General features: G+C 37.2%; 1 protein-coding gene across 2 annotated transcripts; it reads right to left on the reverse strand.

The window, feature by feature from the left end:
• Positions 1-253: 253 nt before the first annotated feature.
• LOC140745781 (neural/ectodermal development factor IMP-L2) lies at positions 254-84980 on the reverse strand. 2 transcript variants are annotated; one of them, XM_073077684.1, is made up of 7 exons: positions 84756-84980; positions 7620-7776; positions 6710-6876; positions 5256-5418; positions 2812-3002; positions 2050-2172; positions 254-1061 (listed from the first exon to the last, which is right to left on the reverse strand). In XM_073077684.1, the coding sequence occupies exons 2-7, from the start codon at positions 7735-7737 to the stop codon at positions 1041-1043; spliced, it is 783 nt and encodes a 260-aa protein (XP_072933785.1). In that variant the 5' UTR covers positions 7738-7776; positions 84756-84980; the 3' UTR covers positions 254-1040. The 2 variants fall into 2 exon arrangements, with proteins under 2 accessions (XP_072933785.1, XP_072933783.1); XM_073077682.1 differs by lacking the exon at positions 84756-84980 and adding an exon at positions 12413-12529.
• Positions 84981-111497: the final 26517 nt, after the last annotated feature.

Below are 111497 nucleotides of genomic sequence, written 5' to 3' on the forward strand. Positions count from 1 at the left end.
CACAAAATTATTACAAGTAAAATAATAGTAACTTGCTGCGTATCAGATAAAATAAAATATATATTATTAATAAAATAAAAATAAAAAGATTTTTTATGAAATATTTGTGATGTGAAATTAATTTATTAAAAATTTTACGGCTCGTAAGGCAAATGTTAAGATTATGCATTTAAAATAGAATATCTGTTATATTTTTTTATTTAAAAAATTAATACGTTACAATTATTTGGAATTTAAAATTGTTTTGTTTTTTTTTTAAGAAATAAAATAAATATATATTTTAAACACAGCTAACACAGTTACTATTAAACAATAAAAGATAATATCATTATTATTATAACACTCAATAGTGTTTTTATTTTATTATAATTTAATATAACAATAAAAATAGGCAGACTCGGTTCATTAGGGCGTGTACACACAGAGAAAAAACGCTGCGTTTTAATTCAATTATTTTTGTATAAAATTGTTAAAGAACTGATTTATTATCATACAAAGTATTTGTGCCATTCGGACCAGCCGTAAATATACTTAACACAAATAATTTTGTACTTTTAGTTATATATAAATAATGTATTATTCCTTTTTATTGAATAAAATATAATGAAAGTTCTGTAAATACACGTGTATGTATTTATCTTGCACATGAAAAAAACTTTAATATATTTATTTCAAATAAATGTATTCTGTTCTTAGCATGTATATATGATATTATTGAAAAGCTATTTACGTTTTTTGGTCAAGTAAATACATCAGTGTAATTTTCTTTAAAAATGTGTGTCTTAAATTTAACTTGAAATGAATGTTTACCATAAGATTTATACTGAAAATCTTATAAGTACATTTTATATTCTATATTTATTATAATTTGTAATATAGGCAGAGTTTTCAATTTTAGTATCGGAGTTATCCAAAACAAAATATTATGAAAGTGCGTTTTATAAATCGCAGCGTTTTAACAGTCCGTGTGACGCGCCCTTACAATACAAACTTAAATATAAACAGGAACATCCAGATTAAGTATAGTCGATGTGGTTGATTTATCCGTCCGTGTCGTTGGGCTGTAACAAATAATAATAATAAAATAATATAAAAATAATAATAATATAATATAAATATTTAAATCATCCGTGGTAGCTCAGTGGAATGATATTTTAAGACATAGATAAATTAGTTTTTGGTAGCTCGGTGGAATTATTCTAGCAATTCTTGGGTAGCTCAGTACAATATTAACAATTCTGAAGTTTAGGATGTTGATTATCAGGATTCTCTAAAAACTTTTAAGTAGTGTGAATTAGAAATGAAATAGTTGTCTTTAAGCCAGTTATGTCACAGTGTTCGGTAATGCTTTTTATATTATTGAGTTACACGATTACTTTGAGTTGAAATTATACGTGTGGTGCCATCTGTTATCACATAGTAGAAGGTGTGGACATTAAGTTGAACATTAATTTTAAACAAAATAATGAATTAATAATTGCACAATGATTATCAAGTTTAGTCCATTGTATTGACCAAGTGGGAATTCTCAGGTTTTAAAAAACTCTTAGGTTTCTCAGACTTGTAAATTTGTGTTATTTGTTGAGTTTTTCTTCACCCTCATAGCAAATGATTATTATTGTGTATACAAAGTAACTAAAGTCTTCGATTTAAGAAGACGTTATTATAATTTTTGTTATTAATACATGTACCGCCATCTGTTGCCGAGTAGCGGAAAACGTGACTAAAGCAGGACATTAAATAACTTTGTTTATTTCACTAATATGTTAATTTTATTTCTGCCTAATAACAGTAGTGTGAAGCACTGTGTTCTGGTTTGAAGTATGTGTTAAGGAAATACTTATCCGAAGTACTGCAGCTTGGTCCTCAGGGGTAGCGGAACGCCTCGGATAAGTATGTCCCCCTTACCACACCCTTCAAACCGGAACACAGCAGCGCTTAACACTGCTGTTATTAGGTAGAAATAGGTGTGGCGGTGGTGCCGCCGGAGTCGAACCACAAAGGGTTCTACCACCTTCAATAAACGTTTTTTACTATAAAGAAACTTACCCTGGCGGGGTATACGAAGGTGGTAGTGTGAGCAGCTCCGAACATGTTAGTGGCGCGGCAGGTGAACTCCCCCATATCGCTCCAACGGAGTGAGGAGATCACCAGTTCACCAGAACGAAGCACCTGTTAAATAAGAATGACTATTTAATTGCAACTCTTTTTAATTCTACTGCTGGGAATGTAGCTGGAAGGGCCCAAGTGTTAAGGGTCAATCTGTTCGATTTTTAAACTATGAGGCCGCTAAAGGTTGTATGACTGTTATCAATAATAATCAGGATTGACGCATTACGGCTCCGAAGTACTGAATTATGTAATACTAGCCGCATCCGATGTTGCTTAACTTTGTGAATCCGTTATGTTCTACATAAAAATTTAAAGTACTTATAATATGCAATGTGAATATAACATTTCATCGTATTTACTTTTGCATTAGTCGTTCATTTATAAAAACACAATAACTATATAAATTTAATTTTATTATATATTTATTTTAATTAAGAGTGGGATTTTCGCTGAGCGAACATATCATCCCGTACAAAACAGAATAGAAAATAAACTATTTATCCCATAAAATTGTATAATACTTATATTTCAAAAGATTTCTAATCGCGCACATACGGAGTTTCTTTCGCCACTACCTGTCCATACCGAACCATTTTCCTAAGCAGTAGTAGTAAATTTTAATTTTACAGAACAGCCTACAAAAATAACATTATTACAAAGAACTACATATAATCTGAAAATCAAAACATCCAAACTGACCTTCATCCTAGGGTTCTTCGCAATGGTGCTGTTATCATATGTCCACACGACATGGGGTCTTGGGTGGCCACGCACCCTGCAGGGTAGCACCACCTTGTTGCCGATGACGTCCACAAACACCTTGTAGGAGACCAGCACGCGAGGAGCGAGGGGAACCAGCTTCGAACGCTCTGTTAGGTCGGTGGTGCCATCTAGTGGTGAGGAGAATAATGTTTTAGTTAATATGAGATTTTTTATAATTATGATATGATGATATGAGATATGATATGATGTACTTTATTAAATTTACAACAAAATTAAAGACAGTTTTAAAATACAATTAAAAACTAATATACTACATCTACTACAATAAGCATTAAGTTTTATAAATAAAGTAAATGAGCCATATTGCTGCCTTGGGTATACTTCCTCGAGCAATAAGTACTACTGCATTAAGTAGATTTAGTTTATCTAGCGTTAAAATGTATATTTTATTATGGAAGTTTACAAATTCTTACAATACGTGTGACGCCATCTCTTAACGAGTAGTGGGAAGTCACCACATAGGTACAGTAATAAATAATATTTATTGTACGCTTATTTACATTTTTACTATATATTTATATGTACAAAATCTGGTGTTAAAAAGGGCAAAACAAAATGAACCATCTTATGTTAAAGTGAATTGTTAAAGTAGGTTTGTTTATTATCAAAAGATTTTATAAGGTTCAAATGGTGGACGAGGATGCAATGGTAAATGCTCACTATCATCTTATTCCATATAGATATGAGGTTCTATATGATGTTGATAACGGATGCGTTGTCACTCCTAAGGACTAAAGTGATCGCCTCAAATTAATAATGAAGGCCAGACGAAATACTACGTATATGATGTAAATTCAAAAAAAATGGCAAGGTTTATATTCATGCAACACACTTTCATTTAAACATGGTATTAGACATCGCTACCTATAAACTTCAATCAATCTCAGATAAGACTAGATTCCTACCTGAGGTTGGCAATAAATGCTACTCCTGAGGACCCCGTCAAACCGCCTTAGATAAGTTTATTTGCTTTAGAAAGCTTTTAAAAATAGAAATGAGTGTGGCAATACCACTACCGTTAAATGTAAATCCAAAATTTTTCAATCCAATTACATTTCAAAATAAATTCAACGTAAAAATATTCTTATTATTTTTCTATAGTTTTTGTGCTTATTGTTTACCATTACTATTCACTAACTTCATCAGCGAAGTAAAATTTTATCTGTGAAACAAATCATCAACGATTGTTTCATAAGACGACGTAAAAATAGAATCGACACAATTGTTACTTCGTTTTTTACGAGTGTTTTATTGTTTTATGTATCCGGAAGGGTTCTTTCTACTACTTTCGGAAGTAAAAACTTTGATTAGTTTGACTACTTGGGTTATGCATTTTCCGTTTTGATTGTAGTTTTCGAGTTGGTCTTTAGTTTTGTTTTCGTTGCTTGTTTGTGTTATAAATTTATAATCTGAGATATTAATGACAAGATTCATGTTTGTTTTTATCCTGTCGTTTTTTAAGTGACGATCCTACAAAAAAATTTTCATAAAGTATTATACTTTGAAGAAGATGTTAGAATCCTTTGTGGTTTGGAGGCACTACCAAACCTAGTTTTGACTTACGGCAGCAGTGTTCATTTGAAGGATTTGGTAAGGGAGACATACTTTTCCGAGGCGTTCTAACTTAGTTTTCAAGGTAGCAACGCAGTAGTGGCCTGCCATAGAACTTCATTCTTACTTGGGGTTGTTTTTTTTTTTTATAATATAGGACTAGCAGATGAACATGCAGTTCACCTGATGGTAAGTGGCTACTGCCGCCCATGGGCATCTGTAATCAACCCCCGATAGAATTAGATATTCCTACCCGAAGTCGGCCACAGATGTGCCGCTGCCCCTGAGGACTAAGCTGGAACGCCTCGGAAAAGTCTGTCTCACTTACTTCAAACCGAAACACAGCAGCGCTTAACACTGCTGTAATGAGGTAGAAATAGGTGTGGCGGTGGTGCCGCTGGAGTCGAACCATAAAGGGTTCTACCAAAAATTTCGTATATCTTATTGCGTGTATCTTAATTTACAATTCGATGTATTTCACACAAACGAGCGTGCAAATATCAAAAAGTTGCGGATAATATGAGGCACATATTTATAGATAAAATAGTTATTAGGAAGCACAATCAATACACGATGATTTTTGGTATCCTGATCTATTTCATTTATAACAGTCATTTATAATATTATTGCAAAAAAAGCGACATTTCTTCGAGGCAATTCAGCTTAGTCCTCAGGGATAGCGGCACATCTGTAGTCGACCGCCTCAGGTAGGAATCTAATCTTATCTGGTGTTGTTTACAGATGTCCATTGGCAGCAGCTCTCCATAAGGTGGACTGCTCATCAGCTACTCTAATCATAAGGTACTTACCAGCGCTAACAACAACGGTAGTAGTCTTAGTGGTCAAAGACCCAGCCACGACGAGGCAGGAGTACCGCGTGGTGCCCTCCGACCGCGGCACTAACAACGTTGAGGTGATCCGAGCGAGGGATGTCGGGTTGGTGTCGATGATCTCGTTGGATTCTAGATCGAACTGGAAGAGAAGATAAAGCTTACGTTAAACATAGGAAAACTCAAATAATGAAAAAAGAAACAAATTTATAACAGTTAAAGTATTAAAATAGCTGAAACAGATTTTGTTATCGCAGTTAATACTCTTGATAATTTTCAGGGCTCCGTACGAAAAACAAAAGATTACTCGTGCTTCTGTCTGTCCGTCTGTCACAGCTAATTTGTTATATTAAGAATTAGCAACCAATAACGCAGTCCAATTTATTGTAAATGATTACTGCTACTCATGGAGATCTGTAATCAACCTCAGATAGGATCAGTGTCTTATCTGAGTTCGATTACGCATTACTCCCCAGAGGACTAAGTTGTAACGCCTATAAGTATATAAGGATAAATTTGTCTCCCTTACCATACCCTTCAAACCAGACAACAGCACCGCTAACACTGCGGTTATTAGATAGAAATAGGTGTGGCGGTGGTGCCGCCGGAGTCGAATCACATAGGGTTCTACCACCTTCCAAGTGATCTAATAATAGGTATTTTTCGTACATTTTACGTAAGAATGTACGTTCATTCATGAAGTACGTTCATGAAGTATAAGATTTTATTGAAAATAATTCAACGTTTACAATACAGACATTATCCATTACCAATTCTTATGTGTGGCCTTCAACCATGGCGTCGTAACCCACGTATTTTACGTGGGTACTGCGCAAAAAAATGTGGCATTGAAGTAAAAATTCAAATTGTATTCAAGGATTTTGTCACAAACGGTTGTATAAGTTGTACGAGAGTACAAACTGTTACTACGCCTATCCAAGTGTACTTAAAATTAATCCTTATCCTTACTAATATTATAAATTCGAAAGTAACTCTGTCTGTCTGTCTGTCTGGTTGTCTTTTCTTCACGCCTAAACCACTGAACCGATTTTAATGAAATTTTGTACAAATATAGTCTGAGGCCCGAGAAAGGACATATGATAGTTTTTATCCCGGAAACCCCACGGGAACTAGGGATGGCGATCTAAGATCGATTAATCGGAGAATCGATCTTTTGGACCAAAAAAATCGATTATTTCTATCGATATTATTGGGGATTGAATGTTACACAATGTTAGTTACCGTACTCCTCCGAAACGGCTTTACCGATTTTCACCAAATTTTTTATGCATATTCAGTAGGTCTGCGAATCGGCTACTGTCTATTTTTCATCCCCCTAAGTGATAAGGGTTGTTCACCTTTAACATTTTTTTATTTATATGGCAACACAACGTTTGCCGGGTCAGCTAGTAAGATAATATTTCCCAACTAACCTCATAAACCGGCGCGTCGTTCCTAAACCAGTGTATAGATGGCGCTGGAGCTGCTAACGCTTCGCATGTCAGTTCTAGAGTGGTGCCAGGCTTGTGTATGGAGAAGGCTGGTAGTTTACTGGTCAGGGATATGAACTTCTTGGATGATGAGTCACTGGTTGGTACGGCTGAAGACAAGGGAAGTAAAAATAATTGAAATTAATAAAAAATACGAAGACAAGTGAAGTAAAAAATAAAATAAAAAACACTGTGATGATACGAAGTCGGGTAATACATTCAGAATTTTACTATTTAAATAACGTGCGACTAACGACTATTAAAAATCAATCTTAGATCTAATTTTAATAATGATCGAAATTTAATAATTTGTAGTAGGATTTCTCTAATTGTAATATTTGCATAGACTATTATTAGAATGGGCATAAGTGCATACTGTGCGTAAATATCAGTGAAATTTGTCCATTGCATTATCATGCGTTAAGATCTATTTAATATTCCTATTACCCAATAGATGGCGCACATTCCAAATGATTAAGAATTGAGTATCCCTTTATAAAGCACTACTTTACATACTTTAATAACATGATTAAAATATTTAAATAACAATAGAGAAATTTACAGTTCATTTTATTTTATATATAGACTGCAATTTAATATGTTACCATAAAATAAAATTAATTCAAGATTATAAAAACAATATCTTTATAAGTAATACTTTTTAATTGTATTTGTATAAAAATATGTATAATAAAGTGTTCTGCTATACACGGATAATTACGGCAAAATTATTTCGAATATGTTTTATTTAACCAATTACATTGTAACATTACCATTAGCCGAACTAAAAATTAATATATTTAATAAATTCGCCCAAAACAGAAAATCGACAATAAAATCAAGTTTTACTTACCGTTTGTTTGTATATGGTTATCCATTTCGGCTAATAATTTCATATGTCTGTTCACATTGGCGGTTCGGCCTCCGCTCAGTAGCGCCGCAGCGGCGAATAGCAGAACTAAGTAATACATTGTGTTTGTACTAACGAGATTCAAGGTTTCGAGGGATGTCTGAAACAAGGGAAATAATTTTATTAATAAACAAATAATTAAGACCCATTCTTGCAATTATACATTTTTTTTTATAATATTAGGGTAGCAGACGAGCATGCAGTCCACCTGATGGTAAGTGATTACTGCCGCCCAGAGGTCCATCTCTGTAATCAACCCCAGATAGGATTAGATATTCCTACCTGAGGTCGGCCACAGATGCACCGCTATCCCTTAGGACTAAGCTAGAACGCCTCGGAAAAGTCTGTCTCCCTTACCACACCCTTCAAACCGGAACACAGCAGCGCCTAACACTGCTGTTATTAGGTAGAAATAGGTGTGGCGGTGGTGCCGCCGGAGTCGAACCACAAAGGCTTCTACCACCTTCAATAAATGAATGATTTCGATATCTGTCTGGCCGCGGATCCTCTGCGATTCAGACCAATATGGTGACCGCTCCGCCACGCGAGTCGAAAAATTCCGAAAATATTTTTAAGGCATTCTGAAATATTTTTTAAGTACTTAAAAAATTGTAGCGAATTGATCATTCGTTTATGAATTTACAAAAATAATTACAACTTTTAATACAACAATGTTAAATCCCTATCTCTGTAGCCTCACATAAAAACAATGATAATCCAGTGGTTAAGAAATTCGACCTCTCAATCGAGGAGTCCGGTTTTCAAATCTCAGGCACGCACCTCTGAGTTTTCAAAGGTGCGTAATACAAATTAATCATCACTTGCTTAAACGGTGAAGGAAAACCTCGCACACATCGAGAGCAAAGCTGCGTATCTGAGATTTATAAAAAAAATATCAATGGTATGTGAAGTCTACCAATACGCACTTGGCCAGCGCGATGGACTATGGCCTAATCCTCATTCTAAGAGGAAACCCGTGCCCAGCAGTGGGAGTAATGGGTTGATGATGACATAATTATTATCAAATATCTCATCAGATATTTTTACAAGAATATCTTCAAGATAGAGACAGCCCTGTTATAATTTTATAGTAAATGTATGTATTATTGATGTAATTTGTTAGCAATCTATTGCCGTGTACTGTCTTGTAACTGTAGGAACATTTCACATCTTGTCATAAGTAACGGGATGATTGTGAAATTATAACCATTTTCAAATGTTTCGCTCCTTACGGTACATTTGTGTGATATTATTGTATTGTGGGAAAGTTAATCTTCTTCAGTATTATTTAAACAGCATATATTCTATATTTCTATTTTACAATAAAAGAAAAAGTGTTTTCTTTAGTTATATTTCAGAATTGTTGCTTCATTTTAATATTGCATATTTAACTTAGCCATTATTTTATCTCCCAAAAGTACTTAACAGTGAAAAAAGTGCTATGGCTGCTCTCTTAATATTTTGTTCTTTTCTTTTTTTTTGGACAACGCCTAATTATTACGGGTAATTTATTAACCGGGAATTTATTACAGGTTAAAAAATAAAGCTATTTCGATGTGCGATAGATAGACAAACGCTTAATCTTTCTGTTAAGATTTTCTTAAGGGAAAACGCGATCTTTAAAAACGGACATACAAACTATTTCGTCCTAGAATTAGAGATAAAGTTCTTCTTTCTTGGAAAAGTCTTAGAGATATAGTTCTACCACAAAAGGTGTGAACTACTTCATTACTTATTTGAAAGGTCAATATAAGTAGGTAAGTAATATTTGTGACACCTTTTAAATCAAAACACAGCAATGCTCCTACAGGGGCAATAAGAGATACGGTGGAAGCGCTGTAGCAGTGAAAGAAAAAAGTTTAAAGCTGCATAACTGATTTAAAAGCTTTGGTAATATGCGGCATTACAAATTAGTTCTAACAGCAACGCATCTATGATCTATGGCCCTAAATCAAACAGTTTATCTAAGAAACTGTTATACTTAGGGTCAATTAATTGACCACAGTGACTACCTATGTCACCTATGCCTATAAAGATCACACACTCAATTTCTAATTTAAAATCCTAATGCCTAAACGCATCAATGAGAATCCGTTGATTTCAAACAGCATGATGACGCAACATGCAAAAAAACCTACGCAACATTTTTGGGTGACGTAATAGTTGAAAAAACTACCCTTTCTTAGAAGGTGTGTCGGTTAGCAACAGAAAAAAATGGTCAGTAAATTATTACGGGCCGGCACGCCAACTTCCTACATTTTTTAAGTGGAGATGGTAAGGCGTGTTACACGTGGAGCGGTTAGAACGCAGCGTTTTTCTTTGATTTTTTGGGAGGACATAATTTATGAAACGAAATTATCCACGGACCAGAAAATAATAACAATTGCTACTTTTTTAATTTATAAAAATAAAAATATGAACATTATTACGAGTATATGAATAAGCAAGTATACAAATCGCAGAAATAAATGATTTAATATTTAAGTATAAGTTTTATTTTTCTTCACATGTTATTATTATTGTTTTTCTGACTAACCATACTTACTTTCATTTATATATTTAGAATTAACACTATCTATAGTCTATCTATAGTTCTCGCCAAACTGCTAGTCCACTCTGAAGTTGTTGCGAGCAGGCATAATCATACAATTTTCTATGGCGACGCGATTCATTTCTATATTCAGAGTGGACTAACAGTTTTACGTGGACTATACGTTAGAGTCAATTGAAGTCGTAGACATGAAGACTGACTGATGAATAAAATAAATTAATATAACCTAATAATTTTATCTACTTTCTGCTGCAATGCTAATGTGTACGGAGGACCCGTGCTGAGCACAATATTTTATGAACAAATCATCTAATAATTCCATCATCATCATCACTATCAACCCATTACTGTCCCACTGCTGGGCACGGGTCTCCTCTCATTATGAGAAGGATTAGGCCATAGTCCACCGCGCTGGCCAAGTGCGTATTGGTAGACTTCACAAACCTTTGAGATTTTTTTATAAATCTCCCCGGTATGCAGGTTTCCTCACGATGTTTTCCTTCACCGTTTAGCAAGCGATATTTTATTATTTACGCACATAAGTTTCAAAAATCAGAGGTGCGTGCCTGGGATTTGAACCTCGGACCCCTCGATCAAGAATCTACTAGACTATCACTGTCTGATATTTAATAATTTTATATCTAATAATTAATATTACATATCTAATAATTTAATACATCTATAATACCATACAGATCTAACAAACAATATACAGCTTAAATTCTGTTTTTAGAAGCATGAATTTTACAGAAGTTTAACACTATGAAATCGTTTTGAAAATTAAGATAAGAAATGAAAGCTTATATAATAGATACCTGTTTAAGTTTGAGCGTGCAAACCGCTTTGAGTATGAAACCCCACTTACTTATTAGAAGAATCTGCACTTGTAACTATGTAATTTCGTATGACACTTCTGTCTGCACTTTCACGACACGGCAAATTATAGTCATTTAGTTAATTATGTGCCGTGATCGGATTTTATCTTACTTTTAATGCTACTTTGCAAATACCTACTGTAAATTAAAAATACATTTCCGTTCTTATGTCAATTTATTATTTATTCATCTGTGGCTGATTTCAGGTAGGACTGCGATTCTATCTGGGGTTGAATATAAATGTCCATGAGTGACAATGGCCACTCATCATCACGTGGAGAGCATGCTACTTTCTACTGCAATGTCGTAAAACAATTTTAGGCGGCAAAACGGGTGTTACGCCTGCGATGGTGAATAATCCTACAATTTTATTTATTCCTGATCGGGGGGTTCGAACCTAGCACTTTTTACTCAGTGATTACAAGGTTTTAAGCCATAAGCAGTTTTAATTAAGGCCAGTAATTTATTGTCTAACGTAAGTTAGTTATATAATCAGGGCTGGATTTGAGAGAGAGCAGGCAGATATTAATAAATAGAGACAAAATATTAAAATTTCTACGTGTCAACAATTTTGTGGACTTATTTATTTCACTCATTTTTTCATAACTATTTGTTTTCCATTTTTTGTTAAAATAATTTTATTTGTTGACAAGATTTTTTGTTAGATTTGACGTAAGAAAATGTTACAATTATTTCGAAAATAATTAGGGGTCTCCGTTCCTTAGTTGCCTTAGGGCTCGCAGACTTTCGAATCCAGCCCTGTATCCCGTCAGAATCATCGAGATCATACCAGAACGAAGGAAGAGATTAAACTTGCAATGATGTCATAAATCTGAGGTATTTCTAGACATTTCTAGTTATGGTACGAGAATTTAAACACATGAAGTTATGGCAATAGGGTTATTTAAAATTACTTATTTTAAAACAAAAATAGATTTTTAATCTATAAATGCAATAAATTCACTAACCTTTGTATATATTAAGTTCTAAGTAGGTAGCAAAAAAATATCATTTTTGTAATATAATGCAAAGCAAATTATTTCCTCTTATAACAAAAAAATACGAGCTGTTTAAGTTTTGTAAAAAATCTATAATTCAGAAAATAGTATTACTAAAAGTATTCGAAACTTATGTCAATTAATTTTATTAAATGAAAATGAAAACGAGAACTTTCTCAAACTTTAATAAGTTTAAATTCTAAACTTTCGTAAAAAATAACTTATTTAGAAACAGATAAAAAATAAATCGCAGAAAATTTAAAACGCAACCTGCCAACGAAACACGTCCAGAAATTAAAAATAAAAACCAACCTTTACAATCACAACTAATTCACTTTCAGAACACACGAACACAATTAAATAAAGAACGAAACTGTCATTAGAATTCGAATTCACTTTTTGAAATTGGGCGCGCACTCGGGAGCAATGTCCCTGGGAACTGTGGTTGGTAATGGACGTCCGCCATTTATATACCAAGCGGGAACGGTTTTCTTGAATTTAAAATTGAATTCAACACGCCTATCTGTATAAATAAATTAATTGGACTGTTTGTCTGTGATTTTGATTTTCCGTGGCACCATAGACTACTTAGTTATTTTTTTTCTGTGGATAAAATATTTTGTCAATGGTGAAGAATTTTATATAAAAAAATTAGAGTCTGATTAAAATTATGAAAAAAATTGTAAAAGTTTTAAGTAAGATCTATATTTACCTACATACAAAATTATCATTATTAAAATATATCATTTTAAGTATCATTATAGTTTATAATTGCAAAAATAGGTAATTTATAGTTTTTTCAACTTTTTATCGTAGTGTAAAAAAAAAACAGGAATTTTTACAGGTATAATTTTCACCTAAATAAAATGTTTTAAAAAATTAAAAGCTTTTTGTCTCTAATTCACCTCTAGTTTGAGAGCATTTTGGATACCGCAGGTTCAAAGAATAGTTCGTTTAATACAAAAAATAATGAGTTTTTAATTCGCGCCTCCTCAAAATTATTTTATTTATTTATTGCAAAATACACACAACAACAACTTACAAGAAAATATAAGCGATATGTGATGCGGTGAGAGAGCGTCGCAAAATACTAGAGGTAGCAGCATTAATTTACATTAGGTTACATTTCCATGATAACTTATATAAAACCTAATTCAAAGGGCAACTGCCGCAACAATCTCAAAACACTATTCATAATGTTATACAATCTATGTCTATAAAATATTATTAATCGAAGTGTATTTCTAAAATACACTGTAAATTCATTAACATTCTTAAATTTTTTTTAATCTTCATAAAATAAATATGTCTTAGATTAATGATTTTTTTAAATGAAAATATTAATTACCTACTAAATTACTTTTATAACAATAACACTTAAGGTAACAAGTCCTAATAATTTTATCTAAAAATCCCGCCTGAATCGGTTCAGTAATATCATAAATTACATAAAAATAAAATAAAATCACTATAAATTAGAACCGTCTATAAAGGCATTATGAAGATAAGAAAGTACTTACACAATAATGTATAGAACATACGTTTATATAATATATAAAATATCATAACGTTAAAGTCTTACAAAATATTTTATCGTAAGACTTGCGAATTACTCTTATCCACTAGTAAAACCTCTTGTGGTTCGACTCCGGCGGCACCACCGCTGCACCTATTTCTGCCTCATAACAGCAGTGTTAAGCGCTGGTGTGTTCTGATTTGAACGGTAAGGGAGATATACTTTTTCGAGGCGTTCCAGCTTCTTCTTCAGGGGCAGCAGCGCATCTGTGGCCGACCTCAGGTAGCAATATCTAATCCTATCTGGGGATGAACACAGATGTCCATGAGCGGGAGTAACCACTTACCATCAGGTGGACTGCGTGCTCGTCTGCTAATCCTGTTTTATAAAAAAAACGGTGTAAAAGCTTGTAGAGTCAGTGTTGTTAGACCAGGGAGGTACCACCGTCACACCCATTTCTAGTGTGAAGTAGGTCTCCGTTTAGGTGGAAGGGTGGGGATGTCGTCTGAGTTACATATAAAGCTACCAACTTAGTCCTCAAGAGTTGAAACGCATATATGATCGGCTTTAAGTAGAACACCGTATCCATATGAAGTTGGAGAGTTTCTATATGAAGCATAGATTAGTAAAGATTACTCACTCCAAACAAGAAAATGTACCCAGTTTTGAGAATTGAAATAGTTGCGTAAAAAAAGTTTTGCCACGTCTCCGTGCTAAAATGTCCCTAAAATATTTGAAATAATTATTTATTTATTACGTAAATTACGTAATTATTACGTAAATTAGTTATTTATTCGTAAATTTTCTCTAACAATGTTTTTATTTGTCAAGGATTCAAAAAAAGAACTTACTAAAATAAGCAGTTTGTGGCTTCATTCAATTTCAAGGCGGCGAAGTATCTTTACTAATCTATGATATGAAGGTGGTAGAAACCTTTGTGGTTCGACTCCGGCGGCACCATCGTCACATATATTTCTACCTAATAACAGCAGTATTCCCGAGGCGTTCCAGCTTAGTCCTCAAAGGTCGCGGCGCATTTATTTAGTTACCTATATTTACTGGACTGGACGCTCGTTTGCTACTTTTATATTATAAAAAATAAGTTGGTTACAGATGTTCATGGGCGGCAGTAGCCACTAACCATCATGAACTGAATACTCCTTTCCATAAATTTTTATATAATAGTGAATATTTTATAAAAATACCGACGAAATCGCAGGGAAAAGTTAGTTCATACGTAAAGAACACGTACATTATGAAAACAATCCTGAAATCCTACAGGCACGCACTACCGAACCTAGTTGCATCTCTTTCTTGCACAAGCAAAAGTAACCTGAAAGACAGAGACAAACTATGGATCTAAATTGAAGTTACTTTTAGTTTTAGGGTTCTGTATCCAAAGGGCAATTAATAAAAAAATCAAAAACCCGACTGCACTGAAAAGGCGTAAGTAGAATTTCCAAGTACAGTGAAATAGGTGTTTCATTATTTTTATCCAAGAAGCCAGATACAAAGTTGCATAGTAGGTATCTGCTACATAAACAAAAGATGTTCAAACAATATTATCCTATTTTATCCTCGTAGTGCTTATTTACGCTATATAAAGAACCTGTGTCAAATTCCAGAACGCTAAAGTTCAGCGGTTTACCTTTACATTGATGTCTGGCACAGCAACTTACTCATTTTGTCAGACAGTCATCTCGATGTGTTATATATATTATATATGGAAATGTGTAATGTATGTGTAATCTCCTTTTAATTTCCTTTATTTTGATATCCTACTCGATAGGTTTGTTAACTTTTTTTAAAACGTGTTACTATTTCGGGAAAAAACCCACCGTAAATGGTGATATATAACTTCAGTAATTCAAAGTTCCAGTCATTATTTTACCTCGTTAGGGGTAGAATTTCATTATTTTTTCCAACAAGCCAGATACGAAGTTTCATAGTGCTTGCTTCAAAATTGACGGTTTGTCACATTAACTTTTCACCCTTATTTTACCCTCTACGGGGTTGATTTTTCAGAAGGGGATAAATAGGTGTGTCCTTGTTCCTAACCAGAAAGCCAAATACTAAATTTTATAGTAGTTGCTTCAAAATTAAAGGATTTCAAAAAAACTGTTTCATTTTCTTTCATTTCATACCCTACTCAATAGGTTCGGTTATCTTTATTTTTTTAATATGTTAGTATTTCGCGCCAAAAATCCGCCATTTTGATTTTTTTTTCTAACACCTATCTAAGGACACTCGGGTCATTGAGACGAATATAATGACACCTTAATTGTCGACATTCATCCAGCCGTTTGTTAGATCCGACCAAATAAAGAAAGACAAACATACAAGATATGCGCGAAAAACATAACCCTTCCTTGGCAGTCGGGTAAAAATGGAAGGCTTTTGTTAAGCCTCCGCAGCCAGAACCGTAATAGATGGATTCTTGATTTTTTACAAAATATGTGTAATGGTGGTCGCTATGACAATAAATATTAAAAATAAAAAATCTTGAAAATAAATTGGGGTCGCCATACAAGAATACAATTTTTCGGTGATTTTATCTTTATCTATTGAACCGTAATAGATAGACAGTTCAAATTTTAACAACACATTTGCTTGCTCCTATGATAATCAATAATAAATTTAAAAAAATGGGGTACGAAACCCTCTGTGTGTGAGTTTGACTCACACTTGGACAACCATTTTCAACATAACAAATTTCTTTTTAGAGCATAATTATGAAGTATTATAATTATGTTCCACTTAACAGTGTGCATGTTTACATCGATTTATCCAGGCTTATAAATGTCAATTCTTTTTCTTTTAACTCTAAACTTATGAAACTTCATGCATTTAAAGTAGCCTTTTTATAAAGTTGCATTTATTAAACTTGAGCAAGACTTATACTTCAGATTTATAACTATTAATAATGTTTTATATTTAGAAATTTACATTAATGAAGAAAATTGCGTTGAACAAATGACTATTAAGACTAAATGGCGGTTACTAATTGCAAGTGGAATATAAGTTCTTCCAAAGTCGATCACAAATAAATATTGACCCTATTTTTTTTAAACTCCTTAAAATACATATCTTATATAACTTCCAAAATTTACACAAATCCAATAACACCTCATATGTTAAATTCGGTGAAGTCGTTTGGGCTGTACACTCGAATGACATTACCCTCCGCTATCGGCTAAAATTAAACTGGAATTGTTCATAGTAAGTCTGTATTGCCCATAGATATAGGATGTCAAAGATACACAATGTCAGTTTAAACGCATTACCAAATTGTTATGTGTATGTGCGTAATAGTGTTGTTATCTTCATATTTTTTATTGATTGACATCCAGTATTAATTTGTTGAGCCTGGCATGGAAACTTAGCTTTCGTATCCAAATTATTAAACAAATTAATACAATACTATATTTTTATATACCTATGATTTATTAATATTATGAAATAAGCATAGATTAGTAATGATACTTCGCCGCCTTAAAATTGAATGAAGCCACAAACGGCTTATTTTAGTAAGTTATTTTTTTGAATTCTTGACAAATAAAAACATTTTTAGAGAAAATTTACGAATAAATAACGAATTTACGTAATAATTACGTAATTTACGTAATAAATAAATAATTATTTCAAATATTTTAGGGACATTTTAACACGGAGACGTGGCAAAACTTTTTTACGCAACTATTTCAATTCTCAAAACTGGGTACATTTTCTTGTTAGAAGTGAGTAATCTTTACTAATCTATGGAAATAAGTATAATGAAGAAATATTAATTAATACGACAACTTCTTGGTATAAAACATTATTACTCAAAATGTATGTTACATATTACCGATGATTTAATAGGAGCCCGTTCTGGCCGATTTATTATTCTCATCCACTTTTCACGTAAGTACCTCACTTGATCGACTTGGTATCCTTGAAAAGATATAGGTGATACAAATGTTACTCGAGTTATAAAATAAAAATTCAGAATAAATGTAAATTCCGTTACAATACGTAAACAAAGTTTACTTTTATACCTTTTTTAACCGACTTAGTAAAATATGGTTATGGTATGGTTTGGTTTGAAATATGTGTATTTATAGCGAGATAAATGAATGTAAAATTGTAACAACTATAAATGAAACCAATTAATATTAAATTTGACCAAATATTGCTTAAAAACCTGGGATAGAAAAGTCGTATTTACCTGTGAAACGTATACTTCTGTGGATTATTTCTCCTTGTAATGGTATACTTGACAATAGATAAAGACACCATTGTAACAAAAAAAAACAGCAATATATTAGTATTAGCTATTAGTAATTATTTTGGTAAAATATTAAAACCCGCCGTAGTCGGGGTAGCTTAAGGCCGCTTATTCGAAGAGAAATTAACATGCCATGACTTTTCTTGGCATCTCTTTCTCTCTAATAGAATGTCTATATGGCTTGACATAGTCTTTCTCATGCTTTGTTGGTCTTTAGCGTAGCGAAACAATTCTAAGCCTATGGTATTACCACAACATTTAAAAGTCAACATAAACCTTTTTTTCAGTACCTACAATATATGCAAATATGACATTGATTTGACGTTCCGATGAAAATTTTTTTGGAAACGTATCAAAAGCGAAAATGTTAAACTATGTATATAAATTGTAGCTATATATTTATCAGGAGGAAAGTGTCAGCTACGACTTACAACGAATTGGTAAAAAATATTTTTTTTTTATAATATAGGAGTAGCAGACGAGCATGCAGTCCACCTGGTGGTAAGTGGCTACTGCCGCCCATGAACATCTGTAATCAACCCCAGATAGGATTAGATATTCCTACCTGAGTACGGCCACATATGCGCCGCTACCCCTGAGGACTAAGCTGGAACGCCTCGGAAAAGTCTGTCTCCCTTACCACACCCTTCAAACCGGAACACAGCAGCGCCTATCACTGCTGTTATTAGGTAGAAATAGGTGTGGCGGTGGTGCCGCCGGAGTCGAACCACAAAGGGTTCTACCCCCTTCAATACAAATTACAATTCTGGAATATATTTAAAAGTGGTAGAGCTATCTCTGGTTCGATTCCGGCGGCATCACCGCCACACCTCGTATTTACTCATATCGCCTAATAACAGCAGTGTTAAGCGCTGCTGTGTTCTGGTTTGAATATGGTAAGAGAGACATACTTTTCCGAGGCATTCTAGCTTAGTCCTTAGGGGTAACGGCGCATTTGTGGCCGACCTTAGGTAATCTAATCTTATCTGGACTTGATTATAGCGCTTATCAACGGAGCAATATCCCTTGGTTAAACGGTATTTGATAGCTTTATAGGAAGTCCAAGCGCCTAAGAATTCAAAGAGTTCTCAAAGGTATGTGAATTCTACTGATCCGCACTTTGCTAGCGCGATGGACTGTGGCCTGTTTTTGTTAACGAGGGATAAACCTTTAAAAAGTATCCTACGCCGTGAGAGCAGCGACATGTTATTTGGGCTTTTACTGCACTAGAACCTCCCGGTGACCGTCCTCGACGCTGCGTCGATTGGGATCTCCAAAGGAACGCAACCGGAGTGCTCTAAGTGTGTTGCCACGTCGGGCTCTAACTTGGTGAGCATAAAACTCGCCAAACCGTCCCCGGGGTCGCTTACTGGGCGGTTCGAGCATCTAGTCTTGCCACCCGCAACCCCGGAAGCCGCCTTTTAGTCGCCTCTTATGACAGTGGATACCGTAGCCCTATCCTGGTCCCAGGACTACAGGGACCACTGGAGTGTGGCCTAACGCCTTCTCAATCCAAGAGGAATATAGTGTCCACCAGCGGGACAGTAATGGGTTGACGACGAAATATATTTAATTATCTTATATATAAAATTTACCGTCACAATGTTAGTTACCGTACCTCCGAAACGGCTTTACCATTTTTCAACAAATTTTATATGCATATTCAGTAGGTCTGAGAATCGGCTACTATCTATATTTCATACCCCTAAGTGATAATGGTTGTTCACCCTTAACATTTTTTTATTTATATGGCAACACACATTTGCCGGGTCAGCTAGTTACATATAATATGTAATATTATCATGCAATGGCGGACATGATAAACTTATACCACTTACTTAAACTATATTACTCTGTAATTACTTACAGCGTAATTTTGAATAAATTGTTAATAAATCAATTATAATGTGTACGTATTATTAATTAATTTTAATATTCATTGATCGAGTCAATTGATTATAATTATATGTAGCGTTATTGATGATTTAATTATAAGTTATGAATACGGAAGATGAAAAAGTTTAAACTAGTTATCCAATACATTCTCAAGTGTGGTTGAAATATTATTCGTTTATAATAACGGCTTATATGAAGGTGGTAGAACCCTTTGTGGTTCGACTCCGGCGGCACCACCGCCACACTTACTTCTGCCTTATAACAGCAGTGTTAAGCGATGCTGTGTTTTGGTTTGAAGGGTGTGGTAAAGGAGATGTTCTCAAAAAGCTCAAAAATTATTGGCCAAGTGCAAGATGCACTCGCACCTGGCGGGTTCCGTATCATTAAAAAATCTCATTATTTTAATGATTTGCATATAATTTGATATTATAGCAGCCATTACTTATTATTACGCAGTGATAGCCTAGTGGTTAAGAAATGCGGCCTCTCGATCGAGGGGTCCGAGGTAAAATCCCAGGCACGCACCTCTGATTTTCAAATGTATGTGCGTATTAGAAATTAATGATCACTTGCTTAAACGGTGAAGGAAAACATCGTGAGGAAACCTGCATACCTGAGAGATTAAAAAAAAAATCTCAAAGGTATGTGAAGTCTACCAATACGCACATGGCCAGCGCGGTAGACTATGGCCTAATCTTTCTCATTCTGAAAGGTGTCCCGTGCCCAGCAGTGGGACAGTAATGGGTTGATGATGATGATGACTTATTATTACGGTTCCATAGATAAAGCGAAAAACGTCGAAAAATAGCGGTTTCTCGTATTGCAATCCCTATCTATTTCGGTTATTTTATTTTTATTTTTAGTATAAATACTAATACTAATACTTTTTTATTTTTAGTAAAAAACAAATCTATAACATCAAATTTGATGTTATAGATTCTAAGATTATAGATACTCCGTAAAAATACGGTTCATGAGATAGAGTCCTGTGGCAGACGGAAAGTAAACGCTTAGTAATAGGGTTCCGTTTTTACCTTTTGTATACGGAACCCTAAAAACGTCACATAATACATAGTTACTGAACATAAATTATTATGTATGTGACCAGAATTTTGAAATATTTGAAAGGCATTTTGAAATTCAACCCTGAGGAGGCGTGGCCGATTTCAGAGAACTCGAGAAGGCCTCCCGAATCGATTACCAAATACAGAATTGAATTTTAAATCGAATACAAAATGTTAATTTGATTCTGAATTTCAGTATTCGGTAGCGTGAAGAACTCAGGGGCCTCACGAAAAAAGGTATCAAATTAGGATGTTGTGTATTTTTAGCAAATGAACACGAGTCAACCTGATGACAAGTGGCTACTGCCGTCTGAAGCATCTGAAATCAATCTTAGATAAGATAAGTCTCCTACTTGAGGTCAGCTGAGATCGCTGCTCCCCTGAGGATTAAGCTGGAATGCCTCCGAAAAGTATGTCTCCCTTACTGCACTCTTCAAACCAGAACACAGCAGCGCTTAACACTGCAGTTATTAAGCAGAAATAGGTGTGGCGGTGGTGCCGCCGGTGTCAAACCACAGAGGGTTCGAAAATTGATTGATTGGGTCGATTGAGTCCGTGGATGGTAATTGCTAACTATCACATCTATGTGATAGTTAGCAATTACCATCCACGGACCAGTATGCAGTCTACTGCATACTCATCTGTTACTTACATCATTCAATTTTTTTTTATAATTATACCTAAGCGATGAGGCAGACGGGTTACCTGATGGAAAGCAGTCACCGTCGCCTATGGACATTTGCAACACCAGAGGAGTCGCCAATGCATCGCCGGCTTTGGAGGAGAGCTCTTTTTACACCTTTTTTGAAGAGCCCCATGTCATAGCGCTCCGGGAATACCTCAGAAGGAAGTTCATTCCAGTAAAAAGTTAACGCAGAAAAAATTGAATAAAAGACGACTCGCGTGACGGAGCGGACATACCGGTGACGCGCAGAAGGTCCCGGATTCGATCCCTGATCAGACAGGAACCTAAATAATGAATTTAGATTCCTTTTCTGCTGGGTGTTTTTATATTCGTTTGTGTGTGTTCATGTCACCCACAAAACGGAATAGTGTGAGACTGTGAGTGTAGAAACTTTAAGTGTTAAAGCTTCATTTCAACTCTCCCAAAGGGGTCCAGTGAATGTAGAATGGGTTATTTGAAATTTAGAAATGATGACCGGATGTGGAGCCAATGAGCAATTTCCATTTTCCATCTCATTGATATTTTAACATGGGGTCATGTGAACGCGAAAGATTATATTACCCTTTTAGTTCACACGTGACATTTTTGAATAATTTTATTTAATTTAATAGAATGTTTTCGAAGAAACGAGTGGTTTGACATTGTTTTTGCTGAAGTGAGGTTTTTAATCTTTTTTAATTGAGTATTGTGCGTAATAAAATATGATCCTCGAATAATATATTGTCTTTGATATACTATTAAGAGAAGAAGATATTAGGAGTCTTTCAAACTATGAGGCATTCTGCAGGTCTATTGTTGCGTTGGCCAGACCAATAAGTTCTGTCACGTAGTAAAGTTTAGTAGGTGGTAGAACCCTTTGTGGTTCGACTCTGGCGGCACCACCGCCACACTTATTTCTGCCTAATAACAGCAGTGTTAAGCGCTGCTGTGTTCTGGTTTGAAGGGTGTGGTAGGGGATACATACTTATCCGTTTTAGATTAGTCCTCACTAGAAGCGTCGCATCTGTGGGACTACCACAGGTAAGAATCTAATCCTATCTGGGGTTGATTACAGGTGTCCATGGTCCAGTAGCCACTTCCTATCAGGAGGACTGCATGCTCGTCTGCTACTCGTATATTATACAAAAAATAGTTAGCACTCACCATCAAGAGCACTGCATGCTCCTTTGATATTTCTATTTTATATAAAAGCGATTCAGTTTTTCATCGCTGTCTTATACATAAAGACTGGATTATCTTAGATATATTAAGAAGATCGTAAGCCGGTGTTTAATTATATTAGGTCTAGACTGTTTATCAAATAGCAGTTATCAAGTCACATACAAGAATTGCTAATACGATAAAATCGTGACACGATAACAAATAATATCTATTCGTTCTTGTAAGTGATAGCTTTTTACTGCGCTCGCCTGCCTTTGAAATCCTGCATGGGTTCCTCTTAGCCATGGGGCAGTGGAAAAGATGCCTGTCAACGTTTAACAGACGTCACTATTTGACTGACAAAAGGTGTGGTCTGAAGTAGTTCCAGCTCCACATGTACCAGGTTAAGTTTAACATAGTAAAAAACATTTTTTTTAAGATATGTGTTTGTTTCGCCGCTTCTTCTCCATAACGAAACACTTTGTGAAGTGGTGGTAGTTGTATTGACATTCAAAAAGTGCTCTGTAAAGAACCTATTTTGAATTTAAAAAATGTTTTGATTTGATTTGATTTATGGTGGATTTTTTGCGTACCTACCGAAAGTAGGACGAAATTTCATGCCTTAGTAGGCAAAAAAATCACTAACTCACGGTAAAAATCATGAAAACATTTTTTCCTACCAAAGTAGTCATATCTTTAACTAGTAATTTAAAAAAAAATCTACACAATAATTATAAAATTGCGGACAATGGTAGGCAAAAATTGGTTAAAATTGATTATAAGTTACGGCCATAAATCTACTAGTTGTTTAAACAATACTAGAAAATTATCTTAGTCTTAGTCCAGGGTTTGATTCCCAGACGTGCTGATATAATAATACTTTAAAGTCACATGCATGGAAAAAATACCACTGAATTTACAATGAGTAAGAATTATGCTTTATTTTACTATATTTTACTTTCAGAATATTTAACCATTGAATAATTCAAACTCAAATATGTTATTCTGTACTTTTGAAGTTTTCAGAACATTTTACTGATACTAAAGATCGTATTATACATTATGCAATATTGAATAATGTTTGGTCAAGGTTTCAGTTAAAAAATATTATAATTTCAATAGAAATGCTATTAAAGATTGGGTTGTACTGGTATTGATTGGTTCTCTTTCTAGCTATGATTTTGTTTTATTATGTTTTCTGTTTTATTTAGTTTTATCCATAGAGATAAGTATAGAAATGCAGAGAAAAGAAATGTAAATTTATGTTAAATGTCTACTCTACCGGGATCGAACCTGGGACTCTATGTTATAGAACTGCACCTCTCGGCGAAGCGTAAAAAGTATCGCTTTAATTTTTTTTATTTTTTTTTTGTTTACGAGGGGGAAACCTTTAAAAGGTACCCAATGTCGTGGGAGCGACACCGGGTTATGTGGGATTCTTACCGCACTAAAACCCCCCGGTGGCCGTCCTCGGCGCTGCGTAGAGGACTCCGGGATCTCCAAAGGAACGCAACCGGAGTCCAATGAGCGACCAGGTGAGCATCACGCTCGCAAATCGTCTGGTGGGTAGCACGGTATGCGACCACCATAGATGAGTAAAGATTACTCACTCCTAACAATAAAATGTACCCAGTTTTGAGAATTGAAATAGTTGCGTAAAAAAGTTTTGCCACGTCTCCGTGCTAAAATGTCCCTAAAATATTTGAAATAATTATTTATTTATTACGTAAATTACGTAATTATTACGTATATTCGTTATTTATTCGTAAATTTTCTCTAAAAATGTTTTTATTTGTCAAGGATTTAAAAAAAGAACTTACTAAAATAAGCCTTTTGTGGCTTCATTCAATTTCAAGGCGGCGAAGTATCTATACTTATCTATGGCGACCACAGATACAGCCGTCCTTCCCGGGGTGGCGGTAGTCACCTACCATCAGCTGGACTACACGCTTGTCCGCTACTCTAATATTATAAAAAAAAAACTGGTTCATCCACATTTCAAATTCAGTTTAGCCACAGATTAGTCTAGATAAACAGACGGATCACCTAGAACAATCTATTACTTACAAAAAGTATACATAATGATAGCAGATCATTTTCCAAAAGTGCCGAAAACGAAAGCTTCCAACAACGGAATCCTAAAAAAGCATTACATAATTTAACATTACATAATGTGGCGTTACAGAATATTACATCACACGTGGTCACGAGGCATTACACCCATTTGCTGTTTATCATTACCAACTTATTATGGAAAATCCAATTGAAAATCTAAATAACATTTATTGAAAATGGGCCCATGTGTGCTTAGAAGCTTAGAAAATGAGTTCGAAGTTTTTTATGTAAGTTTATTTAAAAAGTAGTGTGGTTCAAACATTGCTGCTGTGTTCTGGTTTGAAGGGTGTGGTAAGGGAGACATACTTTTCTGAGGAGTTCCAGCTTAGTCCTCAGAGGTAGCGGCGCATCGTTGGCCGACCTCAGGTAGGAGTATCTAATCCTATCTGAGGTTGATTACAGTTGTTCATGAGCGGCAGTAGCCACTTACCATCAGGTGGACTGCATGCTTGACTGCTGCTACTTTATTATAAAATAGGTGTGGCGGTGGTACCGCCGGAGTCGAACCACAAAGCGTTTTACCTTCAATGGGTGTGGCGGTGAAGTATAGAAAATATCACTTTCAGAAAAATACAAACATTTAACACTTAATCAGATACTGATCTAACTCAATCGGAATGTTATCAATAATTTCACTTATCTCAAATTTCTCTTCAAACCAAACCATTTGAGGAATGTGGCAATTATTCCGTTAATTATGTACGGTTAATTAAAATGGAATGTACCGTTTAGTTTTAAATACGATTGTATTAGCGAAACGGATTTAATTGTTAAAGAATGTTCACAGTTTCATGATTGCCGTGGGTTAGTGGTTGAAACGCTTAATTGGGGTCCCAGGTTCGAATCTTAGGTATGACCCTCTAATTTTTTAGTTATGTGCGTATTGGGAATTAGTTATCACGCGTTTAAATGATAAAGATGGTAGAACCCTTGGGTGTACTTCCGTTTAGAACATACCTCCAATCGATCTGAATTTTGGTACACATATGGATTTTGGCTCCCTAATTAAGAATATCATACTCAAAATACCCGCAAATTATATTTTCAAGGTCAAATTGCTGAAAAATGATTTTTTTAATGGTTTTCCGCGTATATTGCAGCAAACATGAACGTTAGAGAAAAATGTTTCAAACAAAAGTTGTAGACGCTAAAAAGATCAACATTTTTTGTTGTGTATGTTTTCCGCATAAACCCAGTTGTTTGGGAGAAAAATGTGGTGCACTTCCGAAAACCCCCACGTCCGATCGATTTGAAACTTGGCTCGGACTTTCCTTTGGATGTTCGAAGACAACCCCTAAAGGGATTTTTGGCGCATACCCAGTTACCGTGAAATTAAATTGTGATAATTGCATTTTAGCACGCGCGTTATATTTATATAGTGCGGAGTTTTCTTTAGTCGGTAATGTAATTTTCCCTGTCCCAACCTAACCTAGCCAATAATATAGTATTGCGTATAGCCTAGCCTATAGTGTTTCGTATTGAATGAACCCTTAGTGGTTCGACTTCAGCGGCACCACCGCCGCTCCTGATTCTGCTTACTAACAGCAGTGTTAGACGCTGCTCTGTTCCGTTTTGAAGGGTGTGGTAAGGGGATACATACTATTCCGAGGCGTTCCAGCTTAGTCCTCAGGGGTGGCGCATCTGTGGCCTCAGGTAGGAATATCTCATCCTATCTGGGGTTGATTACAGATGTCCATGGGCGACAGTAGGCACTTACCATCAGGTGAACTGAATTCTCATCTGCTAATCCTATATTATAAAAAAAAAAGCAATATATTGTGAGGGAGTTGAACCTACAGGCTTGAGAGTGTTTAAGGAAAAGGTGTTGAGGGTGTGTAAAGTCTACCAATCCGAACTTGGCCAACGAGATGAGCCGTGGCCTAAGTCCTTCTCACTCTGAAGGCACCGTGCCCAGCAGTGGAACAATAATGCGTTAACACGGGGTAATTAAAATTTCTAAATCATTTATCCTCTTTTCTCAACTATATTGTTGTTTAGGTTCCTTAATAGGGTGGTATTCTTTATATGGAATGATGCACCAGATGTACAGTAATATGTTTATTAGTAATAGCGTACCCAACGACATGACAGACAAGACAGTATATCAAAAAGGCACCGCACTAGGCGGAAGTACCGCCTAGTGCGGTGACATCACACTAGTGACGTTCCAAAACATTAACATTCATATTATTTTAATGTCTTACGGTCTTATTCATAAAAAGTTATAGCACACTTATAACGTTGCTATAGTACGATTGTCAAAAAGTGTTATTCATAAACGCATTTTAGGCACTAAACCGTTCTATAAACCTTCTATAACTTATAGAGGCCAGAACCCTACTATAACAGTGCTATAAGGCAAAGATGGCCGACTCTCAACAGCTGATTCGTGATTACTAACCTAATTTGACAATACGTTTTTAATAAATTATGTCAATGTCCATTTTGTATACAAACTTGAAATAATTTATTTTAATATCCGATAAATAACATTATCATGTCACTATTTTAAATTACAATGCAAATTTTACAAAGCTTAGATTATTAAAAATCTAGAAAACCATCCACTTCGAAGAACATTGCACCAAAGAGTGATCTGTTTTCATTAGACTATAGGAAGCATTATCGCTTTAATAAATCGACAGTAAATTTTATAACTGATCTCGTACGTAATGATCGTAAATTAGATCGCAGAGGTCATGGTACACCTTCTGAAATACAGGGTTTACTGCCATAAGATATTTCGAATGTTTACAAAACGAAACTTAATTGAATTTAACTTTGTATAATTATATCAATATTACATAAAACATTAATATCCAACCAATTTTCACTCCTTTATCTTTTAACAACTTTTGCTTCACATCCCATTTTAACAAATAAAATATTTTTAAATTCGCGGTATTTACAAATACAATGACACTGACATGTGATTTGGTTTTATCGACAACCCATTGACAAGAATGTCAAGACAGAATATTTTTTAGTACGAAATAATGTCATTTAATGATGTTTATCTATGGATATTCGTCAATTTGTTCGCCGAACTTCACTATAATGGCAACATTTTCATTTATAGTTGACTTTAGCGACACATTAGTTATAGAAGGTTTATGGAACGTTTATGAATAAGCAATTTTATAGAACGTTTTATAAGCTTATTGAACACTTTAACTAATGAGTGCTTAAAACCTTCTATAAGCATTTTTTATGAATAAGACCGTTAGAATACTTCAAATATCTACCGACCATAAAACTTATTAAGGTCTCATAAAGCAATTATAGGCGGGGACTTAAAAATTAATAGCTTAAGGAAAATCCTAGTGTACGTGACAACGCTGGCGTAGTTCTTGGTAACTAATTACTTTCCATTCTGAGAGATTAATAAGGAACGCGGCGCTGCCTAGTTTAGTGACATGACATAAAAATATTTCATAATTATTATGGTTTATTTCTTATCCTACTGCGATGTAATAATGAATTTCTAATATGCACATAAGTTGACAAATTAAGAAACATTTGTGCCTGGGATTCGAACCTAGGAACTCCTAATGGAGCAGCCGAGTTTCTAATCACTAGGTTATCGTGGCTTCGTCCCTGTAGTCCCGGAACAACAATAGGGCTACGGTATCCCCTGCCTTTCGTAAGAGGCGACTAAAAGGGGCTTCCGGGGTTGCGGGCGGCATGAGTGGGAGCTCTTACTGTCCAGTCAGTGATGTGTGGTCGCATGCCGTCATGAACACCAGATGGTGTGGGAAGAGCGAAAACTGCTACCCCAGGGCAGAGCCCGATCGGGCTATCGCGCTTGGAGGACTCCGGTTGTGTTCCGTCAGAGATGCCGGAGTTCTCCACCAAGCGCTGAGGACGGCCACCGGGACGTTTTAATCCGGTAAAAATACCACGTAACCCAGCGTCGCTCCTACATCGTCGGGTACCTTTTGAAGGTTTCCCCCTCGTCAAGAAAAAAAACAAAATGGTAGAACCCCTGTTATATATGGAGTTGGTTACAGATGTCCATGAGCGGCAGTAACCACTTACCACCAGATGAACTGCATAGTTCTTTACATATCTCCGTTACATACTAATCATAATAAAAACATACTTGTTAAGCAAAATAGCATTAAAATATTTTTTTGAAAATTCGTCCCCTAAGGGGCTAAACGGAATGAAAGCTGTTAACAAAGTACCTACTATAAATACTCAACTAACAGTCATGTTTCGAATTCCTCGGAAATGTAATTTAGAATGAAATTCGATAACAGTTTATAAAGGATTTGAGATCGTAATTGAAACGAAACTATGCTGTTTTGAAAACAATTGGTTTTGAATTTTGAGTAATCTATTTCGGGATAAGCGTATTGTAATGAATCATTTGCTAAGGATAAGTATTAAACCACCGCACCGTATATGGAAGACGATCATGATTTATGATTGGTCGAAATATCTAGAAATTTTTATGAAAAGGCGATTTTGATTGATCGATTGACACATTTCAACTCTTTACTATCTCTCTGAGTGAGAAGCAGTGATAGCCTAGTGGTTAAGAACTTCTGCTTCTTGATCGAAGGGTCCAAAGTTCAAATCTCAGGCACGCACCATTGATTTTTCAAAATTATGTGCGCATTAGAAATCGATTATCACTTGCTTAAACGGTGCAGGAAAACATTTTGAGGAAACCTGCATACCTGAGATTTAAAAAAAAACTCAAAGGTATGTGAAGTCTACCAATACGCACTTGGCCAGCGCGATGGACTATGACTTAATCCTTCTCATTCTGAGAGAAGACCCGTGCCCAGCAGTGGGTACAATAATGGGTGGATGATGATGAGGAGATTTAGGCCATAAGCCGCCGCGCTGTTCAAGTGTGAACTGATAGACTAGACACATATTTTTTTATTTTAAGAACTCTTAGGTGAGTAGTTTTCCTCGTAATTCATTTCTTATACGTATTCAACTTTGAAAAATTTGAAGTTTGAACCTCCTACTTCTCCCCCGCCCTCTTTCTTGCATGGGAGCGTGAAGTACGCTCCAAGTTCCATGGCCAGCAGTGGAACATAAACAGTTGTGGTTATAAAATAGTTGAATGCTTTATGCTTCGCTGTAGCAACAAAAATCTAAAGTAATAGAGATTCCAAAGCTAAATTACTTCTGACATTCTTTTACCTTTTTTTCTTTGTAATATAGAAGTAGCAGACGAGCATGCAGTGCACCTGATGGTAAGTGGCTACTGCCCATGGACATCTGTAATCAACCCCAGATAGGATTAGATATTCCTACCTGAGGTCGGCCACAGATGCGCCGATACCCCTCAGGACTAAGCTGGAACGCCTTGGAAAAGTACAGCAGCGCCTAACACTGCTGTTATTAGGCAGAAATGAAAGGTGTGGCGGTGGTGCCACCGGAGTCGAACCACAAAAGGTTCTACCACCTTCCTTTTTCTACTAGGAAACCTTCAAAAGGTGGGGTATCCGACGACGTGGGAGCGACGCTGAGTCATGTGGGATTTTTACCGGACTACACCCCCCCCCCCGGTGGCCGTCTTCAACGCTTGTTGGAGAACAATGGGATCTCCGACGGAACACAACCGGAGCCCTCCAAGCACGATGCCCCGATCGGGCTCTACCTTGGAGGAGCAGATTTCGCTCCTCCCACACCATCTAGTGTTTACGACGGTATGCGACCACAGATACCGCCGTCCTTCCCGGGGTCGCTTACTGGACGGACAGCCTTAAAACTGACAGCCTTAAAACTGTCTCCCTTACCACACCCTTCAAATCGAAACACAGCAGCGACTAACACTGCTGTTATTAGGTAGAAATAGGTGTGGCGGTGGTACCACCGGAGTCGAACCACAAAGGGTTCTACCACCTTAAATTCCACATCTACATAAATTCGCGAAAAAACTAATATTTTCTAACGTTAATGTTAGATAGATGTTTCGAAGATAAGGAAAGCATTTCTTTAGCCAAGCAAAACTATTTCTTTGAACAGATCCCTGAAAATAGAAATGTCTACACTAAATACATGAAAGTGTACTTTATTACTTACAAGAAGATACGCGCGGATTTGCTGGCTTCACCCCGTGTCATGGTTTTTCAAATTTCACGCAGGAACTCTAAATATTTTGGACTCAAAAACGCGCCTATGTAAATCTCTATGAAACTATCTACTTTACCATGGAAGTCTCATCAAAATTGGTCCAACCATTTCCAGATAGTCCTTGGAGATAGATATAAAAAAATTGTAATAGTTTTTTAATGTATAAATAAATTACCTTAGGAATCAGATTTGAGCAAACAAACATCTTTACAATTTTATTTATTTCTATAGATAAAGTTCAAGATCCTTACAGCTTTCAATCTGAGTAAATTGTGATCGATTGATCGTAAACATACGCGAAACATTGCAGATCTTTCAACACTGTTCGGCTATTTGCAATCTAGGCGCACGGCAGTGTGAGCGCCAAGTCTTTCTAGAAGAAAGTTCTTTAGTTGACATACGAGTACATTAGAAGATATTTGACTATAAATTAATATTTATTCTATTTATTCATGTATAAACCACACAATTGAGCATTATTGACAATTTATATCAATTTTAATACCTATTTAATTTTTATATTTTTGGGATATTCAGTGTTGCTTTGAGTTTTGAATGTAAATTATTGCAAATGTTGGTAATTATGAAAGAATACATTGTAATTTTGGTATCCCTTCTCATCAGTTTAACAGTACGTTTCTTCTTCCTTTCTTTTTTACCTATGTTATTTTTTATTATTTTGTATCCTTTGTATTTCGACACCGACAGCACCATCGCTACACGCTACCAATCTTAATAAATAATAAATAAATAAATAAAAAAGCCTTTTATTTTTCCTATAAACCTAGATTGTAACAGTTGCAATTATTTTGTATTTGCTTAACTCTATGTTAGTAGTAAATCTTATTATAATTGTTAATGTAAATTTTCATTTTATATTATAGGAACCCCATTGTTGGGTATAGGCCTCCTCCAATTTATGCCATTTTTCTCTGTTTTGTGCTAGTTTTATCCAGTTTTGAGTTTGATGGGCAGATGAATTAGTATCGTCGGCGGGGTCATACCAATCTTAATAAGCATATAAAATGAATTTCAAATACATGAGCTTTTGCGTTCAACACAACTTGGCTCTCTGTCTAATCGATTGTTTCAGGTGTTTTTAAAATAAACTAAAAATGTCCGTAAACTAAATTGTTTAGGTTATTTAACGGAAAATAAGCATCCGCCGTTGAAAGATTCTGTATAAACACGTCGGTAATTTGGTGATTTGTTGCGAAAAATGGTAACACTAAACGTAAAACTGCGAAGAAAGTCCTATTCGGGTCGGTATGTGTAAACTTCGTGGTATTCATTGAAAAGATTTTAAAACGAATCTTAAATTCAAGTGTTATTATTTATTAAAAGCCAGCGATGCATTGGCGACTCCTCTGGTGTTGCAAATGTCCATAGGCGACGGTGGCTGCTTTCCATCAGGTAGCCCGTCTGCCTATTTTCATTAGTAACTCTAAGGTTAGAGCCTTCTGTTCGACTCCGGCGGCACCACCGCCACACCTATTTCTGCCTAAAAACAGCAGTGTTAAGCGCTGCTGTGTTCTGGTTTGAAGGGTGTTGTAAAAGACATACTTTTCCGAGGCGTTCCAGCTTAGTCTTCAGAGCGACGCATTTGTGGCCGATCTTATGTCTAATCTTATCCGGGGTTGATTACAGATGTCCACTGGCGATAGCAGCCACTTACCATCAGGTGAACTGCATGCTCGTCTGCAACTCTTATGTTATAAAAAATCTATTTGGACACATTTCAGACATCCAAGGAGTATGGTGAGAGTATGGTACTATTAAAAAACGCTCTGTACTACTCTATTGTATTCACTCGTAAACAAACTAAAAAGGATAGAAGATGTAAACAGGATGTATATAATGTATACGACCTTTCCTGGTTTTAAATATACATGAAATTCTTTGAAATCGTCTGAATAAATCGAATGTCCGGGAAATCTTACACATTGTATTGTGAAACTTTCTAGGAGCCTCTGGTAACCACTAGGACTTTGAAGGTGGTAGAACCCTTTGTGGTTCGACTCCGGCGGCACCACCGCCACACCTATTTCTGCGTAATAACAGCAGTGTTAAGCGCTGCTGTGTTCTGGTTAGAAGGGTGTGGTAAGGGAGACAGACTTTTCCGAGGCGTTCCAGCTTAGTCCTCAGGAGTAGCGGCGCATCTATGGCCGACCTCAGGTAGGAATATCTAATCCTATTTGGGGTTGATTACAGATGTCCACGGGCGGCAGTACCCACTTATCATCAGGCGGACTGCATGCTCGTCTGCTACTCCTATAGTATAAAAAAAGTGGCACGATGAGGATTCCGGGTTTGTTCCCTGGACAGGTGGAAATCTAAATTTAGATTTGGGGGTTCGTCTGTCCTAGTGTGTTGGGTTGGGTGTAGGAAAATTATTCAAGCCACTACCTCACCGTATCGACAAATATGTTTTAAAATCATATTAGCATAAAATAAAATCTGTACGCACGGCAGTGCCTCCGCAAGTCGAACAATACTATTATTAGTACTCCTAATACTCTACTTGTTATCATTATTTTATAAATAGTATTAAAACAAAAAAATATTTCACATATTTTTCAAACACATTTATATTACATACCTCTCTTAAAACAATTGCGCGCACAATTTTTCTCTACTCAAAAATTATTTTTCTCACATTCATTTAAATTTACAGACACTCAAATTCTATTTATTAATAAAAGAGTTCAAACCTTGCAACTTTGTAGACACAAATTACCTTAAACAAAAATGCACTTAGAATAATTCTTAATGCAAGGAAAATACCGCGTATCTCGCAAAGTAACAACGTACCCTATTGTAAAGAGATAAAGTTTAGAATCGGTTGCAAGCGGTGTACATGTTAATTGAACTGTCGGCTGGTCTGAGCGTGTGTTTGGTCACGTAGAAACACTGCACCCGTTTCCATTGGACGGTAATTCGTACGTCAATTCTCGGATTCGTATATGTAACGGATACTCAAGATACGCGTTTCAATTTCTTTATTGCCGATTATTTTGATTAAGACATTTAATACCAGTGTTGTATGATCTATTATACCGTATTTTTTCTGTTCCGTGATTGTACCTATATTACTTAATGGATAGTACTTAAAAAGTTTAAATTATATTGTATCTATGCCGTTTCCAACCGTCTGCGTTGAGTAATTGTTACATTTAAAAAATACATTTAATAATATTTTTATGACTCTAAATCGGTTATTTGAGTTCCGAATCCCATTTTGAAATGACCGCAGAGGGTAATGTTTTTCGACTGTTTTCTAAATAGCTTAACGGATTTTAACATACGCGGTATCGTTTCATCTAAATTGAAAAGTGGCTAGATATTATGGAGCAGTCTGTTTTTTTATAACAATTACTAGTTTTAGTTATATGTTAGATTTTTAACATGACGTGAAATCCACAAAAGTTTTAAAACCCCAATTAAATAATTTTAATACCAATTTCCTTCTGTACATATTAATTAATGTAATATGTTGAAGGGTGTGGTAAGGGAGACATACTTTTCCGGGGCGTTCCAGCTTAGTCCTCAGGGGTAGCGGCGCATCTGTGGCCGACCTCAGGTAGGAATATCTAATCCTATCTGTGGTTGATTACAGATATCCATGGGCGGCAGTAGCCACTTACCATCAGGTAGACTGCATGCTCGTCTGCTGCTCCTATATTATTAAAAAATACCTTTTGTACTCGTAGTCTGTGGCTTAAAAATTGTAATAACAAGATTCTGAGGGTTCCCAGACACGCTGGATTTTCAAAATTATGTGAGTATTAGATTTTTAACATGACGTAAATCCACAAAAGTTTTAAAACCCCAATTAAATAATTTTAATATCAATTTCCTTCTGTACATATTCATTAATGTAATTTATTTGACATACTAATTAATTTCTAATACGCACGTAATCCCCCAATTGTGGTCGAGTTTCTAACCACTAGATTATCAATGCTACTGACATGGAACTAAGTTTTCCTGGTTTGATTCCCGTTAGACGCAAATATTGTTACAACACACAAATATTTTGTAATTATTGGGAAATGAACCCAAGATTTACTTTTATCAATAATTATAAAATTTAAATTGGTTACATGTTTTTTTATAATATATGCGAACATTGATGAACACTTGATGGTAAATGGCTACTACCGCCCAATGACATCTGTAATCAATCCCAGATAAGATTAGTTTCCTACTAGAGATCGAACACAGACTCGCCGCTACCCCTGATACTAAGCTGGACCGCCTCGAAAAAGTATGTCTCTCTTACCACACCCTTCAAACCAGAACACAGTAGCGCCTAACACTGCTGTTATTAGGTAGAAATAGGTGTGGCGGTGTTGCCGCCGGAGTCGAACCACAGGTGGTTCTACCTTCAAAAACCTGTCGTTGTCGGTCATCTATTGTCATTTTGTAAGTGCATTCTGTTGCTATGCGACAATGGAAACGCACTTGTATCTGGGACAGAGTTTTTTTCCGATATCCTGATCTACTCGAACTTAAACACGACAAAAACTTTTTGAGGTTTTTGTATCCTTTAGTCATCTGCATAAAAAGTTTGACGTCATAAATCGTTGACTATTGGTTTGTTAGATTGAGTATTGGTTTAAGTTTGGGATTATTTTTAATTGTCTTTATTGTTTATTTTTTACGCTTGTGTGTAATTTTTAATTATAACCTATTTACTTATATAAATTTGAATGTGGTAGAACCCTTTGTGGTTCGACTCCGGCGGCACCACCGCCACACCTATTTCTACCTAATAACACCAGTGTTAGGCGCTGCTGTGTTCAGGTTTGAAGGGTCTGGTAAGGGAGACATACTTTTCCGGGGCGTTCCAGCTTAGTCCTCAGGGGTAGCGGCGCATCTGTGGCCGACCTCAGGTAGGAATATCTAATCCTATCTAGGGTTGAGTACAGATGTCCATGGGCGGCAGTAGCCACTTACCATCAGGTAGACTGCATGCTCGTCTGCTACTCCTATATTATATAAAAAATACCTTTTGTACTCGTAGTCAGTGGCTTAAAAATTGTAATAACAAGATTCTGAGGGTTCCCAGACACGCTGGATTTTCAAAATTATGTGCGTATTAGAAATTAAATATCACTTGCTTTAACGGTGAAGGAAACGGTAAGGAAAAAAAGAAAAACGGAGGTTTTTTTATAGTATAGGAGTATAAGAATAGTTCTCTACCTGAGGTCGGCAACAAATGCGCCGCTATCCCTGAGGACTAAGCTGCAACGCCTTGGAAAAGTATGTCTCACTTACCACACCCTTCAAACCAGAACACAGCAGCGCTTAACATTTATTAGGTTCTACCACCTTAAACTTATTTAAAAAATTTTCAAAGGTGTGCGAAGTCTACCAATCTGCACCTAACCAGCGCGGAAGACTATGGCTTAATCGCCACATGGATTTGCCCAATAGTGAGACAATAATGGATTGATGACAAACCATTTTAAATTCTACCTAAAACCTATAATTAAACGTAAATCCCTATTAATAAAATAACCACAATATCAATTAATAATTCGGGATATCCCTAATACAACTGCCTATGTAGAATTAATTAATTCAGTAATTAATTCTACTTCATCCTTATATTATCAGTCTGACAGTATTCCACCGCCTATTGCATCATAGTAGTGTTCGAGATTGCGTCATAAATACCACGTGTGGGTCATGTGACCACACTTTTCAAAATGGCGGGACACTCCTGATATTTTTATCTTTTTACACTAGTCTTGAACTGTAAATTTATTTATAAAACTATTTTCTAAGTACTTTTGATACAGTTTATAAATAGTATTTTATATGCATAGTTCAGGCATTGAAAGGTTAAAATTGGCTTACGTCGATAGCATCTATATTTTAATTTACTTACCTAAAATTTATTTGATAGAATCAGTTTCCAAAATTAAATACAAATACAGAAAAGGCTTGAAGGTGGTAGAACCCTTTGTGGTTCGAATCCGGCGGCACCACCGCCATACCTATGTATTTCTACCTAATAACAGCAGTGTTAGGCGCTGCTGTGTTCCGGCTTGAAGGGTGTGGTAAGGGAGACAGACTTTTCCGAGGCGTTCCAGCTTAGTCCTTAGGAGTAGCGGCGCATCTGTGGCCGACCTCAGGTGGGGTTATCTAACCCTATCTGTGGTGGATTACAGATGTCCATGGGCGGCAGTAGCCCCTTACCATCAGGTGGTGTATGCTCGTCTGCTACTCCTATATTATAAAAAGGCAGATTTTTTTTAAATACAATAGAAGCGATGGATAATTTTATTTTATTTATTTATCAAAATTCTCTTTGAAGACACTTCAAATATAATTACAAGGGTTAAACTTATCAATTTCTAACCCTACAGTGATTTAAAGTTTATTAATTGTTACTAAAATTAACAATAACAATCCGATAGAACCGATAACTGAAGATACCAATAAGTTGTAGTTTGTAAACACCGAGAGAAACTTGATAGAAACTAAACATAAACAAGCCTTATACACTGCTCTGAGTAGAATAAGAAAGAGATAAGCTATGATAAATGTGGAGAATAATGGAGAATTGTAATAAAGTAAGAAAGAATATTTGTCGTAAAAAATAAAGCTTTAAATAATCTCATGTGAAAAATGTTAATTATAATAAATAATGTTCACAGATCACAAAATTGTTGATTGTTAATAACTTACGTCACTGATAACTACTTTTTCTTGATAAAGAGGAAAACTTTGTTTGTTTGTTTGATTGTAATGAATAGGCTCAAAAACTAGTGGACCGATTTAAAAAATTCTTTCACCATTCGAAAGCTACATTATCCACGAGTAACATAGGCTATATTTTATATGAAATAAATTTGATAAATAGATTTTGAGGAGGTACAAAGTTTGCCGGGTCAGCTAGTTTGTAATATTCAGTCTTGTTTTGAGTTATGAAAGGTAAAATTGTAGATGTATAGTAAAAGTAGATGATTATTTATTAGATTAAGTGGGAGAATATACCGTATTATTAAAATTCCTTCTGAGCGTTTTAATAATGAGAAGTAATCGAAAGAAATAAAGGTTTAAAAATGGCCGAATTCTTCACGTTTCAAATACGGCAGCACTACCAGTGTATTTATTTCTGTCTTATATTATTTCAAAAGCGATGTAAAGCTGCTGTTTACTATTTTGGAGCATGTGAGTAGGCAGGTATACTAAATGAGATTTCTAACATAATCCTTATGTAAGAAGAGCTTCGTCACAGATTATGTTGCGACTTAGCTGATAAATTTGAAGCAACTGTCTTATTCCTCAAGAATAGCAACGATCAAAATGTATTTTAAGTTTATCGCTTTCCGCCCACGGTGATACAAGCCCCTAACATTTCTATTATGAAGTTGTCCAAGTAAATAACTCGAAGCTAGGACTCGAAGAAATCACATCTCTAAGAATAGCCAAAGTAATTAGACGGGGCATTGAGTGGTTTCGTTGACAAAATTAATCGCGAGAAATCTACTTGCTATAGAACAATGGATATCATAGAAATGGCATTCACAATATTAGTGATACATGAAAAAATACACACACAAAATAAGATTTTTTTATAAAAATATTGGTCTTTTTCAATTTCTCTACAACTACTGTTACTAGTATTATTATTTTATAATATAGAACGATTCTTAAAACATTAAAAACGTAACTCAAAAGTTGGGTTAGATTTACATGTCCAGCTGTTGGTAAGTGGCTTCTACCGCCTATGAAAATCAGTAATCAACCCCAGATAGGATTGATATTCTTACCTGAGGTTGGCCACAGATGCGCCACTACCCTTGAGGACGCTGGAACCTCTGAAACCAGAGTTTGAGTAAGGGAGAAATACTTTTTGTAATATTTTGAGACGGCTGTGTCCTGACTCAGCCGCGCTTAACACTGCTGTTATTAGGCAGAAACGAGCACCACCGCAGTACCTTCATATATAATAATTGAAAAACCAATCAACTTTAAATATCATATTACTAATCCACATGCCATTTCTAATTATTGCGACATAAATATCACGCCACATAGAGATATGGCTGCCATATGTTTGTACAATGATTTGTAATATTCTTTCTTATACTCCGATTGTATTATACAGATATCATTATCAGTATCTACGCATTTATAGCCCAAATCTAAGTCTAAAGGTCGTAGAACTCGTAAAGCTATTTCTAGCTGTTTTGGAAATTTAGTTCTTAACTTTACGAGTCGTTCGTAAGTTCTTCATTATTTTATCATTGTAAAGATATAAGCCTTTACCAGGAGTTTTTACGTTTTGATAAATATGACTGTTTTGGTATTTTTTTACGTATTGGCCCATACTTTTCCAAGTTCTGACACAATCCGCTAGGGGCGCTGATTGGAAATTGGCATATACGTAAACACTATCAATTTAAGCACCTTTTAAAAGGACGGTTTTAGAAGCTTTTCAAATTAAATTAACCGTATTTTTTATCATGTAAGTTGTAAAAGTATTATAAGTGCATCGGAGTAGGAAGTGAAAGAAACATGTGGAAAATACTTGTATATTAGGACTAGTCTATACTAGTGCATCTTCAATTTTGAATGCTTTAGATGTCCGAGATGTGAAGTCTATTAATACACACTTGACCAGCGCGGTGGACTATGGCCTAATCCTTCTAATTTTGAGAGGAAACCTATGCCCAGCAGTGAGACAATAATGAGTTGATGATGATAATGATAACATTACAGATTCTTCCTCGTGCGAAAAACTAGTAAAATATACTACATTTAATAAGATTTATTAGACGGCCTTTATCATAAAGGCTTTCTTTTAAAACTTAGTATAATTTATGATATAGTGACCATTCCAGATGATATCAGTATGTAAGATAACATATTAATAAAACAAAAGGATTGAAACTTTATCTACCTTTGCACATAAAATACTACAAAATAGGAGAAATACACACTAGCACTATCAATCACGTTCTATGATAACATAAAGCCTATTGTGCACAACCCGGTACATGCACCATACATGATGATCAGGCGTGCATGCATGATGATCACACAATGCCACCTTTTGTCACGCAAGTCTCGGATTCGATGCCCATAAACGATAATGCACGATACAATCTATGATTCTAAGAAGTTCTATGTTATTTTTTTTTTGTATAATATAGGAGTAGCAGACGAGAATACAGTCCACGTGATGGTAAGTAGCCGCTCATGGACATCTGTAATCAACCCCAGATAGGATGAGATATTCCTACCTGAGGTCGGCCACAGATGCGCCGCTACCCCTGAGGACTAAGCTGGAACACCTCGGAAAAGTCTGTCTGTCTCGGAAAAGCAGCGCCTAACACTGCGGTTATTAGGTAGAGATAGGTGTGGCGGTGGTACCGCCGAAGTCGAACCACAAAGGGTTCTATCACCATCAAATAAGGTGATATTACTTGTTTGGCCCCTTAGGGGATGAATTTTCAAAAACGCTTTTGCATGATGAAATCCTGCAAAATTTGCATACTAGGATTCCCTGTGTCGGGGGAGCTATGGACACACAAAGAAACACAAACACAAACAACCAGGTCCAGAAATAGAAACGTAAATTCACCATTTAGAAATCTGTCTGTCGGGGATTGAATCTGGGACCCTCTGCGCGTAAGACCGCATAAGACTATGGTGGCGCTCTGCCACGCTTGTCAGACGTGGCATTTGCTTTGGATTTAAGTTGTTTTTTGTCTCTACCAATGTTACAGTTTTAATAAGATTGAAGATGGTAGAAACCTTCGTGATTTGGCATTGTAAGCATAACCTACACAACTATTTCTGACTTATAAAAGCATTGGTAACTCCAGTTAGAATTCAAGCCCTGTCTTATTTAGCCCGTATAAGGCTTGAGCCTTGAGAACTAAGTTAAAACGCTTCGTGTACGTCTAACTTTCTACGCTCTTAAACCAGATACCCGAAGACTACATTATTGCGCTTGTTCATTGTATCGTTACCTTAATATTAAAATACCGAAACAAGGTAACACAATTAAAAGTTATTCTCAACATTACTGTTATCAGCTCTTACTTTGTCGCTCGGAAGTATATTTTATCGTTCGATTTTAATCAGTACCTTATCATTGTACATGTGTGTATTATCAATATAGAATTATCATGTGACAGGTGGTCCACATATGTCCGCTACTTATTTCACCCCCTCTATTGCACAAATCGAAAGCCACCTCGTTAAATCCGTCAAGCCGTTTGAGCTAAAGGGCCAAATAATGAGATATACATAGGTACGTACAAAAATGGTCCCCTCCACTGTCGGGTAAAGAAAAATAAATAAAGTAAAATATTGTGCAATAATTAAACTGTATTAACTTATTTATTATCCTTAAATTATCATCGACGATTTGAAGGTGGTAGAAACAGCAGTGTTAAGCGCTGCTGGGTTTTGGTTTGAAGGGTGTGGCAAGGGAGATACTTTTCTGAGGCGTTCTAGCTCAGTCCTCAGGCGTAGCGGCGTACCCGTGGCCGACACCAGGTTCATATTTAAACCTATCTAGGGTTGATGACAGCTGCCCATGGGCGGCAGCAGGCACTTACCATCTCGTGGACTGCATACTCGTCTGCTACTTCTATATTCAAAAATCATCGATATTATAATGTACAATGATAACTATATAATTATTAGTCATATATCACGCTTCAAGATTTATAAGATTAGTCTTATCAGTACGTCTGAAGATAAGGAATGTGTGAATCGTAAAATTATCGCTATAAGCCACGTTGGAGCCATATGTTCTAATATCGTAAAAGTTGTACATCTTTCAACCCATTCTAGTCTCACTGAGAACAGGTCTCCTTTTAAAATGCTAAGGGTTTATTTCATTATTACGTAGGGCACACGCGGATTCACAAACTCTGGGAATATTTCAGACAATATTTGGGAATATTACAAAAATATTGTAATTAACAAGGGCGATAAGGAGACTTGTTATATCAGTGCTAGTGAAATTCGGATCACATACACTCTTTCACTCACAAACACTAAGACACACCATCACACACTCACACATACACTGACACACACATTCACACACACACACACACACATACACACGCGCTTATATGAGTTGGACATGCCTTTAATTTAAGTAGTCATTATTCTTAAAACTATTTTTATATATTTTGTATTTGTATACTTGATTAAATTTTGTCCTGGTGATGAGCGGGGCACTCAGTAATACGGGCTACCAACCCAGTACATAACATACATACAGTACATAACCCTTGCGCCTTGATTTGTATGTAAATGTACTTTAATCAATAAAACATTTTTTTTTTTATTACCCGAGTTACCTACTAATATTTTTCGTCGCTGTTAAATTTAGAAAAAAATGTGCTTCTTATTAGTTTAAATTCGGAGCCCAAATTATATATGACCGATTATATATATATTGTCAGACATCTACTAAAACTAAATTAGGACTCGCAATGTACCCTCGATCAACTTTAGATATGACTACTGTTCTATTTGGAATAAGTACAGTTAAATTTTTTTTTATATATTTCAGTAATTATAATTTGCCCTAATTTGCCAATATCATTGCAAAAAATAACATTTATTATTTATCATGATAAACATTAAACACCATTATTTACGAAAAAAATATGTCACAATTATACAAATTTTCGTTACCTACTTAATTTTTTTATTAAAAAAATATATAATTTTAAATATAACTTATGACAACCCTTATATTAGTTCAAACAAAGTAATACTACAGATACATATTTGCTCATTATCAATTAAGAACAACTCCAGAACAGATGTCAGCCGGATGTAAGCAGATGTGAGAAGGTTATCGGCGAAATCAAACGTAATTCAATTTCATTAACATACTTAATAAATAAATCAATTAATTATTTATTCAATTCACATTTAATAATATATTAGTGTATGAAAATGGGAATGCACGAAAAAAACTCACAATTTAATTTAATTATATTAAATATTTAATCATTTTGTTTACACCTGATTTTAAATGTAACATCAATAAAGGTACAACATGTAACATACTTATAAAACTTATTGCAAGTTTAAAGAAAATAATTTTAGAATACAGTACTAGAGTATAGTACTTTATTTAATTAAATTAATTTACAAATTCGTTGTTTTTGTAAATAATTAAGTAAATTACGGAAATTCTTTAAATCCGTAAAAATATACCCTTTTAATTTATCTAATCTACTATCCAATCTACTTCTTAAAAAATGATAATATATTTTAATGTTAAAAAACGCGTCATTTAACATTTCAAATAAAAATAAAATTAAAATAGATTTAAAATTAAATGATAATTCAAATAAAAATAAAAATGATGTCCTAGATTTTTAAGCGCTCGCATGGTAACACCAGCTCATTCATAGCGCTCAGAATGCCTGCGGTTCCGAGAAGTGCACGTGAGGCGTTCCACGTAACCTTACGATAAGACGGCCTTCCTGTCCGGTTATACCACTTTACTATACAAGTTTTTGTGTGTACTTCATTTAGTTAACGAATTGTAAGATTATTTTTTAGAAATGTTATATATAAAATTCTCGTGTCACAATGTTAGTTACCGTACTCCTCCGAAACGGATGCCGATTTTCACCAAATTTTATATGTATATTCAGTAGGTCTGAGAATCGGCTACTATCTATTTTACTTACCTCTAAGTGATAAGGGTTGTTCACCCTTAACATTTTTTTATTTACATGTCAACACAACGTTTACCGAGTCAGCTAGTTTTTTTTTAAGATTTCAGTAGGTCCTATTTCTGCCTGTTAGGAGTGTTAAAAAGCTTTAGGACCAGATTCGAACCAAGGAGCTTCCGATCGGTTCCCTTATTAAACAAGATATGTACCAAGGTACTAACACCACCCAGAGGTACCCATGTAGGTCGCACGTGTCAAAATAATACATGCTAACGCTAAACGACCTCGAATATGAATCAACGTGAAGTTGATAGGTAGATGGAAACCGTTATCATTCATGTAGTAATAACTTAAATTTAAGAATTCATTTCGAACTCAACGAGGCATTTTAACTTAGTCTACAAGGATAAAAACTCAAAAAGATGACCAACCTTGAAGGTGGTACCCTCTGTAATTCGACTCCGGCGGCACCACCGCCACACCTATTTCTGCCTCATAACAGCGGTGTTAGGCGATGCTGTGTTCCGTTTTGAAGGGTGTGGTAAGGGTGACAGACTTTTCCGAGGCCCTCCAGCTTAGTCCGCAGGGGTAGCGACGCATCTGTGGCCGAACTCAGGTAGGAATATCTAATCCTATCTGGGGTTGATTAAGAATGTCTATGGGCAGTAGCCATTTACCATAAGGTGGACTACATGCTTGTCTGCTACTCCTATACTCGTATTATAATAGAAAAAGGATTTTGGTGTTATCTGACTAATAAAAACAGTGTTAGACGCTGTGTTTCGCTTTAAAGATTGTAAGGAGACATACTAATTTGAGGCATTCCAATTTATACAAACCTATGGATTAATAAGGTCATGTAAAATATACATCTATACTTCCGTAATTTTATCCTTCTCATTCTAAGAGAGATAGCCTAGTGATTAAGGAACTCGGCGTCTTGATCGAGGGGTCCGAGGTTCAAATCCCAGGCACCTATGATTTTTCAAAATTATGTGCGTATCAGAAATTGATTATCACTTGCTTAAACGGTGAAGAAAAACTTCGTGAGGAAACCAGCATACCTGAGACATTTTATAAAGAAAAAACTCAAAGATACTCGTATGTGATGTCTACCAATACGCACTTGGTCAGCGCGGTGTACTATGGTCTAATCCTTCTCATTCTAAGATGAGACCCGTACCCAGAAGTGTGACAGTAATGGGTTGTTGATAATGATGATGATGATTTCCGTGACCTCTATATATAAGTCAGTAAATTATGATAAGTATCATAGCTACTACTGAAGTCAACATTGCAAGTGATTACAAGATAAGTGCATCTAATTAAATACTAAGTTCAAAGTCAATTATCCGTATTTACGCTATCATGGCACGTGAGCAGTGGACAGGCAGGGTTGCCACCCATTTTGAAGGAAAAGTAGTATTTTTCAATCTTATTGCGAAATATACCACTTTTGGAAAATTTAAGAAACAAATGTATTTTTCGATTTTTTTGTGCTCGCCTTTTTTCTTTTTTGTGACCTTTTTATCAAAAGCCTTATTTAACTTGTTTGATTAATTCGTATATACGTGAAGGTTAAGTCTTGTAACTAAATTCTTATAACCCCAACTCATGGAGCTGAAATATTACATACACGTCTGGTTTGGTTGTGTGACATTCATGTTGTGTGACGTCATTCTAAATCCAATATGGCGCACCAATTATTTTTGTGAACATGATTTCAGTATCAAATGAAAGGATTTTCATAATGATGTTACTTAGTTTATTCTAATATGAATTTATTTTACAAAGATTATATTTTTTGCTGACCTCTTCCTATAAAAACCAGTTACAAGTAACGACGCCACTCAGTGATTTCGGGGAAGGGTTATCTAGAGTCACGACTTCAGAACTAGCGATTAAATTACAGTATTTTACGTAATATATCAGGCTATATTTACTATAGAATATGAGTGGGAGCTTAGTGATTGTAACGGGATATCAAACAAGGGGTCCGAGGTTGGAATTCAAAGCACATTTTTCAAAATTACATCACCGCCACACCTATCTCTGCCTAATAACAGCAGTGTTAGACGCTGCTGTGTTCCGGTTTGAAGGGTGTGGTAAGGGAGACAGACTTTTCCGAGGCGCTCCAGCTTAGACCTCAGGGGTAGCGGCGCATCTGTGGCCGACCTCAGGTAGGAATATCTAATCCTATCTGGGGTTGATTACAGATGTCCATGGGCGGCAGTAGCCACTAACCATCAGGTGGACTGCATGCTCGTCTGCTACTCTGATATTATAAAAAAAAAAAAAAAAAACCGCCACACCTATCTCTGCCTAATAACATGCCATGAGGGGTGGCGGTAGTGCCGCCGGAGTCGAACCACAGGGTTTTACCACCTTCGAATTTTCTGAAATAAATTGTACAATTGACAGTATTATATACGATACTATCGTACAGATGACAACCCTATTAAAAGTAGATAATAAAGTTCAATAAACCCATCCATTCCTCCCATTCATGCGATCTGCGTTGTAGAACTAATCTATATTTGTACGACTAATGTTTACATAAATCATGACATGCGCGCTTTATTTTGTTACAGCTCTGCGTCACACATGATGTCTGTTTATTTGATTTATATATTACTAGCTGACCCGGCAAACTTCGTACCGCCTCAAAATCTATTTATCAAATATAATTCATATAAAATATAGCCTATGTTACTCGTGGATGTAGCTTGCGAATGGTGAAAGAATTTTTAAAATCGGTCCAGTAGTTTTTGAGCCTTTTCATTAAAATCAAACAAACAAACAAAGTTTTCCTCTTTATAATATTAGTATAGATTAGGGTTCCGTAATGTAAAAACGGAACCCTATGTCATCATCAACAACCCATTATCGTCCCACTGCTGGGCACGGGTCACCTCTTATAATGAGAAGGATTAGGCCATAGTCCACCACGCTGGCCAAGTGCGTATTGGTAGACTTCACATACCTTTGAGATTTTTTTTATAAATCTCACAGGTAGATTTCCTCACGATGTTTTCCTTCAACGTTTAAACATGTGATAATTAGTTTCTAAAACGCACATAATTTTGAAAAATCAGAGGTGCCTGGGATTTGAACCTCGGACCCCTTGATCGAGAGACCGAGTTTAACCACTCGGCTATCACTGCTATGAGATGCATATCTACATACGCTCGAAAAACATTACCTTCCACATTCGGGGAGTTAACCCATCTGGACTTAACACGTTCGCTGCGGCAAACAAAACCATAGACTTTTCCCTGGTACGGCCGTTGGTCTAAATGTGCCTCCAACCTTTCCGCTAGCGTGGGAGGTACTAATTTCGGTCCTCCGATACTAGAATAGAATAAACCGCTATAACTTTAAGAAAACTTAGTTTACGCTTACGTTACGTTTATTAGAAATTAATTGTCACTTGTTAGACGGTGAAGGAAAACATCGTGAGGAAACCTGCATACTTGAGAGATTTATAAACAAAATATCTCAAAGGTATGTGAAGTCCACCAATACGCACTTGGCCAGCGCGGTGGACTATGGCCTAATCCTTCTCATTATGAGAGGAGACTCGTGCCCAGCAGTGGGACAGTAATGGGTTGGTGATGAGATTACGCATTTTTTTACTGTTAAAATGATGATGAGAATTAAGCCAAAAAATGCCTTGCGATTTTTCCACAAGAAAAGCGCCGCACCATCGAGATATAATTTTAAGTTCATATTGAAGAAGTACCGCAGGGGGGCCGAAATGTACCAGATTTGCACGGAACGTGTTACTCCTTTCACCTTATATCCTTACGGCAACAGGGATTAAAGGACTGATACTATTTTAGGCTATTTGACAAATATAATACACAATATTTAATTAATCCCACACAGTTCGTTGACTTTTCTTATTCTGTCACATCGACGTAGGCTTTATTTCACACATTATAAAGTTTGATCAGAAAATATATCTTAATGCCTTAGCAATAAGGCAAAGAATCGCATATCATACATTATAACAAAATAGAGATTACTAAGCTCGAATATATGTTGGATTTCAACCTGTTTTATGACGCACATTTTTTTATACATTTCATAGGTTTTTTTTGCCAAGTACCTTTTAGTTGCCAAATGTATGAATCATACTTTATACAAGACTTTAGGACGCAAGTCAGTAGCGTAAGCGAGCTCGGTGTGAAAAGCAGTAGTTTAAACCTATCTTTGTGCTAAAAAATCTTCAGTGCTATTTTAAGGTAAGTTTAGCGTTTAGATTGATGATATCTCTTTATACTTTGGGTTTGTTGAAATTATTATAGAAGATTACGGTGGATAATATCAGGAATTTAAATTAAAATAATTGAATTTTTAAAGTAAATTATTTTTAAACGGTAAAGTGTAAATAGGTAATAAATAACTTTAATAACTCGAAATTAATTTCGTAAGTAAAATAAAGATTTAGTTCTACTAAATAAAAATGGTACAATTATAAAAATGCAATCTTCGTTTAAACTTCATAAAAATGATTTTATAGTGAAGTAAATCTCTGAGATCCTGTAACTTGGACCCTACACCAATCTACTGCCTTTAAGCAGATTTGTTTAACGGAGAACGTCAGAGAAATTGACCATTATTGACGGTCAATTACCATCCTTTGAGTTACCATTGAAATATTGACCCTATATGAAATGATATTGATTGATATGATATAATCATTATAATCGCTATATCTATTAACTAATGCAAAATGTTATATTTTTTTAGAAATAAAAGTTATATATATATATAGCCTAGTGGTTAAGAAACTCGGCCCGAGTCGGTCCGAGGTTCAAATCCCAGGCACACACCTCTGATTCTCAAAGTTATCTACAACGCAATCACTCCTACTTTTCCATACACTATATATATAGTGTAACTCTATATTACGTGCATTAAGATTACGTCACAATCCAACAGTACAAGTGGCAATTAGGAAGACAGTTTCCTTGTCCGGCGTCCGGCCCGCAAAGCCGGAACCGCGTCCGGCATTCCGGACCGGTTCAAGGCAACCACGCAGGAAATCACGTAGGAGAGTCAATACGCGGAGATGTGATAGTCTAGTGCAGGGGTTCCCAAAGTGTGCGCCGCGGCGCCCTGGTGCGCCGTAGAAAGTTAAGGGGGGCGCCGTGAGTCAATCCTCTAATTATTGGACACCACAAATTTTGGCGTTTTGGTTCACATTGGTTTGACTGAATAAATATCGTATTTAATTTTTGTTTTTTCTCAAGTCTTTCTTGTTGTTTTCCGTTTAAAGTCTTTTATAATAACATATTGTACAATTTTATATTGTGGTATTTCAATTTTCGTTTCGATCAACCTAACGTAACTAGTATTATTGTAGGTACTATTTCTTTCGTCGGTCATCTTCAAATAATTAGCTAGGACAGGGCGCCGTTAAAAAATATTAAACATGTAACTGCGCCGCGGGTTACAAAAGATTGGGAACACCTGGTCTAGTGGTTTGTAGAGGTCTGGGTTCGACTCGTGTTAGGGGTTTAAGGTTAGTGTGTGGTATTAGCCACGTATCACGATTATGCTCGTTTTACATAGATAGCGCCCCTCAAGATTCCATGAAAAACTTAGATACTTAGAAGCTATATTAACATTATAATTCACTAGTGGTGCCCGCGGTTGCGCCCGCATTTTAAAGAAATAATATGACATACATAAAACGAAAATTTTGTACCTGCATTGGAATGACAGTGGTGCCATCTGTCGAAAATTGGTCTTACCAACTCCCAAACCCTCGTTCTCGGCTCTTGGACAACAACTTTACTAAAGATCATCACTTGATCAAATGCATAGTTTCCGATTCTATAACTCTCCATAACTCTATGAATCTAAACCATTCTCAAATCCCCTTGAACACACTCAACAAATTTCATCAAAATCAGTTCAGTCGTTTAGGAGGAGTTCAGTGACATACACACGCACGTAAGAAATATACATATAAAGATTACAATTTAATTTATTTTATATTAAATTATCTAATTATCATGTAATTGTCATAAATTATTATCATTACCATTATTAAGATAAATAATAATATGTCTCCCTGCCGGAGTCCTTTACGCTTTCGAAGGTTTCCCCCTCGAAAAGGTTATGTCAATGGTTGAAGACTACTGATATATTATACATAGTAAGAAGGGTATCAAAATATTTTTTTGTAAGTAATAATGTATGTAAGTACCTAAATGGCCCTACACATTAAATTTCAAAATCTAATCCATTCAAATTTATGGAGTTTTTTACGCAAAGCAATTTTGCCCTTAAAGTTTAGTAGGCCTATTTTATGTTAAGTGGTGTTTACACATGCCCTTTAAATAAATATTTTTAATACCAATATATTTTCTTCAAATCAATTTCGCAGTTGGTAGAACCCTTTGTGGTTCGACTCCGGTGGCACCACCGCCACACCTATTTCTGCCTAATAACAGCAGTGTTAACCGCTGCTGTGTTCTGGTTTGAAAGGTGTGGTAAGAGAGACATACTTTTCCGAGGCGTTCTAACTTAGCCCTCAGTGGTAGTAACGTATCTGTGTCCAATCTCAGATAGGAATCTTAACCTATCTTGGATTGATTACAGATGAACGGACGATAGTAGCTTACTATCAGGTGGACTGCATGGCTTGCTATTCAAATTCAGAACAGAAAAAAATGAGAGAAATCCACACAATATATCCAGATACCTATTTAAAGCCTCAATCACAAAGGGTTTTATAATATTGAGACGGATGGTGTGTAGGTCGCGTATGACCCTACACTGTTGTTCGAATTAGGTAATGGGCAGGAGATACTCCGTGAAAACGGAACCTATAATTATGTTGGCATTAGCTGAGTGTAGTGATGGGTAAACATCGATATTATTAACCGACTTCTTTAATAATGCAATAATTTTGAAGGTGGTAGAACCCTTCGTGGTTTGACTCCGGCGGCACCACACACCTAAGTATGTGTACACACATGTGGTAAGGGAGACAGACTTTTCCGAGGCGTTTCAGCTTAGTCCTCAGGGGTAGCGGCGCATCTGTGGCCGACCTCAGGTAGGAATATCTAATCCTATCTGGTTGATTACAGATGTCCATGGGCGGCAGTAGCCACTTACCATCAGGTGGACTGCATGCTCGTCTGCTACTCCTATATTATAAAAAAAAAATGTATGACATTCGGTATGGTTCCAGGGTTTGATTCCTAGGTAGTCTTTCTTGTTTGTATTGTGGTGTTTGTTATAGTTTAGTGATGGGTAGAAAAATCGATAATTTTTAATTTTTAATGCTATAATTTTGTAGGAACTGAGCGTCCAGGGTTCGATTCTTAAGTAAAGTCTTTCTTAATCTGTATTGTGGTGTTTGTTGTACGATCTAAGAGGTACTACGGTCACACCAATTTGGAATTGAAGAGTGTGGATGCCTTCTAACTTACATAAGGCAAACAACTAAGTCTTCAGGTATGACAATGCATCTATAATCGTCTTTAGGCCCTCTTAGGTCTAAGGTCTAGGTCTTTTTAGGTTTAGGTTCAGGTCCTTAGGTCTTTTCGCTCTTACTCTATATGGAGTTGGTTACATATGTCCCCTTACCAACTGGGGGGCTGGCTGGCTGGCTGGGGGGCTGGTGGGGCCTACCACCATCTTTTAAAAACCATCATAGTTCAGGAAAGTTTTATTTCCTCCTTAAAACAGTATAATATTCCGTCATACACAGTTGAACAACTTAAACCCTTATGAACTTTTCACTTATCTATTGTATAAAACCAACTGAAATTATAATATTTTGCTTGAAAAATTAAATTTCCTGCAAAAAAAGTAAAAGTATGATTAAAATAATATTGTTTTCAGAGATGGTAGTAATCCCCCAGATAGAATGTATGATTATATGAGACTTCAATGTTTAAAAAAAATATATATTTTTTTAATTATGTTTAAATTATCGATATCGACAAAACAAGCCCATCACTACGTCACTAAGCAATTACGATAATTGTCTCGACTATCTCAGCTATAAAATAAATCAAAAGTCAAGCGCTTCACTATTATTTCACTAACATTTTACGACATTCCAAAAGTTTTGGTAGTTATTAGTTATTGGTTATTAGTTATTAGTTATTACTATGATTATGAAGATCTAAGTTAACCTAGTTTTATAGTTATCTTTTGAGTTATTTTAGTTGAATATATTTTTTTATCGTATTGAAGGTAGTAGAACCCTTTGTGCGGGCGGTAAAAGCCACTTACCATCAGGTAGATACCACAAAAGGTTCTGCCACCTTCCTTGCAACCAGAAATAAATTATTAATCCGCTGAATTAAGGTTAGTGGAACCTTTCGTTTCTCGACTTCAGTTAATTATTTTTAAAGCCGTCAAGATTTTCAATTTTGTAATAATTTATTTAATCTCATAAAAATATCAAAAATTAGAAGGCTTTTTTTATTCTCTTCACTACTTTACATTGAATCAACTACTGGAAATATACTGAATGAGATAAAACTGTAATTCTCTACGAAACGTTGCAAAAAGTGTGCAAAAAAATGGTGAATGCCTACACGGTATCTTTGCCAAAAAACTAATGACGAAGCACTATTGACTTGTCAAAATCATTACGCGTTAATTTGGAATTACGTAATGTATTAGCACAGGGCTGTCACTGAATTATGACGTCATACAACGTAAACGTTAAATAAACGCTATGTAAAAAGCTTACTTTTTATAATATAAGAGTAGCAGACGAGCATGCAGTCCACCTGATGGTAAGTGGCTACTGCTGTACGGATATTGTAATCAACCCCAGATTGCATTAGATTCCTACCTGAGGTCGGCCATTGTCGCGCCACTATTTCTGAGGACTAAGTTGGAACATCGGAAAAGTACGTCTCCCTTATCACACCCTTCAAACCAGAACATAGCAGCGGTAACACTGCTGTTATTAGGCAGAAATAGGTGTGGCGGTGTTGCCGCTGGAGTCGAACCACAAAGGGTTCTGCTATTATTCGTCCTTAAATAATGTTATTTATGAAAACGCCCTTGAAATTTGACTCACCGTCTAAGTTACAAAAATTTGTAACCGGGAATCGAACCTCAGACATTTTAGCGATCCTCTTAATTGTAAAAAATCAACACGATAATGTTTCTTAAATACGATATATACAACTAAAGCCAGCGTTTATCTTTTTTATCTTAATAGATATTAAATAATTCCACGTGTAAAGATAACAATGTACCATATTTGACAGATAATCTTATAGGCGTGTAAAATAGTTTATCTTTTAAGATACTTATATCTTGTGCCCCAAATGACTGCGTATTTTCATTAAGATAGGAAAGATAAATAGTGTGGTTACAGCTTTATCTTATCTGTTTAGTATAAATAAATTTGCTTAATATTCTTTATATGTGAATGTCATGTAATAAGTATATAGATTTACAAATTAAGTTTGTATGTTTTAACTAACTGGTTACAATACACGCCAAACTGCTAGTCCGCTCTGAAGTTGTTGTGAGCAGGTGTAGTCATACAATTTGCTATGGCGACGCGATTCATTTCTATATTCAGTACCCTTACCATGAGTTTTCAAAACATCTCACAATTTTACGTTACGTTTACTCAATCCATTATTCTGTTCCGTTTGCTTCAGTAGACTGAGTAAACGTAACAATAAGTAAGTGCTTAACTCTCCCTCACATGTTCGCAAAAAAGAGAGACAAAACATAAAGCGCCATTTTGTCAATTTAGACATTTAATGTTACGTTACTGACACTATAGTTCTGATACAATCCGCTAGGGGCGCTGATTGGAAAATGTATGGGCAATACGTAAACAAATACCAAAACACTCATATTTGTCAAAACGTAAACACTCATGGTAAGGCTACAGAGCGGACTAAAAGATTTAAGCGGACTGTGCTGCCGTCCATTCTTCTTTAAAATGAAATGAATCGTACTAGATGTTAATAATAGTTTTGAATATACCCGAAGACTAATTTGGGACGTCTCATGCATGGATTTTTTATAAGTTTGAACTACCAAACGAGCATGCAGGCCACCTAATGGTCACTGCTGCCTAAGGTCATCTGTCACCAACTAAAATAGCGATTATATCTGAAGCAGATAACAGATGCATAACTACTCCTAAGGGCTATGATAGTCACCATGTATGTAAGTCAACTTGCACCAGAACGCTACAACTCATCAACAAGCCATTACTGTCCCACTGCTGGGCACGGGTCTCCTCTCAGTATGAGAAGGATTAGGCCATAGTCCACCGCGCTGACCAGGTGTGTATTAGTAGATTTCACATATCTTTGAGATTTTTTTTAATAAATCTCGCAGATATGCAGGCTACAATAAAACGCTACAACTGCTTCACGCTCAACAGTTGTAGCGGTGGTATAGTCCACGTAAAAGTGCTAGTCCGCTCTGAATGTAGAAATGAATCGCGTCGCCATAGCAAATTGTATGACTACACCTGCTCGGAACAACTTCAGAGCGGACTAGCAGTTTGGCGCGGACTTTACCTCCCCATACATGCCTATAAACGTACGTTCGAATATAACCCTTCGCATTCGGGTAGAAATGATTATAACGATAATTATGTGAATATCATTCCTTAACAAAATATGTATGTAAATCAAAGATTCGAATTCATTCAAATTCATAATCAAAATTCAAATTGTAATATAGTTAGGACAGAACCAAACGAAATCGAAATTTATGATTTCTTTTTGAAAAATAACAACAACATTAATAAGCAGAAAGAACAAATTAGAAACATTTTTCAAAAAATCCAAAATGAATTAGTAACATTAATTTTGAAAAAGCTGACAGCCCTAACCAGACATTAGCTTCGCGAATGACTCAGTATGATTGTTAAATAAAAGAAACAAAAAAGATAAAAGAAAAAATGGCGGTCGCAAAAAGAAAAGATAAGTTGGGAGCAGGTGTGTCGGTCGAAGGACATCTCGCGCATAAAGAAAGTTGTTTTTTAGTTAGAGATCCCAATGCGATATGTTAAATGGTTTCTGATTTTAGTAACAGAAATGATTATGTTAAACAATATGTACTTTCATTCAAGAGATTTTTTTATAATATCGAAGTAGCAGACGAGCATGCAGTCCACCTATAAGTGGCTACTGCCGCCCATGGACATCTGTAATCAACCCCAGATAGGATTAGATATTTTTACCTGAGGTCGGCCACAAATGCACCGGTTCCCCTGAGGACTAAGCTGGCACGCGCTCGGAAAAGTATGACTCCCTTACCACACCCTTCAAATCAGAACACAGCAGCGCTTAACACTGCTGTTATGAGGTAGAAATAGGTTAAGAGATACGTATTATTTAAATATAGGCGTTTTCTATACTATATAACATTATAAAGAGGAAACCTTTGTTTGTTTGTTTGTTTGATTGTAATGAATAGGCTCAAAAACTACTGGACCGATTTTAAAAATTCTTTCACCATTCGAAAGCTACGTTATCCACGAGTAACATAGGCTATATTTTATATGAAATATATTTGATAAATAGATTTTGAGGCGATACAAAGTTTGCCGGGTCAGCTAGTCTTTTATATGATGAGTAGCAAAGCTTGCAGTCCTTACATTAAATATTCATAGCTGCCCTACATTTGTCTACATCATTGACATCGATTATTTAATTATTGTCTTTTCACAAATATTTCAATTTTACTTTCAGCTCTTATATGATTTTTTTTTTCTTCTTATATGATTTAATAATTAATTCCTTTGTATTGTTATATTGAATTCGACGTGTTAATTAGTGTAAGAGATTCAAGTGTCGTTCTTGTTATTATTTTTTTTTTATAATATAAGAGTAGCAGACGAGCATGCAGTCCACCTGATGGTAAGTGGCTACTGCCGCCCATGGACATCTGTAATCAACCTCAGATAGGATTAGATATTCCTACCTGAGGTCGGCCACAGATGCGCCGCTACCCCTGAGGACTAAGCTGGAACGCCTCGAAAAAGTCTGTCTCCCTTACCACACCCTTCAAACCGGAACACAGCAGCGCTTAACACTGCTGTTATTAGGTAGAAATAGGTGTGGCGGTGGTGCCGCCGGAGTCGAACCACAAAGGGTTCTACCACCTTCAACAACAATAAACAACATTAACAATAAATAAATAAATCTGTGATCAACTTTAGTACAAATTTCTATTTGAAACCAAAGTGCCACTCTTGAGAAAAGATGGCCGCTTTGCAAACGTGGTCGATACGCAGAACTTCTGCAGCTAAAATAGCAATTGGCAATGGTACCTCTGACTCTACCTTTCAAATGTTTCGTGGTGATGCTTTATGACATCCATCTTTATGTGAAGCCAAAATACATATTAAAATGAGTCAATTTAACATAATCTTCTTAGGTAGCAACGCAAAGGCAAAAAATAAAGACCTTTGTAAATGTACCATAATGTAATTTACATACTTGGAGTGATATGCTTGTGCTCTGTATACAAATACATAAAATCACTCATTTCGATTGTCCTTACAATCTTAAAAATGGAAATAATTTCTTATTTCTTTAAAATACGGAACCATCTAACAAAATCGAAAAACTGAACAACCTTGACAGCGTTTTAGACGAAGAAACCATTCAAACCAAAATGGTATCCATTCCACCAAAACTAGAGACTATAATCGCTCCACAACGAATGCCACTACTCAAAAAAAAACTCCAACCATTTCTTCGTGTTGTATAGTTTGCAAAAAATCGAAAAAAGCCCTGTGGTGTAATGTGACGTAAGCTTCGAACCGGTTCGCATTGACCTTGCTTTACCAACCACTGAGAATTCGGCAGCTTGTCAGTGATGACATCATTAGGTTTTTTGTTGGACTAACTAAAAGCATTCGCTGACCATTGGTTAATCGATTGGGTGATAGTTGCTAAGGCCTGAAAGGTAGAACTCTTTCTGGTTCGACTCTGGTTTTACCGCCACCAAACCTATTTCTAGTTTCAGCAGTGTCAATCGCTGCTTTGTTATGCTTTGAAGGGTTTGGTGAGGACGACATAATTATCTGCTATCTACTGTTTCTATTATATCTATCTAGTAACTCATATGTGTTGGCCATGATAAAGACGGAGAGGACAATCAAAGTACCACTCCATAAACCATATCTTCACTTGCGTGTACATAATACATTGCATAATATATGTTTTCACTTCTTAACACTCGTTACTTCTTCAGTATTTTGACTTTTTTTCTTCTCTATAGATTTTTTGTTTAATTATTTTTCTTTTATTTTATTTGTCTACTTATGTTATCTGTAATGGAACTATGGCTTTTCTCTCTTTCTAATGTGATCTTATAATTATTTTCTCCTTAGTACAGTTTCCAAAATTAGTGCCCAAAAGTCGAAATCAAAGAGGATCAAAACCGGTCGTCAAAATATGTTCACGTTACCTTGATCTTGAATTTTACTTTTTTGCCGTAACCCGACACCTGGCACTCCCCTTGTTATATCATATAACATAACATTCGCATGTTATAACACGGCTTGAATAACAAATTGTGTTTTGGGCCATAATCCATTTTTTTGTTTTTGGTTGGGACATTTTTAAGAAAATGAGACGATGTATTTTGGTAAAACATGTCTAAAATTGAAATGATTTAATTTAGTCAACTCTAAAAAAAATTGAACAAATAAAATTTAATGTCATATACAAAAATATAACTTTAGTATATATCCCCTGATCGATTAACCAAACCCAGAAAAAAAATTCGAATAGTTGATCAATGAGATCTTTAGCCTAATTTTTCAAAATTTGAGAAGGGTCCAACAATGAGACAGTAATGGGTTGCTAATGAAGATTATTACATGGCCTGTTGGCCATGACCAAAGAACTAGGCCAATTTATTCTTCTCGCTTACATAAATTAAATAATTTATATAAATAGGATGTATTTTACAAATTTAGAGTTAACAAATGTAGGTTTTGCTAACAGCCTAATATCACAGTTAGAGGTTATCTTCTTCAAGTCTTCAGTACGCCTGGTTAAAGGGAATTCATCATTAACCCATTACTCTCCCACTGCTGAGCACGGGTCTGTTCTCAGAATGAGAAGGATTAGGCCATAGTCCACCGCGCTGGCCAAGCGCGTATTGGTACACTTCACATACCTTTGAAAACTTTTTTTAAGATTTCTCAGGTATGCAGGTTCCCTCGCGATGTTTTCCTTCACCGTTTAAGCAAGTGATAATTAACTTCCAATACGCACATAACTTTGAAAAATCAGAGGTGCGTGCCTGGGGTTTGAACCTCGGACCCTTCGATGAAGAGGCCGGGTTCCTTAACCACTAGGCTATCACTGCTACTGAAGGCGATCAACACTTAAGAACTTCACATTCTTATAATAACAAATGCCTAATCTAAAAAATATGAACAACTGTGATCTATATTCTCATTCCTTCTTTCCATCTCAAATTCCTGGAAGTTTATAGAATTGTCCCATTGTACCAAACCTGTCATCTGCCATATGTGGGTCAGATGACAACTGCATACGATATATTTGCATCTACGTCAGCGGTGTTGCGTCATTCCTCAATCACTATGTATGAACAATGATGTTACTGAAGCTAGAGACTTAGGCACGTCTTTTAAGAAAAGATGGTATTTTGTTACAAGTGAGAAATACCTTTCTTTTTTTTTTTGTTTTCGAGGGGGAAACCTTCAAAAGGTACCCGACGACGTGGGAGCGACGCCGGGTTATGTGGGATTTTTACCGCACTAAAACCCCCCCGGTGGCCGTCCTCAGCGCTTGTGGAGAACACAACCGGAGTCCTCCAAGCGCGATACCCCGGTGGGGCTCTGCCCTGGGGGGAGCACTTTACGCTCCTCCCTCACATCTAGTGTTTACGACGGCATGCGACCACACTTCCCGCCGTCCTTCTCGGGGTTGCTCTACGGACGGTTTGAGCTCCCACTCTTGCCGCCGGCAACCCCGGAAGCCCCCTTTTAGTCGCCTCTTACGACAGGCAGGGGATACCGTAGCCCTATTCTAGTCCCGGAACTACAGGGACAAAGTGAGAAATATCTGGAAGTTCCGTTCTATGCTTCTATAATGTAGATTGGTTGAAAAAAGGCAAATAAGTAATGAAAGCCTGGTGGTTACAAACTCGGTCTCACAATTAGGGAGTCGAGACACAACTGATTTTTCAAATTTATGTGCGTATGAGAACTTAGTTGTAAATCTGTGTGTGTGGTGATGGAAAACATCTCTAGGATTTTTTTTTCGTTAAAGTATGAAAGTAGCGAAGGAGCAGGCAGTTCACCTCATGATAAGCAACTACACGGATACCTGTAATCAACCCCACATTAAATTCCTACCAGAGGTTAGCCACAGATGCGCCATTACCCTGAGAAATGCCTCGAAAAAGTACGTTTTTTTTATAATATAGTAGTAGCAGACGAGCATGCAGTCCACCTGATGGTAATTGGCTACTGCCGCTCATAGACATCTGTAGTCAACCCCAGATAGGGTTAAATATTCCTACCTGAGGTCAGCCACAAGTGCGCCGCTACTCCCAAGGACTAAACTAGAATGTTTCAGTAAAGCAGGTCTCCCTTGCCACACCCTTCATACCAAAATATGGCAGCGCTTAACACTGCTGTTATTAGGCAGAAATAGGTGTGGCGGTGGTGCCGCCGGAGTTGAACCACAAAGGGTTCTACCACCTTCAAAGGTGTTGCGGTGATAGCGCCGGATAACCACATAGGGTTCGAGGTACCTTCCAATGCAAAAGCTAGGCGACTTAAAATATTTATAACCCTCAGGGGTGTCTACCAATCCACACATTGCCAACCCGATGGTCTATGGTTGGTGGTGGATTATGATACTTATTACATGAAATATTTACAAACACAAATCTTCACTTTTACACAATTTGTAAGATCTCACATCGCCCTAGTTCCTCACACACTGTGGTGCCCTGAATACAATTAACATACATACAACACCGTTATCAGTATAATCTGGATTATCATAAGTGAAACAGGTTTCCATCTGAAGTACTTTCCTTTGTGACGTGTTATATTCATATGTATTTTGTAGTACGCATGAGATGTTGCTAGTTATATAAGCTAAGTAAAATTTTGTGACAAAAGGATTTTTTATTGTTTAACCTAACGATAAAGCAGACGTGCTACGTGATGGCAAGTAGTCAACGTCGCCTATGGACATTTGCAACACCAGAGGAGTTGCAAATGCATCGCCGACTTTGAAGGAGAGCTCTTTTTGCACCTTTTTTGAGGTAGGGCTATATCAATTTCTTGTTTTTTCTATAATATAAGAGTAGCAGACGAGCATACAGTCCACCTGATGGTAAGTGGCTACTGCCGCTCATAGACATCTGTAATCAACCCCAGATAAGATAAGATATTCCTACCTGAGGTCGGCCACAGATGCGCCGCTACCCCTGAGGACTAAGCTGGAACGCCTCGGAAAAGTCTGTCTCCCTTACCACACCCTTCAAACTGGAACACAGCAGCTCCTAAAACTGCTCTTATTAGATAGAAATAGGTGTGCTAACCTAACGATTAAGCAGACGTGCTACCTGATGGAAAGTAGTCAACGTCGCTTATGGACATTTGCAACACCAGAGGAGTCGCAAATGCACCGCCGGCTTTGAAGGAGAGCTCTTTTTGCACCTTTTTTGAGGTAGGGCTATACTAATTTCTTGTGTGAAGGTGTTGCGATAATGTAGGGTGGTGTATGCCGGCTAATTTACATATTCTGAAGGTGGTAGAACCCTTTGTGGTTCGACTCCGGCGGCACCACCGCCACACCTATTTCTGCCTAATAACAGCAGTGTTACGCGCTGCTGTGTTCCGTTTCGAAGGGTGTGGTAAGGGAGACATGCTTTTCCGAGGCGTTCCAGCTTAGTCCTCAGGGGTAGCGGCGCATCTGTGAACGACCTCAGGTAGAAATATCTATCCTATCTGGGGTTGATTACAGATGTCCATGGGCGACAAGAGCCACTTACCATCAGGTGGACTGCAAGCTCGTCTGTTACTCCTATATTATAAATATATATATATATATATATATATTAGTGACCATAGTTCTCAGTAGTGGCAGCGGATCTGTGATCGACTTCGGGGATACTCTGTTCTTTATGGAATTGATTACAGATGTCCATAAGAACCCTACCATCAGATGGACTGAAGGTTACTTAGCTCTTTCAATTGGATGACAAGAAGTTTATTATAATGTTAATAGTTTATAAACTCATAATATGTTTAAAATTCCGTTGAAATATAAAGCAAGTTTAATAATTTAAGTAAAGGTATTTTTAACAAACATTTTTTTTTCATTTTCAGATATATTTGTGTATTTTTTTTAAAATCGGACAAACCCGCGGGTACTGATAGTGGAATAAATAAAAGCGGCCTCAACTTATCCGGTTCACAAAAAGCTATTAAAACTTTATATTGCAAATTCTAAAAAAATAATTGAATATCTCAAATCAATCCAAAATAGATCTGGATTCCTACCCCATGGAATTTTATTTATTTATTCATGATCACCAACATAATGTACACCAAATAAAAGCAACAATCCTTACTAATATTATTAATCCGAAAGTAACTCTGTCTGTCTGGTTGTCTCTTCTTCACGCCCAAACCACTGAACAGATTTTAATGAAATTTTGTACAAAGATAGTCTGAGACCCCAGAAAGGGCATAGGATAGTTTTTATCCCGGAAATCCCACGGGAACTAGGGATGGCGACTTAATATCGATTAATCGGAGAATCGATCTTTTGGACCCAAAACATCAATTATTTTAATCGATATTAGTAAGCATTGAATCGTAAACTATGCATTTGATCAAGTGATCATCTTTAGCAAAGTTGAAGGTACGAAATACGAATGTTCAGTTTTATGTATGTTAGTATGTTATATTATTTTCTTTTAAACGCGGGCGAAGCCGCGGGAAAAAACTACTAATAAATGTAGAGAAAAGAGAAAAGAGGTAAGTGTTATACAATTATAGGCGAAGAAGCATGCAAATACAAAAAACGAGTAAGATAGCTGTAGTAGCAGTTTTATCATAATTCAAATTTTAATTGTTAAATTAAAGTAGAAATTGACAAATTTTGTTCTTTGATAAAACTAACATATTGATTTTATTAACGGGTGAAAGTGTATCAAAAAGACTATTAAAACTGTATTTGCATGTAGGGGGAAGTCCTATAAATAACAGTAGGTAAGTACAATTTTCCTTAAGTCTTCATATGAACTTGACTCATATTCTTAACGGTCTCACTAAGATGCCTTAATTAGTTATCAGTCCATCTGCTTTAATTAGTACAGTAGTGGGGAAGTCTAGATTTATAGATAGTATGGAATTGCTGGAATAAGAATTTATTTTAATATAAGGAAGGAAAAATATGGGCATTATAGGATGGCCGGTAAATAGAAATCTAAATTGATGGTGATTGAATTTTTAAATTAAGGAAAGCTAATTATTAAATATTGCCTAAAATAAAAGCGTATATCATTTCGTTTCTTTAACGTAGGATAATATTATTATTCGTTTGTATGTAGGTATATAGGTATGTAATATATTTGTCTCATTTTTTGGCATTATTAAAGCCCAAATCCTTTGACCGGATTGTACGAGTAACTTAGGTATCTTTGACTTAGTAATAAATAATAGTAAAAAAAAACTAAAAAACGCTTTTATTGCTAATCGAAAAAAAACTAAAAAATAAATCAATCAATCATAATGATTCGCCCCAAAATAAATTATAATAAAATTTAAGTTATTAAAATAATAATTCAATTCAGAGTGAAAGCGTGGGGTGCTTAATATTGTAAATGTTACAATAATTCTATTGGCAATTATCTATGAGATAATAGTTATGAGCCGCAGTAACATGTAATGCTAGTTTTCAATTAGATTAGCAATAAAAGCGTACTTTTTTTAGTTTTTTTGAACTAATATTTATTTATCATTTTTTAGTCTGTGACTAACTCATAAATTCTGGATTAATTAATCTTATAAGAATAATAGGAAACTGTTATAAAATTATTGCATTGTCATCGGTCCTTGAGACATGTGCAAAGTTTAAAAATTATGAAGCTTCTAGAAACTGGTGAAAATTGAACTCCAAGATTCCGTTACATATATACATACATAGATACAACCCAAGCTAATAAAAGCGTGTTTAATATAAAAATAATTATAGTTTAAAAACTAAAAACCACTCTAAAATCGCATAACGAAAATCGTTTATGCTGATTCCTGACGATCCCGATGAGAAAAATGGGATAAAATTATTAAAATCGTGTATTGTCATCGGTTCTTGATAATTGTTTAAAATTTTAAATTAATTAGACCGTTCAAAGTGAGTAAAAATCGAGTTCAAAGATTTCGTTACATACATACATACATACAACCCAAGCTAATAAAAGCGTGGTAATAATACATTTTTTTAACCAAAAAAAAATTGTTGGTTTCTTCCCCAAGTACGTAACAACACAGCACATAATTATTAAAACCTCCATCAAGTTAATGCTTCCTTGTTCCAATTAGGCTCGTTTCACACTCCCATTATAATATCAAGTTCAGAAACCGTTCAGAAATTCGACGCTTATTAAACCTTATGATAAAAATATTTTGTTCATTTTTGTCATAATTACTGATATTACTTTTAACGGCTTAATTTGTAGATATTAATTTGTGATCAGATTTCCTTAAAATATTTTGTGCGATAGAAGTAAAAAAACGACCATGTAATCTACTTATTAATAGTAGTCACGACCAACATTTATAACCAAACCCGGATAGTATTGGAATCCTAAGTGGTAGAACCTAATAACAGCAGAGTTAAGTGTAGCTATATTCCGGTTTAAAGATTTCTTTTTATAATATAGGAGTACTAGATGAGCGTGCAGTCCACGTGATGGTAAAGGGCTACTGCCTTCCACGGACGTCTGTAGTCGACCCCAGATAGGATTAGATATTCCTACCTGAGGTCGGCCACAGATGCGCCGCTACCCCTGAGGAATAAGCTGGAATGCCTCGGAAAAGTATATCTCCCTTGCCATATCCTTTAAACACACACAACAGCGCTTAACACTTCAGTTAGGCAGAAATAGGTGTGACAGCGCCGGAGTCGAACCACAAAGGGTTCTTACAGACCAGTGTCGCAAGGCAAGCCTATGACTATAATCGCCTAGCAACAGAGAGCCAGTTAGATGCAGTGGAATGTTCTAGGTGCTTGAGTTACTGTCATTGACAGACGCCGCGCTGTCTCCGCAACACACTAATTGACTCCTGCACTTGCGCAGAGTAGCATATAACCAGAGATATACGTTAAGAAATAATAATAAAAAATTATGTAAAAATGGATTGAAACACACTTTTTACCACGCATTTATTAGCTTGACCTGTATTAATAATTTTATCCCATTCTCCTCATCAGGATAGTCAGGAACCAGGATTAACGATTCCTTGTGCGATTTCAGCGCGGTTTTTAGTTTCTAAACTATAATTATTTATTGATTTTAATTTTGCGGAGGATAATGTTGTTCGAGCGCCTTTATGAAGAATGTACGTATTTCTCATACTTTGACGTGCCTTTCTTACCAAAACATGGCGGATGTAACATATAAAGTGTCGTTGCATTCATTCTAAATTGTGGGAGTTACATATAGGCTAGTTTAAAGCCGTCAGATTTTTGTTTTAATATAATCGTCTAGTTTATATTCATCTCAGAAACTTTCTCATTTGATACCCATAGCATTGTGCAAAAAATAAAATCCCGCCATCTTGGGGCGCCATATTGGATTTAGAGTATCTCTACTAAATCAATCATTTTCATTTATTTAAACCAATCCGAATACTATTACTGCTATTACTGCTTATCACACACACGCGTTAAATGACTAAATGAATGAATGAATGCCCTTACAGAGGGGTGTAGAAAGAGCTTTCCTTCAAAGCCGGCGATGCATTGGCGACTCCTCTGGTGTTTCAAAAGTCCATAGGTGACGGTGACTGCTTTCCATCAAGTAGCCCGTCTGCCTTATCGTTAGGTTAAATATAAAAAAATGACCCTAAACGCGCTGAATACCCCTAATTTTTTCACGCAAACGTCAATATAATGTAATCTCTGGAGATTTAATACACTTTGCGCGTGCAGTTAGCAACAAGTGGATGTAGCGTCGCGTGCGGTCGCGGCGCAAATTGCTTCTATTGGCTGGTTAGCGGACGTCAGCTAACTTAACACCAGTTGGAGGGTCGTTGAAGACATCAGTTTAATTCACTTCTCACACTCTTGACAACAGTAAGTTTTAATGTGTAATTAATGTTTTAATGTGTAAAAATTAATATGTAAATTTGAGATGTACGTGTCTGGGATTTGAATTTCGGCCCCTGATTCCGAGGCCAAATCTTAAGCCCTAGGCTATCTCTGCCTTTAACAACGTAACACACACGCGCTGAACGAAATTATCTTTTTCAAGGAAATATTAAAATAAAGAGACCTCTGGGGATTTCCTACTCTTTGCGCGTGCAGTTAGCAACAAGTGGATGTAGCGTCGCGTGCGGTCGCGGCGCAAATTGCTTCTATTGGCTGGTTAGCGGACGTCAGCTGACTTAACACCAGTTGAAGGGTCGTTGAAGAGGTCAGTTTGTTTAAGATTCTTTTTCGCGATCGGTCCAGGCTGTTGCTAGCTAATTTAGTTTATGCGGAAATGTGTACGTCATGCGGAAATATTAATTTGATTTATGACGTCATCAAGCTATTACGTGCGTGACGGTGTGGCCACCGTGTTGGTCTGACACACAAAGGGTTCCGGGTTCGATCTCTGGTCAGACACTTTAATGGTGAATTAAAATTTCCGCTATGAGTTTGAGTGTATGTGTATTCGTCTTTGTATCTGTCTGTGGTACCCACGACATGAGATAAAACCTAGTATGAGACCATGGGAAAGCGTTTTATTATTGTCCCATAGCTGGGCTTAAATTTCCTCTCAGAGTGAGAAGGATAAGGTCATAGGCTACCGCGCTAGCCAAGTGCGTATTGGTAGACTTCACATACCTTTGAGATTTTTTTTAATAAATCTCTCAGGTATGCGGGTTTCCTCACGATGTTTTCCTTCACCGTTTAAGAAAGTGAGTGATAATGAATTTCTAATACGCTCATAATTTTGAAAAATCAGAGGTGCGTGCCTGGGATTTGAACCTCGAACCCATTAAGAGGCCGAGTTTCTTAACCACTAGGCTATCACTGCCGCACTTGCTAACTCGCACTTGTCCTGTTTTTTTTATTATATTTATGTCATGGCATAATTATTTGTTTTTGTTTTTCATATCAATTATCAATCGTGTTTTCACTATCTATGTGATGTACAAACAACAATGTTCAGAGGTCAATATATAATCGTCACTCCATTATGGTGTACTGACGTCACCATTGACGTGAAAGGAAACCTCGACCTATTTTCATCGTATATAAAAAAGGGAAAATGTATCCAAATTTTGAATTTTTATTCTAACGAAAGCAGTTTTGTTACACTAGTTTATACCAGGGTTTGTGTAAAATACAATAGATTTATTTTTTATTGCTTAAACTTAAGGGAGACAGACTTTTCCGAGGTGTTCCAGCTTAGTCCTCATGGGTAGCGGCGCATCTGTGGCCGACCTCAGGTAGGAATATCTAATCCTATCTGGGGTTGATTACAGATGTACATGGGCGGCAGTAGCCACTTACCATCAGGTGGACTGTATGCTCTTCGGCTACTCCTATATTATAAACTATACTTTATTATTATTATTTGTATTAATAATATTTTTTTACTATTGTAAATAATAATATTTTTTTACTTTTACTACCTACCAATAAAATAGTACATGAGCATATAGATGTACTTTTAGTAAGTTTCAAAGGTAGATTCCTTGGAGGTTCGACTCCGGCGGCACCACCGCCACACCTATTTCTGCCTCATAACAGCAGTGTTAAGCTTCTGTGTTCTGGTTTCAACGGTGTGGTAAGACATACTCGTTATCTCAGGCGTTCCAACTTAGTCATCAGGTAGGCAATGCATCTTGCATGCTAATCTTATCTGGGGTTAGTTAGATGTCCATGTTCGGCCATTTACCATCTAATATATAAAATTCTCGTGTCACAGTTTTCGTTGCCATACTCCTCCGAAACGGCTTGACCGATTTTGATGAAATTTTTTGTGCTTATCCGGTATCTATGAGAATCGGCCAACATCTATTTTTCATCCCCCTAAGTGATAAGGGTTGTTCACCCTTAACTTTTTATTTATTTATATGGCAACACAACGTTTGCCGGGTCAGCTAGTTACTTATAAAAACGTTTAAAACATTATTCCTAGTGGAATGACGTATGACGCTTTATTTTCCAAGAAAATATTTATCAGACGCGTTTATTATGAATTATTATGTCTTGTTACGATAATGATGATAAGTGAAATGATTAATTGTTTTCATTGTGTAATCCGTTGAAGTACGTGATTCTATGTAGATTTTTATTATTTATTCATTCTGAAAAAATCTTAACATACTTATCTTGTAACTCTATCACGGTTCGATAATTCATTCCATTAATCATAATTATTATCCTCATCAACTTATTACTGTCCTGATGGGCACGGGTCTTCTCTTAGAATGAGAAGGATTAGGCCATAGTCCACCGCGCTGCCCAAGTGCACATTGGTAGATTTCTTATATAAAAGATCACTCAGATATACAGGTTTCCTCACGATGTTTCCCTTCACCGTAAATGCAACTGATAAGTACTTAATAAATCTTATATATCTATATATCAATGAAAGATTGAGAGGTATCTGTATGTTTTAGGGTGGTCGTTAAAAAATATTTTTTTTGGGACCCCCTAAAAAATCCTTCCTTTTGACGAAAAATGACGGAAGACATTTATTTTTTTGCTTTAACCAAAAAGAACACGTGCCGCCTACCGACTTAAGGTCATTTTTAATTGTTTAATGTTATCTACCGAAAAGTCAACATTTTTTGTATTGCTTAATTGGAAATATTTTGTAAAATAGGAACTTGCCAAAAAAATTATAAGAGACCTTTTTTTTAGAGAATTTAATTTTCTACAAAAAGTCCTTTTCTCAAATCGGAATACTGTAGGAGAAATTTCAAAAAAATACAATTTTATCAAAAAAATGACCTTAAATCGGTCGGCGGCACGAGTTTTTTGTTGAAACCAAAACAAAAAATTCTCCCGCCATTTTTCGTCAAAAGGAAGGATTTTTAGGATGTGTCAAAAACAAATTTAACGAACACCCTAGTATGTTTGTATTAAGTTATCTTGATGCTGTCTAATAAAACTCGGTTGAAACTCGGCCTATATCAATCGGGGGTGCGAGTTTCAAATCCCAGGCATGCAGTGATTTTGCAAAATTATTTGCGTACTATAAATTAACTAGCTGACCCGGCAAACGTTGTGTTGCCATATAAATAAAAAAATGTTAACTGTGAACAACCCTTATCACTTAGGGGTATGAAAAATAGATAGCCAATTTTCAGACCTACTGAATACGCGTATATAATTTGGTGAAAATCGGCAAAGTTTCGGATGAGTACGGTAACTAACATTGACACGAGAATTTTATATATAAGATGATATGATGAAACATTTAGATTAAGATTTTCATTTGCTTTATGATAAAGGAAGACATTGTGAGAAAACCCACACGACTGACTTTTTTTTAAATCGTAAAGACGTGTAAGTAAAGTCTTTTTTTTTTTTTTTTGTTCACGAGGGGGAAACCTTCAAAAGGTACCCTATGCCGTGGGAGCGGCACGGAGTTATGTGGGATTCTTACCGCACTAAAACCCCCCCGGTGGCCGTCCTCGGCGCTGCGTAGAGGACTCCGGGATCTCCAAAGGAACGCAACCGGAGTCCTCTTAGCGCGTTGCCCCATCGGGCTCTGCCCAGGTGAGCTTGATGCTCGCCACACCGTCTGGTGGGCACGACGGTATGCGACCACACATACCGCCGTCCTTCCCGGGGTCACTAGCCGGGCGGTTCGAGCTCCCACTCTTGCCGCCCGCAACCCCGGAAGCCCCTTTTAGTCGCCTCTTACGACAGGCAGGGGATACCGTAGCCCTATTCTGGTCCCGGAACTACAGGGACAGTAAGTAAAGTCTACCAATTCTCACTCGGCCACCGCGATCTAAACCTCATTCTAAAAGGAGACCCTTGTCCAGCAGTGGGACATTAATCCACTAGTAAAACGTAATACTCAATACGTAGTTTCGATGCGTAAAATCGTGGCCTATATAGTGAATGAAGATATATTCAATTATATAAATTGCGTTGCCATTCGCCAAATATACGGGTTTCAGACCCTTGTCGTATTATCCGCGTGCAAGAGTGGGAGCTCAAAGCTTTGTGTGGTCGCATATCGCTGTAATCACCAGGGGATGTGAGAGGAGCGTAAATTGATCCCCCCAGGGCAGAGCCCGATAGAAGGGCATCGCGTTAGGAGGACTCCGGTTGTGTTCCGTTGGAGATCCCGGAGTTCTCCACCAAACGCTGAGAACGGCCACCGGGGGGGTTTTAGTGCGGTAAAAATCCCACATAACCCGGCGTCGCTCCCATGGCGTCGGGTACCTTTTGAAGGTTTCCCCCTCGTCAACAAAAAAAAAATATCCGCGTAGGTGGTTGAGCGAGAAATAAATGGAACATATAGGGTAGGTATGTAAATAAATAAAATTGCGAACAAATTCATGGATTGCCTTATTATAATTCAGACTATTTTACCCGACTGTCAAGGAAGGGTTATGTTTTTCGCGCGTATCTTGTATGTTTGTCTTTCTTTATTTGATCGGATCTTACAAACGGCTGGATGAATTTCACAGTTAAGGTGTCATTATTACAGGATTTAATATGAACTTCCACGGACTACCTTACAGTGAAATTGTGGCAACTTCCAGCCAGTGGCGGACGGAAAGTTTTTTTTTATAATATAGGAGTAGCAGACAAGCATGCAGTCCACCTGATGGTAAGTGGCTACTGCCGCCCATGGACATCTGTACAACCCCAGATAAGATTAGGTTTCTACCTCATCATTAACAAATACCCTTTGTGGTTCGACTCCGGCAGCACCACTGCCACCTATTTCTGCCAATAACAGCAGTGTTAGGCGCTGCTGTGTTCCGTTTTAAAGGGTATGGTAAGGGAGACATATTTCTCCGAGGTGTTCCAGCTTAGTCCTCAGGGGTAGCGGCGCATCTGTGGCCGACCTCAGGTAGGAATATCTAATCCAATCTGGGGTTGATTACAGATGTCCATGGGCGGCAGTAACCACTTACCATCAGGTGGACTGCATGCTCGTCTGCTACTCTTATATTATAAAAAAAAAAGATCAAGCGATACATCGTTTATCGCTCTATGTACCCAGTGCGACAAGGGCTGTATCGGCCAAATAACACGACACACATTCCTGGTGTCGTGTAGGAAATACCACGACATGTCAATTGCGATAACGTACTGTTTCCGCTTTGGTCATGGCTTCGTGTGGGGCCATTAAGCGGGCGGGCAAGTATTTTTGGATTAAGTCCTAAACGACCTTCCTTCATCCAATGGTACATTGATTGATTGGTTGGATGGTAAACCTCTGTTATATTTTTTAAGACACGTACATAGAATAGGTTCTACGCGAAGCGAGTAAGACATATGTCGTCACCCCTGAGGACTCCATGTTTGCCTGATAATCAAATCGGCCGGCATCCATACACTTCCACTCATACTTCTCACCTTATTTCTGGTCCCACCACCTTACAAATTTAATGTCGATTGGACAGAGATATCCACAAAGAGATTAATTAATATTCTGATGCCCTCTATGTAGATAACATTAAAATAACAATCGTAGTCAATTAACCATTTTTTACAGTGACAACGCCACCAAGCATAATTAATTTATCTATTCATAAAATTAAACACGAATAAGCATGAAATATTTTCAAATACAATAGTAAAACAAATTAGCAACTCAATAGAGTTGTATCAGCGTCACGCTTGGACTTGTAAGCAAATCGCGCGTTTCATGGCCCCAGTGTTAAGGTTGTGGCCACTAGACTAGAAAGGGCGTTATATCGTTCTAGATTGTCAATGACGAATCTTTATTGTTAGATTCAAATAGGAATTGTATATTTATTTATAGATATAGATACTAAATCTATTTATTTTCTAATCAATGTTTTTCAAAATTTTAAAATTTTGAAATTGTAAATATTCATCTTAGCATTTATAAAAAATGAAGATTGTGTTTTAGGTAAATTAGTAATTTTGTTTAAATAACTTGTGAAACATGTAATTAGTATTACAGATTACGTTTCGAAAAGTAGGTACAAATAAGTGAACATGTAAATTTATATGCTATAGAAAGTTAGATGTAATTTTTAGTTTGTCTTTTTAAGCTATTTTTAAATTTGCAAATTCTCATCAAAATAAGTTCATTCCTTACAGATTGTTAAAAATGTTGTACGAAGAAAAGATAATGCTATTTTAAAATTTCGCCTGTTCTTTTAACAAAGTGCCTAGGAGTCTATGATACCCATGTAACACAAATTTGTATTCAAATATATATTTTACTAGCTGACCCGGCAAACGTTGTGTTACCACATAAATAAAAAAATGTTAAGGGTGAACCACCCTCAATTACTTAGGGGATGAAAAATACATAGTAGCCGATTCTCAGACCTACTGAGTATGCATATAAAATTAGGTGAAAATCGGTAAAGCCGTTTCGGAGGAGTACAGTAACTAACATTGTGACAAGATTGCTCTATTTAAACAAATTGACATTACGTACATGATTTTGTATATACCTATTTCATACAGCTTTGGTATGGTGCAATTAATAAGGCCATAACGTCAGCAATGTCGATGTTCTTATACGTCAGAAGCATCGTACGACACCGCGTGATCAATCAAATTGCCAATTTAGTTGGAATTCGTAGTACGACATGCTTACTGATTCATAGTCTCCCTTATCTACTCTTATACTCCGTTAAATCAACTGAGTTAACTCATATTGACCGCCAATAATATACCACTCTTCAAGGTGTTATGGAAACAAAGTGGCGAAAGAAACTCCATGGCTACATAGGTTCGTGATATGGTTTCAAATGTTCGCCAGTGGCGCTGCATTTGCTGCGCAAAAACCGTACTGCAATTTAAGGAACACGATCAATCCTAATAAATATGGCACGACGTCAAATAAAGTGACGGATGAAAGAAGACAATTACATGTTACAAAGTAAACAAATCGGTCATTTTAGACATAATTGTCCATTAATGCAGAAAAGCAAGCAAAGCAATGCACTTAGCGTGATATTTTTGAATCCTTACTAATATTAAATATAAAGGTGGTAGAACCCTTTGTGGTTCGACTCCGGCGGCACCACCGCCACACCTATTTCTACCTAATAACAGCAGTGTTAGGCGCTGCTGTGTTCCGGTTTGAAGGGTGTGGTAAGGGAGACAGACTTTTCCGAGGTGTTCCAGCTTAGTCCTCAGGGGTAGCGGCGCATCTGTGGCCGACCTCAGGTAGGAATATCTAATCCTATCTGGGGTTGATTACAGATGTCCATGGGCGGCAGTAGCCACTTACCGTCAGGTGGACTGCATGCTCGTCTGCTACTCCTATAATATAACAAAAAAAAAAAAAAAAGTGGCGAAAGAAACTCCATGGCTACAGAGGTTCGTGATATGGTTTCAAATGTTCTCGAGACAGATGCCAGGCGCTGCATTTGCTGCGCAAAAACCGTACTGCAATTTAAGGAACACGATCAATCCTAATAAATATGGCACGACGTCAAATAAAGTGAAGGATGAAAAGAAGACAATTACATGTTACAAAGTAAAGAAATCGGTCATTTTAGACATAATTGTCCATTAATGCAGAAAAATAAACAAAGCAATGCATTTAGCGTGGTATTTTTGAATCCTTACTAATATTATAATTCCAAAAGTAACTCTGTATGTCTGTCTGTTTGTCTCTTCTTCACGCCTAAACCACCGAACCGATTTTAATGAAATTTTGTACAAAGATAGTCTGAGACCCGAGAAAGGAACTATCCTATGTGATAGTTTTTATCCCGGAAATCCCACGGGAACTAGGGATGGCAATCTAAGATCGATTAATCGGAGAATCGGAGAATCTTTTGGACCAAAAAATCGATTATTTTAATCGATATTAGTAAGGATTTAATCGTAAATTATGCATTTGGTCAAGTGACGATCTTTTGCAAAGTTGTTGTCCATGAGTCCATGAAGGTTTCAGAGTTGGTGCGACCAATTTTCGCCAGATGGCGACACTGTCATTCCAATGAAGGTATTAATTTTCAGTTTTATGTATGTTAGTATGTCATATTATTATCTTTTAAACGCGGGCGAAGCCGCGGGCAAATTCTAGTGGATACTATAGCAGACATGAATGGTACGTTGATTCCGGCGCAAGTGCGCATATGACGGCGGTAAAAGATTGAAGAAACAATGCAAATTATTCGCCGAGTTTATCAAGTATTACTGTTGCGAACACAGTTGTGCCAGTTTTGTGTTCTGGAAACGTACTGATGACGGCGGATTATAACTACGAAATCACAGTTAAAGATGTGCTATGTGTGCCGAGTCTAACAAAAAAAAATATAACAGTGAGCGAATTGATCAAAAATGGAAACAGTGTAATTTTTGAACCAAGTCACTGTTACATTCGTAATAAGAGTAATGTGGTGGTAGCAACTGCAGATACAATATACAGGTTTCCTCACGATGTTTTCCTTCATTGTTTTAGCTAGTGATAATTAATAACTAACATGCACATAATTTCGAAAAATCAGAGCCTGGGGTTTGAACCTCCTCGAGTTTCTTAAACACAAGGCTATCACTGTTTTTTTTCTCATCATGTATCTTAAAGAGCACAAAGTAAACATCCACAGTATGCGATCCTGTGACCCGTCCAGTTCGAACCCATTACGTGCAGACGCCGAGTGCCCGCCGTCACGACATCCGTCCGGCACACTCAACACACTTTACTACACTCAACACTTTCTAACAGAGATACTAATAGGAAACAGTTCTGTACTCCACTCAACACTTTCTATTAGAAATACAAATAAGAAACAACATTTTATTTTAATAGTTACGTCTTCGTCCGTGCAAGTGGGTCGAGATATCAGCATTACATGAATTAAAACTGTAATTTAATTATCTACATTACATTTGTATGTTACAAACACAAATTGTAAATTTTCAATTACAAGTTGTAAATAGATAGATAGATAATATATAATTATGTTACTTAACTAAATAATAAAAAATTTATATATAAGTTGTAAAAAATTTAAAGTAAAGTTTAAATGTAATATTATTGTAAAATAATAAATTCCCGATTAGTAAAAAATAATTTTACTTATTCAGAAATATGCAGTAAATCTTTATTTGACAATTATTTTTAGTCTATGTCACATCTTAAAACGTATTTATTTCACAGAAAAGTAACTATATGTATATCAAATTCAATCCAATACAGAATCCTAGAAAAAATAAGGAAGTCTTTATAAGGGCAATCTTATCTTAAAGAACCCAAAACAAACATCCAAAGTATGCGATCCTGTGACCCGTCCAGTTCGAACCCATTACGTGCAGACGCCGAGTGCCCGCCGTCACGACATCCGTCCGGCACACTCAACACACTTTACTACACTCAACACTTTCTAACAGAAATACTAATAGGAAACAACATTTTGCAGTAGTAGTTACGTGATCATCGTCTGTGTAAGTTAGTATTGAGCATTAAATAAATTAAAACTTTAATTCAATTACGTTACTTATAAATATTGCAAGTACAAATTGTAAAAATGTAATCACAAGTTGTAAAAAATATAAAGTAAAATTTAAATGTAATATTATTCTAAAATCACAAACTTTTGGTTAGTAAAATATAATGTTACTATTCGGAAACGTTATGTAATTTTTCATTACAAATTTATTTTAGTCTGCCTCATCCGTAACTATTTCTAAGAAAAGTATTCGGGTCACGCAATTCTATAAAAAATAAAAATGTATTTTATAAAAACAATTCCAAATAGAACAAGTAGATGTCTTTAAAAATAACCCAAAATAAACATCTGAACCGAATGCGATCCTGTGACCCGTCCAGTTCGAACCCATTACGTGCAGACGCCGAGTGCCCGCCGTCACGACATCCGTCCGGCACACTCAACACACTTTACTACACTCAACACTTTCTAACAGAGATACTAATAGGAAACAACATTTTATAGAAATAGTCATGCCATGATCACGATCCACGCGAGTAGGCCGAAACTTGAAATAAAAATGTTAAATACATTTTGAAATATATTTAGTTCTGTGGTTATATTAGTTTAAAATTCTGAGATAAATTTTCTTTGCATATTCATATTGAAATTCATGTCCAAAATTATATTCCTGGAACATTGCACTAAGTGCTTCAGTTTAGTACAAAAATATTGGATCGTTTCGAATCTTTATGTCAATTAGAACATTATAGATCTGTAGATGGTATTAATATGTGGTATGACGACGAAAGTATAGCCAAACCTAGTTCCGTATAAGGCGTGATAAGAAACGTAGACAAAGGCGCTCCATCTGAGTCCTAAAGGAGATCTACACTTTGGACTCGCATTCCCGCATCATATCTTTCCTTAAATACTATTCCTGTCATGTAAGTCAAACGCATGCGGTTACCGAGACTGCAGCGGGCTGAATCACGCATACAGTAGCACTACCATGAGTTCACAAAAGTATTACTCGTTAGCGACTGCGTAAAATAAATGTATGAAAAATTGTACAGCGCCTCTAGTGGTTACTCGTAGAACTAAATTCCGTAGTGTGAGCCACTCGTAACGTAAAAAACCTATCGAAATCAAATCGCTAGCGAATGTCATTATGATCTATTGCCATACAAATTCGGTCCCATGAGTCATTAATTTGACAGACGTTGTCAAGAAATACCGTAACGATAGTAGTTATGTTATTCACTAGCAAAATGACAATAGTTTTCTATTTACAATTTCTATAGTGGCGTTTCTATGCCAACTCATGGTAGTGCTACTGGCTCAGCAACGTACGTAAGCGAACGTAAAAACGTTGAAGGTGGTTCGACTTAGGAAGCACCACCGCTACGCTTATCTCTGCTACAACAGCAGTGTTAAGCGCTGCTGCATTCCCGAAGTAAAACAAATACGTATTAAATGAAGTCGAAATTGAAACGAACGAACGATTTGAAGGTGGTAGAACTCCTTGTGGTTCGACTCCGGCGGCACCACCGCCACACCTATTTCTGCCTCATAACAGCAGTGTTAAGCGCTGCTGTGTTCTGGTTAGAAGGGTGTGGTAAGGGAGATATACTTTTCCGAGGCGTTCCAGCTTAGTCCTCAGGGGTAGCGGCGCATCTGTAGCCGACTTCTTGTAGGAATATCTTATTCTATCTGAGGTTGATTACAGATGTCAATGGGCGGCAGTAGCCACTTACCATCAAGTGACTGCTTGCTCGTTTGCTACTCCTATGTTATAAAAAAAAAATACTATATTTAAAGAATACCTGGGTGACAAGAAACATGCCCTTAATTCGTCCGTCCGTCCATCCTTTCGACCATTCCTCTCACAGCCAATTATTTCATCTACTAGTACACAGTTCCGTATCCCGTCTTACCTCACCATACTAGATAATAGCTTCAAACATACCTTTAGGTATACAATGATATATAAAACTGTAGATACATTACATGCCCACTAAACCACACAAAAAACACACATGCACGTTTTTCATTTTATTTATAGTTCGCGCCAAACTGCTAGCCCGCTCTGAAGTTGTTGCGAGCAGGTGTAGCCATACAATTTGCTATGGCGAAGCGATTCATTTCTATATTCAGAGCAGACTAGCATTTCTACGCGGACTATACCTATTACTATGTGGACAATAATATTTAAAACTATAGATATGTTACAGGCCCAGTAAACAGCACAAAAAAGTAAGCGAAATGCGAGAGCATTGACACACGTAGGTACGTGTTTAATTTTACCTACATATTACTATATGGACAAATATTCTAAGGGCAGTATTAGAACAATATGATAAAAAAGACAAGTAGTGTTTGGCATTGCATTTCAAGTTTCATATTGTATGTATTAAATATTGTATGTTTCCTAAATAAAAATGAAATTCATTCGTAAATATTGACGTAAATTTTGCGTTTCTATCACTTTACTTAGAGAAAATCTATGATACTTTCTTGTCAGTTACGTAATCATGGCGGACCAAACACGAAATCAAACAAAAATATAATAAGTTCTCCTGATTTATATACTTGTTTCATGTGATTCCATTCCATGAAGCTTGGTTATTTCTTTTGCATAATTTGTACATTTATGCATTGCACAAGAAGGCATTTTGAGGCTTAGAAAACTAAAATAATGACGTTTAACGCTTGCAGTGACATACGTATCAATTAATTAGTGAGTCGAGAAAACACAATTATGTGAAATACTATTTGAGGGTGGTAGAACCTTATGTGGTTTGACTCCGGCGGCACCACGGCCACACCTATTTCTGCCTCATAACAGCAGTGTTAGACGCTGCTGTGTTCTGGTTTGAAGGGTGTGGTAAGGGAGACATACTTTTCCTAGGCGATCCAGCTTTGTCTTCAGGGGTAGCGGCGTATCTGTGGTCGACCTCAGGTAAGAATATCTAATCCTATCTGAGGTTGATTACAGATGGGCAGCAGTAGCCACTTAATATCTACTGGGTGGACTGCACGATTGTCTGATACTCCTATATTATAATAAAAAATATGTGCTTTTGTATGTTTCAAGTTTTGCCCGCTAGTAACGTATCTTTAGTTATTATATTACTGCCTTTATATCTGAAGCTTATCTGAATTTATCATATTAAAAGGCTTCCTCGTCCGCTTAGATAAACCTTGGAAAAGTCGATTATTCTAGATAATCTAAAGATGAAGTCATTTAACAATCTGTACATACTAGAACTAATGTTTATCTATTACCGTATATCCAAAGCGCAAATAACTCTACAGATTATGTATATCTCAACGAATTTAGAAAGTTAAGCAACGTCAGGGGTGGTCAGAAAATGGATGGGTGACTGTTGGTGGTAATACTTTGTGCTTTAGTAGTTACGGTGGTCCATCGATAGAGGTGTACAGAATTAAGCAACATCGGGCGTGGTCTGGAATTGGATGGGTGACCATTGGTGGCAATACTTGCGTTAGTGGTTACGTTATACCGTTGGTCCATCGTTGGAGGTGTACAAAGTTAAGCAACATCGGACGCGGCCTTAAACCGGATGGGTAGGCGTCGGTGGCAATACTTGGATGGGTGATCGTTGGTGGCTATATTCGATGCTTTACGTTAGTGACCTCCTCACATTATGGAATCAATGCCCAGTAGTGGGCAACTAATAATCTCTAGACTAGAATGTTAAAAGATACCAAAGCGCTTACGAATGTTGGTGTTTTTAACCTATTTCCCAAATAAAAGTGTTTATTATTTATCTGCTTGAAGCAAGGAAGGGAGCTCTACCTAACATCTATTTTTAGTTCGGCATTGAAACTAAAAATCAAAATCCTCAGTTCAACCCATTTATTTTGTGATCCATGCATCCCTCTATCAACCCTTAAAAGTTTACTACTAGACATAAGCCTCCCAGAAATAGCTTTAACTAGAAACCGACAGAAACTGGTTTTTCAGCCGAAAACGTACCTTCCTGTCCTCGTTTTATCCCAAAAAGGTACTGTTCCCGTGAGATAGATAAAAACAACTTTTAAGGTGCCACCATAGATAAGTATAGATATCTCACCGCCTTGTAATTGAAGGAAGCCATTAAACTGCTGAAACGGCTAACAAATGTGTCAGCCATTTAATGGCATAGTGTAATTTACGCGGAACAATGCCACATGCGCAGTGAAGTGGTGCAAAAACACGAAATCGAAGAAAAAGTGCGGAGAAATAAAGTTTTATTCGTAAATTATCTATAAACTATTTTTTTTAATATTTTTCAAACACGAAAATAGATGACATGCGCAGTTAAGACACGAAATCGAAGAAAAAGTGCGAAGAAATATCGTTTCATTCGTAAACGACCAAAAAGTACATTTTTTTAATATTTTTTCTAACACGAAAATATAATTAACAGTGACAATTGTCAAAAGGTTACATTTTCTTGTTAGGAGCGAGTAATCTTCACTAATCTATGTGTGGAACAATATAATTCAACATAAGTTCCGAAGTACATAGTAAATTAAATCCTTGAACTAGTTCCCAAACGTCAAACGGTCATTGACCCGCGTCAAGTTTAAACTGCATTCGAAAATGGCTGACCTCGTCATAAAGGCAAAGGCCGAGTTACATTCAGCCAAGTCAACTGTTACAGGCATTGTTAAAAGTGGATCGAGGATTATCAGACTTTTCTACTTTTGTACTTTTATAAAATAAGAGTAGCAGATGAGCTGTCCACCTGGTGGTAAGGCTACTGCCGCCCATGGACATCTGTAATAAACCCCAGATAAGATTACATACCTACCTGAGATAGCCATAGATGCGCCGCTACATCTGAGGATTAAGCTTGAATGCCTCAGATAAGTAGATATGTCTCTATTACCACAATCTTCAAACTAGAACACAGCAGCGCTTAACACTGCTGTTATTAGGCAGATATGTATGGCGGTGGTGCCGCCGGAGTCGAACCATAAAGGGACCTTACCATCAGGTGGTGGTATACTTCTTTGCTACTCCAATCATCATATATAAATTATATAAAATCTTTATATATATATTTCTTATGCGCGTGTGTATGTCACTGAACTCCTCCTAAACGGCTGGACTGATTTTGATGAAATTTGTTGTGTGTTCAATGGGACTTGAAAATGGTTTAGATTTACAATTTAGTCCGTGGGAAAAGTTATTTTTTTAATTAATTTTTAATTCGTAAGTAGTTATAGAATCAGAAACTATGCATTTGATCAAGTGATGATCTTTAGGAAAGTTGTTGTCCAAGAGCCCACGAGGGTTTGGGAGTTGGTAAGACCAATTTTCGACAGATGGCACCACTGTCATTTCAATGCAGATACAAATTTTCCGTCATATTATTTCTTTAAAATGGGGGCGAAGCCGCGAGAACCACTCGTCATATATAAAATTCTAGAAATTTCTGTATAATATACTGGTATAATATGACTGTATCACGAAATTATTAAGGTACAAATTGGGACCATGACTTTTTTAACTTTTCATTTTAATTATTTCCGTCGATTTAATGATGTAAATGATCTTAAACTCATTAACTTTAATGAACTATAACAACTTCAATGATATGGTGAACTTAATGGTAAAACTCTTGTTGGTTTGAGAGTTGCATTAGTCAAAATTATAGTTCAAAAATTATTATTTGTTATTCATCGTCAACTCATTACTGTCCCACTGGTGGGCACGGGTCTCCTCTCAGAATGAGAAGGATTAGGCCATAGTCCACCGCGCTGGCCAAGTGCGTATTGGTAGACTTCACATAACATTGAGATTTTTATAAGATCTTAGGTATGCAGGTTTCTTCACGATGTTTTCTTTCACCGTTTAAGCACGTCATAATTAATTTCTAATACACACATAATTTTCAAAAATCAGTATTACGTGGAATTCGAACCTCGGACCTCAAAAGAGTTTCAACCACTATACTGCCGTAAATTCATACCTTTAGTAATTTATTTATCATTAAAACTTCAATATAATTCCAATCGTCATAAAATATATATTTCTAGTAAGACCTCGAAGCCACGCCTACTTCCCGGATATCTAAGTTATTAAAGTGTCATTTGTTCGAATGATATTGTATCAAGTTTTTATGTAATTCAAGTAGACAACTTGATAGTGACTGTCCATGGACATCTACAATCAATCCTGGATATGATAGTTCTATCTGATATACTACAGATGCGTTACCATCCCAGAACAAAGCAAGAGAGCCTTGTTTTGATTTTTATAACGTTTATATAAGGAGTATATAAGGTTTATATATATATTTTTTTTATAATATAAGAGTAGCAGACGAGCATGCAGTCCACCTGATGGTAAGTGGCTACTGCCGCCCATGGACATCTGTAATCAACCCCAGATAGGATTAGATATTCCTACCTGAGGTCGGCCACAGATGCGCCGCTACACCTGAGGACTAAGCTGGAACGCCTCGGAAAAGTCTGTCTCCCTTACCACACCCTTCAAACCGGAATACAGCAGCGCCTAACACTGCTGTTATTAGGTAGAAATAGGTGTGGCTTGTGGTGCCGCCGGAGTCGAGCCACAAAGGGTTCTACCACCTTCAAAAGGTTTATATAAGGAGTAGTAGGCGAGCATGCAGACCACCGATGATGGTAAGTGGCTACTGCCGCCCATGGACATCTGTAGTCAACCCCAGATAAGAATAGATTACGATACGCGACTACCCCTGAAGATTAAGCTAGAATGCTTCGGAAAAGTATATCTCCTTTTCCACACCCTTCAAACCAGAACACAGCAGCGCTCTTATTTGGCAGAAATACGTGTGGCGGTGGTGCCGCCGGAGTCGAACCACGAAAGATTCTAACTTAAAAATTATGGCCGTTTTCTAAATAAATAAATTCAGATCAAGTACCACATTTCTATGAGCGATTGACACTTAACTGAGGCAGTCTGCCGTTTCTAATATAAAAAAAATATTAGGCCAAGTGCGAGTTGACCTCTTACTCGGAGGATTCCGTACATTTAAAGCGTTTGTTATTATGATTGTGAAAATTTTAATTGTCTAGTTATAAAATATCAATACAGGTTTTTCTTTTTACGAGGACCATTTTTTATTTTACTACATATTGTTATAGCAACAGTATCTACTTATTACGGTTCAAGAAATAGAGCCCTGTGACAAGCGGATAGCGGAAGCTTCATAATAGGGTTCCGTTTTTACCATTTGCATATGGATCCCTAAACATAACTAAGCTATGCATGTATGTGTTTTTACATCGCGACAGCGTCTACAGATGTGTGTGTATACTTAAAATACATTTTCGAAGTCGATAACTGTAGTTGCATAGTAATCACATGACTCTTGAATTTCATGCAAGGTCTTTTACCAGTAATAACTAGTAATAACCAGTTATTTATTACTTCATGTGATACTAGAAATGTTAAATTGTTGTACTTTTATGACCAACGCACGAATATAGTTGCCTACTTAAAACCAGCGGCTTTGATAAAGGAGGCTCAAAAAAGGTTTATTTTGAGTCCTTTATGTATATAATGTCCTTTATATAAAAGAAAAATCGAACGGGTATGCAGTCTACCTTTTGTAAGTGGCTACTGCCGCCCATAGACGTCTATAATCAATCCCAGATAAGTTTAAATTCCTACCTGAAGTCGGTCACAGATGCGCCGCTACCCCTGAGGATTAAGCTGGAACACCTCGGAAAAGTATGTCTCCCTTACCTTTCATCACACCTTTCAAACGAGAACACAGCAGCGCTTAAAACTGCTGGTATAACAAAAATAGGTGTGGCGGTGGTGCCGCCGGCGTCGAACCAAAGGGTTCTACCAACTTCAACCGTTGTACAAGAATTGCTCATTTAAACGTATTTGATATAAATATATATATATATATAAAACTCAAATGTGACTGACTGACATAGTGATCTATCAACGTACAGCCCAAACCACTGGACGGATCGGGCTGAAATTTGGCATGCAGGTAGATGTTATGACGTAGGCATCCGCTAAGAAAGGATTTTGATTAATCTACCCCCAAGGGGATAAAATAGGGGATGAAAATATTACTTCGTAACGCGAGCGAAGCCGCGGGCAAAAGCTCGTGATACAATATAACATTAACATAATACTATCAAGTTATATTACCACAATTTCACATAGCAATAAGATAGTAATGTAGGTTATCTAAATTAGTCGGTTAATGTTAAAAAGCTAGAATGTATTATAGTTTTAGGTTTAACACGATACAAATGGCTGATCGCAAGTAGCATAACGCGAAACGAATTTTTAACTAGACTGGTTTTAAATGTTGATAAATAACTAGCTGACCCGGCAAACGTAGTGTTGGCATAAAAATAAAACAATGTTAAGAGTGAACAACCCTTATCACTTAGGGGTATGAAAAATAGCTGATTCTCAGACCTGCTGAATATGCATATAAAATTTTGTGAAAATCGGTAAAGCCGTTTCAGGGTACGGTAGCTAACATTGTGACACGAGAATTTTATATATAAGATTATAATTAAATTTTTGTATGTGATTTGCAACTGCATCTTTTTATAATATTGAAGTAGGAAACGCATGCAGACAACCTGATGGTAAGTGGCTACTGCCCATGGTAATCAACCCCAGATATGAGTAGAGAGCTCTCTCAGTTATGCCATAGATGCGTTGTTACTGTTAAGGACTAAGTCGGAACGTCTCGGATAAGTTTCCCTTCAAAGCCGAACACAACAGCGCTTAATACTGCTGTCATTCCACTTTCAAGACGTTTTCAAAAAATTTGAAAGCGGTAGAACCTTTTGTGGTTCGACTCCAGCGGCACCACCGCAACACCTATTTCTACCTAATAACAGCAGTGTTAGGCGCTGCTGTGTTCCGGTTTGAAGGGTGTGGTAAGGGAGACAGACTATTCCGAGGAGTTCCAGCTTAGTACTCAGGGGTAGCGGCGCATCTGTAGCTGACCTCAGGTAGGAATATCTAATCCTATCTAGGGTTGATTACAGATGCCCATGGGCGGCAGTACCTAGGCACTTACCACCAGGTGGAATGCATGCTCGTCTGCTACTCCTATATTATAAAAAAACCCTGTGTGTTTCGACTTTTGCGGCACCAACGCCACACCTACTTCTGGCTTATAACAGTATTAAGCACTGCTGTGTTCTGGCTTGAAGGGTATGGAATACCCATGCGAAATGTTGCAATTTAGTCATCAGAGGTAGTATCTACTAGTAGTACTACTACTATACTAGTCGACCTTAGGTTGTGACTGTAATCCTATGTGAGAGCTTACAGATGTCCATGGACAGCAGGGCTCCTTACCTGGTAGACCGCATGGAAACTTGCTACTTGTGTAAAAAAATGCTTGGCCGGAGATGGAACCCAGGCCTTTCGAACGTTGTTTAATTTCAAGTTGACCATTGACTTTTCGAACTTACAAAGACAAACATACAAAAGTTATTTTATATGAATTGTCAAGTTCATCAGAAAGTCAGTCAAGGTAGAGTGAGCCCGTAACAAAAGTTATCAAAAGTACAGTTAAAGAAAGTCGAACACTGCTTGTGTCATACATGACAAGCTCGGCAGTGCGGTGTGACTTTCATGTTCATTTCGAACGTCTCTGAAATAATTAATGTTTGATTTCTTCTTCATGAGAAATTATTTGTTAAACGTTGGTTATTTTTTTTAATATACAAATCTTGTTAAAAGCTTTATTAACTGGTTTAGTGAATCAGGAAATTCAAACATATAACAATATACTTATATGAATCTATGATAAAATTTTATACGTATATACGTTGTGTATATAATATATTAAAACAGACAGACAAGTCTTAAATCAATCGATGTAAAGGCATCAATACACAAAAGTTCATTGAAAATTAAATGAGCCCTTAGAAAATATTTTTGACAACTCATCCCCTACGGGTCTAAATAGGGGATGAAATCTTATAACGTAAACTATTAAGGGAAGTACCGAAATAATCATCAATTCATGAAATAGTTATTACATGTAAATGCACAGCTATAACTTCAAAGGCAAAAAGTAATCTATTCTGGAGTCTATGCTAAGATGGGTTCCAGAATTATTTTCTCAAAATTGTTAAAATCAAAATCACAACAGTTTAGGAATACTTACAGCTCTAAAGTTAAGCTAAAACAACATACGCTTATCATTAAAAAAGTAAAATAATTAGGATTAAAATATTTCACAAATTATTAGTAAAATGATTCTGTGTAAGGCAAAACCGCTAACATTTTAAGTTACCGATGTACAAGTAAAGCGTATCAAACAAACATAAAGGCGCTAAATCACACCCCATATGCGAAAAGCGTAAAAACTCACCTTACGAAGACTGCGTCTGCGTTTCTTGTTTCTTTCCTTACTTTATAGCGAAATACAAGTAAAATTGTATCCGCGAAACATTTATCATTTTCTAAACCCTAGCGTCCCCACAGGAGACCGCGTAACTGAACAAAACGCACGTGGTTCGTGACGTCACTATATACAAAACCGGTGGTAATCGTAATCGGTAAAACGGTACGTATACGTGTTTTATTTGCGAGAGCCGTGCGCGGAATGCCAGTACCAAGGTACTTTATCAGTTAAACTTAACATTAAGACTATCGTAGTGCTGTAAAGTATCGATTGACGACGACCCTGCTAGGACGCTATTTCCTAGAACATAGGCATCTCTAGATCAATTCGTTTTTTAACTATTTTTATGTCGATTACATAAAATACGACCCCTTCACTATAAAATTTATAATGAATACTTTATTATATGTCTACATATATAAACTTTTAATTATTAATCATTTAAAAGAAAAAAAGAAACAAATTTATTTTTATAAAAATATTTAATTTCATAAAATTCAAATTCATTTTAAAAAAACCTTTTTTCTTTTGTAGATAGGTCTTACTTTTGAAACACTTTGCGACCCCTTTTCTATTAAAAGGGGGCATAAAAGCAAACACGATCCCCCCAGGGGTCGCATCCCCTAGTTTGAGAAATGTTCTAGATTTTTTCCAATAAATCGCGCTAATATATCTGTTTGACTAATATTAGAACCATAATCGCTATGATGCAAACCTTATCACCAAAGTATGATAAATGCAATTAGTTTCCGTTATCAGAAATTGATAATGATAATGTTTATTGTATTCCATTTAAATTTTAGTGAATGGAACCTATTTTTAAATGTAGGTTTTCACGTTTAACTATCTAAAAAGACCGATTAATTAGTTTTCCTGGCAATTGTAAGTGAATTGTCTGTCTTTAAGATTAAACATTTTACAAAAGTTTAATTAAAATAGTATATCATTTAAACAACTATTCTTATCGATACTCATTTATTTCTTTTATCTTTCTTTTACTACATTTAGATTATTTTCTATAATAGAGAACAAAGACCAAGAAACCGATTAATTCAAGGCTGCAATTTACCCTACGTATTGTAACTTTCAAAGATTATAAAGTAATTTTAAGTCTTATATGGACTGTAGGGTTAGGTTTCCGGGTTAAGCAATCGAAAGGTTAAATGAAAATTTGCCCATGCGTTACTGGAAACATAGATGATTTCTAAAAAAGGGTTTTCGAACTTTCATCCCTTCACCCCCTAAGGGGTTAATAATTAGATGATAAAATTTACTAATTTTAACCGTAAGATGTAGACAGTTCAAATTTTCACAATGCATTCAATTATATGGTTGCTATAATAACAGATACTAAAAAAAACGAATGAAAATTGCGTGGTACTGAACCCTCCGTGTGCGAGTTGACTTGCACTTAACAATTTTATTAAAAAATATTATTAACTATTATTTAAGGTTTAAGGAAGGTTATTAAAAAAAGCTCAAAGGTATGTGAAGTCTACCAATACGCACTTGGCTAGCACGGTGGACTATGGCCTAATCCTTCTCATTATGAGAGGAGACCCATGCCCTGCAGTGGAACAGTAATGGGCTGATGATGAAGATTATTAAAAAATCAAAGTTCAAGGTTATTAAAAGGCCAATTATTTTATTAAATGTTTGATAATCGATTCTGATGATGTTTTCTTATCAGTTCCTGACGTCCATTTGGATTAAAAAATGATCTTTGAAGCATAATTTCGCGTAACAGATGCGCACTTTTAAAATTTTATCTTTTTCCTCTTTCCAAAATGTAATTGTTTGAAACTTACTTCAATAATTCAATAACGAGTAATAAAATAAATAAATAAAACACTTTCTGCACTCACAGCCCAACACTAGGATTCCTTGTATCATGGGTGCCATGGACACACACACAGAGACAAATACACAAACACCTAGACCCAGAAGCAGAAACCTAAATTCCTCATTCAGATATCTGTCTGGCCGGGGATCGAACCCGGGACCCGCTGCGCGTCAGATCGGTATGGTGACCGCTCCGCCACGCGGGTCGTCAAAGTACGGTAAGGAATCCATCCTTATCGAAAGCGTTCAAACTTAGTCCTTAATGTAACAACGTGTCTGCGGGCGACTTTTAAAAGGAATCTAATATGGGATCGATAGACGTCCATGGGCGGCAGTAGCCACTTACCATCAGGTGGACTGCATGCTCGTCTGCTACTCCTATATTATACAAATACAATGTATAACGTTTTTCCTTGAACTCTCAAGGGACTAGAAGACTTTAGTCCTATAAATAGATTATTGGTCTCTACCTTCTGGGCATGGTAATTGTATTGAGTTATGTAACTATTAAACTGTCATGTATATAGCATCTGTAAATAGAACTATCATCGTATAAGAGAGTGATAATAAATTTCTTATAAATATATCACTTTGAAAATTAGAGGCCCGGGATTCGAACCATGGTCCACTCTATTAAGAGGCTGTTTTTCTGAAAATTAGACTGTTATTACTAAATGATTATGACGGTCAACAACCCATAATTTTTGTCCCACTCACGTCCCACTGGTGGACTCAGGTCTCATTTAATATATTAGAACGGTTTAGGCCATAGTCTAGAATCTTGCGAATCGGTGATAGATCACGCTTAGCAGCTCTCGGCTCGAAACATGCTTGTTATTGTTCTGAAAGCAGCGGGATAATAACAAGTAAGTCTATTATGATCTACTTTTAAAGGTGGTAGAACCCTTTGAAGGTGATAGAACCCTTTGAAGGTGATAGAACCCTTTGTGGTTCGACTCCGGCGGCACCACCGCCACACCTATTTCTGCCTAATGCCTAACAGCTGTGTTAGGCGCTGCTGTATTCCGTTTTGAAGGGTGTAGTAAGGGAGATATACTTTTCCGAGCCGTTCCAGCTTAGTCCTCAGAGGTAGTGGTGAATCTGTGGCCGACCTCAAGTAGGAATATCTAATCCCATGTGGGGTTGATTACACATGTCCATGGGCGGCAGTAGACACTTACCATCAGGTGGACTGCATGTTCATCTGCTACTCCTATGTTATAAAAATCAAGCAAATCTTACATGAATATACTGAAAAACTGAATGTAAGAAAAACTGTCAACTAATCGTTATAAAAATAACTAAAGTATACAATGTCAACAGTATGTATAAGTAACAAAGATCACCGCCCGTGACGCAAGTCACACAGAGACGACATGCGGCGCGAATTAGATCTGGACTTTGACCTCGTGCTTCCTGCAATGATGTCATACATAGATAAGCCTGCCTTAGTGCGATATCGAAATTTTGATATGAAAATTCATTGAAAATTAGTCAGCAGTCTTGAAATAGAACATGTGCTATTTTTATGGTATAAAATAAAACGCTTCTTGCATACACAGCCCCACACTAGGATTCCCTGTATCGTGAGTGCTATGGACACACACAGAAATAAATACACAAACACCCAGAAACAGATACCTAAATTTATCATTTAGATATGTCAGGCCGGGGATCGAACCTGAGACCCATTGCGCGTCAGACCGGTATTGTGAACGCTCCGGCACGCGCGGTCACGAGTTGAAAGAGAACTTGTTTTCTTGAAATAATTTTCCATCTAATTGTCATCTCCATAACAAAAATATATCTAATGCTATCTACTCGTAATATCTACGTAAAACAAGACCGGATTACAACACTAACATACTCTGAAGAAAATAATTATATTTTGTCTGAAAGCTTAAAAGCACTTTAGGCAGAGGTGCTTGAAATGCTTTTCCACGTCACTCACGCCGTCCACGTTACCTGTCACTTCCGTTTGACTTAGAGTTCACTGTTCCTGTAATTAACACTTTTAATGTTGATGTTTTTAAAAAGAAAAATTGTATAACATTGAAAAGATAAACTATATTGAATTCTAAAAGGCTAATACTCGTAATATCGGCGCTCCTTCCACGTAGCACGTCGCTTCTGTCTGGCTTAGTTAGCAATTTTTTTTTATAATTTACACCTAATTTTAATAGTTCTCAAAAGGCTATTATAAATATAATAAGGCTATTATAAATATAATAAATAGGTGGCCACTCTCAGGTAGGGCCTTATTTTTTATCTGGGGTTCATTACAGATGTCCATGGGTGGTACTGACCATCAGATGGACTGCATGCTTTGCTCCTATCTTAAGAAAAACATTTTTTATTATATAGGAGTAGCAGACAAGCATGCAGTCCACCTGATGGTAATACTGCCGACCATGGACATGTGTAATCAACCCCAGATAGGATAAGATATTCCTACCTAAGGTCGATCTCAGATGCACCGCTACCTCTGAGGACTAAGCTGGTACGCCTCGGAAAAGTATGTCTCCCTTACCACACCCTTCAAACCAGAACACAGCAGTGTTAACACTGCTGTTATGAGGCATAAATAGGTGTGGTAGTGGTGCCGGAGTCGAACCACAAAGGGTTCTACCTTCAAATAAGAACTATTATTAGATATTATTAGAATCATTATTTCGCCTCATGTCTCACAGTGCAAAGACCGTACTATTTACTTAGTGAATTAGTATACATATGTAGCATAAGTACATACGGATCTAAAAACGTTATATCACGTGCAAATAATACAAAATACCGAACTTACTACTTAATATCATACTAACACGTGTTTCGCTTTAAAAGGAATCTTGCGAATCGGTAATAGATTATTGACACTCAAAACCTGTCAGTTGTAGGATTGTACATCGGAAATGAAAAGTTTTAAGTGGATTTTATAATACAGATGTTGCAAACAAGTATACGTTGAAGGTGGTAGCGGCACCACCATCACACCTATTTCTACCTAATAACAGTAGTGTCAGGCGATGCTGTGTTCCGACTTGAAGGGAGTGGTAAGGGAGGCAGACTTTTCCGAGGCGTTCCAGCTTAGTCCTCAGGGGTAGCGGCGCATCTGTGGCCGACCTCAGGTAGGAATATCTAATCCTATCTGGGGTTGATTACAGATGTCCATGGGCGGCAGCAGCCACTTACCATCAGGTGGATGTGTATGCTCGTTTGCTACTCCTATATTATAAAAAAAAAAATAAAAAAAATACTTGATTGCAAGGGGCTACTGTCACCCATGGATACCTGTAATCAACCACAGATAAGATTAAATTCCTATTTGAGTTCGGCCACAGATGAGGCGCTACCCCTAAGCATCAAACTGGAATACCTTATAATAGTATGTAACATACCCTTCAAATTAGAACTTGGCAGAGCTTAACACTGAAGAAAATGTATTGTGAAAATTTCAACTGTCAACCTATTAGGGTTCAATAGATAAAGCGAAAAACGTTAGAAAATAGCGGTTTCTTGTATGACGACCCGTATTTCTTTTCAAGTGTTACAGGCACATCACATTGATCCATTTATATTGCTGGTTGTTAATACTTTACGTCACTTATTAAATACTTTTCTATTTTATATTTTTAGAATGTTCAGTCTTGCTTTGAATTATGAATTGACAGCTGATTTTTGCAATATATTTTATAATGGAAATGTGATAAAATAGTGGATAAAGATGTATTGTTGTAAATATTGATGATTATGGAAGAATATATTGTATTTCTGGAATCCCTTCTGAGCGTTTTCATACAAGATACTTTAGTTTTAGTATTCGTTGTTATTTCGGCCACAAGTATACAATTTACAAAAATTTCAAGTGTCTATCTGTTACGTTTCAGAAGACAGAGCCCTGTGACTGACGGACAAACACTAACTTAGTAATAAGGTTCCGTTTTTATACTATGGTTACGGAACCCTAAAAGGTAGTAGGTATAAACTTTATAAATAACCAACTGTGGTACAACACTATTTCCGTATACTACACGTGTATTACTCCACGTGTAAATTCTAGTCTTCATTCAATGAGTGACTCACTATTCGTCGGAACGGAGCAATTTTAGCCGAGTTCCTTTTCCGTCGGACTTTGATTTTGCTCTCGTCGAAAATCGGAATCTTGTAATGGTAATTCGTCATTATAACGTCCATTTAAATAAATATTACTTATTATATTATAGGATTAAAGATAAAATATTTTGCATTTTTTTATATCGCCTGAGGACTGAACAAAAACGCTTCGAATATGTAGTTTTTTATAATATTGGAGTAGCAGACGAGCATGCAGTCCACCTGATCGTAAGTGGCAACTGCTTCCCATGGACATCTGAAATCAACCCCAGACAAGATCAGATGCCTACTTGAAGTCGGCCACAGATACATCGCTACCCCTTTTTTTTTTTTTTTTTTGGGGAAACCCTTCATGGGTTCCTCTCAGCTGCGGGGGTAGCGGAGAGGATATGCCGGACTCCTACCGGCTAAAACCCCACGGTGTTTCCTCTGGACGCCTTTTGTCAGGACCACGGGTACGCTAATAGCACTCGTCCGCGATCCCGACGGCGTTTGCCCACGTCCGGGCCCGTCTCGGTTCGGGATGGAGCTCGAGCTGCTCCATCCGCTCATCTTTGAGGTGCACGCGGGAACACTGCGCGCGCCACCTCGAGGCTTAATGGTGTTTCTGACGTAGGACACCCCCGTGTCCTACGCCAATGCCTCCGTTATGGGGGTAGGAGATGGGCGTGGGGAAACCTTTGCCTACGCCCGATTTTACGGCTGCGGATTGGGAGGTCTGAGGATTTATCTTTCTCCCGCTCCGCAGCCTCCTTCTGCGAGATTACTTCCTCACAGAAGGATTTGACCGCCTTCCATGACCCCGCGCTTACGACCATAGCTTTCACCACGGCCGGCAGCGAGAGGTCAGGCCCCACTGCAGCGACGAGTACACGGCGCTAACTATCCCATGCTGGACACTCCTCCAGAGTATGCTGCGCCGTGTCCTCGTCGCAGCTACAATGGTGGCACTAGGTGGTTGGCTCCCTTCTGGCTATGCGGCACAGGTACTTCCCGAAACACCCATGACCTGAGAGCACCTGCACCAGCCGGAAGGTCAGCGACCCATGCCGCCTGTCCATCCAGTCTTCTAGCACCGGACGGACAGCCTGAGTCCTGAGGCCAGCCGTGGGTTCAGCCAGCCTCTCCTACCATTTTGCTGTCATGGACTGTAGAGCATGGAATTTCCGCTCTGCTTCCTCTTTTGGCGAGGGGTGTTCATCCCGGAGCCGGAGGTCTGCGCGCCAGTGATACAATGCAGCATAGACCTCCGCCTCCAGATCCCAGGGAGGACACCCAGCCATTAAGCACGCCGCCTCAAAGGAGATGGTGCGGTATCCACGGATGATCCCGACGGCCATCACCCTCTGTGGTCTTTTTAAGAGGGTGACACTCTGCCTTGTCAGGGCCTCCGCCCAGACGGGTGATCCGTAAAGGGCCATGGACCGCACCACACCCAAGTATAGGCGGCGGCTACTCGCACTGGGCCCCCCTAGGTTGGGCAGCAGTCGTTTTAATGCCGCTGCCGCACCCATTAATCGGGGAGCCAATCGTTTGAAATGCTCGCGGAAATTCCAGCGGCTGTCGAGGGTGAGGGCGACACGGGTTCCACCGACGAGAATGTGGGAACCCTGCGGCGGCGCCCTCCTCGGCCCGTGAACACAGGGCCTCGGTTTTGTTACCCGCCAATTGGAGCCCCAGCATCTCGATTCTGCCAACCACCAGTGCCACCGCTTCGGTGGCAAGACGGGCAGCGTCCTCGTACTTATCCCCCCGGGCCGTGACCAATGTGTCGTCTGCGTAACAGGTCACGGTAGCCCTGGAGGGACCCTCAGCACCCAGCACCCAGTCATACCCGATGTTCCACAGGAGTGGGCCAAGAACCGAGCCCTGCGGAACACCGTAAGATACATCGCTACCCCTGAGGACTAAGCAAGAACGACTTGGAAAAGTATGACTCCCTTACCACCCCCTTCAAACCAGAACACAGCAGCGCTTAACACTGCTGTTATTACATAAATAGACGTGGCGGTGGTGTCGCTGAGTTAAACCACAGAAGGTATATCTGCCCACAATTGGGGAGGCCAGACCATAGGCCACTACTGCTTCAATGCACATAGTAAAGAGTCATCATCATCATCAACCCATTACTGTCCCACTGCTGGGCACGGGTCGCCTCTCAGAGTGAGAAGGATCAGGCCATAGTCCACCGCGCTGGCCAAGTGCGTATTCGTAGAATTCACATTCCTTCGAGATTTTTTTTTATAAATCTCTCAGGTATGCAGGTTTCCTCACGACGTTTTCCTACACCGTTTAGCAAGTGACAACTAATTTCTAATACGCACATAACTTTGAAAAATCATAGGTACGTGCCTGGGATTTGAACCTCGGACCCCTCGATCGAGAGGCCGAGTTTCTTAACCACTAGGCTATCACTGCCTTGTAAGAGTAAAGAGTATTGTTACAAAATTAAAGATTATACAAGAAATAAAGTGCACTTGACATACTATAATTAACCTATCAATTAAAGGAAAACTTAATAAAAGACGAACCCTTATTTATCGATTGAAATCTGGTTATAACTGCTTTGCATCCTCATTAAGCTTAAACAGTTAATTGGTTTCGTCAATGGATCGAGTTTGGACTGCTGTGAGGCCCTAAATTCGGTTCATATTGGTTTTCTTAAGTAGGTGGTCATGGATGAAGAAACTTATAGAGTTCCAATACTCTTACGTAATTCTTTTACTGAAATTGATATAGCATAATATTATGTAGTCTATTTGATTATAAGTCAACTTGTCTGAGTGTAAATAAGACTTTCTTAGTCCTCAGGAGAATCTCTGGAATGGATTCTGATCGGCTGCAGGTAAAACCCGTTCTACATGGAGTTGGAAGGTGGTAGAACCCTTTGTCGTTCGACTTCGGGGGCACCACCGCCATACCTATATCTGCCTCATGACAGCTGTATTAAGAGCTGTTGTGTTCTCGTTCAAAGATGGAGGTAAGGGAGACATATTTTTTCAAGGCGTTCCAGCATAGTCCTCAAGGGTGGCGGCGCGTCTGTGGCATGCTCGTCTGCTACTCCTATATTATAAAAAAAATGTGAGCCGTCACGGGACGCCTGGCAGATGTGAAACATCGACATTATTTTGTAAAAGTAATATGCAGAAAAGAACATATTGTGATAGGAACTAAATATGTCATAATGATCAAATAAAATATTACGATTTTTTTCCAGATAACGATGACTATTTATTGAATTCGATTGCGCATGGCGACGCGTCGCCACACCGTACACACTACTGCATATAGACTGTATATATATACCATCGTATAGCGTGGCGACGTCGCCGTGGCATGTGTCGCCACGCCAGAAATCGGTTTTACGTGCGGCTATAGATGTTTCACATCAAAATGTATTCTGCGGAATGCTATATAGCTTGAACTGCTTGACGGATTTTGTCATTGTGTCATTAAACTCGTCTAAATTTCAAGAGTGACATAGGTTATATATTTAAGTAGTTATATTTTTATTTTTATAATATTTCATCCTACTCGATACACAAGTCGTTAGATCTCTTCACTACAACGACGCGGCGTGGGTGTGTCGTGATTCGTGACGACAATGCGACAGTGCTGATAGCGTGTTCTTGAAACGTTATCAGTGCTGATAAGAGGGCGTAACTCCCTAAGAAGTAGGCTTGAGTATTGAAAGTAGAAGTAATTATTTGTATAAAGTAGCTTTTGAGGTTTTTTGAGGAAATACCTAATTTACGAGTATGATTTTAGACTAAAATGATAGCAGAATTGAGACATTTTACTATGTAGTGAGTAGTTACGATATGCGATTTTTTTATTTCTTTCTATAATATAGGAGTAGCAGACGAGCATACAATCCACCTGATGGTAAGTGGCTACTGTCGCCCATGGACATCTGTAATCAACCCCAGATAGGATTAGATATTCCTACCTGAGGTCGTCCACAGATACGCCGCTACCCCTGAGGACTAAGCTGGAACGCCTCGGAAAAGTCTGTCTCCCATATCACACACTTCAAACCGGAACACAGCAGCGCCTAACACTGCTGTTATTAGGTAGAAATAGGTGTGGCGGTGGTGCCGCCGGAGTCAAACCACAAAGGGTTCTACCACCTTCAAATTCTTTATTGCCGATATTTCGACCCAGTTGCATAGATCGTGGTAGCGGCGTGGTCACGTGGTCATGGTGTTGGTTTCGCATTGACCACAAGCCATGCAACTTAATCGAAATTTAGGCAATAAAGATATTGAAAAAGATTTAGCCTTAGAGAACTTAAAACTTTTGAATTAATACTTTTAAAGAACACTTTTGAGTATGCAATTTTGTATTAGACAATCAATATTTTTTTAATGAGATTAATTATTTAATGAGATAAATATATGGGTCGAATTGCTTCGAGAAAAGAATGGTACGGCCGTGCCGCTTTTTTTGGCTCGACTTGGCGGAAGCACTGCCGTGCCTCCAGATCCCTAAGATGGAACGCCTAATATGCCAAAGATTTTGAAAAAAAAAACACATACCACAGTTAATAACACACGGTCATCCTAATTAACTTTTTCGTATATTTTAGACCTTGCATAATACGTGCAAATAAGAGACCCTACACACTGGTTTACTTCGGCATATCTACAGAGAACTCTTACCGAAATAGAAGAAAGATATGAAGCTTATGCCCTGAGAAATATAATATCGAGGGATCCGAGGTTCGAAACTTAAGCTGTCTGATTTTTTAAAGTTCAAAATTATAAACTGCTTTAACGGTTAAGGAAACGTGAGGAAACCTGCATACCTGATAAATATAAATATGGAAATAAAATTCTCAAGGGTATACGTAAAGTCTACGAAATTACTTTAATTCTTATTCTGAGAGGATAACTATGCCTAGCAGTGGGATAGTAATAGATTGCTTTATGTTGCGATTATGTTGATGTTGAATCTTCCACTGCTGTGTTTTAAGGACCATTCCTATCACGTGGGCTTATGTCCGCGGATCTGATCCACATGAGTACCACTTATCACTTTATAAATACTTTTCCTATCATACGTGCCACACGTACACGGATCACGAGGAGACTACATCAGATTAATTCACGTTGTTTATTTCTGTGTTTATTTTATTTTATTTTATTATTTCTGTGTGGATGTGGCGGTCGCATGACAAGAAAATGGCCCTTATGGACGCATGTGGATGGAGCGCCCGCGTGACTAGAAAAAGGCTCTTATTCACGCGTATGGATTGAGAGTTCGCATGACTAGAAAAAGGCCCTTATTAATGCGTATGGATTTAGTGTTCGCGTGACTAAAAAAAAGCTCTTATTCACGCGTATGGATTGAGCGTTCGCGTGGCAAGAAAAAGGCTCTATTTACTCACGTGGATGGGGCGCTCATGTGACAAAAAAGACCCTTATTGACGAGTGTAGATAGGACGCCCGCGTGGCAAGAAAAAGGCCCTTAATAAGCCGTGTGGATGCAGCGCCAGCGCGACAAGAGAAAGACGCTTATTTACACGTATGGATCGCTCGTGTGAGAAAAAAGACTCTTATTCCCGCGTGTGGATTGAGCGCCCGTATGACAAGACAAAGGCATAAAAAGGATAGGATGTCCGCGTGACTAGAAAAAGGCTCTTTTACGCGTGTATGTAGATCGCTGTCATGACAAGAAAACGCTCTTAAGCCAGTGCGTAAGCTCTCTTACACCTAAAACGAAATGCATATTCAAATATCGCTGACCTTTGTCGGTCAAACCCCAAGCATCACGTAACATGACTGTAAAATGATAACTAAACCTCTCAGTAACCTTATTCAATGTTTTGATTACTAAGCTTTTTTAACTAGTACTATTATACCTACTAATCATATTACTGTAAACTATATTATTATGTATTTGTAAATTGTAAAATTTGTTTGGTTATGAAATATGTTGTATGATAATAACATTATTTATTGTACCCAGAAATATAACACAATCACACACACAATTAAGGAAAATACTAAACCTTATCGCTAAACAGCGACTTCTTCCAGACAACCTAAAGATGAGTTGAAGAGGGGATGAAATTAAAAGAATATGAAGGGTGCAAAATAACAATGATTGTATGTATTTTTATGGAAAAGTTTTTAGGGCTCCGTACCCAAAGGGTAAAAATAGAACCTTATTATTAAGCCTCCCCTGTCTGTCTGTCTGTCACTGCCTTCTATCTCCTGAAGCGTAATAGATAGGTACTTGATTTTTACAGAATACTAGCTGATCCGGCAAACGTTAAAGAAACAATAAATAATGTTAAATAAAAAATAAATAAAAAAATGTTAAAAAGTTAAAATAAAAAAATGTTGAGGGTGAATGACCCTTATCACTTAGGGGTATGAAAAATAGATAATAGATGATTCACAGACCTACTGAATATGCGTATAAAATTTGGTGAAAATCGGTAAAGCCGTTTCGGAGGAGTTCGGTAACTAACATTGTGACACGAGAATCTTATATATACGAGTAAGATGTATAACGGTGGCCGCTATAACATCAAATAATAAAAATAAAAAAACATTGAAAATGAATGGGGGTCGCCATACCAAATACCGATTTGTTTTACCTTTTTCGCTTTATCTATTGTACCGTAATTCAAATTTTCACGATGCATTTACTTAAATAGCTGCTATAATAACAAATACTAAAAATAAAACAATATGAACACTTTGGTGGTACGGAACCCTCTGTGTGCGATTTCGACTTGCACTTGACCAATAATTATCATTAGTTATATTTGAAGGTATATTTGAAGTATATTTGAAGGTGGTAGAACCCTTTGTGGCTCGACTCCGGCGGCACCACCGACACACCTATTTCTGCCTAATAACAGCAGTGTTAGGCGCTGCTGTGTTCAGTTTTGAAGGGTGTGGTAAGGGAGACAGACTTTTCCGAGGCGTTCCAGCTTAGTCCTCAGGGGTAGCGGCGCATCTGTGGCCGACCTCATAGGAATATCTAATCTTATCTGGGGGTTGATTACAGATGTCCATGGGCGGCAGTAGCCACTTACAATCAGGTGGACTGCATGCTCGTCTGCTACTCCTATATTATAAAAAAAAGTTACTTATATAATTCTTTTGTGTATAACGATGACTTCCTTTACTACAAAGTGATAATTAATTATAAATTTCTATTCAATAAAATGTCAAGGAAAGTTAGGAGTTATCTAAATACCTATGATTGATCATCTACCGTTGATTTCCTAAAACTATCACTCAAGCAATCATAGAATGTAATAATGGTATGAAAAACACAAATCGAGAAATGTAATGTAATGTTATGTTATTACTTCTTGTAGTCGTAAAGTGATATGTATAAATAAACATTAATGTGTCTGTCTGTACCTAAATCGTTTTTTATAATAGTGAAAAAACGAGCAAGATAGCCTTGTGGTCAAGAAACATGGCCTCTTGATCAAGAGGTCCGACGTTCAAATCCCAGACACGCACTTCTGATTTTTCAATGTTTTGAGCGTACCTATTTCTACTTAATAACAGCAGAGTTAGGCGCTGTTATGTTTTGGTTTGAAGGGTGTGGTAAGGGAGACAGACTTTTCCGAGGCGTTCCAGCTTAGTCCTCAGGGGTAGCGGCGCATCTGTGGCCGACCTCAGGTGGGAATATCTAATCCTATCTGAGGTTGATTACAGATGTCCATGGGCGGCAGTAGCCACTTAACATCAGGTGGACTCTATGCTCGTCTGCTACTCCTATATTATAAAAAAAAGTATTACAAATAGTATTATAATAGTTTTTTCTGGGTCCGCGAAAATAAAATTGTAAAATTAAAAATTTTTGTTTCGAGTGACATTTAAAGAAAAAACATGGCCGGAGAAAATTCCAATATTCCTGTGGAAAAACTCAGAGGCATCCAGAACTACCATAACTGGAAGTTCTCAATGCGGATGATCCTCATCCACGAGGATTTGTGGGAATGTGTTGAGAAGCCTACAGAATGCCAAGAATCGAAGGATAGTAAAAAACAGTTGAAGGCGCTAGCAAAAATATGCCTAGCTGTGCATACGTCGGTGTATCCTCACGTGGTAAACGCAGCGACTGCGTGGGAAGCGTGGAATAATTTGAAGTACGCTTTCGAGGACCGAGGTTTATGCAGGAGGTTGAGTCTTCTGAGAAGTCTGTTTGGGTTGAAACTATCTGAGTTTAGTAACATGGACACATATTTATCCAAAGTTACGGAAATTGCACAGCAACTTAATGATATCGGGTCGCCGCTGGATGATGATTTTGTCGCCGTGATTATGTTGAGTGGGTTACCCACGGAATATGATCCACTAGTCATGACGCTCGAGAATGCATCATCGAAGCTATCGAGTGAGCTGGTGAAGGCCAAACTCTTGCAGGAGTGTCATAGGCGTAATGATAAGCAAGAGAGTGAAGTGTCGGCCTTAGCTGTGAGAAAGCCCATAAAACAAATTACTTGTTACCGATGCAAAAAGCCGGGGCATATTATGAAAAACTGTACCCTTAAGCAGAAGAAACAGGAGCAAAATATGGACAAGAAGCAGACCCCGGGCCAGGGAATGCTAGCAGCGCTCACGGTGGATGTAAATAGCGACAACGCATGGTACATTGATAGTGGTGCGACGAGTCACTTATGCAAGGACAGAAATCTTTTTAGTGATTTTCAGGCTATTCAACCTTATTTGAAAGTAAAAGTTGCAAATGGTGAGGAACTATATGCGGTTGGACAAGGTAACGTCAAAGTTGACTTGACATGTAAAAGTCAAATAAAATCAATTAATGGTGTTTTCTATGTACCGAAATTAACTTGTAATTTAATATCAGTTAGTAAATTAACAGAAAAAGGTTTCAAGGTGGCATTTGACTCAGAAATGTGTAGAGTCATGGAGGACGGCAAGTGTGTAGCTACTGCCACACGCATAAACAATGTTTACCGACTTAACGTCAAAAGGTATGTATGTAGTGTAGCATTAGAAAGTGCCATAACTCCCTCGTGCTCGGGAGCTGCGACTGCGGGTTCGCAACCAAGCGGCGTTTCGAATCTGGCTGCGTCGAAGGTGTCGCAGGGGACGTGGCATAGACGCCTTGCTCACCTGAATGCTAGGAGCATGTCTGTAATGCAAAACGGTATGGCTAGGGGCATAGATTACGACATAGAAAATTTCCAACCGTGTGAAGCCTGTGTTAAGGGGAAGCAGACGCGACTTCCGTTTCCCAGGAAATCACTAAGTAGGTCGGACAGGTTGTTAGGCCTGGTACACACGGATTTATGTGGGCCTATGTCCGAGGCGTCACTGGGGGGTGCAAAATATTTTTTAACCTTCACAGATGATTGCTCGAGAAAAACTTTCGTGTACTTCTTGCAGTATAAGAGCGAAGTTTTCGAAAAATTTAAAAACTTCAAAGCTTTTGTTGAGAACCAGACAGGGAATAAAATAGGTATCCTAAGGTCGGATGGGGGCTCGGAATACATTAATGGTTGTTTGCAGACGTTCCTGAAGGAGCACGGGATTGTGCATCAAACTTCTGTGCCGTATTCGCCGGCTCAGAATGGTGTCAGCGAGCGAGCGAACCGGACCATTGTGGAAAAGATGCGATGTATGCTGCAGGACGCTGGGTTAGATAAGCGGTTCTGGGCGGAAGCTGTACAGACAGCTGTATACATCAAAAATCGGACGCCTACCAAAGCTGTGATGGGGATGACGCCCGAGGAAAAGTGGACTGGCAAAAAGGTAAATGTTAGTCACTTTAGGATCTTTGGCTGTGTAGCTTATGCATTAGTGCACAATAGACGGAAACTGGATGCGAAATCCAAGAAGTACATTTTCGTTGGATATTGTGAGATGAGCAAGGGCTATAGACTCTTAGATCCAGAGTACCCTTAGAAATGTATAGCAGCCAGAGACGTTGTATTTTTCGAGAATCAATTTATCTCGAGTAGTATGTCACATGATGATAGTGTAGATTTGGTCGACATACCGAGTATTGTTTCGAATGGCAATACTAAACTGCGAACTGACCCTCCCAACTTAGAGTCAGAGTCCTTGAATGAGGTTCCATCTGATGACATACTAATTGATCAGAGGCGACGTCAAAGACGCCAGGAGATCTTCTCATTCAACGACACTGATGGTAGACAAACCTTCGATAGTTCAGATGACTCGCGGGATGTTACGTATGTTCCAGGAACTTCTGAGGAATCGGATGACAGTTTCGATAGCGCGGATGAAAGCGTCCTATTGTGTGCGCTGAACTGCAACATCGACGAGCCAAGAACTGTGAAAGAGGCGTTGAGTGGTGGACAGGCGGAGCAGTGGCGTGAGGCAATGAAAGATGAGTTGGACTCATTTGCAAAGAATAATTGTTGGACACTGACTAAATTAAGGTCAGGACAGAAACCTGTGAAATGTAAGTGGATCTTTAAGAAAAAACGAGGCTTGAATGGAGAGCTAATGAAATTTAAAGCTCGTCTGGTGGCGAAAGGTTTTACTCAGAAATACGGTATAGATTACCAGGAGACATTTGCTCCAGTAATTCGCCATCCAACAATTAGAATGTTGTTTGCCATAGCCGCCGAATATGATCTAAATATTGATCAGTTAGATGTAAAGACTGCATTCCTGAACGGTGATCTCCATGAAGACGTGCTGATGGAACAGCCAGATGGGTTTGTTATAAAGGGGAAGGAAAACTACGTTTATAAGTTAAACAAATCCATCTATGGGCTGAAGCAAGCTGCCAGATGTTGGTACGATAAGATAAACAGCGTTCTTACAGACAAAATGAATTTTCGAAAGTCTGCGGTTGAACCCTGCGTGTATTTTAGAAACCAACAAGGGAAGCTGACTGTGCTTGCACTGTACGTAGACGATATTCTTTTATTTACGTCTTCTGCTGCAGATAAGACTGAAATTAAACAGCAGTTGATGAAGGAATTTGAGATGAGAGATTTGGGAACTGTTCATGAGTTCTTGGGAATGAGAGTCTCAAGAGAGAAAGGGAAGATCACTCTTGACCAATCGGACTATATTGCAAGTGTTTTGAAGCGGTTCAAAATGACAGATTGCAACCCAATTGGTACACCGATGGATCACAATGTCAAGCTTACGAGAGGTGAGAAGAAATCTGACAACTGTGAGTACAGGAGCCTGATCGGTTGCTTGATGTACGTCGCTGTCTGCACCAGGCCTGATATTGCTCATGCGGTTAGTTTTTTGAGCCAGTTTAATGATTGTTCTGATGACGTTCATTGGCGTGCCGCTAAACGGGTATTGAGATATCTGAAGGGGACGATACAATATCGGCTAAGATTTGGAAAGTCTGGTCTGGATGTTATTGGCTTGGCGGATGCAGATTACGGAAACTCGGAGGTAGACCGTAAGTCGTACACGGGGTATTTTTTTAAGATTGGCAATTCGGTGATTTCCTGGGAGAGTCGTAAACAGAGGACAGTTGCTCTGTCTAGTACTGAGGCAGAGTACATGGCACTTTCTGATGCGTGTAAGGAGGCATTGTTCATGCGTACCTTTTTCAAGGAATTGTTTAATGCGAATTTTGTAGTAACGCTGTACAATGATAATCAATCCGCGCTTAAGTTGTCTGAGAATTCAATGTTTCATGCTAGGACGAAACACATTGACGTCAGACATCATTTTATCAGAGACATAATTAGTAAACATTTGGTGAGAGTTGAGTATCTCTCTACTGATGAAATGACGGCTGACATTTTTACAAAACCTTTGGTAAAAGAGAAATTTGTTAAATTTGTTTCTCAGTTAGGTTTTGATATGTGACTGTGTTTTTATATGATACATTGTTTAGACTATTTTATTAGGAAGTGTAGCGATTTTTGGTTTAAGGGCAGGTGTTGGATATTGATACTTTTTGTAAACCAAAAATAGAATGCTGTAGAAAAACTCTGTTTTGAATTTAGAAAATATGTCATCGGTATTCTTGCTGTAGCTTTCATACAACACGGTCGCGAAGCACTGAATATACTGTTAAACTCTGCTATTTCCTAGTTTTCTTTCACAAGGAAACCTGTTTTCTGTAGTACCTAAGGAATCTTTAAAAAAATCAAAGGTATGTGAAATCTACCAGTTCCACTGGCTACTCGCTCGTGCCCACCAATGTGACAGTAATGGGTTGATGATGATGATGAAATGAGCATGCAGTCCACCTGATAAGAAGGCTTCTGGTGCCCATGGACATCTAATCTAATCAATCCCAAATAAGATGAGAATCCTACCTAAGGTTGATCATAGCGTTGCTATCCCTGAGGACTAAGCTGGAACGCCTCGGAAAAATATATCTCCCTTACCACACCTTTCAAACCAGAACACAGCAGCGCTTGACACTACTGTTATTGGTAGAAATAGGTGTGGCGGTGGTGCTGCCGGAGTCGAACCACAGAGGTTTCTACCACCTTTAAACTATTTTACGCTAGAAATAGGAGTGACAGTGGTACTTTCCCGATCAAACCTAACTCATTCTACCTTATATTCACCATTTATTTAACCGAAACCCGGATATTAGCATATACATTCACACATAACTAATTTCCTATGTTAGTTTAAATGTTAACATGTAATTCTTTATAGGTAACTAATGTTTACTTTATATCTTAACTCTTTCATGTTATTTACTAAATTACTTAGTACTTTTTTTGCGATTAAATCTTACACGTGTATAGACCGCGTAAAACTGCAAGTCCGCTCTGAATATAGAAATGAATCGCGTCGCCATAGCAAATTGTATGACTACACCTGCTCGCAACATCTTCAGAGCGGACCAGCAGTTTGGCGCGGACTATATCTATGTATAAAATTGGTGTTAATTTTAAAGGAGAGCTATGTTCGACTCCGGCGGCACTAACGTCACACCTATTTCTGTCTTATAACAGCAGTGTTAAGCTGCTGTGTTCTGGTTTGAAGGGTGTGGTAAGGGAGACTTTTCCGAGGCGTTCCAGCTTAGTCCTCGGTGGTAGCATCGTACCTTAGGTATAACTCTTATCTAATTTAGGATTTATTATAGATTTTCATGGGCGCCAGTAGCTTTACTCTCTGTAGTTGGCCAAGTGCGAATTGGTAGACTTCACATACCTTTGAAAACTTTTGATTACAGATGTCCATGTGCAGCAGTAGTCATACCATCAGGTGGACTGCATGCTCGTCTGCTACTCCTATATTATAAAGAGGATGCATAAGTATAGTACGCGTAAAACTGCTAGTCCGCTCTGAATATAGAAATGAATCGCGTCGCCATAGCAAATTGTACTACACCTGCTCGCAACAACTTCAGAGGGGACTAGCAGTTTGGCACGGACTATACTTTTTCACGTACACCATTACTGGATACTTGAAACCCTATTTATGGCCATTAATGGTAACATAATCCGTATTTCGAGTGAATAAGTGGCTGGGAATAATGGGATAATTATCACATAAGATAATCCCTCGATAACATGACTGTTATTTGGCAAGCACTTAATATTGGCAATGATATTTTTAGCATATATATTCAAGATAATAAAAGAGATGTGAGATATATTCTAATATAAAAGTACTTTTCTGAATCCAGAGCTACCGGATTCTTTATTCTTTTTTTTTTATAATATAAGAGTAGCAGACGAGCATGCAGTCCACCTGATGGTAAGTGGCTACTGCCGCCCATGGACATCTGTAATCAGCCCCAGATAGGATTAGATATTCCTACCTGAGGTCGGCCACAGACGCGCCGCTACCCCTGAGGACTAAGCTGGAACGCCTCGGAAAAGTCTGTCTCCCTTACCACACCCTTCAAACCGGAACACAGCAGCGCTTAACACTGCTGTTATTAGGTAGAAAAAGGTGTGGCGGTGGTGCCGCCGGACTCGAACCACAAAGGGTTCTACCACCTTCAAAATTCTAGAATGCTCTAGAATACAATCAAACCTTCTGTGGTTCGACTCCAGCGGCACCACCACCACACCTATTTCTACCTAATAACAGCATTATGAAGCAGTGTTAAAGTGTTGTGTTCAGGTCTGAAAAAAAATTATCATCACTTGCTTAAATAAAGGAAAACATTGTGAGGAAACCTGCATACCTGAGAGATGTATATTAAAAAAATCTCATAGGTATGTGAAGTCTAGCAATACGCACTTGGCCAGCGAGGTGGACTATGGTCTAATCTTCCTCATTCTGTGAGGAGACCCGTGCCCAGCAGTGGGACAGTTAATAGGTTGATGATGTGTTCAGGTTTGAAGGGAAACACATACTTTTCCGATGTATTCACCTCCGGTAGAAATTCAATCTTATCTGATTGATTACAGATGTCCATGGGCGGCAGTTATTTACCATTTGGGCTGCTATACCAGAAGAGTAGCAGACGAGCGTCTTCTACTCTTGTTGTATGAAGAATACATAGTTACGCTAAGAAAACATTACGCTCAACGGCCGTTACATACGAATTCTATTTCACACTAAAATAGGTATCTGAAAATAGAAGCTGAGACAAAGCAAAAAGGCCAAGAACCTCGTTGAAATTTCTAGATTTAGTCCTTGTTTGTAGTTCATGACCTAACAAGCCCTAGCTTCATTATAGGATCTAAGTTGGGACCTAAATTTAGTGCTTCCATTACACTCGACTCTATTTAAAGGTTATTGATCTAGCTAGGTAGACACTTGAAATTTATTAAGACTTTTATACTAGATTCTTAAAATTATTACCTATTAAAATTATTTTTGCACGACTCATGATGCGAAGCATCAGAGAGTGCTTTACGATCGAAAAATTTTTTTCGCTTCATTTTGGCGGCTATTTTTATTATTATAGCCTTGATAGTTCACGGAATCAAGATATTTTGCATACTATTGTCGAGATAATTTAATGGAGATTAATTCCATACTTTTTTAAAATTGATTTACTGCAATATAATTGGAAAAAAACACCAAAATAGGCCAAAAAGTTTTCCTGTCCGTCATGTGTGAAACCTGAAAACACTGTAACTTGTGAAAAAATCCATCATTTGAGTTAATTTTTTTTTTTTTTTAAATTCTAATCGACGATTGTAGGTCACTGAATGCGAATGATTAATTAATTCAGTGTCGTTTAATTGCAATTAATAAAAAACGAAAACTACAAGACTGTATATCTATAGATATTATGTACATTTATTCCACCAGGGGCGCTTGTGCAGTACCTTCTTCCTACTACAGCTGTTTTTTCGGCAATTAATTTTGAACGACTTAAGCTTTTTTTTTTATATTTCATAATTAAATGAGCATTATGAGTCGTGCACTTTTGGATTTTCCAAACTTTTACTAATACTTACTATTTTAACTTTATATTCGCTTAACTTTCTTATTTAATTTGAATTTAAATAACTTTATTTTGAAATTAATGAACATATAGACTTTTATACTAGACTCTTAAACTTATTACCTATTATTTTTCTTTTTACTTTTTAACTTTATATTCGCTTAACTTTCTAATTTAATTTGAATTTAAATAACTTTATTTTGAAATTGAAATGAACATATTAAAGACTTTTGTAATAGACTCTTAAACTTAATGTTAAAAAATTTTTTTTAACTTTTTATGTTTATATTTGCTTAATTTTCTTATTTAATTTGAATTTCAATAAATTTATTTTCCTTATTTTAGAAGAATAAACGTAGGGTCTAAAATTGAATTCACGTAAATGAAGTCCTTCGAAATAATTTAAATTTCGTTATAAGGGGTAAACACGATGGAATGATTTTTTATATGTTCTTACAAACTTCAAATTCATTATCGTGATTGCAGTCCCACCGCACTGGTTTCTTTTTTTTATAATATAAGAGTAGCAGACGAGCATGCAGTCCACCTGATGTTAAGTGGCTACTGCCGCTCATGGACATCTGTAATCAACCCCAGATAGGATTAGATATTCCTACCTGAGGTCGGCCACAGATGCGCCGCTACCCCTGAGGACTAAGCTGGAACACCTCGGAAAAGTCTGTCTCCCTTAACCTGCATACCTGAGGAATCTAACAGAAAAAAATAACGGTATGTGAAGTCTACCAATACTCACTTGGCCAGCGCGATGGACTATTAGAATGAGAAGGATCTCATTCTGAGAGGAGACCCGTGCCCAGCAATGAGACAATAAATGGTTGATGATATTGATGATTTCAACCCAGTAAGCTCTCACTCCTTGTATCTCTAGGCTGTTGTCTAGGTGTATATCTAAATATAGATTATAAGACAAACATTTCTTAATAGATAAACAATGACAGCGGAATTAGAGGAACCCCTACTAAGCAAGCAATAGTGATTAATTACAACCAATAAACGCAATATTGTTTGATAAAGAATTAGTTATCTGTTGACGGTAATCGTTTTATGAAAGAGTATTAAATAAACTTGCAGTCCACCTGATGGTAACCCCATCAACAACCCATTACTGTCCCACTGCTGGGCACGGGTCTCCTCTCAGAATGAGACGGATTAGGCCATAGTCCACCGCGCTGGCCAAATGCGCATTGGTAGACTTCACATACCTTTGAGATTTTTTTTTATAAATCTCTCAGGTATACAGGTTTCCTCGCGATGTTTTCCTTCACCGTTTAGCAACTGATAATTAATTTATAATACAAACATAATTTTGAAAAATCAGAGGTGCGTGCCTGGGATTTGAACCTCGGACCTCTCGATCGAGAGCCCGGGTTTCTTAACCACTAGGCTATCATTGCTTGGTTATAAGTCTTAAGATTAATTTACGGTTAGGTGGTGTAGTTCGACTCCGGCGGCACCACCGCCATACCTATTTCTGCCTTATAACAGTAGTGTTAAGCGCTGCTGTGTTTTGGTTTGAAGGGTGTGGTAAGGGAGACGTACTTTTCCGAGGCGTTCCAGCTTAGTCCTCAGTAGCGGCGGTCTGTGGCCGACCTCTATCTATCTAAACTTATCTGGGGTTGATTATAGACGTCCATCGGCGGCAGTCACTTCCCATCAGGTGGAAGGCATGCTCCATCACTATTTATATCATATAAAAAAACGAAAATCCATGAATTGAGAACTTTTTTTCTTATTTATATAATATAAGATTAGCAGACGAGCATGCAGACGTTTGTGATAAGTTGCTACTTAAAAACTTACTAAAGTTTGACACCTCAAGGAACGAATAAGACATCCACTTTATTCATGTGTGACAAAAACTCTAGGGGAATTTTAGTGAAAATTTTCAGTCTAAAAAAACTGTTCCATTTTAAACAAATGCGTACAGATGACCTGGGAACGTGTCTAGAATTCAGATTCGCCGCCCGGCCGCTTACATCTCATTCAAGTATTCGACTTTAAAATTTCGAAATAATTTGGAGTTCAGTTGAATAATGCTTTCTCAGACACACTAGGATTTTTCCTGTTTCGTTTACTGATACAAAGATACAATTTTTTATTTACTAAATATAAGAGTAGCAGACGAGCATACATGGTAAGTGACAACTGCCGCGCAGGGACATCTGCAACCCCAAGTAAAATTGGATTTCTACCTGAGGTCGGCCACAGATGCACTACTATCTCCGAGGACTAAGCTGGTGCGCCTCGGATAAGTATGTCTCCCTTACCACACCCTTCAAACCGGAACACAGCAGCGCTTATGCTGTTGTTATGAGGCAGAAATAAATGTGGCGGTGGTGCCGCCGAAGTCGAACAACAAAGGGTTCTACCACCTTCATGATTATTTTTAGTTTAATAGTTATCCCTTTATTTTCAAAAACTATACGGAACTCCTACTTATATATTGTCAAAACGTGTCAATCCTTCAAGATGGGACATGACAAATGGTATTATTAGGCGACGATCGCAGATATTCGTAAATAATGCAGTCACATGTAATTACCAATTCTAATACCCACTTAAAACTGACTGACAGACAGACAGATCGGTGGGTCTTAAAAAAATTGCAAAGGTGTTATATAATATCAATGAGGACTAAGAAATATTTTTTAAGATAAAGGTCCTGCTAGCTAATTAAAGATTTTTTTGAATATACAACCCCTGAGGGGGCTAATTAGGAATAAATATTGTTTTGCATAAATCTAGAAAACTTCAAAATTTACTTGCCTGAGTTGTCCATTCTGTTTTAATTTTGAAGGTGGTAGAACCCCTTGTTGAAATAAAGGGCTTTTATTTTTATGTTATTTTATTTATAATTATTATAATTGATTGACAGATAAAAATGGTTTTATCTAAATATAATTGACAAATCACTTTTATATTTAAACTGATAATATTATCACCAAGGAATTCATCAATCAATCATATTTACTAATTAATTGTTTTATTGAAGGTTATTTATTTTTGGCTTTCCTGTAAATGGTAGCGATTTCTTGATAATATTCCTATGGGAATCACTTCTTGGGAAGCAAGAACCTTCTTCAGAATTAATTTAATATTATTTCTATTTATACTTAGGAAAATTAAACCGATCGGCGCCCTGAGACCTGTATTCGTCGTATCTATTTCACGATGTTAAGCAACGCTGGGCCTGGTCGGTAGTTGGATGAGTGATCGCTAGTGGCTAAACATGCGAGACTGAACATAGGTACTTCGTCGTCAATCAATGAATGTACGGTCTCCTTTCAGAGTGAGAAATATTTAGGCCTTTTTTATAATATAGGAGTAGCAGACGAGCATGCAGTCCACCTGATGGTAAGTTGCTACTGCCGCCCATGGGCATCTGTAATCAACCCCAGATAGAACTAGATATTCTTACCTGATAGATTAGATTTCTACCTGAGGTCGGCCACAAATGCGCCGCTACCCCTGAGGACTAAGCTGGAAGGCCTCGGAAAAGTCTGTCTCCCTTACCACACCCTTCAAAACGGAACACAGCAGCGCCTAACACTGCTGTTATTTGGCAGAAATAGGTGTGGCGGTGGTGCCACCAGAGTCGAACCACAACGGGTTCTACCTTCAACATCATAGTTCACGCCGTTGACGAAATGCGAATTGCTCGTTCTGAGAAGAAGCCCGTGCCCAGCAGTGGGACAGTATGGGGTGATGACGTCGACTAAGATGCTAACTGCCTTACGCTAGAAATAGATGTGACGGTGGTACCTTCCTAAACCATACTAGTTCTTTCAAACGCATTAAAATCAGTTTATGTTACACACCTGAATTAAATTACGGTTTATTTATGAAGAGTGGGAAGTAAATAGGTCGTTCTACAGTTATCAGCATAATAACACTGGGCTGAACCCGTTTTGAAGCTGTTTTCACTAGACATAATATTATGATTGTATGACACATTATGATATAAGACCATTTTCTAGTTAAAAGTGGTAAATGAGGTATTCTGCTCATTATTGTTTTTATATATATAGGAGTAGCAGACGAGCATACAGTCCACCTGATGGTAAGTGGCAACTGCCGCCCATGGACTGTAATCAGCTCCAGATAGGATAAGATTCCTGCCTGAGTTCGACTAAAGATGCGCCGCTACTCCTTAGGACTAAGCTGGAACGCCCCGGAAAAGTATGTCTCCCTTGCCACGCCCTTCAAACCGGAACACAACCGCGCTATCCTGCTGTTATAAGGTTTGCTGATGACGCCTCAGAAAACAAACTAAGAAGGTTCAACCTTCTATAAAAATTCTAGAGCGCTTAGGTAAGTTTCTTCAAATTCAAATTGAATTTTATCTCCTTAAGGTAACTGGGATTCGATCTCTGGGTCTGGGATCGATGGGATCTCCAATTATAGTCGACTTTAATGCTACGAACTTAAATAAAAATGTAGGGACACTACTTACAACGCCATCTATGATTGAATCCACTAAATAAATGCATTAGAAATATTATATTAATTTAAAGTATACTAGCTGACCCGGCAAACGTTGTGTTGCCATATAAATAAAAAAATGTTAAAGGTGAACAACCCTTATCACTTAGGGGTATGAAAAATAGATAGTAGCCGATTCTCAGACCTTCTGAATATGCATATAAAATTTGGTGAAAATCGGTAAAGCCGTGTCGGAGGAGTACGGTAACTAACATTGTGACACGAGAATTTTATATATAAGATTATACGCATCCAAGTCGATATTACTCACACCTAACAGAAGGTAAATATGGTTGAGTATTTTTTGCAATATAGGAGTAGCAGACGAGCATGCAGTCCACCATGCCGTCGATGGATATCTGTTAACAACCTCAAACAGGATTAGATTCCTACCGGAGATCGGCCACAGATGCGCCGCTACCCCTTTTTTTTTTTTTTTTTTTCGTGGGGAAACCCTTCATGGGTTCCTCGGCTGCGGGGGCAGTGGAGAGGATATGCCGGACTCTTACCGGCTAAAACCCCACGGTGTTCCTCTGAACGCCCTTTTTTGGGACCACGGGTACGCTACTAGCACTCGTCCGCGATCCCATGCGCCGCTACCCCTGAGGACTAAGCTGGAACGCCTCGGAAAAGTATGTCTCCCTTACCACACCACACACACACAAGTATTAATATCGTGTAAGAACAACACTCTGTCCTTGATTCAATTAATAAAATTAACACGATCTCATACCGAAAGGATAAAGTGGCCATGTTCACACTACCTGATTTATTTTGAGAACAGTAGTTTATATTTTGAATATATCTAATATTTTATTTTATATTAGGTATGTTCAAAATTTTGTTATTTATATTTTTTACTATAATCAATTTGTACATTTAGACATAATAAAATACGTAACATTTACTTTTGTAGCATTTTTAAATATAACAATA

This window comes from Epargyreus clarus, unplaced genomic scaffold (assembly GCF_041222505.1).
Source record: "Epargyreus clarus isolate Ecla_fem2 unplaced genomic scaffold, WU_Ecla_fem_2.2 ptg000011l, whole genome shotgun sequence".
Taxonomy (NCBI): domain Eukaryota; kingdom Metazoa; phylum Arthropoda; class Insecta; order Lepidoptera; family Hesperiidae; genus Epargyreus; species Epargyreus clarus.

Excerpts from the sequence above, each read along its gene's own strand:
- LOC140745781 (XM_073077684.1), bottom strand. The coding sequence starts at position 7,737 with ATGTATTACTTAGTTCTGCTATTCGCCGCTGCGGCGCTACTGAGCGGA. Across the intron at positions 5,419-6,709 it reads ACGACGCGCCGGTTTATGAG|TTCGATCTAGAATCCAACGA; the intron begins GTTAGTTGGGAA and ends CTTCTCTTCCAG. Across the intron at positions 1,062-2,049 it reads CCTTCGTATACCCCGCCAGG|CCCAACGACACGGACGGATA; the intron begins GTAAGTTTCTTT and ends TATTTGTTACAG.